Source organism: Manacus vitellinus, unplaced genomic scaffold (assembly GCF_001715985.3).
Source record: "Manacus vitellinus isolate BGI_N305 unplaced genomic scaffold, ASM171598v3 scaffold_0_pilon, whole genome shotgun sequence".
NCBI classification, from domain to species: domain Eukaryota; kingdom Metazoa; phylum Chordata; class Aves; order Passeriformes; family Pipridae; genus Manacus; species Manacus vitellinus.
In genome coordinates this window covers 20,106,798-20,231,962 of record NW_021938789.1, presented here as the reverse complement: position 1 = coordinate 20,231,962, position 125,165 = coordinate 20,106,798, and the positions used below count along the sequence as shown (strand labels likewise).

The following is a 125,165-nucleotide window of genomic DNA, read 5'->3' as shown; positions in this document are numbered from 1 at the left end:
CTCCCCGCCCCGGGGTTTGAGCTCTCCGGGAAGGGCCGGCAGCGAGGCAGCTCCTGGCCCCGAAAGCGCCGGGGGTGCTGCGCAGTCCCGGCTGTGGGGGCCCCGCTGGGGCGGTCCCGGGCTCATCCCCCGCTTCGCTGCTCTGCCCACATCCCGGGCTCGGGCTGCTGCGCTGGAGGAAAAATAAACCCTGAAGGCAGTGTGCGTTGGCTTCATGGGGATGGAGGGTCCTGTCTAACATCCAGATTCTTCTTCTTCTTGACAGTTTTTGACCTGTAAATGCCGCGGTCGGGTCCTAGTAGAAACAAGTGTACTTTTAACCAGCTTAAGACGTTAGGTCTTTGATGGGTTCTGTTCCAGTAGTTAGGGAAAACCAGAGCTCAGGTGCCTGTGCACACCAGTTTTTTACCACGGTTGCTGAAATTCCAGCTTTGGTTTAGAAGTGGTAGACTTAATTGCTGTATAGGAATTAGATGTGGAGGAGTTTCAAATTTGCCTTCACCTATGCTCTGCATGTGGGGGTTTGGGGCCTCTGATACCCTAGGCTGTTAAGATGCAGTTTTGTGATGCTGAAGAGGCAGCCAGACTTGCTGTTCTTTATTGATTTTAATGTTTCTGTGTAGGGACTTGGAACCAAAAATCATTAAAATCCAGGCAAAATGAAAAAATATTTTGTAATCTGAAATGAAGATATTAAAAACGTAAATTTAAAAGTAGGAAAAAAAAAGATTTATAAAGAAATGCTACAGCCCTTCTTATAATGCACAAATCTATAACAAGGGTATTATAGGCTGCTTCCTATGCAAGATTGAATGAGATCCTTGCGTAGGTTTATGTTGCGAAATACTTTCTTCCTCCTCTGAAAGTACCTTCTTCATACACGTGATCCATCTACACTGACATGTATACCAACACGTTCCCCACATACAGTGCTCACATGCATGATCGTGGTTGTTAAAGGACAACACCTGGCACCGTTGATCACTCTTTTATTATTTTGAGTGTATTGAATAAGCGAGGCCTTCCGAAGTTAGCTTACACATTAAGTGAGAAGGAAGCTAAATTTGTTAACACCCAGAGAAATCATTGGGAACTGATAGCCTTTTGCAGTTTAGTCTTTGCGGAGAGGTTACAGACACTTCTGCACGTGTACAAGAGATGTGCTATGTTTGGCATCATTTTAGGTTGAATGCCAACTAATTAGTCATCTAGCAAAGATGCTTTATGGGCATTATCAGATTTCCAAAATTAAACAACTACTAAATATGTAATATATGTTGATTTTCATTTTAATACAGTTGTCCTTTGCAGAATATTTTGCAAGAGTAGAACTTCTTCCCCTGTAAGCGTTGGAGACTTTCAGCAAAATGCAATCAAGGAGAAAAAGTTCATTGTGTCTTCTTGAGCTTTCATATTGGCAGTATTAAAATAAATGTGAGAGGGACGAAAAAAACTCTCAGATTTCAGCTTGGGGAAAACACTTCTGGGTGAATATTTCAGAAAATGGATATCGTACTGCTTCTTTCTTCTTCCTTCTTTATAACCATTTGTATGATTTAAACAACTCATCTTTGAGTTTTGAACTTTTAAGTAAAACATGGGTGAAAAATATTTTGTTTTTGAAAATGATGCTTGCCTCCGTAGCTCCTTACAGTGCAAGTTATCTTCACCTGATTTGAGGAACAACTTTGGAAAAAACCCCCCAACAAAACCAAGGAAAGAAAGAAATTTCTGCAATTGATCAAATTCTACTTTTTGACATTACTCAGAGTAATAACTATGGCTTAGTTATTGAAATATAGAATATCAAAATCAACTTTTCCCTATATTTTGGGGGTTTTATGCTGATAAATCTTTATGACAAATGGGATTTATATCTTAAAAGTGGGTCACTCGCTAGTTTATAGCATAGGTAGCAAACAAAATGTCATAGGGGATGGGAATATTTAGAGATGGAAAGTATAGTAGAATACTTACTTTTGTTTTCTTCTTGAAGCTGATTTACTGTCTAGTTTTCACATGGCCTGAAACGAAACGGAGGTTTTATTTTAAGAACAAAAGGCGTCACAGAGGTCTGACTGATGCTGATTTTAAACTTCAAATTAATGAAAATATTTCTAATTCTGGTGCAAATTATCTTTAAAATCAGACTTGGGGAAGTAGCCATATTCTGAATTTTGCTGGTATATTCCAGAGTTATCACAAATAACAATGCATTAAGATTCTTCGCATGCAGAGTGAAGTAGAATATGTTTGATTTTGGAGATTTCCAAAAACTGGATCAAAATTCTCCGTGGTAGTTATGGAGGAGAAGTTAAATTTCTTGAGCATGCTTACAAATGTGGAAGTTGTCTCCCAGAAGAGTGGGGAATCTCAGTGGAGTATATGGAAGCCTGTCTTGGTGGTGCTTATATGGGAGCATGGCATATGTTGAGGGTTAATATAAGAATGAAGTTCTCCATGTCATTGAATTAACACCTTTCATTAAAAATTCACTTTATGAATGTCATAAACCTAAAAAGTTGTTGTCACTTACTACCAAACCTCACAGTGCTTAGTGTAATAGACACTAAGGGTTTATGAGAAAGCTTATTAAAGATCATTTAAGTGAAAGTTCCCATTAAGTTGGGGAGGGAGGGAATCTAAAGATGCAAGACAGAAGCAAAGAAATGTCACCTAGAAATTTAATGAAACAAAGCAGAATAGGCAGTTTTGTGTAGGAAAGAAAAAAAACTCAGAGCTGCTGTCAGGAAGACTTTAAATGCATGAGTTTTGAATTTTAGTAGAGGGAAGGTATTTAGGGACTAATGAATAAAGTAATGCTGTTGGCTGTTTGAAAATAGTGTGATGGAAATGAAGTCAGTTCATTCCCTGACCTGCATGCTTGGTTATATCATTATCTGGAATTGCAGCGTTCAATTTGTAATCTAAGTGGGTCTCCTGGTCAAAACCACTCTATAAAAACAGGGATTTTACAGAAGCCGCTTGTGGTGTCCTCAATTAAAAGCATTATCTGCTGGAAAACTTCAAGAGTACTAGCACAGTACTATTTTGATTCAGCTGTAAAAGTTTGAAGTAAAAGCATTTCCAGTTAAACCCTGTCTCCAGTTTTCATCTGCTTTTAAAAATTTTGTGTATGACATGGAGGAAAACTATAGAAAGTTAAAAAGTTGGATTTGCTCTGAAAATCACCTTGCTACTTTTTTGGTGATTAGTTTCAAAGTGACAGTAGAATTCCAAAGTCTTTGAAAGGAGCGTTATTCACTTGAAGTAAAAGGCCTGAGTCTGATTTGCTATTTTAAACTCATGCCTGGTTTCAGACTGTACTTGAGCAACTCTTGACATAAGCAAGAGCCTGCAAGAGCCCATTCAAACCTGTATTGAATTGTAACTTTAAAAAATGTAATGGTGTCTTTGAAACTTTCATGATACAGTATCTCATCACACTTAAGCCAGGATTTAGGGAAGTAGGAAGGAAAAGAGAGACTGAAGCTGATGAGGGCAGCATCACTGCATGCTGCCATGTTTCTGCTCATTTTAATGAACTGTGCCTTTTAGAGAACATCTCATCTCTGATGTCTTGCCTTTAATGGCCAAGTGTGTGGCCAGACCAAAGAAGGATGGTGATGTGTGACTTGCCTCCTGCCCAAGAGTCTTAGACTGACTGTGAAACCTGCTAACCACAAGCTGCTGGTGTTGCCCACAGTGTTTTACTGGCTCATTGTGGTGTGATTACCCATCAGTCAATGAAAGCTGAAGCCCTTTCCCTTCCTGAGTTATGTTTGGTTGTGTGAGGTAGAGTCTGGCATGAGCTTTGAGTCTCACTATGAGCTACTGAAATGGTGTTAGCTATGTGGCTTTCTCTTTGAAAACTGCCACATAGACTGACTCATGAGTAGAAGGAACAGGACTGTGTGCATTCGTTTCCCTTTTTATTTTCTTTCTCTTTTCATATTCTTTCTCATGATCTCATACCTGTGAAAAGGCACTTGAGTACTTGGTGGAATTAAATATATTGGCTATTGTCTCCCATAGGAAGGGTAGGAGAGGGCTTCTCAGCCCTGTCTAGGCTGTGTGATGTTCAGCTGATGAACAGCATTTCTGAAGAGTTTCATTTCCTGTCAATGCAGGACTTTAATCAGAAAATAAACACAGAATACACTTGAAGAGCAAAGACAATTTTCTGGTTTTAGAGAAAATAAAAATATCTACATGATTATCTGCCCTTACTAGGAACTCACGTGTTCCTTCAAGGTTCCATTGCTCAGCATAATAGATATTGTAATTTATTTTTATTTTTTAGATTGCAAATGGACTTGAAGTGAGCATTGTAAAGTGAAGCTGGTCATTTTTTTTTTCAGGCAGTTGTCCAGTCTTCCTCAGCTGGTGAGAGTAGATGACTCAAAGCTTAACAGGATATGGTGTTAGATACCTGTAGGTGATGGATTTGAATTTGGCCCAGGTTAGTAATCCTTGAAGTCATTACCATCTGTCTGTTGTTCAGTGATCTGTATAAAATTAGCTGATATTCATAGTCCAGTTCTTAGTAGACAGGTGTACACATCATGAAAACTGGCACCAGTATCAAGCTTATTGGCTGGCTCAGCAGAGATGATCTGCTGATAAACAGGCAAAAAATCAGTAATCTCCTAATTTCTGGAGGTATTTTTTCCCCTTTTCAGGTTCAGACATGCTGATGGATAAACATACATAGAGACAAGGGTTATTGTGTGCTCCCGTGGTTTTTGTGTTGTCTTTTGGTAGAGAATGTAGCCCAGGTTTTTGAATTCTACTTTAATTTTTTAAAAATGCCCTACCTACTTGTTCTGGCTTCTGAATAGAATTCTTACTTATAGGAGGTGTCCTCAGCTGTTCTCTGATAAAATGAAACAAGAGAACATGCTTCATATGATGGCTTTTTCTTTTCTTTTTTTTTTCTTTTTTTTTTTTCACTTCATTTAAAAAATGTCAACCCTATTCAGGAAGCAAGAATTTGGAAAGAGAAAGCACCAAATCTTTCACATGTAGTTATATTTAAAAAAAATCTGTAGCAACTACTTTTTTTTTAATGTAACTGTAGGAACTGATGTAATACAATTTTATGTGGTTTATGTATCCTGGGACTGATCTCATAATAGGAGCAATAACTGCACTTAGCATTTAAATTGTACTTTGCATGCTGAAACCTTTGTACAGACTTGTTTGTTAACGTTCCCATTTAGTTGTGTGATTTTTGATGGCAAAATTTGCAATACACAGAAAGCCTGTGCAGGATTTGACTGTTTACATACAGTGGAGATCTCTGCAGTGACAGTTGCCTATGGAGACGCGGCACTAATGGAGCCCAAAGTCTTTCCTTGGGAGCTGTGCTGCAGTTCAACCCATATGTTGACATAAAATGCATGGGAGAGCTGTCTTATGTTCATCTTCACAGGGCTAGGGCCCGGCATCGCTTCTTCAGCCCACATCTAACATCTATACCACTGAACTATTCTGGCTTTTTGCAGGGGTTGCTTTTAATCCTGCTTGAGCTTCTTTAAAGTGTATTATCTTGCAAGCAGTGATTCAGACTTAACTGTTCCCACTGCAGTGTGTAGGACTCTCCTCCTATTTCATTGACATAAAAATACACAACGGTATGTTATAAATAGTTCTTCAGCATTCCTAAAGATTTATGGTGGATAGATACTTAACATCCATTGGGGGATAAGCCCAAATGGTCACATTCAAAGTTAATTGGCCTTCTTACAACTCACTGCATTTTATTGCCAGTAATAGGGTGTTAGGGATTCTGATAGGATCTTCTGCTTGCAGAACCTGAGCTGATTTAGTGGTGCAACACATTTATTTTGGAGGACTGTTTAAATCACCAGTAAAAGTAGGTTAGGTGACTACAGATCACCTCCTCGTTGACAGGAATTCCCACTATTAATAATAGTTTAAAAAAGAAGCAGCAGCATGACTCACTATTTATACCCCCACTATTGTTACCAACTGGAGTTATGTTTTCTTCTAGAACAAGAAGAATAAGAGAGAGTTAGTGGTGTCGCCATAGATACTCCTGGGTTGGCATTAAGTACTGGGACATGCTAGAAAATCCAAGATTTGTCATTTTATTACTGTTAAGGCCAATGTAGGTGGAAGATGTGGAGCATGAAACGGCTGCAATTGGAGGGAAAGCATTAGGGAGATAATCAGCTTCACTGTCTCTTGCTGCTGTATTTGCTCCTACCAGACATTGAAATGTTTGGCAAAGGTTTTGGCTACAAAGCAAGGATTTGTATGTCAGTACTAGCTGGATAACTGTTAGGATGCCTAAAATATTTCTAGATACTCATTCATCTGCCATTTTCTAGTGGACTATAATGTGATTTTAACATTTGTTTTGTCGCTCTTCTGCCATCATGTTGGGCAAGCAACCAAAAGTAAACATTATTTTGTGGCCTTGTTATTGTCTGAGGGTTCCTGATTCCTTCTTTCTCATGGGTCATAATAATAAATGTTTGAGAACAGAATAACAGTTACTGAAGAGTGAACTCAAGCATAGTTTTAGTCCTGTGCTGCTGCTATAGTATTTCTAATAGCATTAAGTCATAGGCTTGAAGATTTGGAGGTTAGCTTCTTGGTCTTATCTTTCCCCTTCTTTCTGAGAAACTCCAAAAAACAAATCTGCAAAAAGGCTCCAAACACTTATTCCTGAGAAGCTGTAATCGTTTAATGAAACAGAAGAAATCAGTGTCTGAGGAGAAGCAGCTTGTGCCTCTGGGAAAAATCTGTCCCTTTGCTCAAGTTGGTATGGCTAGAAAATTACAGTGTTCTATGAGCTAAAGAAAAGAAGTTAAAGCAGTTAAAGCAGAAGAAAAGCAGTTAAAGATTGGGGTTTGTTTCAGGTCTATTCCCATTTAGTTTCTTAGAACTAACAAGTAAAGCAGTTCCTGAAAGGAATTCAGGGACTAGTCTCTGTTACTCAATAATAAAAGAATACTGAATATTGCACTCAGTTCCTGAAAAGGATTCTTGCAGGAACTGCACTCAATATTCATCAGTCTCTTATTACTGAGCAACAAAGAGTAATTCCTGCATTTTCTTATTAAAGCTGTGTGAGAAAATGACTTTTTTTTCATTTCTATAGAACTGATTTCTGAAATATTTCAAGTTCAAGTGAAATAAATATTTATATATTTAAAACAATCCTAGATAAATTACAGTGGTAGTGTGATTGTGGGAGGTCAGTTGCAGTTAAATCTCTTCTATTTTCTCTCCTATTTTCTAACACTGTAGATGAATGTCTTCACTTCTAATCTCTTGGAGCTCTTCTGCTCTCCAGAAATAATTATATTCAGGAAATGTCATTGGACTGCGTTGTCAGTAAAATGAATGATCCAAACACTCATGGATTTCCCTGACCTAATAAACACTTTTTTATTTGTAGAAAGGGGAGCAGCATCCATTTGACGTGTCCAGAGAGCAACCTACTGCAAAACAAATGGTGTGGTATGAAAGTGTGTTATCTGGAACCTGGGAGTTGCTTCTTAAAACCTCTTCGACACAGACATGCCAAACTATCCTACTTTCCAAGGACCACTGAGCTACCAACTCTTGTACAGTGGATTTTCCTTACATTATGTCTTGAAAAAATGTCTGTGAAACTTAGCTTCCAGCAGTCATTTTTTTGACATTTAGTTGAAAAATTCTTAGCTGTTCTTCTCTACATAATTTGCAAATTCTTTAGTAAAATTATTTTACATGGTTTTATTTTATTTTTTGTTCACAGCTTGGGACTCATTCTAGGTGCAAGAAGTATAGTTTCCCTGTTTTCCCACTGCATATTTGTTTTTTTCCTTCTACCCTTTGATTTAAAGTGACATCTGTAAAGAGTGACTTTTTTTTTCTTTTCAAGAGGGACATATTATTCTGCTGCTAACCCTGTTGAGTCTTTCCTCCTTTCATTTTTAGATTGCAAATACTATGTTAAAGCCTGAATTAACAGACGTGAGCCACTTATCCTCTTTAGAAATTTGAGTTGTAGGGGTTTAGAAACTGGTTGTGAATTTGTAGATCATATCTGTTTTTTCAAACAGATACTGTTTGGTAAGACTGTCAGTAGATTTTTTTTTTTTAATTTTTTAATTTATGCTGTGAGTTAATTACCTGAATTAAACTGTTAGCTAATGCTTTGATCACAGAATCATCTTAGCAGCTGGTAATGATTAGCAGCTTTCTAGCCTTTTACATTGGGAACAGACCTAAATCCCAGTGATATTAGTGTGTGTGTTCTTTGGTTTAAGGGGAACTGTAGAGTGAATGCCCCTCTGAAATTTCAAGGTAGTAAAGGAAATGATAATTAAAGTGAAACTGCTTTCTCTGATGGTTGATTTGCTGTATGCAGCTGTGAGAGTGCAAGACCTCTACTCAGTGCCCTCTGTTTAACAATGTCCTAAATAACTCTAGCTCTTTCAAGATGGGCTTTGTAGCAGGATGTGGACATAGGTTCAGACTCTCAAAAATACTTGGACATCCAACTTTTCTTTTGAATGTTAGTATTAAAGCACTTAAATACATCATGGGATATGGATGCAGTTCTTGATCCTGCAATACTAAATTGCCCAGTGCATGGCATGCTAATGTTTGTAGTCCAGTTATTACCAGTAGGACCAAATATTAGTAATAAATGCCATGAGGAAAGTGGATTTCCTGAATGCAGTGCTTTTTGTTAATTAGTGTGGTGTTTTCAGTGAGCCTTTTAATTTTTTGGCATCAGTTTTCTTAGTCACTGGGTCAAAGTTAGTTTACTGAATGGGGATTTGCATGGAAATGCTGCTTTTGATTTACTTATGTGGTAAAGGTAATTGAGCAGTGCTTCTTATTCTAGACTTATCTTGAATTGACCTTTGTTTGCATTTTGCTCTTGCTCGTCCACAGAACCCTGAAAGCGGTAACTGTTCACACGCCAGGATCATTTATGGGAATTGTTGACCTGCAAAATTCAAATTTTCTTGCTCACTTCCTTTTCATACATTAGGTCCTGTTACTGAAGTCAAAACAGATATATATGTCACCAGTTTTGGACCTGTTTCTGATGTAGAAATGGTATGTATTTCTGAGATTAAAATGCCATTTCCTGGCTCTGAGAAACCATTAACTGCAGTAGGAGTGGATGCTTCATCTGTACTGTTCTGTCAATCATGCAAATTAGGCAAGATTAGTAACAGCTTAATTTACAAGTTATAATTAGATCCATCAGGCCTGATTCTGGTCACACTTTCAGTGAGTTTTGGCTGGCTTAAGAAATTCACTTCATAGGATTTAAAACAGATTTTCATGGTGTAGAAGCAGAATCAGGCCTTCCAGGGAGTGTCTAAGTCAGTCTACTTGTGGGGAAAATGTGTAGTATCTTTGAAATTGCTTTTCATTTCTGAAAGTTGTGTTGTTCTCAGGTGAATAATAATGACATCACAAATACTTGTTGACATTTTCATTTCAGACGAATACCCTTTGCTGATCTTTATGCTCCTTTTTGCATCGCTTTCAGCAAATGTTTGACTGATAAGAGTTTTCATAGGTATCTGCAGAAACTGAACGTCCAAGTGACATGCATGAAATAGTAAGAGAGGAGAAATGTTACATTTACATGTTGTGTTATTTGGGCCTGAATGCCTTTTGCTTTCAAGGTCAAATCCAGCAGAACTCTCATCAACTTCTAAAATACAGTAGTATACCCTTAAATCATACAGTAGTTTCTCTTTTTTATAAATTATTCAAGAAATCCTATGGAAGTAACACAGCCATATGTGTGCTGAACTGAACTTCTTTATGGAAAAGGTAGTTTCAGGGTAGTAATTTTCTTCCCATATAGTGTTGTCATTCACTTTGTGGTGTACCTGATTTGCTTCTATCATGTGGAAAGGTATGCAGTAGCAAAATATTTTTTCAAGGGCTACATCTGTGACAGCAGTCTGATGTTGAAATGCCTCTTACCCCTTCATTGGTTGTCATGTACAGTATGATGCTTATCAATGTGACAAGGGGTACAAGAATCTGGAAATACTAAGGAAATCTAGTAAAAAGTGCCTAAAAACTACAATGAGGGCTGCATGACATCTCTCAGGTTTCATTGAAGCATTTGACATGGTGGCATATGGGAAGTTACTAGTTATATTGGAGAAGACAGAAGTGATAACATGGACTGAAGGTAGGTAGGGAACTTGCAAAAGGAGACTTTACAGCAGATATTTGCCCTTTCACCATTAGGGATTAGTTAGGAGGCTATATTAGTCAGGAAGGATCCGGGGGTTGTTTTTGGAATACTTTTTAGTTAATGTGTCCATAAGTGACCCAATGTAATGTGGCTGCACTCAGAAAATTCACTGCAACGGTGAGGTGTGATACGGTCTCAGTACAGGGGATGATCAGAATATCTTTTTAGTTTCTTTGGTACCCAGTGTAATGAAAGCAGTTGAAATCTTACATTACAAAATCTGTCACGTAGAAGCTAATAACAGAAACTACTACTTGTGAGCTATGAAGTCACCAGCAAGACATGACACTAGAAAAGACACTTTTCATGGATTAACTATAAATCACAGTGAAGGATACAGTCATGGAAAAGAAGACAGATATAATCCTAAAATGCATTACACCAGTAGATGTGCCTCATTGCGAATGCAAATAGATATGGCCTGACAAGTAGTTTCAATGGTGACATTATACAGAAGAGTTTGAAACAAAGTCAGAAAACATTGTTTGCTTAACAAAATCACAACTGTGAGTTAAAAAGGACTCAAAGCTTTCCATGTTACCTTTTTGAATGCTACATGATGGGGTTTTTTTTATGTGAAATGCTTTAGCTTCCTGAGATGAGAAATGCATTCCTTCATCCATTCATTCACATATTATTTCTCATGATGTGCCTGTGTTATTCTGCAGTTGTTTTCATGTTTTTGTTGGAGCATCTGTATGGCTTTTCTGAGGGTTAATGGGATAGTTACATAGTTTAAAAAAATGTGTATGTATGCAAGTCTACATATAATTTATTATCCATGTTTTGTGGGCATGGCAAAGAACTTATTTAGCTTTCCTCAGTTAAAAGCTTACTTTCCATGAGATGAAATTAAGTTTTCTTTCCTAACTTTAAAGTGGAAGTAATTGTTTGTCCTGCTATTTTTAATTTAGACAGCAGCAGCAAATTGATGGATATATTTTCTTTAAAAATCTGTTGACACTTCTTGTCAGAGATCATTTTGTTTCCAGTTATATACTTGATTACAAATTCAATTGCCTGCTTCCTGCAACCTAATTAGATTAATTATTCCTTAACGATTAAATGTGTAGTAATTTATTGATATGACTACTGTAAGAAATTAAGCTATTAAGAAGTACACAAGACACTTACTTTAATTGGTGGAAATATGTTTATATAGTAGACTTGGTATTTTCTTTACTAATGGTTTCTTTGCTCCTGAGGGATTTCTGCTTTTACAGGAAACACACATGCAAACGTGATCTTTGTTTTTCTGCAATTTAATACAGGAATATACAATGGATGTCTTCTTTCGTCAGACATGGGTAGATAAAAGATTAAAATACGATGGCCCTATTGAAATTTTAAGACTTAACAACCTGATGGTCTCGAAGGTGTGGACTCCTGACACTTTCTTCAGGAATGGAAAAAAGTCTGTTGCACATAATATGACAGCCCCAAATAAACTCTTCAGAATAATGAGAAATGGCACCATCCTGTACACAATGAGGTATCTAATATGTTTGTTTGACTTCTAACAATTACTGTATGCAAAAGTTATGCTGCCCAGACAAAATGGCAACCAGAGACTATTTAATTTGTTCCATTATAGGCTTACAATAAGTGCAGAGTGTCCCATGAGATTAGTGGATTTTCCCATGGATGGTCATGCTTGTCCTCTCAAATTTGGGAGTTGTAAGTTGCAATTATGAAATTTCTTGTAAATACAGCATTTAAATAGTAGAAGTAAATTTTGAGCAATTACTAGACTTTCTGAATATATACAGATATGTCTTGATACGCAATCCCTATGCAGACAAAACTCCTGTTAGGTTCCTTGGGAATTTTATTTAGGACCTTAAAAATTAAACCCAGAGAACTGAAAAGCAGTCAGTGATTCAGCTATTATGTTAAACCTGACTATTCTGATTACACATTTGCTTGAAATATATAGTTTTTCTTGGTTCTCAGTAAGGAATTGGATACCTAGTGAAGTGATTATCTGGAGAAGACAAATTCAATTTATAACATTCAGGTAAAAGGCATCTAAGGAAGCAGGTTATTTACCTTTCTGTACAGGTAGTGGAGGTACATTGGCATCCCAAGGTAGATGTGGAGGTTATGTGCAGAGATTTGATTCTTAGTTGTAATTGTCTGCATGACAAGTTTAGATGAGATAAATAGTTTTTAAACTAGTGAGAAGAATCTTAGTGCAGATGACTTTTCTGCTTTGAGATCAGATGTAGATTTTTGCAAAACATCTAAACTTTGACTAAAAGGAACATTTTGGAACATGCTGCAGAAGAACCAAGGGAGGTAGTTATGGTTCCCTGATATGAATCCAAAGCAGAGACTTCTGAGACCCCCTGGGGATGGTTGGTGCAGTCCATTAACTATCTTGTCACTCTTACAAGACTTCTTGGTTGCTAACTTCTCTGCTTTAGACTCTCTGATGTAGTCAGCAGCTGGACATTATTCTATTTTCCTTGACACCAGAGCTCTGAAGTCACAAATGGCTGTAGAACCCTAGTAGTTTTTCCTTAGCATAAATTATCTTATACAGCTGGGTAGTCAACCTAAAGGGGGGTATTAAAGACACTGCTCTGATACAATTTTTAATGCCTGCTACAGTGAGACTGGAGACCAGGTGCTGCAAGATTTGACTGTGGTATCAGCTGTATGATAGGGGTACTTCGATAGTGGGGGCTCCTCCACAGGCATCATATTTCTTCAGGCAGGATCACCAACCGGCAGAAATTTTGCTGAACACTAATCTGATATTTCCTGCAGTGAAACTTGAAATAACATGTAGCCATTTCAAATGTGAGACTGATTTGATTTAATTTTAACAGGAGTTTGGACTGTGTAGGGATTGAATGCTAACCCTAAGTTATGTCTTCTGCCTTATATGTAGAATGTTTCTTTGTGTTCTTGTGAATTTTTTACTGACCTATGATTTCCATCAAATATTTTAAACGGAAGTTTAAAATATTGTAGTTTTTAGTGTAATCATTCTTTTCTGTAAAGAAATGTACACCCAATCTTCAAAATGTATCCTCTTTGTACATGCTCTTTTTTGTAGATTAGTGTATTTTAACAATAAAATTTTAGATAGCAATTGCTAAAATAAAGATAAACTTTGCATGCCCAGTAGGGGCTGTTCCAGAAAGACCTTGCATTTAGTCTTCACATTCATATGTGAAGTGAATTTATGTGTAACACTTGACATACAGTCTTAGTTGTTGTTTATTCTCCTCTGAGGGTGGCTTTCGGGAATAACTTAGCATGAAGGGTATCTTCTAAAGTTGTTTATGTGAGTTTTACTGTTTGGTTTCAGTAGATTTGGATTGGGCTCTTAGTAAGGTATGAGAAAAAGTTTCCTGTTTATGCAAACTGATGCTGTGTTGTAGATGCTTATCCAAAGAGTGAAATGATTTATACCTGGACAAAAGGACCTGAGAAGTCAGTGGAAGTTCCTGAGGAGTCTTCCAGTTTAGTTCAGTATGACCTGCTTGGGCATACGGTATCCTCTGAAACTATTAAATCTATTACAGGTAGGAATCTTGTCAGTAAAAATCAACTTGAGGTAAAACTAACCTGTAACATTGCCCAAAGCTTTTTTCCTTTTCTTTCTGTAAGTTATTCTACTGAATGTCATAGGGTATGTACTGAGGGCTGAGAGCGTAAATCTGAATTAGGTTTCTGTCCTTGAGATTTACATTTGCAGATTCATTACAGTAAATTGTGACAGTCTTTCAGAAAGCTAGAATGAGATCATTACTCCAAGGGACAAAATGAGCATTTAATCACTGCTTAAAATGCAGTTTGAAGAGTCAAGAGGATGCCTGGGTGAGGAAGTAATTTCTCAGCACTGTATCCACATTATGTGCAAAAGACTTCCTTTGTTTGGCGGTGCAAACAGCTTGGGATAGAAGTACAGCATACAGAATGGGTTATTAAAGCCATAAAAACCCTCTAGTTGGATAAGGATAGGCACAAATGCAATAGTCACAATAGATACTTCTGATTTTTGCTGTAAGAAATAAGGCAAATGGTAACTACAGGCATCCGAAATGAGTGAAGTATCGCTGATGAGCAGTGTGTTGATAAACAAGCATATTCATTCCCAAAATATTTTTAAAATTTTGAATAATTTTCTAAGCATCAGCAGGTTTAGGTGGTGTGAGATGGTAAAAATAAAACAAATAATGCAAATATATTTGATGTATTGCTCTACAGGTATTGTACTCAAAGATAAAATGGCATTTTGCAATACACTAGAAATTTACTTCTCAGCATATTGATTATTATGAGTTAACAACAAGATTTCCTTGCTGTCCCCAAAAGACTCATTCTATAGTGCTTTATTTAGACAGTTTATTCAGTTCATGGTAAAACTGCTTTTTTGTCTCTTTGCTTAATATGATGATGACATTTTAGATAAATAGTGTTTTTAATTCTTCTCAATGATTTTTGTATTTGTTTCATTATCATAGTGATGCTGACTTATAAGTCTAGTAAAAAGCTGAGATGCTTGCATAACATTCAATGTGTATCATTGTTCTTATTGTTTTATTTGGCAGGTAGGTACTATGATGTTATAGATACTATGGTAGGTAGGTAACTTGTCTCTTGGGTCTCTCTTCTTCAATAGCTGCCAGAAGGATTTTTAAAATCATGCTTATACTGTAAAATTAAACCCAGTATTAGCTGTACATTACAGTATTTTTGACATCGGCTTTTGAATGGCACTGTAATGACCTATCATTTCTAGGATTTTTTGTTTAAAAGTTTCATTCATTCTTTTTCTAAAGAACATATCTTTCTGAGCATGTTAAGTAATATGAATAGCATCGTCTTAAACAATCCTAGTTGAGAGTCTGAAACAGTTATTCTGCAACACAAATTTTATACACATTCAGAAAAATATTTTTCTTTTTCTTTCTTTTAGGTGAATATATTGTTATGACAGTTTATTTCCACCTCAGACGGAAAATGGGTTATTTCATGATTCAGACCTATATCCCATGCATTATGACCGTGATCCTCTCTCAAGTTTCGTTTTGGATAAATAAGGAATCTGTTCCAGCTAGAACTGTTTTTGGTAAGTATTTCTTTTTTTTTAACTTTTTCTCGTAATTGTTCTTTTAATGACTTCCACTAGAATAGGCCTTTTTGCTGCCTTGGGGTATATGGCCTCCATACTAGCACAGAAACAAGGGAATAATGTAAATTCAGAAGAATTTTTGGTATCGTTGTATGAAGAATGTTGTTATGTGAATCCTTGGAACCTGAAGAGAAACTTGGAATATATAACCTGAAGGGTGTCATGATTGTCTGTGGCAAATGGCTGTACAGCTCTAGGGATTTTTCCTGCTTAGGGGAAAAATCTGGCAAAACCTGACCCTGAGTAATAGTCTGGCCCTTAGTCTATATCCAGAGCAGGTTTATCCTCCAGTGGGCAATAGTGTAAGTCCTGAACTCACATTTTATAGAATACTTGTGAAATAAATTGGAGTGTGAAAGATGTACAGGTGTCTTGTTATGAGGTATCTGTGTCATCAGTGGAAGCTTGCTATGAGTAAGGCTTAGATCCTGTTACTGTAATTTCATGTTTAGTGCTCTTCTTTCCTTTCTACCATTGCCATTATGAAAATGAATTACAAAAGCAAAATGATCACAAGATATTAAAATTGCCCTCATCAAAATACAGCTTGAATGAGATGCTATAGTGAACTATGAGAATAAAAAACAGAAAAGCTTCTGTGGAAGAGAAAGCATAAGAAATTAAATGGAAATATGATTCCGAACAAAGAAATAGGATAAAAACATTTTAAAATCAACCTTTATAGAGCAATGTCTTGGCTTCATAAAGTACTGTAAACTAAAGCAGGAAGAGAATGTTCTGCAAAAAGCCTTTCTATAGATAGATACATGCTGGAAAGAACAATAGGAATTAATGTTTTTATGTGGTGACACATTCAAACGTGTCCGTGGAGTTGGAACATTGTTTGTATTACAAATGAGACAAGGTTAATGATTAGTTTTAGGAGAAACAACTTGTAAACTTAATAAGAATCCCACTAGCTTTCAACTCAAGCATTACATTAGGCAAACTCATATATTGCTTCATATATCTTCACAGTGATGTTGAATTGGAAATATAGAATCTGTTTTTACAGACCAAATGAGATAATTAAAAATGTACAGACTATAGAGCAATATATGTAATGTGTGTAACTGTATCCATATATGAAACTGAAAAATACTAATAAAGTTTGGATGTCTACTAAGTTAGAGATAAGTCACTAAAATGCCTTTGAAAGCAAGTAACTTAGAGTATGGCAGCAAGTATCTTTCTACTTTTGAGACAAATTCCAACAGGGACCCTGTTTTCTAAAGCTTTTTTTTCAAAGAGATAAAGAGATAGGGAAAAGACAGGAATGAAGCCATGCTATGGTACCTGCTTTCTAGAGGAACTGTCAGAAGAGGCTAACCAAATGACCATTACATTGGACACTGAATGATTAGGAAGAATTTATCAAAGATAACAGATGAAGGATATGCAAGGAACTAAGGTACACTGATTCATGATTCCTGCAGTCAGAGCTTCAGACACCTGAAATCTGGTGATTGGGGGAATTGGAAAAACAGCAGTAATTTTAGAACAGGTTTTAACCATGTAAAAATTTATTAATAGTATTTAATTTTAACATTAATTTTTATATTTATGTTAAAAATTAATACTTATGTGCATTTCTGAGCAGGAGCTTTTAAGTATTTAGCTTTGGATAATTACAGTTTATGTAATTACGTAAACAAAATATTTTTACCAGGACTTAGTTCCCTACCCTGTAAATCACTATGACACATATCTAGGAGCAATTGCAGTGGCAGCTACAAGTCTCCTGAAGAATGATTTAATAGGGAAAAATCCAATAAAGATATAATACTGTCACGGCCTCCCCTCTCCTCCTTGTTTTGGTGAATGTTTGGCCACTCAATTCACTTCAGCCTACTTTTACATCTATTAAACAAATGTCTTTAGAAACAATTTAGGCAAACTTTTTGCTCTAAGTGGACAAAGGTCCACTCGGGTCCTCAGGAAGGATAGGGCTAAGCAGGGATGGAAAAAAAAAACTGTGGTGGGGAAAAAAAACCCTTTCCATAATTTATTTTTTTCCTCAGACTTAAACGTTTTCAATGCTGTGTTTTTCAATACCTTCCAACTGAAGAAGGTTTTGTGAGCTTGCATCTGTGTTTTTTATCTTCCTGAGTTTGCTCTGATATATCCCTTGTACTTTCATGAACTGGCTATTACTCTTTTTTTCTTTTTTGTCTTCTTTAGTATGAAGGACTGGTTTTATTGTACGGCAGTGTCTAGGTGAAGCTTTTTTGTGTCAGATTACCTCTATGGAATACCACTATTTAGCAAATGGGGGATGTGAGGGATCTGTTGAAAAACATGTTCTTAAATAGTTTGAATTCTTCTGAGTATACGAATTATATCTTGAATTAGAATGGTTACAGTGTTCTTTTCATAAGAGTAAAGATATCTCCATTTGTAGTTAGTCTTCCTTGAGATTATCGTGCTAGGACTTGTATAGTGTTCACTATATACTCAGTTTTTTACATTTGGATGATATGGGATATTTTGGATGAAAAAGGAAGAAAGGACCCCGTACCTGGTTTTGTGCCACATGTATTTGAATTTGAAGTACTGCCATGAAGTGGTTGTGTTTTGAGTTCAGTGTTCATGCTTGTATATTTAATTAAAAAGTTGTTCTTTCAGAAGATGAAATTCTGAGTAAATGTTATTGGTTGACTAGTAGCAGAAGGCTTTAAAAAAAAGGGTTGATGGTTTCTTAACTAACAGAGTTGCTAATATAATATTCTTCCTTAGCACCAAAATAATTTGTCATGACTTAATGACACTTGCATTACAAGTGGGATCAGAGGAACAGATGCAGAATAATAGGTGGTATTCAAAACCCTTTACAGGAAAAATCATGTTTTTGTTGCAGTCTGAGGAGCACGCCTCAATTTAACAACCTAAATTATGTTCAAATATTTAGAAAATAACTTGTAAAAACTTCTACTGAACTTGACATGAAAAAAAAAATGAAATAAAGGCTTCCATGTTTTCTTTATGTGAACTGTAGATGATCTGCTGAAGTGATGGTTTTCCATGCCTCCTTTAAAAACTAGTTAACTGTTTTGTGTGCATAGCTGCTTGTGGATATGGTGGTTGCCATATCCACAACTTAAATGTAATGGCAGTATTCACAAGCAGTAGAGAAAGGCTCACAAGTGATTTAAAATTCTTTGTTTTAAGCTACTTGCTTTGTTTTACTTTGATTCAACAGTGCTTTTGCTTTATTTCTTTGAAGGAATAACCACAGTGTTGACAATGACGACACTGAGCATCAGTGCAAGACATTCACTGCCAAAAGTATCCTATGCTACTGCCATGGACTGGTTCATAGCGGTTTGCTTTGCCTTTGTGTTCTCTGCTCTTATTGAGTTTGCTGCTGTCAATTATTTTACTAACATTCAAATGGAAAAAGCCAAAAGGAAGACAGTAAAGTCCCTTCTTGAATTTCCAGTTGCTCCAGTACAAAGAAAAAGAAGTACAGAAGAGACACTCACGGTATGTTTTCAACTTTAACAAACATTTTCTGTCTTTTTGGTAGTGTTTCCCAGAAAAAAAAAGGCCTTTAACTTCCTCTCAGGTTCCCTCTGAGCTTATGATGCTATGTAAGTCAGCCTAATGGAAGGCTAATGCTACATTATATTCAATTATAAAAACCTGTAAAACATGATTTAATTCTTCCTTGCTTTGTTGAATAAACTCAGGGGAGAGGAGGAGGTTATGTCCCTGCAGTCTCTTCTATGTTTGTCTTTAGGTAAAGGTCAGTTATGATGGGTATCTTGAGGAAACTGTTGCCTTTTGCACATTGATTCTGAATGGACTGATTATACAGACCAAGATATTACAGATTATAAGGGCAGTGTGTTATCCAATGTCTTTAATGAATTAAAATAAGCTACAGCATTGCAGTTGTACCTTGGAGCACTTTCTTAGACATCACAGTTCTCCTTGCATTGCATGTGTTGCTTACCTAGAATTTGCTTTCTTTATCAGTTACAATTTCAGGAATAATTGAGGAATGCTGGATGGAACTTTTGTGTCTACCATAGATATAATTTTTATGTAATTTGTATATATTTGCACAGGAGTTCACCTCAATCCCTGAAAAGTTTTTGAGGCTCTTATTAACAAAATGCTTTCCTGCTTTCATAGTGCTTTGGATTAAGTGTGATTTGTGTGGTATCTCTCTTAGTCTGTGGACCAGCTAATAAAAGCTCAATCTCATTTCCAGTTGAGCTCACCAGTGGTACCCTTTCCTTCCTTTTTGCATTCCCGTATGCTTACTCTCTGCTGCATCTATTCATTGCACACATAGCTAACAAAGTCATTATGGCACCTGTACCAGACATGTGGTATGACAGTAATTCCCAGCCATGACTGACTCTTGGTAACACCACTCAAGAAGTGAAGACGGTGACAGTTGTAATTTACTCTTCCTGTCAGGGTGACTTTGTAATTTCCTTTGGCTGAACCATGATTTAAGAAGTGCTGTTTTAGACTAACTCTTGTTAATTTTGTCTTCTGTCTCTTTTCACATCTCGTTTGTCTCCTTCCCTATTCATCTTCTCATTTCTGCCTTCCCACCCCTTCCGTTTTCTATCACTGCTCAATTGCTGTACAACCACTTCCATTTTTGTTCCTCTTCTTTGCTGTCCTACTGTAGATACTGTTTTCAGTCTCCTCGTTGTTTTGTTAGCTCTCATTTCTGCTTAAAAGGAGATGTGCTCCTGAAGAGTTTATTTATCTCTCCATTCGTTACTAGTAAGGAAGAGGAACAAAAATATGTTTATAGTAGTATGAGTTCACCTTGTATGTTGACGTATTAGTGCTATTAGCTTATACTAAGCTTCTTGATTGTGCAGCATGAAGGTTACCATAGTATCTTGGCTGCTCCTGAGGAGTGTTAATAAACACTGCTTTTGGTGATAGGTTTTATTTACGTTCATAGGAAAATAAATTACATAAGAGCAGTTTAATCCTAGGTTTATTTATAAGATTTGATTTAAAACAAAGGGAAAAATAGTAATTTTTGCAGGTAGCTTAATGAAACTTTGATTCATGGGCAGAATTGCTCCAAGTCAGTGGTGTATCATGCTTAGCCATTTATACACATTTTGGCGAACCTACTTTTTCTCTTTTTTTTTTTTTTTTTTCTCTGTTATGGTTTTTGTGGGTTTTTGTTTTATTATTTAACAACAACAGCAACAGAACACACAACTCGAAGGCTAGATTAAATGAGATTTGAACACTTCTGTTCCACTGCTTCATTAATACCAGTGTGATAAATATGGTAGTGTGCTTATAGGTTTGGGGACTTTGAAACCACTCAAGGGAACACTCTTCTTTTTCAAAGGGTTTTACATTAACGTTATGAGTATGTGAGTGAGTAATGTTGATTGTACCTTGAGCTGTTAGTTTTTTCATTGCTTTTTCCCTAGTTGTGCCTATACTAGGACTTGAGGCTTTGCTCTTGTAGGACAAGGTGACTGTTATAAAGATTGTGCAGTTCTTTCTATGTCTAGAGGATGACTTCTGATCTCCTGTTGGGCAGAACAGAAGCTAGTATTGCTGTTCTGATTCTCTAGAAGCTAACATGGCTGTTATACTTTGCTTTCCAACCTGACATGTAATACCGTTCTTGCTTTATTTTGCTTACTAATATAGAATTTTCCTTATTATTATTATATTTTTATTTCTTTATTCCTTATAATTTTTTTTTTCTGCATGTATACTGTCTAGTCAGTGCTGATGTACTAGGGATAATGGAATATTGGCTTCCTTGTTAATTTGTGGTGCACAAAGAATGCCGGACAATTGCCTGACTGTAGTATGTAATCTGTAAGCATTGTTTCTTTACATAAAGACTACACATTTTTTTTCTCCATAGCTAAATGATAGGCTTTGATTTCTTAACCCAGTTAATGTTTAAAAAAAGTCTGTACTATGTTGCCACCATTGTGCTAGAAATTCTGTTGATAGCAGTACAATTGCCAGAGCTCAAGGAAAAGTTATATTTTAAACTTCTTTTCAAACAGAGTTTGCCTATACTAGGAAATTTGCCAGTCTCCCAAAATTAAAAATTTTCACTTAGCCCAGGGAGGAAGTGTCTGTTAATTGGAAAAGAAGATGCCTGAATACCTAAACCTCACAGTCTGACGCGTATCTCACCATTTGCAACCTTTGGTTGCTTTGGATCTTCTACTAGTTGAAGAGGGAGATCCCTCTCTTATGCCTGTTAGCCCTTTACTTTTGCCAGCCTTGAAGTGGCGTACAGGTGTCTGTGCTGGCTTTTTGCAGTTGAGGTCCCATCTGCATAGGTCCTCTGAAAACAAGAAAATTACAGAGCAGTTGAGGCTGTTAAGGAAAACAAGGCACTATTATACTTGTAAATAAGGGTTTCGTTTTATGGGCTGTTGTTTCTGCATTATTCACTGGGTGGTTTTATTCATGTAACTTTATTTTATTTTTTAATTTACTTTTTTTTTTCCTCAAGTAACATGATGGGATTGTCCTAGAGGGGTTCTAGGAGGGAACAAGGCTATGAAACTGGATTAGCTATAGAACATGGAGATTCTTCTATCTGATGGTATTAGAAATTAGGCACGTTAATAGTAAAATTTGGTAAAATAAATTGCACATAATTAGAAGTCCTTTTTTCGAGAGGTACGTCTTTTAGCAGTTCCTGACCATAGAATTAAAATGGGGTTCCTATATTGAATCAGTTCATCTATTACTCATGCTAATTAGAATTCTTGGTGGTGGGTTGTTTTTTTTCTTTTCAATCAAAATCACTTTTCTAGTTGTCTTGAATCAAAGGCAACTCCTATCATTATGATCAAATGATTCAGATATGTTCATTCATATTATATATTTCTTCACCACGACCAATACATCTGTACTGTACCAAATGTGGACTATATGCTTTTCGAAGTTATTTTCTTATGTAATTATATTTACTGTTTTGGAGCCACATGATGGGTGTGACTGAATATACTGATTGCAGTAAGCATTAAATGCATTTCGAAGGCTAACTAAGTAATCTAAACTGTATTAATTCCAACCAAAAAATCCTGGCATAAAGCTAATTTACTGGGCTGGAGCAAACCTATAGTGCCTGCAGATGCAGTGTGTGTTCCTTTATCACTTAATTTGGTTTTAGCCATAGTATTCTTCAACCTTTTTTTACACTCCCTCCCTACCCCATTTCAACTCTTTCTTCTTGCTGATTTTTGACTTTTATTTTGCGATCTGCCTTAAGTTCACAAGGAACTTGGACAGCTTCACTCATCCTTTGTCAGGTACAGCAAGATAGCATTGCAATCTGTCTAAGCCAAAAGAGATGACTTACACCATGGTCTTCTGCAATTCCTTGTTTTGGGAGGAAGTTAAAATGCTTTCAGGTTAGAGGAATGAACCTGTCCCTAAATGTTCTGAACCCTTTTAATATAAGCAGAAATGTTGCTGCAAGTAAATCTGTGATGGAAATGAATGATTTATAGTTTGTTATTGGAATCCTGAGTCTATTTCTGTGCTTCTACACTATTTCCTCTTCACTATATTCTTATGAAGTTTATTTTTAAAGATCTACCCAATTTTGGAGATGAAGAATGCAACTGAAAAATAGTCTTCAAAAAACAAAGTCCTGAACACTGGTAACATGAGCTTCAACCTCAGCTGTTTGTTAAAAGAGTGTGAAACTTGGGGAAAAATCAGGTCAGACTCAAAAAAACCCTTTTGAATGGAATTATTTTTTCAAACTCGGTCACAAGTAGGTTGCAACTCTCAAACTTTCTTCCTCTTTCCTGAAGATGATTAAATGCCATCTCGTCTTCAGTAAGCCCTGTAGCATGGAGGAGCTTAAGGGTCAAGCTCTTCACTGCCATGTAGGCACACACTCCTCTCCTTAATAGGAGCATCCATGCTTGGGTGGTATGTGACTTCACAAGTTTACAAGAAATGTTGTCATGTGGACAAGCTGCATATGTGATTTCATTTCAAGATGTATTTTCTGTGCTATGAAGTACTTGTCTTTAGTCACATATGGGCATATGGACAGCTCAAGTAATACCATTCACTTTCTTTGCTCCTGCTTTGGAGTAGTAAAATAATAGCTTCCTCTGTCCTTTCAAATAGGGAAATGGAGCTAAACCCACTTGCCTCACAAGTGAGGGGGATTATCTGAAGAGCAGCTAGGTCTTGATGGAAGTACTTGGACCACAGGTCTGGATATTGGACTCCTTATGGGGATGCATGGCCTACCTCCTTTGTGTGCCTTAAATAATCCTACAGTTGGAACACCGTTTCAGTTTTTAAATATAATAACCCCTTTTTTCTGCTTCACTGGTTATCCACTGCCTGGGGTGTTATAATTTGGGTTTTTTTGGGCAGTGGCATTTAAAACTTAGATTTTAATGAAGGACTTCAGGCTCAAGAAATGTGTAGAGTTTAACTATAAGGACAGGGCTATACGAGCGGAGGCTGCTGTGCCATGTGAATAATTTCTTTGACATGCCAACAGTTTTCTGCTGCTCTAGTTCCATTAGTCAACATTTTTGCTGTTAATGATTTACAGTTTTGGTATGCTAGCATCAGGTTTAAGTAGGATAAGAGTAGATGGAGATCATAAACAACTGGCACATTTTGTACTAAATTCTATTTGAAAGATAGGAGAGAATAATCACTTGGGGTAAGGCTGCAGTGACTTAGTGGGAAATTTGAATGTTTGAATACCTGAAGATAGAATAGATCCAAAATGGTTTGTAAAATATTTTGTTAGCTGTGATACTCAGGTACAATGTTTTGTGTTGTTTTTTTTTCTTTTGCCTCCTTGATTTTATTTGTCTTTGTGTTGGTTTTTTTTGGGGGGGGGTGGTTTGTTTGTTTGTTTTGGGTTTTTTGTTGTTGTTTTGTTTTTGTTTTTAACTTGGTTCACTAGACTTAGATAGTCCTACCCAGCAACTGGCACTATTCGTAATGTATAAAGCTAAATATGTGTTCAAACAATATGATTTGGGCATAAATGTGGAGTGTACAATTTAAAATAATTTTCTTAGTATTTCACAGAGTATGTCTTTTTAAATAGCACGAATTAAAGTGCTATATTAAAGAAGTGTTTCTCTTTTCAACAATCTGATATTACTTTGCCTTTAACATGGTTGGGTGGAATGAATTTACAATGGAAGTAGAAAAATTTCTCTACTGCAAAGTGAGCAGTGATTGGTGAAGTCTGCAATATAGTATGAGGTTTGTGCTTAGATTCTGACCCAGCTTAACTGTGATGTGAACTCCACTGAATTCCAGAATTCAGTTATAATGAAGTTAAAAATGGCTGGGTGTTTGATCAAAAGTATTGGAATTCAAAGCTGGGCACTGAGTTTTTTTCTTTTTGATAGTGGAAATGTTTTTTGTGGGGCTTTTTTTTTTTGTGGGTTTGGGTTTGTTGTTTTGTTTTGTTTGGGTTCCCCCCCCAACCTTTTGCCACGAAGTAGGCAAGGAAATATGAGGAATATACTCAGCTTAAATACCTGACAGTGTAGTTACTGGAATACTTAATTTAAATGGTATTAGGATAAGGCTTCTATTTCGGAAACCAAAGCATAACTCATCTATTTTAGAAAATACTATACCTCATTGTTTTTAATTCAAAAAAATATACGTAAATGCCTTTCTCTGTAATTTTGCTGATCTACTGGAAAAAGAAAAAGACCACTATGCTTCAAAAAAATATATTCCTTATGTTTTTTTTTTTCATTAGAATAAACAATACGTGTTTCTGTTAATAATAAAAAGTTATTTTCCTGCTAATACCAATTGTAAGCATTAAGATAGGTCTGATAGTGATATAATGGCAAGTTCCTTCCTTTTTTTTTTTGTCTTTTTTTTGTAGAGGGAAACATTAAGTAGTCAAAAAATGTGGTAGCATTTCAGAAACACCAAGTCAGGACAAACCTTTATGGAGACAGGGGTAAGATTGTTCAGCAACCCTTATAAAGCCAATTGGCAGGGAGTTCGTAGTTTTCCCTATGATGATTAGTATGAAATGATGTCTTTGAACACAAGGTTCTTCATATTTTCTGCTTAAACCTTTTCACGTATTTGTATTTAAATTTTAGTTTTGTTTCCCCTCCACAAAGAGTTTTCAATACTGGTGAGCCCAATGACACCAAATTGCATTTGAGTCTCACAACTGTGTGTGAAATTTCTAGCTGACTTCATTTTTACACTGCAAAAATTGGAGTCAGAAGAAATAAACATTGACAGGCTTGGGAAAATTTACAAGGCAATGAGTGTTCAAAGCATTTTCAGCAAACTACTGAAGCAAATTTAACTACAGTTTTAAGGTCAATGAAAATTGAAAGATACAGAAAATAATGAATGAAGGTCTTTGGTCCCTAATCAACCATCCTTTTTCCTTTCATAGATGTTACACAAAGCATCTCCACAGTTCATTAGCACATGACTTAGTTTAATAGATTTATTCCCCACCATAGTTATGTTTTCAGTTCAGAATTGTGCATACCAGTGTTTAAGAACCATATAAAGGCTTACTTACGTATACATGCATACATATATGCGTGTATAAGGCTTTTAAAGCAGCATACAGGTGGATGAGTTTATTTGGCATAAATTTGCCATCCAGTTTTTAAAAAAGGATTCTTCTAATTTATATTTCTTTAATAACCTTGAATAAACTTTTCTTCCACTTTGTGCACTTTTAGGTGTGTCCAATGGCAGAACATAGGATGGAGTGCACTTCTTACCTTTTTTCTTCTCCCATCACATGATTCAGATTGCAAAATGAGCAGAGTGGATAGTGGACTTGCTCTTATAGCTTATTTCCCCTCAATTTTTTCTCTCCGAATAGTTTGCACTGCTCTTTGCCCTGCTAGAGCTGTGGGCTAGAATTCATTGTGTTTTGTGGCAGGTGGAGCTTTTACTTGGTCATGTTCCAGGGCTCTGTAAGGCAAAACAAAATTTCTAGTTTTATTCCAGTAAAATTCTGATTGACTGGCTCTACAACATAGTAGTAAAACAGGGTAGATTTCTCCTCCAAGTTGTGCATTTGCTCACAGCATGACAATATGGTAACTCAGTGGGATTTGGGACAAGCAGCATTATTTACACTGATGACAACATGCTGCTTCCCTGATAAATGTCAAATAGTGTGAATTTGGCAGGCTATACAATGTCCTTCCAGAAGAACAGACTGTTTTCTTAGGAAGGATTGGTAAGGATAAAACTGACTATGGTAGAGTTTAATAGGAAAATATTACTAAATTACCATACCAACAATTTTGATTTTGCAGCTAAATGGTAAGTAATGCCAGAATTTTGGTAGCTTTAAGCTTTCCAATTTTTGCAAGACTTTTTGCTTTGATTAATTGGGATCTCCCAGGTTGGGAAACGTGTGTTCTCATATAGCACATCACTGACATTCCTATATATTAATTAACGTGTGTCTCATTGAAGGTTTAGTAGTGCTGTCATGTAAGACTCTAATTGTATTCTTGCAAAATTAGCAGCAAAGGTATTGACTGTTCACTTTTAATTTAGTTCTACTAACACCTCTTTGTTACATGCTTGATTATTTTAATAAACAATTAAAATTCTTTACAATTGTAGGACTGCTTTGATTATGGTGCCCTTTTCAGGGCTTGAGATTTTTGGTCAGTTTTTGTTTGTTTTTGTTCCGGGTTTTGTATTTTGGGAGGAGGGTGTGTTTGTTTGGGTGTTGGTTTTTTTGGAGGGGCGTGGTTTGGTTTTTTGTTTGTTTTGTTTTGTTTTGTTTTTGTTTTGTTTTGTTTTTATTTTGTGGTTTTGTTTTTGATTGGTTGGTTTTGTGTTTGGGGGTTTGGTTTTTTTACTTCAGAAGATGAAATGTGTAAAATGGTGATTAGGCACCTGAAAGGCTTAAGTACTAAATCTCCCTGGGTAGGCACGTACAGAACTGACTTGCTGCTTCTTGCATGTTTACCATGAATCTTAGGTGGAAAAATACCTACTCCATTTTATCTCAGTGGCTAGCATGCTTATTAGATACAGCGTCCCACAAATCCAACATGGGAGTCTGAGCAGACTTGAGTCGTGCCTTTTTGATTGTGCAGAATTGTATCAGTAACCAGACTGCTAAGTAGTCCTTGGTATGTTAAGTTCCTATTGAAGCTACTCTTGTTATGTTAAATAATTTATACAGGCCCAGGGAGAAGGAGAGGCATTGATTGTGGAGCCAACTTGTCTGTGCATGCACTGCAATGGGAGGACAAGATTGAAGTGTGAAGAATGCAACATCTATAACAAGGAAGGATGATCACTTTTCCTAGAATGCCCAGTGGCCTGGTAGGAAAACACTTGAGATGTTAAAAGCCTGGGTTGATATCCCTGTGACAGTCAGGACAGATTTGAGGTCTCCTGTCACCAAACCTATGTTCCTGTCCTGGTTACAATAGGGGAAGATGGAGTCTTTTTGTGTCTCTTTACAGTGTGACTTAGCTATCTAGCCTCAGGAAGGAACTCAGAGCTGAAAGCGCTGGGTACAGTTGGGTGGCTCCTTCTGCAAAGGCATGTAATTTAGGCTGTGATCCTACCCAGGGCATTTCTCTACAGCTTTGACATCTGCTTGCTGGATGTCGAAGTGTTAGCTCTCTCCCACTAGAAGTGGTACCAGATGGTGGTGGTGTGACTTGTAAATTCTGCTATGCATTTATCGCTGAGAAAATAGAAGCTACTGCTCTAAGTATTGTACTGCCTCTGTCCCAGACACTATCAGGATGTCACTGATAGTGATATCCTATATCAAAGATCTGCTAATGATCTAGAAAATGTACTGTCCTGCAGCAGTGATCTCTTCTTTAAGTAAACAAATGGTGCAAAAGCAGCCCTGGGATCTTGCACCATGTCACTGTGAAGGTCTGTCATAGGGTGAGGCTGCTGGATATATAGACAGAAATGTCTATATATCCAATCCCATGACTGCTGAGTGATTTTCCAAAGAGTGCCGAGGCAGATTAGAAGAATACATATGAATTACATTGCCACTACATGGCTCTAGTTTTAATGTGCACCTGTTTTTCAGCCGTTGATGATGGCTGTGCTTCCTAGTGATCCAAGGGCCTATGAAGGGGATTTTCCACGTGTAGTGCTATTGATTCTCTGTTAACTCAGACAGTAGGACCTGCTTATTTAAGATTTATGTCTCAACAGGATGTATCCATCATAAAAACTATGAAGAAATTTTAAATTGCAGAGACTGATTTTAAAGCTGTTATGTAGAGCGTTAACAGGCTATAGGAAGATGCTCTTGAGTTGCGTGAAAGAGCTGTACCAACATTTCTCACAGCTTGCAGTGTTCTCACTGCTTTTGTTAAGTATATCCTAAGGATGAAGTTCCCTGATGCCCTGGTAATCACTTTTATTGTTGCTGCTTTCTTCCCAGGACTTGGCATGTGACTTTTAAATAACGTTCTTGTTTGTTTTACAGATTCTAGGTTGGCCTTATCATAGGAAATATGCACTGTGGTTGTTACCAGCTCTCTGTTCTGCAACAAAATGACTAAGTTTGTCAGTTCAGTATTGCATATTGCTGTGCCGATGATCCTCTTCCCTTGAACCTCAGCTCAGCTGCTGCGTGCTACTTCAGTTCATGCTAAATTTGCAATCTTGACTTCATTGAAGTGCAAAATTGCCTTGCTTGTCAAAAACTGGTAATACATACAAAACAATCCAGTACTTTATTTTTTTTTTGTTCAAGTCGAGGCTTATGTAGGCTTAGGAAAAGTTTCAGAATTTCCAGAGTATGTGAGCAGCTGTTTAGGTTGTGCAAACCATGTTAAATATTGAAGACTTTAGATTGACTCATATTGGTGCATCATTTTAGTGCTGTAGTAAACAGCAGTATCCATCAAAGTTGAGCTTAAATGGAAAAGCAAATGATAGTTTAATTAATTCTTGGCAATAGATTTGTTACTGGGTTTTTTTTTGTTTTGTTTTATTCTGTACATTCTACCATAGAAGCTGACCATCAGATTTGCTCCACAAATCTGCCACAGTATTTAACAATAAATTGTATAGATTTATCATGAAGTATGCTAACAGCATCATTCATTGTATTATTCATGGCCAATTGTGTGTGAATCCACTGGTCAAAGGAAGGATACAGCACTAATTATCACACTTTACACATGCCTGTAAGAAAGTTGGTTTAGATATCCTATCTTCGTGCCAAATAAAATGGACATTGTTCTAGGAAAAGGGCATCTTATGTCAGGACTTCGTACATAGGAAGAATTTGTACTCAGTGTATCTTTCCTACTTCAGTTCTTGTAAAGATAAAACCCATGAGAAATAGCATGTGATGCTTAAAATTAAAACAAGATCTCTATGCTTTTTAATACAGTAAATACTTCAAAAGCTTTTTGCGTGTTGCATGCTGCATAACAGAATTTGTTTGACTGAATTTGAACCTTCTATCCTATCCTACAGCCTCCTGCTTCCTCAATAAAGTAAGCTTATGCATAGGATAGGAGTTTTCTAAATCTCTCATACTGAGCATTTTTTGGTTTGTTGGTTTTGTTTTTTGTTGTGTGTCTTAATGAAATATTCATTTGGACAGAAGGGAGGAGTGATTATCAATCTCTTCTGAAAAGGACTCTGTGCTACGTTTCTCTGTTTATCAATTCCTTGACTTTGTTACTGCACTCACCTATTATAACCTCTATCATGATCAAACTTTTGGTGATAAATGTTTGAACTCCCATCAAGGCTGGAACTTAGCTTTCACCATTGCCAATCTTGGTTGGTAAAAATCAAATTGGCATTAATGTATTCCAGCCAACCACAGAGCTTTAACCAATGAAAATGTCTTACAATTACAAAAATATATATATTCTTAGATTGTTATCAGAGCTCTTAAGAACTTTATGTATACACAGGAATTGTGCACTCAGATCACCCAGAATTTTGAAACTCATCCACAGTGTTTCTGCCAGTAGAAGTTCAGAGATTGAATTCTCCTGACAGGACCAATAGCAAGAAGGTTTTCTCTTGAAGAAGAATAGAGCAGAGCAAAGTATTTACAACTTTTGTTTTGGTGGTGGTTTGTGATCATAGTTTCTGGTTTGTTGTGGAGTTGGTTGGACTAAGTCAGACTGATAGACTCTTTCAAAGGAAGGGTGCGACACTTACATAAGCAGAATTTGTTGTATTTATTTACATTTATCAAATGTATTAAGCCTGGCACTGCATGGTGTAATATACTGGACATTATGGTGGTTTCCAGGCTCCAATTTTGCATTCCTGAGCTACACCATTTTAAATGTTTCCCAAAAGTCTTACTGAAATGCCTCCAGAAAATCAGATCCTTTCTCAGTCTAGAGTGAGAATGTAAAAAATGTGGACTCAGTATTTCCTGTGGAGCCCCATCTGGACTAGCACAGCAGCTCTCTGTTGGCTCAGGATAATTGAGTGGTTTCCTGACTTGCCCTCATAAAGGAGTCTTTACTTGGATAATCCCTTCCTTTCCTGGCTTGCATTTTCATTTGACTTCTATTTGTTTTTATATTATATTTCTTGTTTCCATGCCTGTGATGGGTTGACCCTGGCTGGATGCCAGATGCCCACCAAAGCCACCTCAACCGCACATGAAAGCGAAAATGTAGCAAAAGGCTTATTGGTTGAGATGAGGGAGAGATCACTCACCAATTGCCGTCATGGGCAAAACAACCTCGACTTGGGGAAAATTAGTTTGATTTATTACTAGTCAAAGCAGTGTAGGGTAATGAGAAAATAAAAACTGAATCTTAAACATCTTCCCTGCACCGCTTCCTTCTTCCTGTGCTTAGCTTTTCTCCTAAATTCTCTATCTCCTCCCCAACAGTGCCTCAGTGGGGTGGGGAGTGGTGGTTACAGTCAGTTCATCAGGTGTTGTCTCTCTTTCCTCCTCAGGGAGAGGACTCCTCACCCTCTTCTCCTACTCCCTTGTGAGGTCCCTCCTGGGGGAGACAACCCTCCGTGAACTTCTCCAAGGTGAATCCTTCCCAGGGGCTGCAGTACTTCATGGACTGCTCCAATGTGGATCCCTTCCATGGGGTGCAGTCCTTCCAGGAAGGCATGGGGTCCTCCATGGGCTGCAGGTGGATCTCTGCTCCATTGTGGACCTCCATGGGCTGCAAGGGGATAACCATGCTTTTCACCACAGGCTGTGTAGGGGAATCTCTGCTCCGGTACCTGGAGCATCTTCTCTCCCTCCTTCTGCACTCACATGGGTGTCTGCAGAGTTGTTTCTCTTATATATTCTCACTCCTCTCTTCAACTGCAATCGAGCAGGTTTTTTTCCCCTTCTTAAATTTGTCATCACCATTACTGATGGGCTCAGCCTCTGTCAGTGGGAGGTCTGTCCTGGAGCTGTCTGGCATTGGCTCTATCAGACACAGGGCTTCCCCTTCTGACAGCTTCTCACAGAAGCCACCCCTGTAGCTCCTCTGCTACCCCAAACCTTGCTATGCAAACCCAGTCAGTGCCTCCAAACTAAAAGCTACTGATGGGCAATATCCCTGTCTTAGGGCTATGCACCATAGCTGTGTGTGGAATATTTTGCTAATACAAACTGAATGTCATATTTTACTGTGTTTTGCAACCTAATTTGATTTGTTAAGGTTTACTATAGAATCAGGCTTCTTCAATATTTTTTTAGTGACCTTGGCAGTAATCTTTAGATGCTGTGGAGTTTTGAAATAGCATCAGTAGAGGAGAAATAGACTAATGTACGAAGAAATGAATTATCTTTGTAACACTGAATAGAGAAATATATAGGGGTCATATGTATACAACCAATAAAAAGAATTTTTTCTTGAAAATTTTCAACTGGACAACTCGACAAGGAGTGATACCTGAGTGCTTTGAATGAGAATAAGCTATTGTCATGATATAGTCTGAGTAAATAAGTGCAAGAAAAGGATATATGAGGGGAAGTGGTGCACAATGTGCTGGTGAGGCCACCCTGGCAACAAGTGTGTCTTCTGGTCAGCTTTGACAGGGTATGGAGCTGGTTGCTTCATGGAACATGCTTGTTTCAGTACATTTCAAGGACAAGGTTCAACTCAAGAACACAAATCCAAACTATTACAATGACATTGTGGAAGAACAACCAGTTTCAGTGATATGGTGTTTGTGGAGCACGTTAGAAATACTGTTTCTGATTTCTATGCTCTGAGTGCTTATGAGGTGCTTTCCAAAGAATTAACAAAAAATATACCTGTATTTTTGGTGCTTGTTATGCAGTATTATGTTGTGACTTTACAGTGTTATCTGTTTGGACTTGATGTGTATATTCATGTGTATTTTATAAGAAAACTGAGTTTCTCTCTAAACTTAAGGTTTCTGAAGTATTGGAAGTTTTCTGTGTCACTAGTGAGAGTGAATACCCAGTAGGCTTTTACACCGATAGACATTTTGACCATTCAAAATAGTATAAATAATTTTATTCTAAAATAGAGACTGTAATGGGAAATGAGTAGTGAATCAAGTAGCAACAGGTCTGATTTGGTCACTTTGGTGGTAATGGAGATGATTGGAATATGAGGAGCCCAACTGTTACTGAGGTGGTCTTTGAAAACAGATGACAGTACAAGTGAGCAAGAACATTAAGTAGTGCCTCTGTAAATTAATTGCACTTAATTTTTTGTTCTAAGCTTTGAACCATTTTATGGTTGCACATGGAGTGACTGAAGATGTGGTAATTCTGTTCTCTAGCAGCAGCACTGAGATATGTCTTACTCCAGTGCAGATCTACTTTGCAACCCCTATCCCAGCCTTTTGCTCCCCAGGTGCTGCTTGAGAGCTTTATGATGGGTGAATCATACTTGAGCAAAGCTAGGTTGTCCAGGAATCTGCACAGAGAAGACAAAACTCACCTCCTATCATTGACTCTACTGCCAGCTTCTCCACAGCATAGAGCTGTTGTTTCGGGCAGTGAACACTGATGACTTGCATCTGCTCAGCTTTGCAAGCCTTCAAGTGACATGCAGTAGTCCATCAGGTATTACCAAGTCTCTAGTAAATGTACTACTGTCCTGATTGTGCTTTATCATTTCAGTTTAGCAATCTTGAAAGCTGGGTCACTGACAACCCTAGTATGAAAGTATCGAAATTGCACACCTGTGTGTACTTCTGTACTTCCCAAAGAGTGACACGAGCTTCTCTATCAAAGAGTAAAATCAGTGTTTCTTTCAGGAAATACCAGTTTCTTCTGGTGTTTATTCCACTTCTCAGCTTCTTTGGATTGCAGATGCAGAAGAGTAAATAAAAGGGACACACTTGTATGCAGGAAGGAAAACTGAAACTTGAGGGATTCTTTTATATATCAACCATGAGCTGGCAAATACATCAGCTGTGAACTGGCAAGTACATCAGCCGTGAATAGGCATATAGCTATGACAGTTTCAGATAAATTCAGGCCAACAGTATTGCCAGTAATAGATTTGTACTGCAATTAACAGGATTAGGGAGCAGCATTCATGATGGGAGTACTAGAGATATCAGGTGAATTTTTTTTAATTATTATTATTATATTTTCAGATTTCTTTTCAGCTCCCATTTCTCTGTTTCCTTGAGCAGAACAGCAAAGCACAACTGATGTAGCAGACAGACACAGTTGTTGCTCGTCTCACTACTCAAGGTACTGCTAGCACCTTGAATAACACCTGAGTTGTTTTCTGTTACCGCTCTGTCACTTTTCTGGGGAGAATTGCTGTTGGATGAAGGAGGGAAGAGAGATTGCTGCCTGCTTTCTCTTCCTTTGATTTATGCTGTGAGCTTTGGCAGGGTTCTCTGGGAAGGTTGAAGGGAAGGGAAGCCAAAAGCACAGTAGGTATGGTGCAGGGCAGTGTTTGGGAATGGTATCATCAGAGAAGTGCAAAACATGGGATTTTTATATATATAACAAGTGATTGTTTTGCCTTGTCTGTATTTAGACCTGTATTAACAATGCTGAGTATGTGTACCGTATCTGCCCTTAAGTTGTGTCTTTTGGAAAGCAGTTAGTCTCTGAATAAAAAGTATTCACATATTATATCTGAAGTATAAGATGTTTTGTATTATATTTTAGGTGCAGGGCTGAAGGTTCAAAATTCTGTTCTTCAGGTACCCTTCCAGAAGGAAGTTCAGGAGATATTAGTATTCTTCTTAAATGCAGAGAAGAAAGGCAGAGGCCAAGTCGCATTCCCAAAAGTCAGTAAAATATTAAACTGATGGATTTCCCATCTATACTTCCTTATCTGTATTTCAATTTCTCATCCAGCCTAATAAGTATTATTTGGTTGAAGTATATCTTTCAGAAAGACATCCAGACTTCCCTGAAGACATAGTGATGGAGAATTCACCACTTCTCTTAGTTAATTAATGGAGACGATTAGCTGATGAAAGACAAATTTATACCCTGGTTCAGTTGTGCCTGGGGGATTTATTGCCGATGGTTGATGTGAAAAAGCATTGGCTATATTTCTGAAAGAGCAGTAATGTGGTAACTGGGTTTGGTAAATACTTGCATTTTAATAGCCTCAGGTCCAGATGACAGACTAGAATTCCTAGTATATGGTAGTTATATTTCTGGAGATACAAAGCAGAAACCATCATGGCTGGTAAGTTGCACCTAGAATATTTTTATATCATCAGAGAAATAGGTAGACATCAGAGAATCTTGTTTTGAGCATGAGCCTGTAAAAAGCTATGACTCTAACCCAAGAATGCTTAGCCTTATGGTATTAATAGGTACTACATCACATGGAGTGTGATGCATTAGGTGTCTTCTCTGATATTCCAGCCACAGGTAAAGGAACTCTTGTTTATCACTTTATATGCTATTAAATCTGTTTTCATGATGACCTGTGTGCTTTAGGATCAAGCTACTGGTTATATATATGAGTATTACTCTGACAGTTCTTGATTATAGTTTCCATTGCTTTTGTTTGAGTGCTTATTTTAAGAATGACTCTAGTATTTTTTTTAAACTTTGCAGAGTACAGATGCCAATTCAAATGTGAGGAAAAGAACGAATGCCACAGTACAGTCCGAAGCTGACGGTGGGAGCCGAATTGACACAAGGCACAGCTCCATCCAGCCTCCCTCTGTAGCTCAGGGGTCTTCTGACATTACACCCCGCTCCTTTTCTGCATCAAGTCCCAACCCCTTCACACGCATCAATGCATCAGAGACATTATCTTCTGCAAGAGCTACCCCTCCGGCTCCTCCTTCTACCCCAATTTTAACTGGATTTGTATCCCAGCATGCCACAGCTGGTTCCCCTTCCATTCAGCACTTGCTTGGATCTAGACTGGAGCAGATTCAGACCACAACACCTAATACATTAGGAGCATCTGCAAAGCCATCTGCTGTCACACCACCTGCTCCCCCCGCCTCTCACTCTGGCACGAGTAAGATAGACAAATATGCACGCATTTTATTTCCTGTTACCTTTGGAGCATTTAACATGGTCTACTGGGTGGTGTATCTATCCAAGGATACCATGGAAAAATCAGAAAGTCTAATGTAGTTTTGCTGCTATGTAGTAGTTCCTAAATTATACTCACATTTGATGCATAGTTTCTTCTTTTGAAACTATTTAAAAAGGTCAGTAATTCTTATTTATAAAAGCTGTGTGCTACTTTCCCATTGTAAAGGCTGGAACTGTTGGGGATAATTAGTTAACTCTTACCAGAGTAATGGGTAACAGTAATGGGTCTTCCTCCCTTCAGCTAGCAATGACCATCACTCCTTCAGACAAACTACTCTGGATGTACAGAACTTGTCTTTGGGAGGAACGTGCACTGAAAAAGTCAAAGGCAGAGGTGCACAGCTGTGCAGTGGAACACATCTGACTGCTAGGTATATGCACGTTGGCTATTACAAATCCCTGAGGCACCCAGCACTGCTGTCTGAACACAGCATTGCATTCTCTGAGTGCGAGGTCCATGTCCTGAATATTTTGACAGTGCTTGCTAGAAAAGGACTGTCCCTGCTAGATTAAAATTGGCAGAACAAGGGGAAGAAAATGAGAAGTGGAAAAAGAAAAGAGAGTCCAGCCTGGGAAAGTGCAACTCTGGGAAAGTTATGCAAAGGAGTTGTAGAGCTCCGTATATTTTTACTAAGCGTTATTTTGCATTGTAACTCACTCCAAAATAATAATTGAACCTTGTAAAATCTGAAATCTGATGTAATTCTCAAAATTGGATTTTCTAGTTTGGTAAGGTGATCTTAACTGTTTGATTCTTCTTTGACCTTGCTGACCAGCCTGAGTGGATTTATTCCTAAATTACATCCATTGTAGTAGATGAGGACCAGATCCGCAATGTTCAACTTTTTATTTGAATTCTTTGTTTTTTCCTTGGATGTTTTGGGGTTTGGTTTTTTTCTTTCCTTCTTTCCCCACCCGCCCCAGATTTTTGAGTTACATTCTTGATTGCCTTTGAACACATGTTCCGCCCCTACTTTATGTAATGTTTGTGTCAAGTTAAATTTTCAACATAGTTTTAAAAGTGTTCAAAATGAAACAAAAAAAAAAAAAAGTCCTGTGCTTTGATGAGTGCAGCTATGGCATGTCACTGTGTGAATGAAAGACACTCTTTTTGTGAAGGACTGCTGTGACATAAATAAGAAAATAAAGTTTCTAGGTAGAGCCCAGGGAAAATTTATGATCCATTTGTTTATTTTAAACGATGGCATTGATCAGCACTTTTCTTAGCATCTCAATATGCAATATGCAAGCTGGTGACTTTATTAAAAAATCAAATAGTTAAATCTGATAGAAGTCTTGATCATAAATGTTGTTTTCACTGGAACGGGTGGAAGATACACTGTTCATACATATAAATATGTTTGTACAGATCCATCTGGCTAGGCAAATGGTTAGTGTTTCTGTGCAGATGACAGGTGAAAATCAGAGGCCAAATTCTCAGTTGTGATCTGGCTGTGTCTTTAAAGGGTCTGGACTAAACCTTAGCTTCGGTTGATTGGGATAGAAAGATTGGTAGCCTGTGGTCAAAATCATATGCTGCAGGGCAGATCAGGTGAGTGTTGAGTGGTTCTGTGCCCAGACAGTGATCAAAGGACTGGTGGAGACCACAAGCAGGTGGGCTAATTGAGAGCATTCTGAGACTGCCCTAAGACTATGCTGGGAGAAGAGTCAGAATAAAAAGAACCCATAGTGCTGAAACTATGGCTGTGCCCCTGTCTGTCTATTAAACTATGACTGTGATTCTGGCTCTCCAAGCCTTTTAGCCATCTCATGACTGAGAATCTGACCTTTAACTTGTGGGACCTGGGAGGTGGCAAGGCTGCTCTTTCATGCATAACATTGGACTGTAGATGATAGAATGCAGAGGATGTGGGAGTGTCTTACATGACTTTAATGTAGTGATGATATAAACAATTGCCTTAGTCTTTTTTTACTGAAGGGATGCTCTCAAAAGGCCAGATATAGTCCTTTCTTTTTTTGTCTTTTACATCTAGAAGATGTCTGAGATAACAGCACTCCTTGAAAATCATTACATGCAACATACCACAGAATTGGAAATGAAGCACCCATGCAAGATGTCTAACTGCAGTAATTTGTATCTTTGGATGTATTGCTAGTTGCTGCAGATGCTTCCTCTCTGATAAGGTCACATTGTTACAGATTGTAAGAATAGATGATAATATGCAAGAGATTGATTATTTATTTTGTTAAATCAGAAGAAACAAAGCTAATCCTCTGGCAATTATTGATTATAATTACACAAATGATAAAATATTTCTAGCATGAAGAACGATGACTTTCTGTGTGGAGAACCCAGTGTGTGCAGCAGAAGTTACCGAAGTTACTCTTGGCTTTCCTCTGTGATGAAAACCAAGAATGTTTTTTCTCAGGCAGAGCTTTAAACAATTCATTAGAAACAGCTCTTTCTTCCTTCCACCCATCCTGATATACTGATTTATAATCAGCTTTTTCTAGTGCATTGTTCAGTGGGATCAGCACTGGTTGAGGCTAAGATTGATCTAAATGTGTTACTTGAATTCACTTGTAGTTTCATTTTAAAGACTTATAAGGAGAAAAAAGGATTGCAAAAATTAATAGATTACAAATATTTATTTCTATGCTTCTATTTTGGAAGAAATTTTTAAGGATACCGCAAAAAAAAAATTACCTATTTTAAATCTGACAGTGTGTTTTTGAAGTACCCTACAACACTTCCATGCCTACATCGAAAATGAGACACATTAAAAAAAATCATCGTGAGTATAGGACTCATCTCTTCAACTGTACAACATCTTTATGTTGCAGCATATAAAGAAATTACCATAATTACGTTTCCAAAGTACACGTGGACAATGTAAATAGAAATTTATTGTTAACAGTGGTTCTTCCGTATATTTAATCTTCTTGTAGAGTGATCAGAAACAGTATAGAGCCTGTAGTATACTCACTGATGCTGTAACTCAGAAGCACAAAAAAAAAAAAAAAGTGGGAATATGCTAAATATAGTGGCCCAAATGTTCAAAACTGCTAACTAAAATCCTAAGGGAAAACATTGCAGGTGTCATTTCAGTGACCAAATGGCTTATTATAGCTGAGTTTGAGTGAGATGAACTCTACAGGAACTATTTTTTGTTGTTGTTATTTTTTTTCCTATTGGCTTTGTTGAACAATCTTTTTTTTGAGAGTACCATAGTGATTTAAAACTAACCAGACACTTGGGGTAAGTTATATCTGTCAACAGGAAAGAAAACTGGATAGAAAGCCAAAACCCTTACCAGGGAGTGGGGATGCATTTCCACTGACTGCAGTTTCCTCGGAGACATTGTTACCAGCAGCAAAACTCTCACAGATTGCAGTAGTGCAGCCCTGACCACTAATGCAGTCGTTTGAGAAAAACAGTTAAAAACGTGGTTCATGAAGGTTGCCTTCATAGAAACTGAAGTGTGTTTTGTAGTCAACTGTGAGCCCTCTATTAACAGGTTTCACTGCAGTTGTGACAATAACGAAGCTGAGCAAAGTGGTAAACCTAGACCCCTCCGTCTATGGTGACCTGAGCTCTTAGAGCTCACCAGCAGTACTGGAGTCTGTTTTTCCTCCTACAAAGTGGACTCATCTCCACCAAACAGATGTTGGTGATGCATTTCTTCTCCCATGTGTCTTTTAAGAGGGGGAAAAAGTAAACTGTAAACTTTGTAAACAGTTTAATCATCCACTTTACATTACCCTGTGATCAGACGAGTAGACCATATAATAATTGAATGAAAGAAGTTAATAATAAGGAATGTGAATAGAGCTTTTCTGTTTACAGGGACTAAAAGTTTATTGATTATGGGGTGTTCAAGTATAGCCTTTGGCCTGTCATCATTCAGGATGGACCTTGCAAAAAAACAAGAAAAGCCAAGTAACTGTATTTAATAGGATTTAACCAGTATTTCTACAGAAAATTGAATGAACTCAGCTTTTTGATATGCACAGAATTCCATCTTCTTCCACTGTCTTGTGTACCTCCTATACGTCATTTGGCCACAGTGTACCTTAAGCTGTGGTATATTGTCTGTGTGCCATGTGACAATGTCAGGGGATGCAGTGTATTTATCCAGTTTATCCAAAGCCTAGTGCTCCCATATTCCTCGTGCTATTGGAAGTGGAGGGAAGGCCCGAATGGAAGAAATGACCACACTGCTTTGTAAGAGGCACGCGTTGGCCACCTGGGACATCTTCCCGTGAATACTACGGGAGATTTCCTAGGAGAATCTTTCTCAGCGTACTATAGCACACTGTCCCTCTAAATACCAAAAATTTCCAAGAGGTCTGTTTGGAAAGCAGAGTAGATCATGGACTTTGCACACTGGACTCCAGAACTTTTGCTTGACCCAAAAGATTAAGGAGGAAAGAAATTTTGGTGAGTTTTTTCTTGTCTTCCTGAAACCTGCCAATAGGGCTTGACCACACTGAAATAGAAAGGGGTTTTGTGACTGGAACTGTTATGAATTGCAATAGAGACAGCTGAAAAAAATTTACCCTTGGTTTTATTTAATCCTAATATTGAATAACAGGTTAGGAAAATGGCAGCTGTGTTGAGAAGCCCAGGTGTAATATAATAGCTACTGATGATATTAATAAAACCAAGGATAATCAAAATTGTAGAAATCTTACAGAACTGCAGAGCTATGTGGCAGTAAGTTTATGGCAGTTCAGTGCTAAGTGGGGAGAATAGGAGGCGCTTCCCTTTGTAGTCTGGCAGGAGTAAAGCAATACAGCTTCTCCATTTATATTTGGAGGAAAAAAACTCTATAAACAAAATTGCATACTCAGTGAAAAGCCACAGGGTAAAAAATTATGGAGGTCAGTATTAACCACCAATCACAAACCCCAGAAAACTAGGAAAAAAAATTCAGGAAAAAATTGAAATTAATTTAAAGTTAAATGACAATAGCATCTTTTTTTTTCCTATTTTTTTTTCCAAGAGCTTATATTTCTTTCACTGAGGGATTCCAAAGTATGTTTATATTGTTGTAAGGACCTATACTGGTATTCACTGACACCAATATGTGTTTTTCATTTACTTCAATCCACTTTAAACAGGAAGTTTAAAAAGGAAAAATGTGCCATTTTGAAAGAGTCTGATATGCATTAATTTGTGCAGTTTTCATTTGTAGAATCAAGATATAGCTACTTTGGAGAATGCTAGTGTGGTTAATAGTTTCACCATGTTCTGAGTAAATCAGACTTCAAAAGTAGGTTTTTGCAACATCCAAGGAAGTGAGAGTAGTGGGAAGTATAGAACACTCTGTAGAGACCTCTCTTTGCTAATATTATGTATTGTTTTCTTGAGGGAATGAAAAATGCAGTTAATGTAAAATTGATAGAATTTGTAAACATACTTTGTTTTCACATGAATTAAATAATGCAGTAGGTTTTTATTTCAGAACTGAATAGCATTGTATTCTAGTCTCTAACTTATTGCATCTACAAGTATCTCTTACATTTTCTTATGCTTTTTGTATTATTCCACTATAAAGGATTTTAAAGCAAGCCATTGCAGTTTGCTACATTTTTTGGTTGTAATTCTATTTTCATTTTCATGGAGAGGAACCGAGAACATGATGGCTTCTTCAAAATAAAAATAACAGCAGCAAAAATAAAAAGCCTTGGAGATTCCCTTTTTTAGAAAACCATCCAAACTCCCATCAATTATTGAATGCTCTTCTTAAATAATAGCATAGTTTTGGCATTAAAAATACTAATGCTGTTGCAGCAGCCTTGATACATATATACATATATCCATAGAAATAATTCCCTAAATTGTAAGGAGGCAAACTCAAATGCACTTACTAATAGTCTTGTTTTGAAAGAGTACCCTTCTGGATGGAAAACACTATGTCAGGTAGGTGTTTTTTTTTTTTGTTTTGTTCATACATCTATTTTCAAGAAAAGTATCTGTAGGAAAAGTATAGTACTATTGAATTAATCTTCAACTAGCACAGAGATCTGGGTTATTTCATGCTGGTGGTCTTTCTGTTGTTGATCTCCTTCAACATTTGCTTAGTGTTTTTTGTGAATACTGTATCCAAGTTCCTGTTAATTGACATAGTGATCTTTGGATGATCTAATGGCATGAAGATACACTTAAGGAAATAATCATTATTTGTGAATGCATTTTCATCCTTGGAAGAATGTTAACTGGGTGTTGGTAGAAGAAGCAGGTGACAGTATGAAGCACTCAGCTGGACTTCTGAGCTTGATGCATTGCAAAATTTAGTTGATTACTGCTTTGTCTTGCCTCATCATCCTGTGTTGGTGGCTCGTCTCCATGGTGAGTAAAACTGCTATGAGGACAGAAGACTCAGAAGTAAAGAACACGTTTCTTTAAAGTTATTTCAAAATACGAGATAGTTAACCTTTTTACTAACAGTAACTTCACAGTATGCTTTATATTTGCAAGTTTTAAAATCTCCTTCTCTGTTAGAGTGTACTAGGTTGTCAAATGAATAAGAAGATACTTGTCATAAATACACGATTCTGTATGTATATGTATTTCATTTTTTATTTATTTCTGGCAACATTCTCTATCACCAGAGCAGTGGTGGAGGTTTGAGGCATTTCAGATAACCAGAGTTCTCAAGCAGTTACACAAAAATATTTGTTTCATAGGTACATGCCTTTGCAAATCAATACCAGCGGTGCTTTCATGGTGGAAATTAATCCACTTGTGAAAAATCCTGGCCTTGAGTACTTAAGCTGTATTTGAAAGGCTGATGAAGTATATTGGGAGGACTCAGGGCATGTTTTATTCTAAGAGGCTTCTGGGTTGGAGCCAGATTATGTCCTGCTGTGCTCTGAAGCAGTCTGCACTAGAGAGACTAAGCAGAATCCATGTTTTTTTGTGACTCTTTTTTAAGACTCCACTGTAAAACTATATTACTGCTGAATGTACTGCTCTCATCTTTTTCCTTATTGTCTTGCTTTGTGTGGGGAGAAGTATTTCAGTGCTTGTGGTGAGCAGGCTGAAATAACTTGTCTAGCTAAAACCCAAGTTAGTCTTGTTGACTTTTGGCTGGTTAATAGCAGTGGAATGTGTATGATCTGGCTCCCTGTCTTAGTGCTGATACAAAGGAGGGGGTGAGAAGGCTGGATTGATGCTTTGAGCTGGATTAAAGCTGGTGTGAAACCACAGTCTGAGGATTCTCATCCTACCTCCACTGGCATTAAAACAAAGGCTGTCTCAGGCTTTTTCAAACCTCTGGTACCCCCTCTGGTCATTTTTCCTCCACAAAGGTGATTTTTTTAATTATATCTATGACAAAAAGTGGAGAAAAAAAGTAGAAGCAGGCCAGAGTTTACGAAAGAACCAAAATCAGTGAAGTTATTTGAAGAGAGAGAAAAGAAAGAGAAAGGAAAACATGAGTATGGATGAAAAATGTTGTTTCTTGCTACCAAGCAGTTATTTTAAGATATGTCCTATTAGAGGTGCTAGAACTGCATCTGGCAGGAAACAGGCTAGAAATAATTATTTTTTAATTATAAGTATAATGAGAAAGTAATAAAGAAAAGTGTCTAATGTCTTGTTATAAACATTTGTGTTTCATTGAAGCTGTTTTCAAAAAATGGTATTTTTATTATCAGCCAGGAAGAATTAGGAGACAGAATGGTAGGGGAAAAAGATTGAGTTTTATTAAGTATAACTGTTTCCCTTGTTTTAGAACATTTCTCAACCAAAAATGTAAACAGTAACATTTTTTTAATCTTTCTGGAACTGTATATATTTAATCTTCAGTAATGAAGCACTTTAGAATGTTTAGCATTTAACTTGCCTTATGTTTAAGAGACTAAATATCATTGCTGTCTCTGATTTAATTCAGTTATTAGAGGGGATGGTGGGAAGTAAAAGCTTTCATTACAGTAACAGCCATTTTTTTGAAGTGTCATGCCTTCCTCCTAAATCTGAAGACTTCATTCCTGTACCTGAATTCATGGGAGCTGTTTAGTGCTGAGCATTTCTGATAATCCAGTCAGTGCCACAGCTTGTGGAGTGCAGCTGCATTTAAATTTGGCATGTCTGAAAATGTATGTCCACAACCTTGGCACTTGCACAGTGTGGATCCCATGAAAGGCAAATATGTGCTTGTAACCCACCATATGGGTCTGTGAGAGCTGTTACGCTGCTCATGTGGGAGAAGATAGAATCTGTGGTCATAAACAAAGGATAAGGACAGTGAGACTGCCTCTTTTAGAGACTGTGCAGATCTTATATTGAATTAAGGCTCTTATGAAAATGCCCCCTAAACTCTTTTCCAAGTAGGCAGCTTAGGAACAAGCTGAGTGCAATGTGGAATTCAACTCCAACTGCCAATCGTGCATAAGGATCAGCACAGTTAATCTGTCCTAAGGTTTCTGATGCTGTGGCTAGAAGACTGGAAAGATGTGAGGTAGCAACTGCTGCCAGCTGGAAGACATTCATGTTGCTGTGCATCCAAGCTGTACTGTATGGCATCAGGGTCTTTGGCATACTGGGGGTGGGATGGAAAATGCTTTTTTGGAGTACAGAATAGGGCAGAATGAAAACTCTTCCTTTGGCTCAGCACTGCTCATATTCACTGTAACAGCACTGAACATTTAAAAGGAGGACTAAGGTGTATTGCAGTCTTCTCCTCACATGTCTGTTAAATGTTCTGATGTGGAATGTGGTGGGAGTGACAAGTACATGTCTGGTAATGAAACAGAACATCTTTAGTAGTGCTGCCTGGTAGTACCCACAACCTTATGCCAGCAGCCTGTGGCCCTTCCCAGAAGCAGAACTGCATCACTGATTTTATTTTATTTTTTTTTTGGTGTGTGTGGGCCCCTACCACCTCTCCTGTAGCTTAAATGTTGGAAAAAGGTGTTTTCTCTTTTCTCTTTATTTTTTAAAGAGGCTTTCTCGCCTGCACACATGGAAATCACAAGCTCCATTGCAAACTTTAGGAAGGTAGCAAACTCTTCTAAACCAACTTCAGGAGTCTCTCTATGCTTATATTAAAAAGATAACTTTTATTTTCAAATTAATTTGGAGAATATTTGGTTAAAACTTTATAAATTTTAAATATAAAAATATTTTCTCTCTACTGAAAGTGTGAATTTTATTTGTAGCCATTTCACTTAGGAAGATAAGGCACAATGAATGTGTGTGGGTTTTCTCTTAAGCTAGTTAATATATATCATGGTGGAAAAGATGCTTAGCTGTGTGATATTCAGTAGCCATTTCATAAGTACATGGGTGGTATTTTTTTTTATTTTGGAGAGTGTGAAGATGATACACAAACAGAAGGTGAGAAAACTCTGTAGAGAGATTTTAAAAGGCTACTTCTCACTTTCTCTCTGGATATCATATGCATAAGTATAGTGAAATCAGGTAAGAAAAAATATGTGAATAAAAGAAAAGACCTTTTTTGATCTTCACACTGTCGGCTAGTCTTACTAAGTATGGAAGTTTACAGCTTCTCTGTATGCTTCCAAGTTTTCTCTCTGCTGTGCCATGGGGGAAGTGCAGAAGGTCATGCCTTTTCAAATAAGATCTAGGAATTTTTAGGTTCAGTTAATCAGTCCAATCAGGAGGACACTCAGTGCTGGCCTTGCTGAGTTGGGAACGTGGTTTTGTAGATCTAAATTTTGTCTTGATGGAGCAATGTGCTCAGCAGGAGAAGGTATCCCAGTTCTGGGTCAGAACAGTTGAGGCATTTTGCTGAGTTAAAATGTGAGAGTTGAATTAGGCTTATGGGCTGCTCATTAGCTATTTAAACCCCCCCAAATTTATAATCTAAACCCACGGTTTGGCATGTTCTGGTACTTTTGCGCTGCTTTGATTTGTTCCAGATCTGTCTCTGACTTTGCTCCCTTGCCTTGTGGCTGAGGTGGGGAGCAGCAGTTTCAAGGATGGCATGGGGTTCACATGCCTTCCCTTCAGCCATGAGCTTTCTCTGCATCACATCTCCATCACCAGGGGGGACGGCAGAGTCTGAGCAGGGAGAGGGTGTGCACCCACGCCACTGACAGATAAACTCTGGCAGTCAAGCAACAAGGCACAGAGTGGGTAGAGTTGGAGTCCTGAAGTAGTAGTGTTTAAGGATTGTTTTCTGGATTTCAAGATCCTGTGCTAGTGCAGTGGCATAAACCACTTTGGCTGCTTGAAATACAGATCAGTTGTAGAGCACACAAAGGATTTTCTGGTTTCTAAATTTTCTGACTGAGTGCTAGGACTGCCAGCCTGCTCATGCTGTGTGCTGCTGTGGCAAGGACCATCAGACTTGAGTGTTTGTGAAGAGTGTTGCATCACTAGCAAACATACAGAACAGCGACAGTGTACTAAAAGGCTGTCTGCAGACAGTATTTAGTTGCTGGTAATAAGTAAATAAGCCCTGCTAGTGGTCGCCTTGGGTTCCTTTTTTCTCCTCCTCACTTTACCTATCATCCTTGCGCTCTGCCAGTTCTGATATTCCAAATTGCTGAGGCAACTTTGTGAGCTGTTAAAATTGGTCTATCTAATGAATGATGTGAAGTACCCTTTTGCTCTCAGCTCACAGTTGAGAGTCAGGCTGGGAGATATCAACTAATTCAAAGTTTTAAGACCTGTACCAACTGAGGAACGAAAAAAAAGAAAAAAGGGGAATTTCTGTGTGAGGTGTAGCAGCTGCTATATCTGTGTGTCATTTTTAAGATGGAAAGAAGTAAAAAAATCAAGAATACAGTATTCACAGATATTTTAATTTACTATAAGCTTTTCCTGAGAAGCCCTGTCCACCGTGACCAAAGCATTTGGGTTTAGGCTTAGACATTGTGAGGAAGACTCCCAGTGAAAAATATGAAGCTTTTGGAAGTATTTTTATTTTCCTGTAAAATAGTGGCATGCAGAAAATCTACACTAAAGCAAGCATAGTAGAAATGCTTCTTTAACACCCTCTATAGAAAAGTCCTAAATCCCCTAACTTCTCTGTCAATAATGTAACTACTTCTGCAATATGTAACTGTCCTAGATGCATGTTGCAAGAGTTTCTGTGCCATGTCAGATTCTGTTTATCCCTTTGTATTGGCTCATACATGCAGAAAAAGGAAATCAAGGCAAGGGAAGTCTTGAGGTTGAATTCTTTTACACCATTCCTGGTGCACATTTTAGTTGCATGGAAAAAACATGGCTGGAAGGATTGGAAGAATCAGAGGTTAACTAAATTATTTGAATGCATATGTTCAATGCTGGTCACCTGACTATACTAACAAACTTAAAAGGTGGTTTGATAGGTGTCAACTTGTTTTGCTATTGTGCAGCTTAACTGTTACCTTCCTGTATTATGAACATCTATGTATTTGGAAAATAAATCCATCTTGCAAGAAAGATTGTGCAAAAAATTGTTCCTATTATACTCCAATGTATATTGCTAATGTCAAATAAAATACAATTGTGAGAGTTCTTAAACAGTTGTCTTTCTAATTGTGACCTGAAGCAGGAAGAGGAAGGAATATAGTAAACTTCTTTGGCATAGATTCTCCTGTAGTTATTGCTGGAACACTGATGTTCACTAAATGATTCAATCAACCTGATGCTTTATATTTGAACAGATAAAGGGATGGGTTTCATTAGCAATATGATGAATGTTAATCTGTAGTATTATTTATTAAGATGGCACATGAGTCTACTGATGTATCTTTGTCAAGATGTCTCACTATGTTAACAAGCTAAAAGCTAAATTAATTACCTTACGTCTTTCACGGCATCAGAAACAAATAATACACAGATTAGCAGTGCCCACTTTATTATCTAATTTATTTATTTCTAATTCCTTTGAGGTAATCTAAGAGCACTTACTCCTTGCCTTACCTGCCAACAGGCCAGTTGTCAGCTGCTCTAATTCTTTACATGACCTAAAGTGATTTTCTAATATTGTGTGCTTGGGCCTGGTAAAGTTTCTGTGCATTAGAAGACATAGACTTGTAAAAACTGTGTTTCAGCGAGGATGAAATATAACTTGCAACAAATATGCACAGAGAGACATGCGGAGAAATTATTTTAGTATGCACACTGGCCCATGCAAGGCAGGGAGTGGGGCATCCTAATTTTCTTTGCTAAGTGTGGCCAGGACCATCAAATCTTTTTTGCAGGCGAGCTGAAAGCTGTCAGAAATGCTGCAAAGTGCTGTAATTGCTGCTTGCTTCAGGGACAGATGTTGATGCCAAGAAATCTGCTGTGTTTGACAACCACAGCTAGATCTGGGAGACTACAGCCCTTTCTCCTGTCTTCTGTGGCTGTCATTTTTAAGCCAGATGCATGAATTAGTCATACATGCTGCTGCTGCCACTTAATGTTATATGGCATGATGTTAGCTACCCCACATCCTACATTTTACTCATGTCACTTGCATTGACTAGATGGGGAATTCTGCTGTTAGGTTATAACGGAGGCCTGTTGAGCATCCAAGGAAAAGTTGCTGGGGTCAGGTTTTATGATTTAGAACTATGGCTGCTGGTGGTGTAAGAGGAGGCTTAAAACAATTAGGAACTTTGCTCTGGGCTAGTGCAAAACACCTCCTAAATTCATTTTTCATTCCTCTTCGTATACTGGGTATGATTAGTGCTCCTTGAGAGCACTAAATCTCTTACTGGTAATTAGGACCATGAGACTTCTGTTGTATGTATATCTTCAGTCTGAGTTTAAGAGAATCGAGCCTGTGTTTTCTGTCCGAATGGTCTCACTGTAGGCTTGTGAAAAATCTGTGATTGAGCTGGGAATAGGTGCCCTCAATTCACATTAAAATGTTCTATTTTTGTGTGTAATGTTTAGTACTTCTAAGAAAAAAACCAGCTGAGGAGGTCTTGTTGGGGAAATCAGGTTCTGGCTTTTTGTCTACCACTGCCTTCTCCCCTTTTCCTCCCTCCTTTCTGCAGGGCTCAGTCTCACATGCATAGAGCTGGGATGCTCTTTTGGAATGGTTCTGGAGAAGACAGAGTTAAGTATGCCTTTATTTGAACAAAAATCTTGGTCACAAATGCTGAATGTCGTTGTTCATCTACTGATCAGCCTTTGACCTGGTATGTATGAAAGTTAAAACCTGCTCAGCCTGTTAGATGGTCTGAGATGGTAAGACCAAAATTGTCTAGGAAACAAACTAGATGACAGCTCCAGGTATAAGTGAAGAAACACCTGGGAAAAGGCTGGATGTAGCCTGTGTGACTTCATAGCTTATGCAATTGTTAGGTCAGGATGGGCAGCCAGCGCAGGCATAGAGAGATGGGAAGTTGTATTGACTTCAGCACAGGTGAGTGAGGCTGGACGAGAAATTCAAAAGACAAGGTGAAGGGTAATCCCAGTGTAAGTGCAGGAAGGAACTGGTCACAACCTGATGCTATTAGGTCAGAGAAAATGAAGGCATGAGTTGATGTGATTAAGCCAGCAGGACTTAAGAGAAATTATAGATCAAAGGCTTGTTTTTTCAGATTTGTTGGAAAGTGATGCTGGAGGGTAGTTGTTAAGAAGAGTAGAGGACTTACCTGTATTGCTGAACTGGCTTTAATGCTGATGAAAGCCTTTGGATGGGAATTATGTGCCAGCCTTGAGGGATAGTATTAAAGGAATCTTTCTGGAAACCTAGCAGGTCCTGGCTGTTGCGACAAGTTGCCAAAGACATTCTGGGGTGGATTATGTGTCCAGATGTACTTGCTGGCATTTATTGTAATTTTGGATATGTTTCCGATGTGAATTTTTTTTTGTTGTGTTCTTTGGAGATTTTTACTTCCTCAACTGAGAAAATTTCGTTTCAAAGTAGAGGAAATTCATTAAAAATGCATTGAAGTGTTTTCTTTTTCAGATGACAAGAAGCTGAATAAAGAGCTACTCTGAAGTGGTGTTCACAGCATGGGAGAGCCTGCCAAAACAACACAAACAACTTGGGGCTCCCCAGTGTTGTATCTACTCTTTCTGTTTTTTAGATTTTTTTAACTGATCGCAGACTGAGGAATTCTTCTTATTTGCCCATAAAAGACCTTGAAAGACTTCTACCCATTTTACAACACATTCCCAGTTGACATAACTGTATGTGCAACGTGAAGCCACCACAGCCAGTGGGCCGTTACAGCAAAGGAGAAGCCCTCTGGGGCCCCTCGAAGCATGCTGTAAGGTGTTTTGTTTCAGGAGTCTGTCCAGGATCTGGAGCTGGCAAAAGTGGATGATTCAGTTGGTGGTTCAGGAGATAATTTCATACATGTTTTTCACAGTGTTTCTGGATCCCTTGTTTGAGGAACCTATACACCCAGGAAGCCTTAGCACCAGGTAATGTATAGACAGGTGTTAGAATGCCTACAGATTTGGCCCTGAAGGGAATAGGACTCAGCTGAAGAGGCCCAAGCATTATGTGGGTTTACGGACACAGATCCAGTGATAGGAGGACTATTTTTCCCCAGGGACACTACATCCTTTGAGCTCCATCCTAGCTTTGTGGCTATATCAACACCACTATAACTAGGTGTTATAATGTGTTCATATGGGGCACAAAGAAAGACTTTACAAGGGTAGAGGTGTCCAGTCAGAAGTTAAATGGGCCTGATTATTTACACAAGTCTGAGACTGTCTGAATGATTTTTGCTAGTGGAATATAGCAGCCTCTTTTTTTGCCATGCAATTGACTTTGATTCCTTTATTTATTCTCCTTAATAACAGTCTTTGCTTTTATGGAAATGAATAACATCTGTCAGTTCAGGCTGGAAGCTGTGCTTGTGTTTTTTTTCTGAATTTTCAGCTCCTCCAAACAGCATTGCATCTGTGTTGTGTGATTCATAGTGAGCCATAAAGCACAGCAGTGCTTTGAAGGCAACATATGTAGGCTTGGCCTTGTATGTTGACAGCTGAAGGTCAAGAAGGTGGGATGCCTTAGGAATGCAGAAGCAGCCCCCTACCAGATTCCCTGGCTATCACAGGGAAAGAGATATTGGAGGTGTGTTTTCCATGCTGTCCATGTGGCTCCAAATCTCTCTCAGCAGCAATACTGTCTGAGAGTTGGCACAACTGGCATTACCCTAAAGCCCCTTTTTAGTAGCCCCTTTTTACTTCAGCATATAAGATTGCAATAAATACCACTTCTGAAAAGCAAGTATGATAAATTTTATCCCTGAATATGTGAAAAGATTATAACTGTTTGTGATGTAGCAACATAAAGAGAGAAATTGTTAAGTCTACTCCAATTCTCTAAATGGAAGCCTCTCTTTCTATGATATTAAGAGCCTGGGATCTTGTCAGCATATTGGGTTTTGATAATTTTCACATCCACCTAGTTTAGCTAAGAAGTCAAAGTTGATGCTTCTGAATATATTTAGTTATCAAACTTGTGACCACTTATGTATCACAGTATCTGCCAGACCTTTCTCAATCAGTTCTTATATAATACATGTTTTATCTTGCCTTTATTTCTGTAAGTTGTTGTGAATGAGCTGCATTCTAAAATATGAGCAATTAGGCTTCTCTGGGACATAAATAAAATCACATGAACATAAATGGCCATCAGCTTGCTATTGCAAGTGGTGATGGGGAGAAAAGTTGGTTTGGTATATTCTGAAATTTGTTCAAAATACATGTGTTTGTATGCCAAGAAAGGTTTGGAAAGAGCTAGTCTCTAATGGATTGTTTGGTTCTCTGTCCAAGGCATCTGTGGGCAAAGCTTGATAAGTAGGTGCACCTGACAAATAGATGCATCAAAATCTACATATGAAAACTTTTGTTCATGTGCTGTATGTGCCTTTCAAGTATTTAGCCACTGAACGATCTCTCTATTGGAATGCAAAAACAGTGGATATAAATGCTACCTGTAAGGGAGAAATATGCTGTTGTCAGGGGGAAAAATACAGAAGGTATGCTTGGAAATATGAGACCTGCAGAGTGTGCTGAAAAAAAAATGCATTTAGCAGCAACTTACCCAGAGTTTTTAGTCTGGAGGTAACAAATGTCTCACTGTAAACCTGACTGAAGCCCAAAGAAGTGGTTGAGAAAAGATTAGGATATGCTGTCTTCTCAGTGTTTTCCTTTGAGACACCTCTGGATAGTTCCTCTCTAATTCTAATCTCTGAAATCCCTTTCTGAGACACTCTGACTCTCTGATAAAAATAGGATAAGGAGCCAGGAATCCCACAGGAGGAAAATCAAGAACCTCTGCTCTGAAGATCTGGATTGCAAATCCTCGGTGAAGTGCTGGTCATCACAACTTTTTAGGTGCTGGTTCCTCTCACTGAAATCCAACATCCAAATCTGTAGGAGAATGTGAACCTCAACCCAAGCAGATGCTTCATCATGCTGATACCATTGCAAAGGCCTTTTTTCCTACATTTTTTTTCTAGGAGTGGGGAAGAAGAGAGAAGGGCAGGTGACAGGGAAATTTGACAGTGTGGATGGAGGGAAAGACAACTGTATTCTCAGGTAATCTTGGCATATTTTGAACAATATAAACAAATTGTTTGTTTTCTAAGGTACTTTAAGATCTTGGGCTTATTGTTTTTATGTCTTTTTCTTGAACAAATATGCTGTGGAATGCAAGTCTTGCAAAAACGTCTAGATTTGGCCATGTAGAAACTTCTACTGAACTCCAAATTAGATCCTTGGTTAGGTATCCAGCCTCTATCCTCAGACATGCTGTGGTCTGGTTGTTCAATAATAAAAGAAGAAATGATCTGTGGCAGCAGTAGGTTACAGGTGCTTAAAACAAAAGCTGAGGGAATGAGCCTGAGCATTCTCTTGTGTCCTGTAAGCTTGATTTATTGTTACTTTGTTCACATGAAAGTCAAATTCGTTGAGTAAATTATATAACGTAAGCATCTCTTACTTCTGTTATTATAGGAGCAGGGTGTGCTAAATTGAGCAAATCAACCAAATCATTACTTAATCATGTGCTTAATTCATTGTCATGGTTTTTCCTCATGAGTATTGGTTATGTCCTCGCAAATGCATTGCTATTGCATTTCCCTGTAACCATTATTTCTTTTTTTCACTATTCAGTTAATACGTACTACATTAATGTCTTTAAAGTTAGATGACCTCACAAGTAGTTAATTCAAGATACAAATAACTTTGTGTTGTGCTACTAACATGTTTATTTAAAGAGTTTTCTAGGGAAACTTATATAGAATAGAGCATTTTGCAAGAGTCATGAAGAGACTCACAAGAGTAGTATAGAAGATATTTTCGACTGTGTTTGTGCTGGAACTACTGAAGAGTGAGGTACAGATTCCTACAATAGCCAAAGTACAGCGGCACCATATTTAATCTCAAATCCTGTTTTATGCCCCTTTTGTTTGTTTGGTTTTGTTTTGATTTTGTTTAGGCTTTGTCCCATATACTGCTTCTGTCCTCAGCTATTCAGTTCCTGCTTTCCTTTGCCCAGTGTTCGTCCCTGATCTCTCTTTGTAACTGATTCCCTCAACTAAACTAATAATTGAATTCAGTGGAACTTGAGGACATTCTCAAGTGCTCTCCTGAAGAAGGATGCTCTAGTTAATCAGACTGGAATTGTTTCTGAAGTAAATAAAATTTATGAAGAGTTTTCTGAGTTATGAGTAAATGCAAGAACAATTTATGTTAATTTTGTCATAAAGTACTTTATTCATAAATTGCTCAGGCAAATAGATAAACCTCTCAGATACCTGCTGTAGAAGAGAAATAACCACACTTACATATCTATTTAGGAGCTTTTGTAGGTATCACCCAGTGCAGTAGCTATACTTTGCAGTCCAGTGCTTGGACAGTGAAACTCTTCACTGGGTGAAAAACTTGCTAGATGGCTGGGCCCAGAGAATAGTGGTGAATGGAGTTACATCCAGCTGGCAGCCGGTCTTTAGTGGTGTTCCCCAAGGCTCAGTACTGGGACAAGTCCTGTTTAATATCTTTACAGATGATTTGGATGACAGGATTGAGTGCAACCTCAGTAAATTTGCAGGCAACACCAAGTTGGATGGGAGTTTTGGTCTGCTGGAGGGCAGGAAGGCTCTGCAGAGGGATTTGGACAGGCTGGATTGAGGGGCTGAGGATAACTGTATGATGTTCAACCAGGCCAAGTGCTGTGTCCTGCTCTTGGGTCACAACAATCCCCTGCAGCGATATAGGCTGGGGGAAGAGTGGCTGGAGAGCTGCTCAGCAGAAAGGGACTTCGGATGCTGTTTGACAACTGGCTGGATATGAGCCAGCAGTGTGCCCAGGTGGACAAGAAGGCCAATGGCATCCTGGCTTGTATCAGCAGTAGTGTATCCAACAAGACCAGGAAAGTGATTGTTCCCCTGTTCTCAGCATTGGTGAGGTCGCACCTCGAATGCTGTGTTCAGTTTTGGGCCCTTCCCTTCAAAATAGACATTGAGGTGTTGGAGTGAGTCCGAAGAAGGTCAGTAGAGCTGGTGAACAGTCTGTAACACAAATTCTGTGAGGAGCAGCTGAGGGAGCTGGGGTTGTTTAGCCTGGAGAAGAGGAGGCTCAGGGGGGACCTCATTTATCTCTACAGCTACCTGAAAGGACACTGTAGTGAGAAGAGCTCAGTCTTTTATCCCATGTCTCAAATGAAAGGATGAGAGGAAATGACCGTAAGTTGCACTAGGGGTGGTTCAGATTAGATATTAGAAAATTTTTCACTGAAAGAGTGGTTGAGCATTGGCGTAAGTTGCCAGGGATGTGGTGGAGTCACCATAACTGGAAGTGTTCAAGAGGCATCTGAATGTGGCACTTGGGGATATGGTTTAGTGGTGATTATGGTGGTGATAGGTTGATAGTTGGACTAGATGATCTTAAAGGTCTCTTCCAACCTTTATGGTTCTGTGAAATACATAATTTTATTTAATCTTTGTTTGTTTTTTTTTTTTTTTCTTCTTGACTACATCTGTGCTAAGAGTTAAACACCTAAACTAGTCTTTGGGGTGGTTTTGGCTTGCACCAGCTAACCAAGTGGTTTCTGGGCCCAATTTGGGCCCTTGGAGGTCAAGAGAAGTAAATGGCACAACTCTGTTCAGTGCCAGCTGGCCTAAGCAGCAGGCACAGGTCCTAGCAGTTTTAACCTAGTAGCATAGGTGCACAAGACTGCAACAGGGCAGAGAAGAGTCCCTGTGTCCCTTGAAGCAAAGTACTGTAGAGGGATGCTGCAAACTGTTTTGTTGGAAGTAGAATTTTTAAAAGTAATTGCAAAGGAATACCCCACAGGGTTATAATAATCCTAGGTGAAGGTCAAATTTGACTGCTGTTATTGGCATTGTATGCCATTAATCCCTGTATTTCAAAACGAAATCACGTGTTATTATCACATTTTGGTCCTTTACAAATGTTTTTCATTATCTGGGAAATAACCCTAATGCTCCCTCAGTTTGGGATAAAGCCATCTAAAGTTTCAGATATCACAAGTAAATGATCTTGAACTTAACAGCCTGTGATCACATCCAAGCGGTGGTATATAGATGAGTCACCTGAGACATCACACAGCTTATTCCACCCAGACTAACATATGGTGATAGCTCCTTGAATCATTAACCAATTGCCTGATGTGCACATATTCTAGATAAACTCTGCGCTCTTAACAGTCTTTCAGGTCTGCCAGTAAACAGTCCTTCTGGCCTTTGCATGCAGGTGGCTGATTTTGCTGCCTTTTATCAGATCTTCTTTCAGATCACTTGAGTCCATGTAGTCCATGTCAAATTAAACATAATGGAAGTACTGGAGTTCTTTGGAGCTGGAATGTTTCATAGAGCTTACTTTGACCAAGAAAGATGTAATAAAAAATGACATCATCACAAATTTTTGTTTTCTTTGGTGTTAAAATTGAGCTTGAAAAACAGTGATTGAAAAAGAAATCTTTAAAATGCCTAAGTTTGCAAGTCAGCAAAACCAAGATTTTTAAATTTTCAGTGAAAAACCTGGAAATTTTGTCCAGTTCTGATGGAAAAAGATTAATGTAACAGCCAAGCAGGGATTTGAATGCCCCATTTTAATACACTTGATTTAATGAAAGAATTTCAAGTGAGGGGTTGCATCAGCTTGCAGAGTTGCAGGGGATAGAGAGATGACAGAGAAGGTAGCATGCTAAATGTTGGAAAAGGAAGATGATCAAATCAAGGGCAAATCTTATTTTACTCTGCTGACTATCTGCACAGGGCTGTGACCCTGTACTGCAGATGCAATAAGGTTGTGTATCCTGCTTGCCTTCAAGTGCGGAGAGGACAGGAGAGTTCAGGTAAATAAGAATGATTCCTGACTGAGGTGAAGAGCTTGAGGGTGACTCCGAGTGTTTTCTTGTCCTCTGACAGGCAGCTCTGGGTCTGACTTGCAGTCTTAAGTCAAGCAACAGTACTGTTTCAGCCAGTATGATCTCTGTTCTTTGCCTCTTGTAATGGACTGCCTAAACCAAAGTTTAGGCATGTAACCAGTGACTTTACAGAAGTATAAGACTCATATGCTTTGCTGAGTCAAAAGCTCAGGTAAATGTGGGACTAAACCTTTACAAACAATATGTATTTATAGATCAATTGCAGGACTTTTGGCCTGCACAAAACTGTTCAATATAATCACAATGATATTTCCAGCAACTCTATAAAAACTAGTTCCAGAGAAGTATCAGACATGAACCATGGGAGAAACTTGATGTTTTGAGGATCTGGCCATATTGCTCAGTCCATAGTAAAGGGTACTGCATGTATCAATACCTGCTATTAATAATAGAAGATAATTGAAGTTAGTAGGAGGCAACGACTGATAAATGTAGAATGGCATTTTGGCTAAATCATGGTATACTTAAATGAGGCTATGGAAAAGAATTAGTCAGATTTAATAGCAACGAAATTAGCAATGGAGAAATAGAGTGTCTTGGTAAATCAAACTTGCAGAGAATTTTTTGTATACAAGAAAATATTTAGAACTATGAAAGTAAAAAAATTATGGAATTATCAAGAAACGTGATACAAGATGAAAAAGTGTGACCAAAAGAGTTACCTCAGCTGGAGCAAATGTTTCCTAGTTTGAACTGAATAGCAAGCATATCTATAACATACTATTGCAGCAGACTGAAAAATATGTTAGATGCCATCTGGAAAGTTGCAGTGATTGCACTTTTTAAAAATTTCCTTCTAACAAGAAGCAATTTTGCAATCTCAGCTGTGGCAGAAATTATGAAGATGAAATGCTTCTTTACCTTTACTTAAATGATACATTATGCAAATTGAAAACAGCAATTTAAGGATACAATTACATAAAGAGAACAGCTTTTATGATGCTCAAACAGGAAATGTTAAGGGATAAAAAAAGCAAACCCTAAATGCTGTTGACTTCAAGCTATTACAGGAAAAAAACTCTATACCTTTCTTCATTTCAGGAATTACAATTGCCAGTAAAGACAGTCTTTGTATAACATCCCTGTTGAAGACCTTTAGAAAGCTGAGAACAAGTAAATAAAGTTGTACATCTTGTGAAAACTTGAAATGTGAAGGTAGTATTATTGGAAAGGTATGGGGATAGTAAACAATTTACTTCTGGAGCAGAACTGAGAGTAGACTCTTATTGAAAGTGGGTTTTTATACCCTGGCCTAAATTACTGCACCCCTTCACATTTATCAACTTTTATGGGATTCATGTCTCTTTGCTGATAGAGTCGAATAGCCCAGTGCATGATGACCCATGTCCATCAGTGAGTAGTTTTTACTGATAATTTATTTATGTCAGACTTTAAAACTGAGAAGATGGTCAGTGTCTCTATGACTGGGGAAAATCAGGGACGTTCATGTGATGACACTACCATGTCCCACTTCACTAATCCATCCCCAATGTGTATTTCAGTGGTTTTAATTATGTGTTTACATCTTTTTGACTTCATGTACTCTCTTGGTTATCTGTATGTGCAAGATTACCTTTTAGTCTCCTGTATTTTGCTTGGGAACTCAAACTCACAGGTTGACACTTAGGCAATGAGGGACACCTTTGACATGGGGAAAAACCTGCTAGCTGCTATTGTATTGCACCACAGGGCAAATGATTTTTTTAATCTTTGTCATTGTTTTTCTTCTTAAAAAACCTGTATCAGAAATGTTTTAATGTTGTTGGTCCTGTCTTGATTATGTGTCTAGATTAGCTGATCTCTTAAGGTCCATACTTCAGGAAAAATAAGGTGTGTTTCCTTTATTCAGGAAAAAATTAATCAAGTGTGCGGTTTGTTAATTATTTTGATCCGTATTTTTGTGAATATAGCTCCTTGTGTTTCTTAGGGGTTTGCATCTTTATTATGAGGACTCTTACCACTGTCCTTACCACATATTGTGATTTGGCAACTGGCAGTTAATCTGTCTAGCTTTTTTCTAATCCCATTCAAAGTCGTGGTATATATATTCAGGTTTTTAAGGTAAAAACAAAGAGGTTGCATTTGTATGTAAACTGATTGAAATACTAATTTTTAAAAAATCAACGTATAGTTTTTACAGAAGCTTTTGTTAGACTGTGATGTTCTCAACATTGCTTTTAGTTTTTAACCATGTGGCAGCTCAGCTTTACCTTGTTGAATTAGTATGTGTAACATAGGGGCAAGTGGTGAGACAGAAACTGGGTGTCATCTGGGCAATTCCAGTCAAGTTCTCACTTCTCTTCTGATGGTGCTGCTAAAAGGTCCTGCTTTTCTCTTTTTGCCAGCCCTCCACCTGCACACCCTTCTGAATAAGTACTTCAGCCGTAGAGTGATGGAGTGGCTTGTGGTGTAAGGCAGATATGATATCAAAAAAGCAGAAGTTGCAGATGGATTAACTGTTAATTACCTGCTGTTTTTGCTGCTTATGTCAGTGTATATTAGGATAAGGGACAAGAAGAGGTTGGGTGCATTAGTATATTATGTTTAACCGCTGCACAAATGTTATATACTTCTGATTAGGATATATTTATTATTTTAGAATGTTATTCCTTAGGGTTATGTTTGTGTTTTCTTTCTTTAGGGTTAGGTGTAAGTTTTTGATTGTCAATGAAAGTAGAGCTCACTAGATAGATAGTTGTTTACCTGTAGTTACATGTTCTTCTGGCTACCCTCTTTTTCCTAATATTCACTGCATCCCTGGTTGAACATAAATTTGTATAGAGATAGTGTAGTAAGCTCTGAAAATGTGAAAAAAGTTCTTGTAACAGAAAACATCCTTAGGTTGAATTGACATATGTCAGTTCTCTTTAAATTTTTTGAGAACAGAAGTAGGTCTATAATTAAGATGTTCAATTTGCTGACTAAACTATGAGATACAGTGAATGAGGCAAACTGAGCTGAAGATGAACAGAAAGAAGAAGCTTAGAAACTGATGTGAAGGTGATGGCTGGGATTTCCTTAAAGAAAGAAAGAAAAGATCAGGAAACTTGGGATTCAAATGCAGAAAAATCACTGTGTCTTTCTAAATTAATGAACCTCTCAAAAAGGATTTTGGGAATTATTTAGGGTGCCTTCGAGCAGTAAAAAGAAAGTGAAGATTTAAGTAAAATGCCTTAGGGGTCAGAAGATGAATGGGTAAAGAAAATTGCAAGCAGTCAACCTCAGACACTAAAAGGGAATTAAAGCAAATAAAGGACTCTTTGCTTAGTAAATAAATAGGAGATAATGACACTTTACTTATTGTATAAAAATAGTATTAAGATGGAGAAATATTATATGGAAAAAATATAACAATAATAATAGAAGGTTGTACTGAAATAATATAAAAATACATGAGTAAAGTCAGGAGAATGAAGTATCTACCCATCAGCAGGGATTGAAATAACAGTCTGTTGAATAGAAGAACTTTAATTTCTGAGTCAAAACTTGTGGGTGATGATAATGGAGAAAGTGTGATTAAGGATGCTGTGACATCCTTGTGAAACAAGAAGCTTTGTGCAAAATTGGAGGCAGGTGAAAAATAAATGAGACTTTTGCAAGAATATTAGAGTCACTATTAAAATCATCATAGAAAAGATAAGAGTAATAATGAATTAGTTTGGCTGAAACTAATCAAGTGTTAAAAGGTTTAACTAAGTGGACAATAGTAAGAAGGAAATGAAATGAGGAAAGTAGGCCCATTAATTTTTAAGAAGCTAATAGGCCAGAAAAAAATAGCTGAGAATTCAGAATCTCTTAAAAAGAAAATAAGGATGTTGAACTCCCAACGCCAATGTGTGCTACACAGCTGTAACCCCAGGGACCCTGTATTGGTCATGCTTGGGAAGGTACACATGGAGAGATAGACTTTGGCCCAAAGACCTTACAGTTTTCACTGTTTGTTTTTATGTTGTTTAGTTTTTCTAGGTTCTTCTCTAATCCATTCCTCACCCTTAATTTTCACTACTGTGCAGCAATTTTCCCTTCTGCAGTGCCAGTCCTTCCCGTTTCAGTGTGTGTCTCTAGTGCTCTCATCATTCTGTTTGCTCTGCCTTCCCTGTGCCGTGTCCCCCCCATAGTCTAGTCAGATGTAAGGTGATCACAGAAATCTTTATGTTCCTTTGTTCAAAGCACCTCAGCACAGTTCTTCATTTCTACTTGCTGCCTGACAATTGTGTTCGTGGCTTTGTCATCCCAGTCAGTGGGAGTACAAGAACTAGCAGCATCCTGGTATCCTTTTTGAGCGCACGCACTGGATAGTTTTGTTGAATGCTGTTCTGTCACGATGTTCAAAGCAAACATCTACTGCAATGCAGCTGTTTGAGCTCTGCCTGCACTCGGTACTATTTTTGTTTGCTGTTCAACACATTTTCTTAAACCTCTTTTAGTAAACTCAGATACGTGCTGCAAGCTGATTGCTCTTCAGAGAAAATCATAATCCCTAGGAGCTGCCTGCCTTGGCAAGCATGTACATGCTTTTTAATATGTCAACAGTCAGTTATTTAAGCAGTGGTTTTTCTCCTCAGTTTGTGTTAGCCTGGCCCAACACTTAAATATTTTTTTCATTTATCTTCACTTAAGGAGATCAGATGAATGTCCAGAATTGTAAATTTGACAACTGTGGATCCTTGCAGTCCTAGCTCAGATGATTTAGTTATTCTACCTTTTACACTCTATTAGAGATATATTAGAATACTAGTATTTCAGAACCAGGATCATGCAATTGATATTACTCACAAGAGCAGTCCCATATTCTCTAAAACCACATGTTGACTTTCTGGAGAGAGTTTTCATTGGCTAATTTTTCCTTTTTCCCTGCCACAGTGCATTCCTGCCTGAGTAAAACAGTTTACCTCCACAACCTCAGGAGAAAAGTTACTGGTCTGCTGTTTTTCCCAATCAAGATAATTTCATATTAAAGGATATTGCTCTGTGCATACCCAGAGCCTCATCTGTAATCATCCTTCAAATCTGCAGTTTGTTCAATAATTAACTTGTTGCTATAAGGCTCATACAGAGTACAAGTAGTTCAGTTCTTTATGTAAAATCATCTGCTGTTTTGAGAATGGTTTAAAATATTTTTCTTTGGGAATATTATTTTATTTTTTCATTACAATAGTGAAAGAAATGGAAGCTGTTTTCATGTCTAAGCCAAGTTAGAAATATTGGAGATTAGAGTCCTCCACCTCTTTCAAAGAATGAGACCTGCTACAATGGATTTTTTCACGTCATGTCTGGAACTCTTTTTCTGAAGAAAAGTAGCTGTTACAGTGCTTAAAATACCTTGATAGCATGATCACGAATAGGTACTGCTGTCTGCTGCAGAATAATTACATTTTTGAGATCTGGATTTATTCCCTTCGGGTGTTTATTAGTGATAGGGGCTGTCATTTGAATCTTTGACAGCATCGGTAGTAACGTTTATATTGTAATTTAACCAAGTATTGGAATACTAGCATAACCTTCTTGATTTTTGGGGGGCTTTAGGACACTGTGGGTTTCCCCTTCCTCCCCCCTCCTTCCTATTACAGGAGTGTCTCATCTACAGCTGGCGAGAAGTTGTGGGAGCTAAGACTTCACCTCAAGATGCAGTACCAAGACCCTGGCACGCTTCATCCTTTTTCTCCATGCTAAGTTATATTTCCTACTACTTATTACAGCTACTTCCTCCACTTAGTCCCCTTTGGGGTCAGCCCACAGTAAAGTAGTTATGGTAAATAGTGAGCTGACTGGAAGGAGTCATGGACAACACATCCCTACTGCCACATCCTCTCTGTCCTTGCTGTTACCAGAGGCAACACAAGTGGCATTCTCCCCTTGCTGGGAAGAAGTGTTTGAGGAAGGAAAGTGGAGGTAAGGACCTGGTCCAGGAGCCTTAGATAATCCAGGCCTGATCACATGGATAGTATCTTTTCCAGAAGTATTTCTGCCTGACAACTTTGAAGTAACAGTACTGTGACAGTAACATGCCACCTCTCTTGAACATGGCTATTTCGATAGATTTGATTGTATTGATAAAGCCCTTGTATCTCGTGTATAAGAGCACAAACATCTAGTTTGTCTCTTTGTTTTTCCCTTAGTATTCACAGTTTGCTCTGGGCACTTGCAGCATTTAGGAAGAATATCAGTCTGATTTGTTGCCTGCAAGAGAGTCTAATTAAAACAAGAGAGCAGGATGGGAATTGATGACACATAGTGCAGCTGAGCTGCTCCAAAAGCTGAACATGGCAGCTGTGGTTTTCGTCATTTGCAAAGCCTCAGCCAACACGTTGGCCCACAGAGTTAAAATAAATGTCTAATTATGTTGTTTAATTATTTTGGTTCCAAATTCCTGCTTGAAAAGTATTGCAAAAGATGTGAGAGAAGCACTGAGAGTGCCATTATCATGATGGTGGCTTGCCAATAAATCAGAAATCACGACGCTTTCTCTTAGTCAGGCTCCTTCCCTCCCTGTGCTGGGTGGTCAGGCTGCAGAGGAAGAGTGCATGTGCTTGAACCAGTCTCCAAGCCCTCTCCCCTCCCCTGTCACTTGGCACTGACTCACAGCACTGTTTTTCAACATGATGCTAATTAGCTGCTGAGCAGCGAGATACTGTGAACGCTAAGAGAAAAGACAGAAAAAGACTTCAAAGATGTTAACCTTTTTTTTTTTTTTAATTATATTGTGAAAATAATAAAAGAAATATCTAATCACTGCTTCCTGGATCCAGCTATTTCTTGTATGCAGGGAGACATTGCTCCAGGTTATTCTGGGGCGAGGAGGTTATGACTTTCTTCTTTGCTTTCTATGGACTAGTTATTCAGTGGACCAAAGAGAGGGAGCAAATATGGATTGCTGGGTTAAGTCGGGTGGCTAAACTTGAACAAGATTCTACTAGTTTGCCAAGTTAGAGAAAAATTGATGCAGCAAGAGAAACTGAGATTCCTGCATCAGAGCAGCCTTTTGGGGGGTGAATTGCCTTAGGTCTAAGTCCAGTTTGGGACATGAAGACCTTTTCATACACAGCTTAAGCAAATGCTCTTGATTAAAGTTATGAGAACAATTAGGTGCTTCAGACTCTCTGTTGTTTTAGCCCATAGTCACAAAATTACTTGCCAGTAAAGTGATTAATCCTATCTAGATTAATGAGTTTCCTCTCTTTGTACAAAGGCTGTCTATCAGTTAAGATGTTTGTGAATCAACTGTTCATCTGAATTGTCTTTATCAAGAACCCTGGAAAAAAAGTGACTTTTCACACATAAATGGTTCCCACTGGTTGTGTGTATTTAATTAAGTAGGGGTGCACTACAGCTGTAATGTGTTATTCTTAATTTGCCATTCTTCGAATAGCTTGATAGCAGATGAATGTTGAATACATTGTCAAAAACTAGGGAAAAAACACTTTAAGAAAGACTTCTGTTTTTCATCTGATTCTATTTGTCTTTTCTTTTCCCAGTGTTAAAGTTCTTCCCTTCCCCCATCAGGAAAATTCTGCATGACATGAATGAAGATTACTCATATAGTCAGTGCCCCACTTACTATTAATTTATATGATCAAGGAGACCTCTGAAATGTTCAAGGAATACTTAGAGTCAAACATTTACAGTCATCAAACTCATGATTAATGCAAAAATAAATTGTGACTGTAGGTGATGAACCTGGTGAGCTATCTTGAGATCATTGTTTTGTTCTCCCATAAACTGAATTTCACATTTTTCATAACTATACTGAGACCTTTCTGTTTCTACATGGAATTAATAAGAGGGGAAAATGAGAGCTAGAGCACCAAGAAGCCAGGTCTATTCAGAATCCAATATTTTGACTTATTTTGAATGATGCACTCCAAAGGGATTTACAGTTGTTATTATTGTGAAGAAAAACTGGCTGAAGAGAAAAAAGATTTGTCTGCAGAGTTTATTGTCTGTTTGCTGCTGATCTCTCTGCAGCTAATGGAATATTGGTACTACAAACAATGACTGCACACTGCAGCTGATTGATTTCTTAATACTTCTTTTGGTGCATGTGGTCAGTCAGCTGTATTCTCCTTTTTTCAATCAAGGCTTTCTGATTTCAATTCTCAGTTTCCTCCCCGAACAGATGTTTTTGTAATTGAGCATTATGAAAAGACTTTCTGAAAAGTCTACATAGAAGGAAAACTAGGTTTAATTTCTTTTGTTCTAGTCTGATCCTGTGGGGAGTTTTAATGTGATGACTGTAGAGAAATCTTGGTGCCCATCTGAGAGTGGTAAGAATTTAAATGAGATATTTTTATTTCTCTTAACCTGGAGATAGCATAAATTAGAATTTGATAAAATGCACAAATTAGAGTAAAATTAAATTTTTTCTGCTGCCTTTGGGTCTCTTAATCTTGCCAGTCCCTCTCCTTATTTCTCTTTTTGCATGTGCACATCTGTGAGTAGTATTTTATTCTCAAATATATTTCAGGATTTATTCATGTTTATCCACATACCAGCCACAGTGCCTTATCTTTAACATTATTTTCAAATAATCCAAAGTAAATCTAAAATAGTATTTTATTTTTGGCACCTTTTAGCATTACTTTTCTACGAAAGAAGTGAAAACAACTCTTAGATTTGTGGTAAGAGCATAGTCCATGCAAGGGGACATTAAAATATACCATGATAGTTCCTGCTCACTAAAATCCCTGATCTGATACCAGTTCATAAGCAGTTGAAGGAGACCAAAACTAATGTTAACTTCACCTTTCCAAATGTGAATTTTCTCCCATATATGACTACTTCACGTCTTGGTTGGTGAGAATGCACTTTCTTACTTTCAAAGGCTTACACTTACTCCTGCCCACTGTAAAGTAGGACTTTACATACAACATGAGGCTGGTGTGGTAGGATGTGTTGCTGTGATGCATAACTACTGCTAGAAAGACAAAGTGTGTACCAGGTTGCAGCTCATCTCTCTGCTCTATGAAGATGTCTGGCTTATCAGATGCAACAAGTATGAAGCCACTAGACCTGAGATTTCATTCTACTACAGGGCACAGAAAGGCAACCATGCTTCCTAACAACAGCAATCTGCTTTCACCCTTGACTGTTTATGCGAGAAAAGACCACAACTAATCTCACACAGTGTATGCTTTGAAAAAATACTTAATCAAAACTGTGTCAGCTTTAAATTTTTAAGTTGAATATTACCCTGGATTTTCAAACACCTTGTTAAGCAATGGATATATTCAAGTTCTTGCAATTCTAGAGGAGTGAAAGTTTGACAGCAGGGCAGTGGGGCACCCTGTGAGCATGAAAAGAGTAACAGGTGAGATTTTCGAGGCAAGTATATAATTAAGCTAGCAAAAGGGACATTGAAAGCTCTTATAATAAGGATTGCTTTTCACATCACAATCGATGCTTGAAAACGTTGTGGATAATTTTTTATTTTGAAAAGGCTACAGTAAAATGGAAATGGAGAAAGAAAGAAAAAAAATGAAAATGCAGTATATTCAGACATTTTCTGTCAGACTGTTAATGCCTGGTGTCCTTAATGCAACTTTTCTGCTGTTAAAGTAAAATAAAAAAAATTCCCTCTCTTATTTTTCAGTGAAGAATTTAAAAGACTGATATGGATACATTCTTGCAAGATCTTCTTATCCAGAGCATCTCTGGAAATGTCTGGTACTTCAGTGAAACATTAAGGCATCCCACATTGTTTCCTTCCCAGTTTTCAAAATTCTTCCACATGGGGATACTCACTGGTTACCCTGGCTCATCATACCATCCATTTGCTGTATCTCTTTCAACTTTAAGTGTATGTTTACATAGTTAAGTCATGTGCTCTGCAAATGAAATGCTCAGCTAAAATCCAGGCAGGAGGCTGCCATTGGTGGATGCAGAGTTTTTCCTTGAAATCAGTTGCCCTCTTCAATGAGGAATTGCCAGGATCTCCCCTCTTCTAGGCTCCTTATTCATCCACAGAGGTGGTTGGGCCAGTCTCAACTTTAACTTTCAACTCAAACTCACATGAGAGCAGCTTTGGCTGTTTCTATCTTAGGTTTCTAAACTAGAGTACAAATGAGTGCTAGCATGGCAGCTGCAAGATGTGTGGTGTGTGACTGTGAAGGCTGGGTAACTTCACTGTAGGGACACTCGTACTTGCTTGGGTCTAGATACATAGGGACTTGCCTGGAAATCTGGCTTTGCAGCACTTAACTTGACTCTAGGAATGAGGGAGAACTCTTTAAGAGATCAACCCACTCAGATAAAGAATAATTTGCATATAGCAGCAAGCTTTAGAAATGTCACTACCGTGATTTTTACCTTATTTTAATGGTAGCCAGAATTAGATCCATGAAATTTGATTTGGCTGAAATACATGACTGAGTGAAATTCTAGCTGATTATTTTATTTTTTTCCCACATAATTAGATGCCTTTTGATATTTTTACTTGGAAATAGTTTTCATTCTTTAATAGGAAGTAAAACCACGACCAAGGTGCACAGTGTATCTTTGAACACTCTATTTAACAAGTTTTCTCTTTCAAGGTTCAAAGAATTAAAATTATGATCTGTGTGAAATTATACATAAGCCTTCTTCAGAATGCTTTCTTTATGATCTCTTAGTTTACATTTCTTTAACATTATTTGTTATTTAAAATATAACTTGTCTTATTTACATAGATGCTTGAATTTCATGTTACAGTAGCAATACCACACTCCAGGTAATTCATTTCCAGTTGAGCTTCCTTCTGCTTGAATGTTTAAAAAAACATTGGGCTTTCTGTATTTTATCTTTTAATGCCTCCCTCAGTCTGCAATAACCATTCAAGAAATACATTGTGTGTCATGGCCTATTGGTTTAATTTAAAAATCTAAATTTGGAGACTCCACATGCTATGCTTTCAGTTTTTCTAGTGTAAAGCTGTCCTATAATGGGAAATTGGAAATACACTTCACCATCACTGAAAAAAAATCAGCATTGATATAGTAGAAACAGAGTAGAAAAATACTTTGTCTGTGTCATACTTGGTGAAAAGTAGTATAGATATAATTGTGAAACCTGCTAAGGCTTCTAAAAAATCCCAGCTGTTTTAAGGCAATTTCTACCTTGGGGGATTGAATGCCCTGAGGTGGCATGTGACATGGCAGCACCAGGCAGAGATACTCACACGAGTCAGGAGGTACTACTGGAGTATCAGCAAATCAGCATGCCTGTGCCAGTGTGGTACTGCCTGCATTTCTCCCTGTTTGGAGTGTCCAGCTTGTGCTGCATGATAATAATGGCTCTTGGGGACAGCTTTTGTGAAGACATGTCCAATGGCTGTGAGTGTAAACACAGCAATTCAAGAGCATCTCAAGTCACCATTTACCTTCAGGACAGAATTTTAGCTTCAGGACAATTCCCAAATACCTTTTTTGCTTGACTAGACTTGCTCATGTGGTACTTAAAATCCTGGGGATAATGACAGTCAGCAAAGCAAGTTTGCACCCTCAGCAAGTTTTCCAGTGACACCAAGCTGTGTGCTGCCATCACCAAGCTGGAGGGAAGGGATGCCATCCAGAGGAACCTTGACAGGATATGTGAACCTCATGAAGTTCAATAAGGTCAAGTGCAAGGTCCTGCACCTGGGCAGTCCCAAGCACAAGTGTGGGCTAGATGGAGGATGGATTAAGAGCAACTCTATGGAGAAAGACCAGGGGATGTTGGACAAGGAACTTAACATGAGCCAGCAATGTGTACTTGGATCCCAGAAAGCCAGCCATGTCCCGGGCTGCACCAAAAGAAGCATGGCCAGCAGGTTGAGGGAGGTGATTCTGCTTTTCTACTCCAGTCTCATGAGATCCCCACCTGAAATATTGTATCCATCTCTGGAGCCCCCAGTGTAAGAAGGTCGTGGACCTGCTGGAGCAAGTTCACGCGAGGGCCATGAAGATGATCAGAGGGCTGGAGTACCTCTCCTATGAAGACAGACTGAGAGAGTTGGGGTTGTTCAGCCTGGAGGAGACTCAAGGGAGACTCTATAGCAGCCTTCCAGTACCTGAAGTGACTACAAGAGAGTTGGAGAGGGACCTTTTTGCAAGGCCATATGGTGATGAGACAAGAGGGAATGGCTTCAAACTGAAGGAGGGAAGATTTAGATTAGTGTTAGGAAGAAATTCTTTACCCAGAGAGTAGTGAGTAAGTGGAACAGGTTTCCCAGAGTTGTGAATGAACCACACCAGGAAACATTCAAGGCCAGGCTGGGTGAGGTTTTGAGCAACCTGGTCTTGTGGAAGGTGTCTCTATGGCAGGGGGATTGAAACTAAATTATCTCTAAGATCCCTTCCAAACCAAGCTATTCTATTATTCTATGGCAGTGTCCCATCCAGGTGGGTGTTAAAGGTCTCGTTTCTCCTGTATGTCTAAGCCTTTACCTTATCTGGCATTGGAAAGGAATATACTGAAGTCAAGAACCTTGGAATTGCAGAATATTCTGAGTTGGAAGGGACCCCCAAGGATCATCAAGTCCAACTCCTGGTCCTGCACAGGACTATCTCCAAGAGTCAAACCATGTGCCTGAAAGCATTGTTCAAGTGCTTCTTGACCTGACCAAGGTCAGGCTTGGTGCTGTGATCACTTCCCTGGGGAGCCTATTCCAACACTCAACCGCCCTGGGGCTGAAGAACCTTTTCCTAATATCCAACCTAAACCTCCCCTGACACAACTTGAGGCCATCCCCTCAGGTCCTGTCGCTGGTCACCATAGAGGAGAAGACAGTGTCTGTCCCTCCTCTTCCCCTCATGAAGAAGTTGTAACTGCAATGAGGTCTTCCCTCAGGCTCCTCTTCTCCAGGTTGAACAGACCAAGTGACATCAGCCACTCCTCATATAGCTTCCCCTCAAGGCCCTTTACCGTCTTCATTGGCTTCCTTTGGACACTCTCTAACAGCTTAATATCTTTCTTATATGGAGGTGCCCAAAGCTGCACACAATATTCAAGGTGAGGCCATACCAGTTCAGAGCAGAGTAGGACAATCCCCTCCCTGGCCCATCTGGCGATGCTTTGCCTGATGCCCCCCAGGACACAGTTGGCCCTCCTGGCTGCCAGGGCACTGCTGACTTAATTTCCCATCAACCACGACCCCCAGGTCCCTTTCTGCAGCACTGCTTTCCAGCATTTCATTCACCAGTCTGTGCATCCAGGGTTGCCCCATCCTAGGTGCAGAATCCGGCACTTTCCTGATCTGTACAACAGAGGAAAGCTGATTGGTAAGCAAAGCACACAAAAACCAAAGGTAGACATAGTTGATATCTAAAGTGTGGCAAGCAAGTCTGTAAGAGCTCCTGCCACAACCCCAGCACTGTAAACTGACTCTAGATAGCCCAGATCAGTAAGGTGCTCAGTCTAGATTATTACATGCCTGTAACTGTGTGGTATATCACTGATTAATCTTGGCAGATCAGCTTCTGATCCATTTGAAGGGCAATTTCCCTCACAGCAGCCTGCCAGATACCGCCTAGGCATAAGTTTATGTACAAAACTGAAAATCTGGGCATTTTTAGGGGTCACCTAATGGATAGGATGGGGTTCCTTGTCATAATGTGGTAGGAACCTGTTCTGGGAAAAGAAGTTGGTTTGCATGTAGAGGTTCAGTGACACTATTGGGATGAGGAAAATTCAGGTTAAATGCTTCCAGTAGGTGTGCCCTGCCACAGGGGAATGCCCTCCAATGACACAGAGCATTGGATAAGTTGTCACCTGTGTCATAGCTTTGCCATTGTTCAGGCACAAGTTAAAGTTTTATGGGTACAAAAGAGGAAAGAAGAGTATAGTTTGACTCTTGGTATATCTACTTAATGTTCTGCAAACAGAAGCAAGCTTCAGATGTTAAACTGGCTGAACCTGAGCCAGCTCTCAGCCAAAGCTATGTAGCTCTAGGTATTGCATTGCTGACTCTACACTAATCAGTAATCTGAAAGGCAGAATTTCTTTAGGCTGTGTCCACTACCACTCCAACGCAACTAGAGAATATTGAACCTGCTGATAGAGCAGGCAGGTGCACTGCTTGAAGAACAAGGGCGCCTGGCTTTGACGGGCTTGGAGAAGGCCTTGGACTCCAGTCAGTAACCTCCAACTGTTTCTGGGCTTGTAGCTGTTCTCCTTCATCTATGTCACAGAAATCATACCAGGTTTGGATGGATCACAGCATGATCAAAGCCATGCTGTGACAATAAGCAATTTGAGCTTCCTTTTTTACTGTTCCTGGCTAGACCACTACTGAGCTTTTAAGTGTTTATAGCTTTATAACTTAGTTACTTATCTCCAGGTCACATCACATGCTGTGTATTGATTACAAATTGATTTTTTCTAATTTGTAACCTAACTTTTAAAAATAAAGCTATTGCAGAATCATATTCAAAGGCCTTGTTTCTTCAGTTAGTGTTGGCTCAAATGCTATATCACTTTTTTCTCTTTTGTGATCAGTTTAGTACATAGAACTGTTACATATTTAGTAGGCATTTTCATTTGCAGATTTTTTTTTCTTTTTAGACAACACATTTTTGTAAAACAGTGGAAATCTTAATATGTAAAAGATTAATCTGTGCTTTTCTTTGCAGATGATCTGAGTATTAACATTCCATAAATAGCCCAATTTTCCCTCTGAGTTGGTAAGTAGTCAAATACTTCTGCTAAGGACATTTTTACTTTATCATCCAGAATGTGAACAAATTATATTTACTGGTGTAAATGGAAGTAAAATATGTGAGTGTTTTTCTAATTTAGTTTGGTTAATCTCATCTTCAGTGCTACTAAGTAATTGCTTGAGCAACTATCAAGACAAAAACTCTTAACAAGCTCATAGACTCATATATTGCTGTGGTATACCAATTTATGTTGCATCAGCATCATCCACCAAGAAGAGATTCCAGCCTCTGATCTCAGGAACCTTAAAAAGCTTTTTATTTGCATTAAGGAAACTCTAAGAAATACAAAAATTCGAATTCAATCTCATTGTGGAATTTCTGTGTTCAGCACAACAAATGCTTGGCTATTCTAGTTCTATTACATTCTAAAATGCATTTAGATATAAGAACATGATCAGACTTCATCCTGGGGAATAATCATCTGATTCTGATCACCTGCATTGAGGAAAGATGAATTTGAAACATAGCTGATTCAGAGTAAGACTACTAGTGCAGTTGGGTGACTAGGAGGCTTCTTACGTGACAGAAGCTATGCTGGTGTGTCCCTGTCAGATTAAAGCTGAAGGATGACAGCTATCTGATAATTTAATTAGTATCTAATACATTGCAGATTCAATATCAGGTGAAGAAGAAGGTAACTGACAGATGATTATTTTGGTTCACTTTATCCTGATTTTGATAACTTTTCATTCTTTTTTTATAGTTCCAATTCAATGACTGTTCTTAAGATCACTGTTTTCAAACATCTGTCTTACAGGGACCATACTTATGCAATTCTGGTACAAACAACCTACAGCATACTGATCTTCGCAGGGTTACTCCAGACAAGAATATGAAAGAACCAAATGCTTTGTGACCAGTGATTTTCCTCTACCTACAAGGAAGCTTATGGACTCCTTTTTTTATATATTCTTAATTTTCCTGGTGTTTAAACACTCATTTAATTCATTTGTCTCCACAAAGCCAAGATCATCATGGGGAAACTTATGATTGAGAATTAATGTCTAATTATTGAATTGTCATAAATAGAAATGAATTAATGTAAGAACTTGAACACCCTAAATTTTATGCCATTTTTTATGTTTTCTAAAAGCATCAAAAAATGCTTCAATCTATATAACTGTTCTTATATAGAGCACGTAATGCTCTATATATATGCTCTCTATATATGATGCTGGCAAGCCCTCAAAAGGGCTTCTGCATATGGTAAACATAAATTCACTTTAAATTCAGGAGTAGAACCAACAGAGGCTAAAAACCACTGTGCAAACAAAGATAAAACTCAAGGGAAGTATTCATTTGATTCAAGTAAAATCAGTGTGTATATTCCCATGCTTACAAACATTGGAGTTCTACTGAAAAGTCTGTTTAATATTATTTGCCAGCAGGACAGCATGGACATTGGAGTTTTAGATCCCATCCAATTTTAAATTTAACTTTGCAGCTCACCTTTAAGGACTATGGGCAGAAACCATTATATCGCTGAGCTTTCTGGTCTTCAGATCCTTTTAAATGAACTACTGAAATCATTATGAAATCTTCATGATCAGCAGGAATCAGCAATGATGTGGGGTGGTATAGAGCGACTTCCATATCCTAGTCATGCCCTCTTCTGGCTACTGCAAAAATTAACCCTGTCCTGGCTGGAACCAAGACATTTGGTTAAAATATTCAGTCATCCTATGTTGCTCAGAAGGATACAGGACTAATCCCGATGGGTAGATGAATATCTACATTCCCAGTTACACTTTTCTCTAAGTTTTGCTCATACACCTCCATTCTGAGCACTTGGCTTTCTTTCTGAGGTTATATCATTCATGGCTTACTGAGAATCTGGATGAAATGAGTCAGGATTTTGTCAGGAGGATTAAGATGAGATCTAGTAAGGCATCCACATTAAAAAACAGCAAGGAAGGATATCTCTGCTCGGGCAACCACCTAAGCCAGGAGTGCTTCAAAACTCATGTGTCTGTAATTAGGGCAGAAATTTTTCATTAGTTTGCCTTTACAGGGAAATTAGAGGCTTCTTTGTTTAAACAAAAGCTATCCCACTGATTTGAACTTCACTGTGATCTGCATATGAGGTGGAGCAGAGTTTAATCTCTGCCAGTCACCAGGGGTGACTACGAATTTAATTTAAATCCTTCTACAGATGAAACAATGATTTTCTTACCTAAAGTAATTTCTTGTCTAGAACCACCAAATTTTAAGAAAGACACACAATTGAAAAGTGATGGAATTTCAATCTCAGATACACCCCTTAAGGCACTGAAGGTCATCTCTAAATCCTTTAACCAAGTCTCCTGGTATGTGTAGGTGCAAATGTTATTTGTCTTAACATAAACCACCAGAAAACTCACTTTCAACATTGTGTTTGAATAGTAACAAGGTAAATAAACAGTGTATTGGTCTAAGCAGACCCTCCAGCTGTGGTCTGACGTAAGAAATGATCTGAGGAGGGAGTATCTATGGTTACTTGGACTGACAGTCTGGTAGTGTCCAAGCAATTTCCTTACAGCAGAAGCTACCTTTCCAAAGACTGCTAAGGGTAAAGGAAAATGTCTTTTTATTTACTATGAAGGTGTTAGAACTCTTTAAATTAATAATTAAATTCAAAAGACCGTTTGCAGAGTTGATAGACCTTTGTGTAGAAGATAAGGTTGTTTACTGTTATTTGAAACAGAACTCTAATTGCTATTGAACCCTGATGAAAGTAAAAGGATATTTCACAAAAAGGACCAATGTAGGAAAAAGTGAGCTTTGAAGATGCTATAAAATTTTTCTGCTATAAAAATAAAGCCATTTAGAAAAATACTGCATATGTATGAAGCCAGCTACATATTTACAAGCTGAGGCTACACTAAGAGCATCGTGTGAAGGTGTTGAGTCAATGTAGGAATGACAGTAGTTAATTTCAAGTCCAGCCCAGCATGAAAGAGCTCCATTTTTTTTGTTGGTCTTTTTTCTCTTTTTAGAGCTGTTGAAAAGGTAAATTTACAAAGCCATCTTTATTATACTAGCAGCTCCATACTACACTTGCCTAAGTTTTATAATATTGTGCGTAGCCTCTTGCTACATTCAAAATTGTCAAAAATAAAGGGGATAAGTAGCTACAATATAGCTTAATAGCTGCCCAATTTATCACTGTTTTGCACTATATTGACATCACAGAAACATGACCTTGCAGAACACACAGATGGCTCAAACCCAATAAAATATAGAGTTCTGATAAACTCTATGTTACCATTTCTACTGGCTTTGTATAAAGATGTATATGTCTATGCAAAAAAAATCCAAAACAAACTCAAAACCAAACCCCAAGGCAAACAAAAAACCCCAAACCCAAACAACCTCACAGCAAGTTTTAAATCCAAATTTCTTCTCATGGATTTTTCCTTTTTTTTCCTCCCCCCTCAAGGAAGGGGAAGTTAACCTATATACAATGGAATTTAATGAAATTTTGCTAATATTGATATAGCCTTTTCTAGCAAAAATAGATACTCCAGCAAATATTAGGCAGTGCTGGTGAGGATTTCAGTTATGAATAGAAAACTAAATTCTTTATCTCAGACTTCTCGTTTATCAAATAATGCCTATATTCTATTGTATATTCAGTACCATTCCCATTTTTATAATGTTACCTAGCACACTACAGGAGTGAAGATTTTACTTCTCTCTCACCTTTCCTTTACTGTTATCATCTGTCTAGTTTTGTAAATGGTACTTACGCTGGGAGATTAAGAACTCCCACCCCATGCTGCACTTACTCATGCTCATCCCTGTTTGACTTCGGGGTAGGGATTCTGTTACCTTCACGTAAGTGCTTACAACCATTTCAGATGTTTTAAACACCTCCTTGGCTCCTGGTTACCGCTTCTTCAAAATGGTGGTGCTGTATGGTAAATCCTGGACTGCACCTGCCAGTCCTGTGCAGATGTTTACCTGGATTTTAGTAAAGCTTTTGACACCATTTTCCACAGCTTAGATGAATGTAGTCTTCACTGGGTAAAAAACTGGCTAGATGGACAGTCCCAGAGAGTGGTGGTGAACAGAGTTACAACCAGCTGGTGAACAGTCACAAGTGGTCTGCCCCAGGTCTTAGTATTATGGTCAGTCTTGTTTAATGTCTTTATTGACAATTTGGGACAGTGGATTAAGTGCAGCCTAACCATGATCTCAGACAATGCCAAGTGACTTTAGCGCTTTTCTGTTTCTATCCTTCTGCACCTCAAATGATAAACATCAGTGTCAGGGTCTCAGTTTTTGGTTGCTCTCCATGTTTAAAACCTCTAGTGAAGAACTGATAAATTGAGAAGGGTCATTAGATGTTTGTTTCTGTGCTGGGGTCCACTTGCAATGCAGCTGCTGCTCTGTAGTGCAGTTGCCTTGGTAGGTGCTGACTGGGTTTGCTTACCTCACAGCTCCTGAGACCCGACTCTTCACTGTTTGCAAAGGAAGTGAAGATATCCAGGGGGCATGTTCTAGTTCTAGTCAAATCCACTTTCACTCTGCTTTATTGTTGCATTTTATTACTTACATATTTTAACAATTGAAATTGTTATTTCAATTTCAATAGAAATTTTTTCATTTCAAGAAGTTGATCTCTGTGGATTTTGGCTGAGAAAACTTTCTCCTCTTTTTTGGCATTGCTGAGATTACAGATTTACAAATAGATTGGGTTTATCTGTGCCATATGATTTCCTAATAAACTGTCCTACCTTGAAGCAGGATGTCCCTTCCTCCTAGCCCCTGGGTATGGGAATGAGAAGATTCACTTGATTTTAATGAGGATGGCCCTAACAGGAGCAAAGACCATTCCTGCTAATTTCTGCAGTATGACATGTTTTAGGGTATCTCTTCCCATTTTTCCTAACAAGATGTTTGCAGATGAAAAAGTGTGTCAGGAGAAAGGGGACCTGCAACTTGGTTCACCATTACTTCAAAGCTCACTAATGCCCAGGCTGAGAATTCGCAGATGTGAAAGTTACCTGATTTTTCAAAGGTTGCTAGTCTTATTGTGAGCTAACTGTGATGCTACCAGCCTTTGTTAACTGCCTCACTGTGAAAGTCACCAGCTCAGTGTGTAGGAGACAAGGAGGTCAGCCCATCCCTCAGCATTTCAAACTCTCAACCCACTGGCAGAGAAGTGTGAAGATTGTTGTTTGAGAGGGGTGACCTTAGCTGCGGCAATTAGCCGTGCTCACAGTCCTTTCACAAGGGCAGGCAGGCAGGAAGGAAAAGGATCTGCATGTGCCTCTGATTTGTGTTAATCTGCTAGCCTGTCAGAGGGGCCATTTGAGGTGTGAGCAGTTTTTGCTGTTCCCAGCAGCCTTCAGTGCAGTGCAATTGTCTGTTTGCTATCCCCTGTCATTAAATAGCATCGTTTGATTTAGTAGCATCTAATGCTCATCTTGATAACAAGGGATACAGGACAATAGAGAATTAATTTAAATTATCTGCAAACCCAGTGACCCACTTTCTATTTTGTGTAGAAGTGTTTGAAATATACAATTTGTTCATTTGCCTTGCAGAAGGATTGTTGAGAGCAAATGCTTATGCTTTGCATAATACTCTTACAAGGAAAAGTTAATGTGATATGACAAATTATATGTAAACTGCAATGATAAAATAATTGATCTTCTGAAGATTATTTTAATTGTTTCTTTTTGTCTTTCATATGCAAATAGACAATTTCTGGTTTTATAAACTATTTTACAGCGAAGAGGGGAACTTATCAGCTGCCTTGTTAGTAGCATTCAGCAAACTGTCATGTGCCCCATGAAGGGATTATGTATAAGCAGGGTCTAGCAAAGATAACTCTGTTATTGTAGTTTAGACTTCATATCTCACATAATTGAAATTCAGAGAAACAGCTATAATAGCAGGTGCAGTTTCGATCTTGCTGTAGAAACAAAAGTATTTCTAATTTACTAGGTAGAGAATACTTAACCGTACAACAGAATGATACCACCTACTTTATCAACATGTTCACTATCCATGTCAATTTGTACAGCATGTAATTATTATTGTTTTAAGTAGTTGCAGCATCAGTGAGGGCCTTTGCACAAGGGGGAGCCTATTCAAAGACAATAACCTTTTCAGGAGTTAATGGTGCTATAATTTTCTTAAAATATCTTTTCTTTTTCTGCTTCTGCAACTGCCTATCACTTTGACTAATATGCATGTATCACATACTGGTCTGAATAACTCTTTTTTTCCTATTTTCTGGATTTACTAAAATAAAAGATCTTAACTAACAAGGCACAATGATATTTTTAGAAAATATTTCTACGAAGAGCCTTAGTTCTCTCCTGTTTGTACAGTATTTCTTTTTCATCAGCTACTTTCTTGTTTCTTACTCTTGTGTAAGTAAACAATTTACAAATGAAAAAATACTAGGAAAAGAACCTGAATGGTCTAGCAGTAGTGTCTCCTCAACTCAGATCCTATCAGCATTTATGATATCTTTAATGTATGTATCTTGCCAAGTGGACTCCTCAGCAGTTAGACTGCAAGCCTTCAAACTGAACTGAATAAGTTTACCCTCAACAATGTTAATATATATATATATTAATTATACATGGTGCTGAGATGGTGGGTTTTTTAACAAAGAATGGGGAGATCAAAGGCAGAAAGAAAAGAGAAACTATTTTATCTGTGTCCTGTCCTGGAACTGTTCTGTGATGCTGTTCCCAAAGGATGTAAAAATCCCCTTAGACTGCAGTGACTTTCTGCAATGACAGCTGAGCCATACTTTTGTCAGGTTTTATGGTGGCATTTCTTATATCTAAGAACTAGCATGCTAAATTTAAATTTATTCCTCCAAATAATAAAGCAATTATTGAGAACAGTCAGAAACCTTTGCTAAACTGATAACCATAATTTTCCTGTCTCAAATATAAAATAATAAACCTATTTTATTTTTGTTTGATTTTTAGAATAAAAATGTCAATTAAATGTTGCTCATTGTTGAAACCAATGAAACCCACGTTTTGTGTATTGTACCTAGATTCCCTGGTGCAGATGGATTGAAATCAGAACACAGCCTTTACCTTGGCACTTGCACATCTTTTCTTCTCTCTCTGGTCACCTATATTTACAAAACTTAGTATCTTCATAGAACTATTAAAAATACTAAGGTGTAATTAAAGATATAAAGTTAGGGTATGAAGTAAGGATATAAACTGTTAAAGTTCTAAAGACATGTCTTAACGTCTTTATGGTACAACAGCGTGTTCAACTCTGTCATATTTGTCTGATAAATGGTGATGACTTCAAAAGAGAAAGAGCGCACAGGGATACAGACAAACATGTAGATATTCACACAGAGACGTGAATCCTCAGTGAATTTAAACCTCATTTCCTCAAGGCAAAGACTAAGTATGAGCAATTTCAGCTTGTCAGTTAAATTGAGAAAAATCTATGCTGAAGCCTAATATAGACCTTTTTCTTCAACATTAAGCCTGTATATAAATTAACCTGAAAAGGCTGAAAGTTGTAATTTACAGTGGTAATAGATGTACATGGTGTTTAGGGGCATTAACCTGCATTTATCTTTACTAGTTATTTTTTAGCTTGATCTTATACTCACTAAAACATGCTGTCAAATCTGACTAATGTCACTGGTGTTTATCATTCATTTGTAGTGCAGAAGGATAGAAATAGAAAAGATAAGATACTGCCTTTACTTAGTGATGTTAAATGGTCAGTAGCTGATTATTCTAATACAGTTTTCATTCTTCAGGTAACTCTTACCCATGAGTTCGGGTATATGATAACAGACTCCTCCACCTCTCAGGGGAGTGTCCCATACATTAGGGAGATATAATGTACTGTGAAACTTGATAACTCTAAATTTCTTTTGTTGGTCCTTGTGTAAAAGAGCACTTGCTCAGGGTTCTGAGGTATAGGTTCCTACCAGCTCAACAGATGAGATTTTGACACAATGAGACTTGGTTTCAGAAACCCAGCTGTGCCTAAAAAGGGAATTTGGCACCTATATTCACGCCCCTGAGTCTTGTCCTTTTTGCCTGAAGGAAAAAGCTAAATACATCTTGGAAAGGGAGGTACCAAAGGCAGCTGGCAGATATTTTGAGAAGCACAGCATCCTTACTGTTGGATGTGAGCCCTTCAATCCCTTCCTGGATTTGGGTCACAATTCATGTCCTACTGCTGTAAGACACAATTTCAGACAGAGAGAAGAGCTACTATGTGTGCATATAGAGCTGGTGGGTGTCTTTAATCTTAGGAACTACTAAGTTTTAGGGCCTTGTAGCAAGCTGTTCATTAAATACTTGCAAATTTGAGTTCTTTTTTTCCCCACCTCTGATATTTAGTTCAATAACAGGTGGAAATAGAAATCCAAGGTATGTAACTTCTTAGCAAACCTTTAGGGTATCTGCTAGCTGTGGGAAGGTGGGTAGTGTTATCCACTGCCACGGCATGGCAGATTCCTGCCCACTATAAAAACCAAATAATTCTGTAAAAATCCCATTTCTTTTCCTTAAGGGTTTGGGATTAGGTAGTCAAGGAGTCTTTTGCTTCAAAAGATTAATATTGCTATATTTCTGCCTCCCTTTGGGGAAGAAATGCTGTCTCATATGGATGAAGAGGCAAATGAGCAAAATATGGATGTCTTGGTCAGAGAACAGTGATTAGCTCCTCATTAAAGGGACAGAAAGAGACACTGTAACTATAGTAACCACTGCGTATATGATGCTCTACCCACCTCAGTGTAACCCACTCGGTTACAACAAAGATTTAAAGCTATTGTTACTTGTACAGCTCTTCCTCTAGTTGAAGAGTCACATCATAAATGCTTGTCAAATATGCATAACTACACATATATATGTATTTGAACATTCACACACATACACAGACTCAAAGAAATTGATTTTCCTTATGATTAGCTAGACAGATGGATAAATCCACCAAAATAAATATCCATCAGTGGTATTTTTAATATTTTTTCTTGATGACTAATGGAAAAGAAATGCCATAATGACTCAGAAACCATGTTACCATTTAAGAATAGTTGTATCTGTGTGTATATTTTCATTCTCTGAAGCCTAATGTGCTTAATTTCAGCTGCTTCTTTCTAATAAAATACCATTTATGTTTAAAATTCAAGTTAATGGAGTATGTCTCAGAAATCCTGCTCCCTATATCAAAGCCTGTTTCCAATCTCTTTCAGGTCAACAGTGCCATTAACCTGTTCCACTGGACGTGCTTCACACCTGGCTAACTGCATTAATGCACGGTGCTCCTCACCTACTTGGAACTAAATGACTAACATTTAGCCTACTGATATGATCAAGCATAAATCAGAAAGAAAAATCCTTAGCAAATGTTCTCCTTTCTAAGAAGGTCGTGGAAAGGTTTACAATATTCATCCTTCTCAATCTGGCCAAAATCTTCTGATTCTACCAGTCCTGTACTGAAATTCAAGGGCCACTGTGAGTTAAAACTAATGTCTTAGCAGCTGTTTCCAAGTCCTATATTTTATGGACTTTTAGGTACAATTCCTGAGAACTTCTGGTCAGCATTACTGAAAACATCTTTCTTTGGTTTGAAACTGATATTGCCAAATAACAAATCCTTTCATTTAACGGAGATAAGGAAACTATTTAGGTGCTATAAATGCATCAGCATTAAGGAGACCAAATTTTAATTGAAGTTTATCAAGAGAGATCCCTTTGCTAATATCAGAGAGGGGATATTATAGTAACTGAAATGCCGGAGAGGATCAAGTACATTTCTACACAATTTCTTTTTACAACAGAGGAGTGTAAGCCCAGCTGCCTAGTCTTACATTCATGCCTGTATTTCCAGTCACTGAAATGTGGGGGGTTTGTAAGTCACGAGACCTATTCTGATGGCTTTTTTTTAACCTTTAGACTGGTGCAGTAGAAAGTGTAGTTTTTATTTTTCTCCAACAACTCCTGCATGTTTTCTGCCTGCCTTTAATTTTTAGAGTAAAAAAAAAAAAGTTGTCTTTCAGTGAAGTATCTCCATTAGTCTGAATACCAATGCAAAATTTCACTGAAACATGAGCTCCACTGACATTTCTTCTGGTTGCAAAAAGGTGCAGGTTTTCTTATTTCCTGAGGTGAAATCAGGCTTTTCAGGATCAGGACCTTCCTGACAGTCCCTGGGCATGGGCTGCTGCTTGCCCTTTGCAGCTATAGGGCCATGCAATGAGTTATCCTGGCCCTCACAGGGAATAATGGCCACACCAGCTCCTGGGATTTTCAGTTTGCTTTTCTTGCATGTCTTCTCATCAGGGAGTGTGTGGAGGCTTCAGTTGCTGAGGTATCCAGAGAATTCAGCATACACAGTCATTTGCACACCATAATAGATAACTGATACAGTTAACAGAGAGAAAAACCTGCATGCATGAATTCTGCCTCAGGTTTCTCATCACACTGGGGCTCTGTTAGGTTCAGGTTGAGGTGCCCTTGGTTTCCTAGAGTGTCCTCTTGGGGACATTGCATAATTTTTTCCCCAGAATACTTCTTGCCTAGGTGTGCAGGAAATGGCAGCAACTCTGAACAGGAGGGTGCTGAGAGGTGACAAATGAGGAGTCCTGAATTATCTGTCTTCGAAAGTCACTTCACAAAGTGTTGTGAAAAAATGTCTGTGGCCTGCAATTATTTCTTGTCAGGGTACATCAGAAACAATCAGAGAAACTCTTAAGATGTATTGCCTTAGGCTCTCACCGCCAGTGACATAGAAAAAAGGAATTTGTTACACAGTTCTAATTTGTTGTTCAGAATACAGTTGATTTGTAACCTGTCAAAATTAAAAAAAACGACTTTGTGTTTCTATTATATTTGCATCACAGGATGTCAGTGTAAGCATCTGGGGAGAACTTTGTTTTTTTTGTCACTCTATAGATGTAGTGGTATTTTTAAGCGTCTCAAGACATACAACAGGTATGCCTTTTTTCTCTTTTACCTTTGAAATGAAACAATACTTTCTGGGGTGTTTCTGAACACACAACAGAAATTCCTTATTTTCTACAGTGCTTTAATAAAAAAAATGAAGGGTATTTTCTTTTTCATACTACGTGAATTTACTGATTCACTTCTTCCCCTTTCAGACCAGTCAATGGACAAGTAAACACTTTGTTATCCAACTGAGATCATGGCTGATGTCTTTTTCTTAGTATATATGAAGTGGTAGGGTGAAATGCCTTTTCTGTACCATGTTCTGGGATAGCTTTAAGTTTTGCATATCCCACCTGACAACAAAAACTGTTATATATTTGTGCAACTTAGTCTCTGGAAACTGGGAATCAGAGTAGCATTTATTATGATTGTGTGCAAAATGAACATTTGGAGCAGAGTTACAAAATCAGATAGTCAAGACTGGCATTTATAATTACATCTCTACAGCTGAAAGGAGGTATACTCCTTTTTTTCCATTAAAAAATAACATCTGCTAAATTTCAAACCTAGTTTTACTGTCTGTATTCTACAATGTAATTAGACTTAAAGATTGTAATATAACTATTCCTGCCAGTTGCAGGGAATGATGGGGAAAGAAAAACAGGAAAATCATGCAGATGATGAGGTGCTTCTAGACAGGTGTTACTAGCAGAATTTTGGTTTTTTGGATGATGGATTGGTTTATGTGACACTGAACCTTCTGCCAGAAAATGGGGTCCACCTGTCTCAAAGGGGAAAAAGGCTTTTAGTTCAGGAGTTAGCAGGACTCATTGAGAGTGGTTTAAACTAGATTTGAATTATCCTGGAGAAAAGGAGGCTCAGAAGGAAACCTTATCACTCTCTACAACTACCTGAGAGGAGGTGGTAGCGAGGTGGGAGTTGGGCTCATCTTACAGTGAACAAGTGACAGGATGAGAGGAAATAATGCAACCAGGGGAAGTTTGGATTAGATGTTAGAAATTTTTTCATAGAAAGGTTTATAAAGGATTGGAACAGGCAGCCCAGGGAAGTGTTGCAGTCACCATCCTTTTAAGTATTAAAAATATATGTGGATATTGCATTTGAGGATGTGAGCTAATGGTGAACATGGTGGTGTTATTAGGTTGATGTTAGACTTAATTATCTTAAAGGCCTATGATTCTAACTTGCTATTTGCATCACCAAATAATCTTCAGAAATGAAGTCCTTAAGTTTTGTTTCCCAGTCTCATTTTGTGTGAATTCCTTTTCTATTGTTTCAGGTTGTGATTTTTTGTTAGTTATTTTGCTCATCTGTTTGTTTTACTTTGTTTTGTTTCTGCTAGCCATGGTCCCCAGTTATATGCTTGCATTGGGCACTCTTTGTTCATTATCAGACAAATAGATGTGAGGTTTGCCTCTGGTCCTGGTACAGTCAACCTCTGAAGCTGAAACCACTCAATATAAGCTTAATTCCAAGATTTACAGAATGACAGACCAGTGATATGATTCACACTGCTACATATGCACACAGGTGATTGCATCTTGAGCCTTGTAAACGTCTGGATGGAGGAGTATTCAGAAAATGGATGGATGGATGGATGGATGGATGGATGGATGGATGGATGGATGGAACGATGGATTAATTGGGGAGGAAATGAGCGTAGAAAGCATCCATAAACTGAGAGAATGAGAGCTAATGCTGTGCTGGCTGAACTGATTCTGCCTGGCACCTGAACACCACTGGGAAGTGGGCGTTTTGACATTGCTCCTCCACGAATGTAAATGCTGGAGGTTCCACCTCTGACCTCTCCTAAAGAAGAATAAATTTGGGAAAGCAATCACGATTTTATAATTTAAGAGTATTTAAAACCATCTGTGTAGTGTCACTACTGAGAGGTACACCATCTCTGTGTAATGTAAAACGTGGACCACTGACTGACATTTTTGTAGAGACTGACATAATGTGCAGAGAAAATGTTACCTTTTGGACAGTGTATTGTATTTAGTTCTGGTTAATAGTAATTACAAGTAATTAGTCTTGGTAGTCCGTGTAAAACAAACTGGTTGTCTCAATTTCCAAAGGATATGTGGCACAGTAAAAGAGAAAATAGGAAACTAATACTTTTCAGAGTAGTATCTTAAAACTTTGATCCAGGTTTCCTTAGCTTACATGCTTCATTCATCAGGATGTATAAAGGAGACAACTTGTCCTTGGTTTAACTTGGACCAAGCACAATTCAGCCTCTAGTCCTTTACTTCTCTTTACCTCCAACCTCTTTTCAATATTCTTTCAAAAAGCAATCAGTCAATCCTTACTCTTGAGTAACCATGACATGCAGATGGGAACAAGAACCTAATGGAGTCTAGTGTTTAAAATACCATTCAGAAGTCCCATTTTTTACACTGCAGTATATAACTGTCTAGATCTTGAGGTGAATCTTAGCAGTAACTCTTTACCAGAGTTATTTCTACAGACCTGTTTTCAAGTATATTTAATGCTAGTTTTGGATTCTTGGTGACTATTCCTCAAATCAGAACATCTTTTCTTTACTTTCCTTATACTTTGCTGTGGTCAGAGGGCTTGAGCAGCTATGAAATGCTCCAGTTTTGGTCAGAATTCTGGAAGCTATTTTGAGTCTCAGATGATATTTGTGGCCCATTTACCCCACCAGGGTGCTGCTCTGTTTGCCGTCACTGCAGTTCAGCTTCATTCCCTAACTGCAAGTGACCTCTACCACCTTCACCACTTCTTTACCAAGTGGGAGGTAGCACCATTCACAACCCAGAACTGCAAATGCTGAGCGGTGCATTTCCACAGTACTTTTAGTATTAACTCTTTCCTCTCCCTTCCCAGAAGGCAGTATAGCTTTTCAGCCCACCCAACATTTTCAACTGAACATGACAAAGGAGTAGAGATCCCAAGATATGAAATTGGTCCTAGTTTTGTAGGTGGCTGGTGAGAAGGGAGAGATTTAGTTCTCTCTCTGATAGAAAGTCTGGTGTTTCTGAGTTCCAGACTTCTATCTTCTCTTTGGCTTACTGATCACCCAGTACAACGTGTGATAGCACAGAAATTCTATAAGCATGGGCTGCTGCTTTCTCTGTATACAGGAAAACAGGTTTCATGGGTTTTCTTGCTCCATAATGATTTGTTCTCCATGTGTGGCTTTTCATATTAAATAGTAACTTCTTGGCAAGGTGTGACCCAAAGTGAATTTTCTAATACATTTTTTCTGAATTCATGGAAATGTTCAGCTCAGATCGGCATAGCAGTGAACAAGTATTAACACCAATAGGAGCCATGTCAGGAGGAGTCGAAAACCATGGATTTCACAGTGTGTAATCAGAATATACTAGGGGAATAAAATGCATTCACATCTGAAAAGAGGCTATAATGGAACAAAAGCAAATTTAAATAGAAATTTTGAAGTTTCATGTGAGGCACTTAAAGGTGGCAGAGGTTTATTAAAGAACAGTTATTAAATCCAAGGTGCTCTTGGATTTTAGTAGTGTAACTACTGAGGCTGCAGGCTATGAAGCTACAAGAATAATAGAAAACTTTAAAATATACACAAATGCACTGTTGCTAACTGGGTAGCAGTAAATACTGTACTACCCAAAGTAGTAGCCTATGCACTGTTTACTAGCATATACATTGGAAAATAAAGTATTTGATGTATTTTTAAACATTTTTTCCCAAAAAAAACACTTTTTGGGCCAAGTCACTAAAGTGCATAGGTGCCCCAGGCATCCAAGCTAAGGGAAAAAAAGAGGAGTTTAAATCCAATGGGAGCAGTACAAAAAGGAAAACCAGGATCTGCCATATCATTTTTTGCCCCAGCTCATTTGAACCACACCATGTAAGGTCCCCATTTGGTAGGCAACATGCTAGGAGTGTACCCACAAAACCCAGCTGAATATGAGTGTGCCATGAAGCTTAACTGTCCATCTTCATCAAAGGCTTTGACTGGGAATTAAATCAGTAAATTGAAACATAATGTTCTTATGCAGCAAGAGAGGGAAACATCATTCTCCAAGTGCATGAAGATTTTATCATTTTGGTTCTACTTTAATGATCTATTTGTCTGTAATCTCACTTGGCTTCAGTCACATATTTCTGTGATACTATCTATATAAAAAGATTTGCATCATTTTGCACATTAAAAAATTGGCTTCTGTGGCTTTATTTTTTTATTTAAACTTTACTTGTTTATTTTTAAAGTTTATTTGGTATGATATTATCAAAAGTGTACATTGTTTTCCTCCATGATATAAAATGTTTCATTAGTTCTGTAATTGTCTATTGAGATTTGAAATAAGAAGGAAAGACTTTTAAAAGACTTCTCCTTTACAGAAATAAAATGAAAAAAGATTTGTAGAAAAACATCCAAATTATCATGTCTGTAGAAAACACATCTTATGGAGGTTCAGATAAGTTAAAATACAAGGAACCAGATAAAGCTGAAGAATAATAAAATATAATGTAACAGGGTAAACTACAAATAGAATACTGATGACAAGACAAAAATATAAGTATGAAAGGCAGCATTCCTGTAAGTCCAACATTTGATTTATTAGCATTCAACTTTCATGCCATAAGAGATGTACTAACAGAAAATAATAATGGTGCAAAGAAGAATACCTACAAGTTTTTTTTTGTTTTTAAGCCAATGTAATAATATTAACATTTTAGAAATATAAATGAACAAACTATGCACCACTTCAACATGAATAATTGTAGCCTTTCTGGCAGTAATGTATTAACAATAATGCACGGGAACATTATGTCTTAACATTAGCGTTTACATATTATGTGTAAGGTGTTTATAAATTAGGTAACAAAGACATTTGAGCATCAAGTGTTCTAGGGTTTAGCAAAGTCAAACCCTGCTTTCCAAGATACTTCCAAACACCTGTTTTTCTGCTGTTGTTCCTGGTAATACAAGTAACACAAAGTAACACAAAATCTTTGTAAGCTTTAAGGTAAGTAACAAGGTGAATTTTTTAAACGAGTAATACAATAAGTATAACTTACAGAAATAGAATGTGTGTATGAAAATCAAATAATTTAACAGATTAAATTATTAAATAATAAGAATAAACCCATCTTGTTTAAGAATTTATATTGACAGATCATTGAATTTGCTCAGATGAACCTTAAACTTGTTTAAATGTACTTTTATAAAACTATTTTATATAAATAATAATATTTATATGAATTTTAAATAATACATTGAATTATCTGAGGCACATGATATATATATAAATATCAAATAATACTTTAAATTATCTGATGCATATAATGTGCAAACACATATCTTAAAGAAAACCAGGAGGCCCCTGGGAACCTGAGTGCTATAGTCTCCTACATTTGTGCACGCTATCATGACACATTATAAGAAGTATGAAACACATGCACACTTTTATTTTATTGCCTTGTTTACAAGTGGCTCAGGAACCTCTTTTTCTATGGTTAGAAATACAGGTGTGCCAATCCTATTTTCTTCTCCTGAACTGTGCTAAAATGGTCATGATTTTACTTTACATAAATGCACCACGGTATCATGTTAAACTTGTTTAACTAAATCAGTTACATTCTTAGTAATACCCATTTAAAGTGATAATAAAGGGTGGTAATAATACTCTCTATTTTAACTTCATAATCACAGTCATAACCTTTAGACTTTTAAAGTAAGCATGGTCAGTAATGCAACGATGAAGAACAATATTGTTTCTCTCACCATATATAGCTGCAAATTCTACCTACGACTGGCTACAACTGTAGCCTATGACTAGTCTAGTACTGCTGCATCCACATCTTCTCACAATAGATCTGTGCTTCCATAGCCCTTAAACAGTCCCTATACCCTGTGCTCCTGTGTCTTTCATTTGCATTCATCAGCGTAGCAATTCATTAGTGTAAGCATTAGTGTAAGTGCTTACTGTCTGTTCCAGTCTGATTTAAAGCATGGCATATACAGCGAGCCATGGCAGGAGTGAAGATTATTTCCAGTAGAGGAGAAATTAATATATTAGTGGCTCAGAGCTTTACTGTTATTTGCTTGTGGAAAGTAAAAGCCCTACCAAAATTCTAAATAACCAACAGCAGAAAAAAACAGTGCTTAAATGGTGCTTGCACTTTTTGTTTTGACATGTTCTGTATCGCGCTCCCTTCTACAAGCAACAGGGCTTAGATCGCCTTAAAAAGATTATCTAGAAAGCATCAATAATTTTCTCTTTTTCTCATGGACATTGTCTAGTACTGCAACAATCACAGGGCCTGAGAGATGTGTGTTTGTTAATAACAGCTGCATGAGCTACTCTCTCAGAAAGTTAATTAGGTCAGTCTTCTGGGTTTCAGACATTATTTTTAAAACAAACAAAACCCACTGATAAATCTTTCTCTTGGGTTTCTTGGGGTAGATGTTATATGATGATGCCAGGCTCAGTGCTGCACTCTTTTGCTAATGGTAGCATTGGATCAAGGAGGACACTAACAATTACAAACTTATCAGAGGCAAGAAATTAGCTGACCCAATGCTTGCAACTGTAATTAAACTGAGCCCTGTGGCTGACAAGAAAGTTGTGAGAAATGAAGCAAGAAATTGTTCGTTGTCTGTTGTGTCCTCTACTCTTTGACATTAATATTTTTAGAAGAAAACAGTTACAAAAATCTTCTGTTATATTCACAGTTGTAAAATTTGACAACCATTATAATAATGAATAGGCCTGAGCCTTGGGATGGGCAAATTGGCTAGAGAAAAAAAAGGACAGTTGGTAATTATTCTTATCTGTCTCTGATTAAAATAAAATTATCTTTCACTGCTATCTTGTTAATGACTTCGGCCTTTACCTATTGCCCAGTAGTTGTGATTCTTCTGCTGCAATCTGACCAACAAGTGATTATGCAGGTTAGTATTTTGCATTGTTTTAAATCTTTACTTAAAAAAAACACTGGGATGATTTTTAGGCTTGCTGTTTCAGCAGCTTATTTGTGGTGCCACGTCCCTCGTCCTTAACTAACAACAACAACTTCTTAATGGCAGTCCCTGTGCCTCCTGCTCTGCCCCTGCAAGACCCTGAGCCCCAAGACCTGTACCTGAGCCTGCAGACCACCGCAGGCACGGCTCCCCTCTCCCATTCACCTGAGGTGAGCAATGATATCTGGCTGCTCATACTGGGCACTCAGAAAGTGTGCTCCTGTCTCTCCAGTCTTCTTTTGGTATTTCTGGTTTGGTGTGCTGAGCTATTCCTCTTATCTTAGAGCTTCCCTAAAGTGAATCACATCCCTGCAGAAGGTAGCTCCAAAATCTCTGCAAATCTTTCATGTGTATGTGTGTCTGTTCAGTATGCTGAAACTCTGAATGCAATATTTTACCTTATTAAGAGTGAGCCTTGATCTGTTTCTGTTATCAGAGGCTGAAAATCTGTATGGTCTTGATGCTACAGTTTTCTGACAAAAACAACATAAAAGTATTTTCATCTCCTTTGTTCTTTGCTGAAAACATTTAAGTACATTCTATCTGAAAATATTCTTGTGTATAGCTACCAAGACAATCAATTGCCACAAGAAAGCTCTTAAATATGAGTGATTAATGACTAGAGGCACTGATGTGTTTTAATTACTTATTTTGTAAGGAATAGGATTTACTTGTAAAAGGGGTAAGAGTAACAGCATTTATCATAAACCTCAAGGCTCTATTAATTAGGCAAATTTCCTTATTGGCTTTAGAGATAAATGTGTTCTTTTTATCTTTTGTTTTATACATGTGACAAAAATAAATGATGATAAATGCAACGGAATCTTTATGTTTAGCTTAGATTGCTTGTATCATCATATTAACAGAGATTTCTAGTGATAGATGATGCATATAGTATAATGTTTTCCCTAACCATGATCTCTCTAGCACGGCTGTCTGCAATGATCTTGCTGAGATAGGACATAAAAAATAAAATATTAAAACTATTTAAGTAGGTGGTCACTGCCACCGTCAACTGGCCTGGCAAGATATCTTCATCTCCAAACTGACCATTAAAAAAGTTAAAGCTGTTATTTCTTGCCAGACCCTGATCCTTTGGAATTCTTCTGGAAATTTTCAGGAGAAATTCCTGAGAAGCTGCAGTGATAATATTCTTCAGCCACAGGATAACTCTTATTTCCCTTTAATACACTTCAGAGTTTTGCTAAAGTCAATGGCATATGCTGTTACTGATTTAATACACCCCTTCTACCCTGGCTGAAGGTTTTCTATTTTCCCCCTCCCAACCTTAGAGAATCTACAGTGTCCCAGAAAACAAACAAACAAACAAACAAAAAACATCTACTGGGTGAAATATATTAGAGGATGTGGAAAAAAAATCTGCCTAGCAATGAAAAGTAAGAGGTTGTGATTTTTAGTGTAGTTGAATGATCATTTGATCATAGCTGATATATACCTATGTTGGGAAGAGATATCAGTGAGCAGAAAAACTTGTAAGAAAAGGCAGTAGGTTAAATCTGAAACTGAGTAAAACTTAAATTTGAAATGAAGTCAATGAGACCATTTGAGGCCCAATGATCATAGTTCAAAGAGATATGATAGGCTCCACAGCAATTACTAGGTGACATACAGTGGCCTATTTATGCTACTATATGTCACTACAGAGGCTTATAACATCCTGAGTGTGAAATTCTATTGAAATTAAGAAATAACACCATAAGTTCCTGAATAGAACACGTACTGTTATTTTATGTTGAGATTGTGCTCTTCCATAGATAAACAAATGCTGAAATTATGCTATATTTTGCCATATAACAATTGCTGAACTCTTTAAAAATAGAGCAGTCTGTAAAATAAAACCATTTCTGTCATAATTGTGCTTTGTTTTCCTTAAACATTTTGACAGTGTATTTATCTACTAAGTGTCCATGTCCAGGAAAAAAAAAAATCTATTTGCTAATCTCTTTAGTTCTAGGGTTTAATGTGGTGTTAATAATCATGCCCACAACTTGCATAGATTTAGCAAAGGCATGAATCACAGCACAATTATATCTTAGTGAATTGAGGAATTTGTAAGTGAGCCAAAGTACTTAGCAGTTCCTGCTGTAAAAGTAGTGTAAGAATATGGTACAGTGTTTCCAGATGCAGTTCTATTACAAGCTGCACCAAGAGAAGTCAAGGGGAAATTGTCATGTTTTTGTGAAAGCATAGAAGCAGCTGTTAATGTGAGGGTGGCCTTAGTAGCCACAAAGTAGATTGAGGCAAGAACAATAGAAGTATGATTGTTAATTACCAAAATCCAGGAAATTTTAATTTAAAAATCGCATGTAGTGATGCACACTCATACTTTTTGAAGCATAATAAAAATCTTTTAAAATTAGCATTTGAAGAGTCCTTTATCCAGATTGCGCAGTAATTAATGGTTGCCCCATCTCACTACTGCCTGTTTTTTTTTTTTTCTGAAGGAAGATTTACTGCCTTCAAGGACTGTCAGTGTCCTGGGAATATGTGCAGGCTCCTGTCTCATTGGAGGGGAAGGGGAAGACCCTGGCAGAGGAGGGCTGGGAGGTGCTGTTTTATACTTAATTGCCCTATGAAAAGTTTACTTGGAAGTAAACATACAGATGATGGGGGTTTTTTTAAACTTTCTAACTGCTAAGCCAGATTGGATGCTTAAATGTTCCCTAAATTATCTTAATCAAAATCAATTTTCACCAGATTTCTGAGTCATGTTTTCATATTAGAATTTAGGTTTTAAAGTGTAATTGCTTTGTCATATGCAAAAAGTTGAAATGCTCTGTTTTTACAACTTCAACTTCCTAATATCAGAATATTGTAGGAAACAAGGTCTAAGAACCTGTGGAGGCTGTCTAGTCTGAAATAGCTGAAGTAAGTTGGCTGGTGTTTTACATCTAAGTAACAAGTTCCCCACTGGCTTTCCAAATTAAAAGGGGAATGGAGTTGCCCTGTGCCTTGCTTGCCATTCCAAGGGCCTGTGGCTCTGGCCCTGAGTGAAGCAGGAAAACTCTGATGCAGCCGATCCCTATGCTCCAAACAGGGCCTATTATGTATAAATAGTTACTGACATATGCTTGTGTGATATGCTTTCAAAGACTGCTAGTGATGGAGATTTCTCTGCTTCACTAGGAAAATTACCAGAATGCTTAAGGCTAGAAATACATCTCTCACCCAAATACCCCAGGTGCAATATAAGTCTGTTATTCCTTGATCTTCCTGCAATGGACACGGAAAACAGATTCTTCTATTCTCCTTACAAGAAGCTTGTGCATATCAGAAGATTGCTCAGTCTCCCCCTTGCTTTCTCCTCTTCAAACTCAGTAGCTGGAATTAATTCAACTCTTCCTTATAGGACATTTTGTAGCCCTCTGATTATTTTTCTTGTCTTTTTCTAAATTCTCTCCAGTTGATCCACGAGTTTCTTGAAACAGATACTCTGTGGGAAGCAGTGCTGCTGGTGCAAGAGCAATGCTGAACAGAACAGGTTGGATGCCTTTGCTACAACTCTTTTTTTATGTATACACATCAGGGCACAATGCTCTTCAAGATTGACACTGTTGGGTATTATTAAGTTAATCATCTTCCTTCTTGCATTTGGGCAGCTGACCCCATCTAGGCACAAATAGAAAATACTTTTTTTTTTCCCCACTCACAATCATTTAAAAAATTTTTTGAGATTCATTTTGAATTCTCAAGCATTGATCAAAAAATCTCATTCAAACTTCGGTAGAATCAAGCTGGAAAATTCCAGTCTGTTACACCTGTTGACTTGAAATAATATACACCCTGACTTCCCATATGTTTACAGATCAAGTGGTCTAAAGAACTGATGTATGCATGTCATAACTGCAATGAAAGCAACACCTATACCATTGTTAACCACCTTTATCATAGAATCATTTAGGTTAGGAAAAACCTTTAAGATCATTGAGTAAATCTAACACTGCCAAGTCCTGTAGAATTGCTCCTCCACAACTCTACTTTATTGTGTTCCGATATTAGAGGAGTTTTAATACAAAGAGCATCTTCCAACTAATGTTCCAGATCCTAAATGTTGAAAAGTACAGAGAAGCCAGATAGGGTCAAAATATTTAGAATACTTCTTCAACAGATTTGAATAATCTAGACCAAACTCTGTCATCCTTTTTTATACAAATCTCCACCTGTATGTTAGTAAAGTAACTTCTAATTGAGTCAGATGTGACCTTTTTCTTGCTCTTGTCTCTGGACTATTATTTTACTTTGACTGTTTGATAAAACCTTCAGAAGAACCATATTTTACCTGTCACTTTCTCTTTATGAAGGTTCTTTCTTTACTTCCTTGAGTTTCCTGCTCTGTTTACTTCTGTCTCTATAATTCATTGCAATCTTTCTGATGTTCTTTCGAATTTCAGAAAGCATCAGCATATTTTCCGTCTTTTGTTCAGTGGCAGTTTGTCTGCAGCTGAAATCAGATGATGTCTCTTCATTGCTGGCAATATTTTCGTTACATTAATCTCTGTTGTCACTATTTCTTTGCAGGAGCACTGTAATAAACTGTCACCATGAGGCATTAGCTAAGACACAATGCAATAATGTTGATGTTGGAAATAATATTCATTCCATGACGAATCAGAGAAATCTAGAGGCTTTTCTAAGACTGTAAGTCATATCCCATATGCATTTTAGTTTGTTTTCTGTACACAATAATAAACAGAATAATTCTTTAATAGTGTTCTGGTGGCTGTGGATTCTTTTTTTTTTTTTTTTCTGTTTAAGCTAAGATGGCATCAGTATTTTCCCTTCCTTTGTTGCTTAAGAGCTTCTTGGGAATGAAGCTTCTGTGTGTATTTAGCAGAAAAATTTATCTTCTCCTCACCTATGCTATGTGTACAAGCTGTAAAAGAAGCAAATAAAAATTTATGGGAGTAGAATGGCTGCAGCAGTAACTTGGAACTGTCTAAGGACAAATGAAATACGGTTTAGTACCTCAGACCACTTTGTAACTAGATTTTTTAGTTTTCAGTGCTGAATTTGCAGTTCAGCAGAGTATCTCCACTACGTAGACACATCTTACCAGTGTAGGTGGTACCTATAGTGTGCATACAGTACCTACATACTACTAAATGTAATTGTAAAGGTGGAGTCTTTCAAAGCCTTCTCTTTCTGCTGATGCCCCGAGCAGCCTTACTGCTCATGTGGCTGAGCAGCAGTGTACCAACCATACTCTGAAGCCTCTGTAGGATCCAGAGGTCACTTCTCCCTTTGACAGAAGTACCCCTACAGGCATGTGTTCTAAGTGCCCAAAGGCTTCCATGGGATCAATAAAAGCCTTGAGTCCTATGGAATTGCCTTTCATATTAGTTCTCATGTCTGTAGCCTTTTTTCCCCAATCATCCAGTGCTTATTTTAATTGTAAGGAACATTTAAAGGTAAGGGGGTGGGAAACAGGCAGAAGTACTTTCCTGGCTCTGCGAGGTTCCTGAAAGAATAACTCTGAAGGGTGTGACTTTCACATGTTGAATGTTTTCTTAACTCTCAGTTTTAATTGTTATGATACATTCAGCATCTCCTTTCAATCTTCCAGGCAAAGCCTGTAAAAAAAGGTATATATAATTTACAGCAAATAATATCTAAATTAAATACTAGAAGGAAGGGAGCCTGGTTTGTTGGCAAGATATAACCTTTTTTCACAAATCTGATGTTTTGTTTGATAAGACAACTCTGAAAGAAAGCCTGTGATTGTAATGAAATAAAATAGACATGGACAGTGTAAAATAGAAATGTAATATGAATATGTGAAGCAGAAACACTTGACATTGTTTTTGTTCTTTTAATTCTTCCCAAAGATGTCATAACCTGTCAGACTGTGGCCATTTGTCTGATTTGAAAATCTTTCCTTTCAACAAAAAGTGAAATGTTTCCATGGAGATCAGCCAGAGATAGCCAAATGACGAACTTCTTGGCTGTACTTTCAGTTTGGTTTCTATGGTTTCCAGACAAGAAGGGGGGGAAGTGAAACACTGAAGTTCTTCTTTCTCTCTTTCTCTCTCTCTTTCTCTCTTTCTTTCTCTCTTTCTCTCTCTTTCTCTCTTTCCTTCCTCCCCTCCTTTCCCTTTCTTTCTTTTCCTTGTTTTTCTGCTTGCAAAAAGCTATTGTAAATCAAGTGTTGGCATTTAAGCAGTGTAGGCCCACAACAAACTAAGGTAATTGTTGTCATCTTGGTCCTTGAAAAATTTTACATAAGTCAATTGTGCAGTTGTACATCTTCCCTTATTCTAGGAGAAAGAAACAAAGACAAAGTGATAAGACTTTCTTAGCAGTATGAGCAAAGATACAGGGAAAATAAGTTTATAATTACTAGAATTAGCTTGACTGTGCACTACACAATGAGAAAATTAGAATTCACAGTGAACACTTCTTTTTAAAGTATACAAAAGCTAACAATGAAATACTGCATCTTGGAAATATTTAAAGGCCTTTACAATAAGCAATGCTGCAGGTCTCACTAGTAATACTAAACTGAATGGAAAAATCTAGGTATTACAGTAATAAGCAGGGCAGCTCATGGATTTCCATATAGTGTCAATAGAACCCCATAATATAAAATAAAACTGTGATCTTGATATTCTAAATTCTTAAATTTCCTCTTACCCAGTACCTAAAGTTGTTTTTTCCAAAAAGTATTACGTGGTTGTTTGGGACTAGTAAATACATCCTTTTCATGCTACTTCACTGAATGTAACAATGAATATATTCCTTCCTCAAAGATTTGAAATGTGTTTTCCTCTCTATTCTGCTTCACTGTTTCTTTCTTTTCCCTTTCCCAAGTACAGTAGGGTGTTAATAATTTCTTTCTTTTTTTTTTTTTTTGGTGAATACATCAGATGCAAACTTAATTCCACTTATTCTCAATTTTTTTCAGGACTAATATTATATTCAGATATAAAATCTCTTCTTTCTAAAAGCTTTGAAAGGTATTTGAAATCTCTGCAGGAAACAGATGGTTGGTGCTAGCAGAATAAGAGAAAGAGACATCACCAGCCTGACCCACAGTAACTTTGTGAGGGAGAACTACAATATATTAAACATGGATGGGGTAATGGAAGGTGACAAGTATTGCTACTTACCCACCAGCTGATTCCTGGGCACAGTGCTCACTCGTCTACTGGTGAAATAAGATGAAGAGATGGGAATAAGCCATAAAAATGGCACAGGGAGGGGTCACCCCTTTCACTTATGGAAGTCTTTCCTTAAATTGTCCTATGTATGACTACAAGACCGCAAACAGCATCAAGAAGATAAAAAAAGTAGTGAGAATCTGGTATAACATTTATCTCAAATACCCTGGGGTGAGATGAAGCTTGTAGAAGTGTTACCAGGGGAATCATGCTGAAATTGGTTTGTGTGGATGAGATCTGATTAATACAAACATCTAAAACATTAATTCATCCTTTACTTCAAGATCACTCTATGAATGGAATTTTTTAGGTAATTAAATTTAATATTTACCTTGAATAAGTAATAACAGAAATAGTTCACTGATGCCCACTTGTAAAGCATAGAAAACAGCATTTTGTCCTGTGTAATTATTTTTAATTGTATGCAATACACTAGAGCAGAACTTGTTATTGGCTTGCAGAGTTGTGTCTTAACCTATGTATAAAAGCATGTCCATGACGGAAAATATTTTCCTGGAGGGTGTAGACTGCATGTTGTTTAGTGGATTAACTTTCAGTGAAGACTTTGTGCATTGTGTTAATTGTTGCCATTACTCTGTTTTCCTTTAGTTATATTGCCTGTTAAGAATGATAGACCATTTTCCTAGTTTTTGCTCATCAAACCAGTATTAGATATGGCCCATGTGCCAGATGCACTTCATAGCAAAATTATTCCCTTCTAGAATGTGCTACTGTTTCCATTGTCTGGATGCATCTCAGGACTGTCTCCCATCTTTGAGTCTGTGAAGAGGTCATGGAACCAAAATGCTGTGGTGTTAGTCAGAAGCCACTTTCATTTCATAGAATTACAGAATTTTAAGGAAGAGATCTTTAAGATCATCTAGTCCAACTGTAAAGCTAACACTGTCAAGTCCACCACTAAACTATGTCCCTGAGTGCCACATCTATCCATCTTTTAAATACCTCTAGGGATGGTGACTCAATCTCTTCCCTGGGCAGCCTGTTCCAATCCTTGACAACCCTTTTGTGAAGTAATTTTCCCTCATATTCCATCCAAGCCTCCCCTGGAACAACTTGAGGCTGTTTCCTGTTCTCCTGTCACTTGTTACTTGGGATAAGAGATCGACATCCACCTCACCACAATCTCCTTTCAGTAGTTGTAGAGAGTGATAAGGTCACCTCTGAGCCTCTTCTTCTCCAGGCTAAACACTCCCAGCTCCCTCAGCTGCTCTTCATAAGACTTGTGCTCCAGACCCTTCACCAGCTTCATTGCTCTTCTCTGGACATGCTCCAGCATGTCAGTGTCCTTCATGTAGAGAGGAGCCCAAAGCCGAGCACAAGATTCAAGGTGTAGCCACACCAGTGCCGAGGATAGTGGAATAGTCACCACCGTATTCCCACTGTCCACACCATTTCTGACACAGACCAGGATGCCATTGGACTTCTTGGCCATCTGGGCACACTGCTGGCTCCAGCAGCCCCAGGCCCTTTTCTGCTGGGCGGCTTTCCAGGGTCTCTGCAGCAGTTTCTCTCTGTGACCACTCCCATATCTGTCACGTGAAAAACAATGTTTCCTTTTAACATGTGCCAGATGTGCTTTCTGTGACATCCACGACCTGCAAGGATAAGTACAGCATCTAGCTGTTCTGCCTGCTCCCCCACGCCACAGTCCCATGACTGATGCTGCCACACAGCAAGGATGTGACTGTACTTTGACTGGGTAGTGGATGTGCAAATAATCGTGACAGGAGAGGGGGATGCAGCTTCCAGTGCAGCAGAAATAGATCTATGGCCACCCTCTGGCTGCAAGTGTAGGTGTCACTTCCCTCCTCTGCACATTTTTGATAAGTTGAAATAGAATTGCATACCATAAATTATCATTAACAATCCATATTTCCTCAGCCATACCTTTCTGCAGTGGTTTCTGTTGCTTAAAAAAGGAGAATAAATTAACAAGCATGAGAGTTTTTACCTCTGATTGGAGCCCTTGGCTATCTGGCTATTATCAAAACTTCACAGGAAAACTGTTGATTTTCACCCTTCTGAGGAAATCTTTTCCACTTAAGCTCATGACTCTGTTTTGCCTCTTTTTATCTTGGCAGAAAGTGCTCCCCAACCTGAAGCTTTGCTGAACGTGCTAGGAGATGCTTGCAAAAATACTTGTTGAGTGTAATTCTGCCAGTAGTAAAAACAAGGAAAGTCTTCTGTGGGAAGTTTGGATCTTTGACTTTTGCGTAAAAGACTGGAAACAAAAAAACTGCAAGGAAACAAGCCTGATACCATCTAGATAAAATTTAAAGACAAGGTGATGTTAACTACATGATTTTGCTTTAAGTACCCAAAGGAATTCAGAGGTAGAGATTGTGGTCGGCAAAGTCAGAAGAACCCATAGATCTGGTGGATGAAAAAGTCTTCAGTCTGTGATGAAGGTAGGTTTTCCCTGAAGACAGTTTATTTTTCTGAATTCCCAGCAACAAAATTTTCTGACTGAAGACAGAAAAAGGTTAAAGAAAAAAAAAAGGGAGAGAACAGATTTCTTAAACCTACTGGGAGAGCTGGGTAATGTGCTGAGACACTCCTAGCATGTCTAGTGCCTGTATTCCCCAACCTTGATGATGAAATATCATATCCCTTCACAAATCTAGCCATCATCTCCAGCTAAACCTATCATACCTCCTAATAAGCATAGTATGATGCTGTTGATAAGAAACCAGAATTTAATGTAGTTTAAACTGCCACTGGCACTCACAGCCCTTTCTGCTGTAGACATGCAGGAAACTGAGAACTGTATTGGGTACACAGATGATAATGGCACTATCCCTGTTGCTGAAATTAGGATTGATTTTAAACACCCAGAAGTGATGCTGTAGACTTTGCATTTGAATTCAGTCAGTATCTGCATAAGAAACTGCTAATCACTCCAGAACTTGTCAGACCTTAAGTAGAAGTTATATTGCTAATAAAAAGAATAGCAAAGTGGTCTTTTTTTTCAAAATTACTTTTTAAAACAATATAGCATGATGCAGGAAATTAAAGGTCTTAAGGTCAATGTTCTGAATCCTTTTAATGTTGAAATTGAACAATGAAATTCAAGATTCTTGGAGGTTTTCTCCAAACGCTTTGAAGAATTAATATTTTCCTTTTTTACTGGATATTATCTGTTTAGGATATTATATTGAAAGATGTTTCGTGGGAAAAATATTAATGGTCTGCTTAATCAGTTTTGTAGCTTGAATATTTATATTTATGAGCAGTGTATATATAATATTTATATAGATAAATATAAATATAATAGTAAACAGTGTGTCCTAAGCAATCCCAACATAGCACCTCTTTTATATGGCGGTAGCAAGGCTTGGCTATATTCATTCCCATTTTGCACATCCTTCAAAGGTCGCCAAATCACTTGCCCATTTTTGATAACTGTCCAACTCAGTGAATTTGCAACATGTGGGACTGCAAAGAGATACTTTTTTACTCTAAGGGCATGAGAAACAAAGACAGGGAAAAACAAAGGAAAAAGGGTAAGGAATGGTACATGGGGGAAAGTGATGTGCCTGGAGTGTGAGGAAAGGTTATTTGGGATTAAAGAGACATTGTGTGAACAGAAGTATTATTATTCTGAATAGAGGAACTAGAAAACAGGGAGTTGGAAATTTGATCTAGAAAAAAAAGGATTACATTGAGTTCAAAGAGAAAGGATGCAGTAGTTTTGAGAGACTCCCGAAAGACTCATATTTGCTAGGGAAAATAAAAAGTAATTTTTAATACACATTCAAATTTTCATATAATGCAAGTTGCATCTTGCTTCTAAACACACAAACTGGTCAAATTGTGTAGTGGGTGATATCAAAGTCTCGCTCCCTGCAAGTTACAACTTCTGCAGCCTTTCTTTTGGTGCAGATGGCATCCTGATCTGGTTTAACTATTGCTTTCACTGATTATTATACACCATTTTAGGATTTTAACCCACACCAGTTAAGATCCAAGTAAACTCAAGTGGAAACTGTGTTTTAATTCCTGTTATTGGCACGTTCCCAATGTACTGCAGACGTCAGGACACTTTAATGAAGGGTCATCTCCACACCTCTGCATTACTGCAGAGTGTACACCGAGCCGTTCCCCAGTGAGCCACAAGGCATGGCAATTATCACCAGGTATCTAAACTACCGGAAAGCTTGTCCTATTTTCCTGCCGGGATGTATCTTCTTTCTGTGGCGTTCGGAAGAGAAGGAGCTTCTTGCTGCCATCTATCGATAGCGCGGCGGAAGGGCCGGCAGCCGCTGCTCCGGGGCGAGCGCCTTGGCCGGCCCGGTTCATACCGCTGTTTAATCTCTGCCTACAGGGGTAATGAGGTGTTGCTATCCTCACTGATTGAATAAGGAGAAAATGGTTTGAATTGGATGCAGTGAGAGCATTACCAAATCTCAGCCCCGGATCACCGGGTATGAGAATTCAGGTGCCCCAGAGCTGTGGAGAGAAGGGAGAAAGGGCTCTGGGGCTTCTGCCAGAATAAATTTCTCAGCAAATTGCAATAGAAGTTAAAAGAACTGATGCAGAGATCATAATGCCTGTAAAGTAGTGATTGTTAGACTGTTCGTGAGCATGAAAATCCCTTGCCAGGGCTGTACAAAAGGCTGAGGACCACAAAGGCTCAATCAGAGCAAGTGAGGAGGACAGTGCATAGGAGCAGTGACAAAACCAGTCACAGGACAACGTAACAGGAACCTTTTTATGACAGCACATCTCCCTAGGAGTTAAGCAGGGTTGTGTAAGGTTGTGCTGGGCTTTGGAGCTTCACCGACCAGGGACAGTCTGTGAAAAGGGGGAGGGAAACATAGGACCAGAGGTCTTTAATATCGGATATTCACATCAATAGATGGGGAAACTGAGTCAAAAGACTCAGAATGCCTGAACTGTGGAAGTGTGTGCTTTGTTGTTTGTGCAAACATATCTGTGATTTACTGGTGTTGAATTCCCTGAGTTGATGTCAATTTTTTTCCCATATAGCCTTTGTTTCACACAATGACTTGCAAACACAGGAAAATTCTTCCTGAAGGAGGTTTCTGTCATTTTTCCTTACATTTTGGGGAATGGCTACAAGCTGTTACTGCCTATGAATAGAAGATATAAATAGATATTTGTTCCTTACTATCTTTGCTTACCCATTAAGGGTGAAGTGCCACCAAAATAAGTTCAAAGATGTTATAAAAACAGTATATGGGAATTTCTTGCTATTAACCTAATATTCATAGGAAAATGTTAAAATTAGAAAGATAATATGAAGCAGTTGAAAGGAAAAATTCTACCTTAAAAAAACCCCAAACCCAACTTAAAAGCAGCATTGTACTGAGAAGTACTTGAACCAAGTGTCATTTTCTGTCTTACAGACCTTTTTAATATTTTTTGTTATTGTTAATGTAATTGAAAGTAATTAAAAGATTCTCAGCAACCACAGTCTCCATATGGTGAGGTAGAATATTAAGACTATTTTCATTTCTTCACAGGTCATTGGAGTAGAGCAATATTGGATATTGCACAGATTGTCTTTATACTGTGTTTATTATCAATAGAGAATGCATGTAGGAAAAAAACTCTCAGAAATAACCCAGCCTTTATTTCTAGTAAGATATAATTAATAGTAAAGAGTATTAGTGTCTGCTTATTAGGATCATATGATTCCTCAAAGTCTGTGATTTCCCCCTCAGGAGACCCGTAACTGTTCCACTGTACCAAGCCAGCTGCTGAAGTGACACTTGGCCGATACACAGTTACTGCTGTTCACCATGTGTAGTCTAGCCTGTATGTCTGTCTGACCTCACAGAGCCCCAGCATCAGAAATGCTGGCCACCAGAACAAGCACAGCTGTTGAATCAATGTTTCTGCTCTCATCAAAATGTATGAGTGTTCTTTGGTAAACATGGAAGGGTGCAGTTTTGATCAGGTGATGGGTGGCCAGGCCTTATAGCAGCTTCAGCAAATGCCTCTGTCCTCATTTGTGGGCTGTTCCTCACAAACAAACAAACTGCAAACTCCTTCCCCTGCAAACTCATACTGCTAGTGACTTGGCCCACTCTCCTGTACCAAATATCTTGTGTAGGCATGATGTGTCCTCCTTACCACAAAACACCAAGACTGCATCTTACGAGGTAAAATGAGCAAACTGCTGCTGAGGTGTCTTCTTTCTTGCTGGCATTCTGAGCCCAGCATTAGTAAATTACTGTTGGTGGTCTGCCTCTCACTGTCCACTCACAGTGTCACCTCTACCATCTACCTCCCCAATTTTCATAGCTCCTTGTTCATGTGAGTCAACCCACAATACATTTCACTTGGGTCCACTGGATTCAAATCAGGGAGAGCAAGCAGCAGCTATACAATAATTAAGAGAAACAAAATTTTTAAGACTACTTTTTCATTACTATTTTCACTTAAACTCTGCTAAGCTCCTTCCTGAAAGTGAACTTTTTCTGGAAAGCAGGGAGCAAGAATGAAAGAGGGAAAAGAGAGCATGTATTTTTTAAAAAATATGCACTAGGGGATATCAGTGACAACCTGAAGTGTTGGAAACCACATTGGGGAGCACAACAGAATGGGAAGGTTGTGATGAGAGAACTGAGACCTCGGGAGAGGTTTTAAAAAATAAATATCATAGGGAGAATGTCAAATGGGTTTTTTCAAAGTGCATTTTTCCACTAACAAGCTATACATGAGCTTTAGAAACCATGTCAAGATGATGATGTTTAATGCTGGCATTACATGTTCTTGCTAGTATCTAAATTTCCTTTGTATTTGGTGTTGTGAAGATTACAATGCTACAATCAGTTCTGAAGTCTATAATTTAAAAAAAAAAGTATTGGAGAAGGTTCAGAAAAGAAAAAAAGAGAGACAGAGCGACTAGAAAACAGGTCTTTAATAAATTTCTAAAGAATCTCAGTCTGTTTAACTTATCAAGGAGAAATTTAAGTGCTGAAAAGTCTGTTTATAGCAGTGAGAAAAAATTTTGATAAGAGGTGTTCAGTATCTGACTTGTGAAAGAAGAAGTATTCGAACTTGAAATAAGTGAAACTTCTTATTAAAAAGTGACCATTCATTGTAATGGCTTGTCAAAGTGGAGTAGGTTCCTCAGCTCTGCAAAGTTTCTAGTGGTATTTGGACAATTTTCTAAATAATTAGAATAATCAGTGTGTTTGTGGTTTGTGTTCCTTTAATTTGGCTTTTTTGTTAATATGTTTTTGTTTTTACTATTAATATTGCCTATCAGCATTTTAATGCCAGTTCTAAATGTTGAGTAAATCTTATCAAGATATCAGTGCTATTTCAAGATATCAGAACGTGACACATGCACTATTGCTGTGTGTTCTCTGCTGGATTTGCAGAAACGTTTGATAGCTTTTGGTGGACTTAATTTAATTTTTTTTAGAGTAGACACTATATTGCCTGACCATACAAGCATCATAGGTTCACAACACTGGAATTTCTGAGAACTACAGGACTAGAATTTTTACTTATAAGATAATTGGAGGTGCCTTAGATCTATTACTACTACTAGAGAAGTAGTATTTGACATTCTCTGTGTGTGTTCATGTTTTTCATTTGATCCTCATTTACCATTACCGTTTCCAAGTAGCTCACATTTACGCACTGGTTATTTCATCTTCCATAGATCCCTGAGATATGAAGGAGGTGATCAGTGTTGTGTAACAGGCTATTCCAGATAAGAACTACTTCATGCCAGGTGAATTTTATCTGAAGTCAGTGCAGAGAGCAGAGGACAGGTCATAAAAATGTATATTCAGTAGTGCTAGTGCAATGGAGGTGTAATTACTTTCAGCTCTGGAGTAGGAAAACCCTTGGGACATCTTTTGAATGTTAACTTAATTCCTATACTATATTTTTCTTAGGGACCTATTTTATCACAGTGAAGAGTTATCTCTATTTTCCTCTCTGCAGTAGCCATGACATGGAGCAGGCAAATACAATTCAAATTTTCTTGGAACAGATCTTTTCACAAAATGAGAGGAAAAACATTCACTGTAAGACAAATTCTTGAAATCTAACCAGAAACATTCCATTTCGGTTATTTACAATTTCTAATTATTCTTTATCTTTCTCAATTACATGATCTTAAAGAAAAATATTTTCAAGTGTGAGTTTATCCCAAATTTGCAGATGATCTTCATTGACTGTACAAAATTCCATTTTTGCTTCTGTTTTGCCTTTAAAAATTATTTATTTGTCAGGCTATCTATTTTTCAAAATATAGATGATTCTCAAGTAGTATCTAACTACAATTAAGAACAACTTCTCAATAAGGTAATGACTTTTTACACTAGTATATACAGCATATTACCATTATATAGCCAAGGTTTTGTGCAATTATATGTAAGCTTGAAGTCTTGCTTTTTAGAGTAAACATATCTGCAGGTAAACTTCTAAAGTGAGATCATTTGATGTTTCAGCAACAAAAAAAAATTCCTGTTTCAGTAGAACACGTTACACTGTTTTTTATGTGCATCACAAGTGCATTTGTACAGTTAATACTTGAATTTTTTGCCTTTTTTTCAGCCAAAAAGATGGATATGCTGCTACTTTTACGGGAGAGTAATGTGTCCTGTACAGCAAGAAGACAATCTTTTATTCTTTGGGGTTTGACCGAATAATTTTTAGATGTATGACCTTTTCCAGAATAGTTATAATGAAACTCCTACAAAATGTTCCATACTTGGTATGATTCATAGTATCACATTGTGTACATCCCTGTGTTTATTTTAAAAACTTGTTTAAAAAAGTACAAGATGTGTAGCAATACGAAATTTACAAAACTTCCTTCTAGAGTAATTTGCATTCCTTCAGGGTGAGTACACTTTTGCTCAGAGCTAAGAGGGTGGGTTCCCTTTTGCTTCTGTTAGTAAAAAGCAGTTTATGTATTGATTTCCTTGGTTCATTTAAGTATTTCATGTCACTAAAAAAGCAATCAAAATATAAATACATGAGAAACTGCTCCTAGAGTGTTAAGGGCATGAAATTCACATGAAAGTTTCTCACAGCAGAACGTAAAGGCAAAATCAGGATCAAAATAGTGGGAATTAAATGAACAAAGTAATCACTTTTGGTATCAATATTGATGTCTGTTGATTGATTGTATACTTTCAGAAAATAACACATTTTGTAGTTACTATTGACTCCTTGATTACTAATTGTCACCTGTACAGAATATGAAAGACAGAGTGAATATTGTCACCTCTGACAAACTAAAGGCAAAAATTTAGCTCAGGAAAACACAATGTATTTATTTAAGCAGGAAAGTCTGATTTATTTATCCTATTCCTGACAATTTTATCTTCCTGTGTGTATCTGTGTGGGCACATGACTCCTGCAGCAAAACAAAATGCACAACAGTAAGAGGATGGTGTGTCTCAGAGAGGCTATTTGAATTATTTTAAGATTATTAAGCAGATGTTCACAGTCCACAGAAACTGGAGAAGCTATTAATGTGCAGGGTTGTACAATTATGTTCATCACCATAAAAATGGATATATTTATAGTTTTCTGATTTCATTTTTTTGTGATGTAAAGGCTCTGAAATATTTCCTGAATTGTCATTATGTCACATTAACATAATTTAACAGAACTATTAAATGTGACTTAGGAACTGAGTGACTTTTCCACTGGATTTCATTGTTCATAAAATGCACAATTTTTACAGGGCTCTCTAAGTTGCTTTCTATTCAGCTTAAAGTTTGAAAGTTTTTACCTTCTTCACACACCAACTCTTAGTGATAAGATTGATAGCGTTACATGCCAGGTAAGCACCTCTTCAAAAAGAGATGCCTGTCATGGAAAGGCAATGCTAGAAAGATACAAAAGTACTGGGGCTCTAAGGGAGTTATAACCATTAGCCCCAGGCACATTTGATACATGCACTTGCAGTTCCTGGTGCTATTTTAGCCATGCAGCAGCTCCAAACAACTCACTTCCTTTTCACATGCTTTGCAGCACGCAGGTCACAAAATGAAGTACTTCCTTACACACCTTAAACTGAGATGTTTTTCTACATGGTAATACTTCTTTTCATTGCTGATGTTAGAATACATAAGTAAGGTAACATACTAAGATTGAATATGGCAATTTTAAATAGCCAAATAATCCACTAGTAAAGTTAATGTGAAGGCTTTTTCTTCCATTACTGCTATTTGTGCTGACAGAGTTGCCTTGGTAGAATATCATCCTGTTATACATAAATGTCAGATATCTGCCAGTAATTTCTAAGTTAGTGTCTGTCAGACAGGAGCCATTAACTGCTTCAGAAGTCTGAGAGCAAGTTAAGAGAAATGTTCTTTATATCCTTTCTGATTATATATATGAATCCTTTCCTTTGCCTCCTACTGCCATATTGTCTTCATGTGTGTTTTACTAATCCATATAACAGCAGAGTCTAGAACAAGCAGAGGTCACAAGTATTGAGGCCATGTTGCTGAGAACACAGCTGCCTTGGGCAGGGCACGTCTCAAGGATGAAGGACCACCGCCTCCCTAAGATTGTGCTCTATGGTGAACTTGCCACTGGCTGCCGCAAGAGAGGAGCCCCAAAGAAAAGATACAAGGACTCCCTGAAACAACATCTCAGCCTTGGCCATATTGATCACCATAACTGGTCTACTCTGGCCTCCAGTCGGGAGGTTTGGAGACACACCATCTATAACGCTGCTGATGCTTTTGAGAAAGCACGCAAGATCACCCTTGAGGAGAAAAGACAATGCAGAAAGAATTGTGCCTTGCAGAATATACCACCTAAGGAGTCTTTCTGCTGTGCCTTTTGCAACTGGATGTGCCTGTCTTGTATTGGCCTTTTTAGCCACCAGTGTGCTTGTGACAAATGTGGGTAGCGCCCTTCCCAAATCTTCATTCGCAAAGCCCAACCATGGTGATGATGATGATGATGATAACAGCAGAGTCTCAGAGGAACTGTGCTTTATTCATGAGTTTTAGATGAAACACGCATTGTGATCTTTGCTGTTCATGACTTGCCTCTTATTGGTGTTGAAGTGAAATGAAACACCCAAGAGGTCTCTGACTGCCTAATGCTGGAAGAGGCCACTTCTGCTTCATGCCAGGTGACATCAGTACTTTTGGGGTGTGTGGGGGTTTGTTGTTTTTTTTTGGTTTCTTTGGGAAAAGTGGGAAAAACCTCACTTAGGAAACTGCATGCAGCTTCCTTGTAAAGACTAGTCCAAAGCAGTCCAAAGAGCTGTGAGCACATCTGTGATGAAACACCACACTGAGACACTTTTAAACTCTTAGAAAGAGCTGGGGAATGGGAAGTTACACTGGGTAACAATCTATTCTACTTAAAGGAGAGCTAATTCTAATATTGCATTAATAATGGAAATCAAATGATAAACAGAATAGAACATATAGTAAGTATTAGTCATAGAGATGGCTGATGAAGTTGTTTAAGGGAATAATCAAATATCCTTGGTTACTTTGGTTAAAAATCATGAAAAGATCCTCTTATCTGAGGAATAAAAGAGCTTCATTTAGACACATAGCTATTATTAAATGTTGATTATAAATAATAATGCAGAGGCAAGTGGTTCAAGACCCAGCCCTGTTCCGAAGCAGGGTAATAGTTCCATCATATATGATGTGGTAGGTAGGTTGCCAATTTTAGCAAAGGGAGCTGAGAAGCATTTATCAACTAAAATTAAACATTTTCAAATCTGCACATTTTGACAGCATACACTCAGACTTTAAAAGGAACTCAGTAAGCATATAGTTTTTTACTCCAAACTACATTTCTTCACCCACAAACCCATGAGAATGTTCCAATAATACATCTGGGTAATAATAAAAAACTTAGTCAAAAAAACAAACACCTCCCTCCCTCCCAAACCCAACACTCAGTAATACCTGTGATCTAACCAAGAAGAAAGTAAAACATGCAACTGCTGAGAATGTTATCCCAATCTCCTCTAAGGGGTAACCAAGCCAGAAAATATTCCCTTCTTCTCCACTCCTACCTCCATCAAAATCCAGGAGATGTAAGCTGAAGTTAGAAATCTCCAGTTTCAAAGAGGCAGGCTCCTTCATATAAGAATAATTTGGTGTTTCAAAAGAGTAGCACTGGAGCCATGACACTGCACCAGTTTCTGAAAACCTTAAAATAGAGGCAAAACATTTCCTACAGTGGCTTTATATATTCTATTTCTTTCTTTTTTTTAAGGATGCCCAGACAAAATATGTATTTCACTTAGCATGTTTTTAACATTTGCAGCTACATAACAAAAGAGAGGCTGGACATGACCCAGCAACGTGCACTTGCAGCCTGAAAGACAACCATGTTCTGGGCTGTGTCAAATGCAGCGTGGCCAGCAGGTCGAGGATATCATTCTGCTCCTCTTCTCCACTCTCGTGAGACTCTCCCTTGAATCCAGCTCTGGGGTGCCCAGAATAGGAAGTACATTGATCTGTTGGAGCGATTCCAGAGGTGGGCCACCAAGATGATTAGAGGTATAGAGTATCTCCCCTATTAGGAAAGGCTGAGAGAATTGGGATTGTTCACCCTGGAGAAGAGAAGGCTTCGGGGTTACCTAATTGTGGCCTTCCAGTTCCTGAAAGGAACCTACAAGAAAGATGGAGAGGGATTTTTACAAGGGTGTGCAGTGACAGGACAAGAGGGAATGGCTTCAAACTGAAGGAGGGAAGATTTAGGTTAGCTATTAGGAAAAAATGTTTTTACCCAGGGGGCAGTGAGGCACTGGAACAGCTTTCCAGAGAATTTATGAATGCCCCATTCCTGGAAATGTTCGAGGCCAGGTTGGATGGGTCTTTGAGCAACCTGGTCTAGTGAAAGGTGTCCTTGCCCATGGCAGGGGGAGTTGGAATGAGATGATCTTTAAGGTCCCTTCCAACCTAAACCATTCTGTGAAAACAGTCAGTAGAATTGAATCACCTGTTTTAGCTGAATCTCCAGTCAGCTCATTCCCTAGGAGGGTCTGGAAGAATTTACACTTATTTTAAAAATTTCGTTATTCATTTGAACATTCAGAATTTGGTCAGATGATAGGGTAAGTTAGGAAGGCTGTGTTCATGATGTTAAATAATTCTGAGAGACCCCTGCTCGGTGCCCTTATACACTTAGGGCCACAGCAACCATGACAAGCATCTGGGAAGATGCCTTCCCTAGGTTTGGCTGGCAGGAGCTTTGTCTTGAACCTGAAGGTAGTGGGGATTCTCTAGATAACTTTTGGATGTTTCATTATTTCTTTGCCTTGGGCATTGGTCTCTTTTTTGTTGTCTGTAAAAAGTCAGTTTATGTATTCACATAAGAAGTGTAAAACTTCTGCATAACAGGTGACAGGGCTCTGTGTAGGGGTGTCTGCAGGAAATTACAATGATCCATGACTGTGGTTACTGAAGTTTTAGACACTCATGGATCACTGTGAAGCTTTAGATTTACTTGTATCCTACCATGAAAGTCATAAAGAAATGAAGAATGTGTACATTTTGCTGTTTAGTAAGCTGTAGATCAGCAGAGATATGAAGGCCAAACTCTAAATATAGATAATGTAGTTTGTTTAAGATCTGTAAGTATAGTATGAAATTGGAGTTTTCTTTCTGTCTTTTGTTTATTCACTTACCTTTTTATTAGTTGACTGCTTTCTACCCCCATTTCATTCTTCTTCATTACCCTCCTCAACAGTGCAAGAGATTGCTGCATAGATAAATAGACCAAAATTGTTGTTGGTAAGAAAGGACACTCTTTCAAATACTCCTGTTAATATTCTCAGAGAGCAAAGAAAAGTGACTTCCTGAAACAAATTTCTTTGCTTTTTTGACATTTTGTAAAAAAAACCAGTATTGTATCATCTTTAATCCTATGGGCTCAGTCTTTAACTTAGCTGTAGTGTGTGGGGAGAAAGACATTTGAAAGTATTTATTGCCTGAGAGACAAGAAAAAATAGGAAAAGTGCTGATCTAGTGCAAGAGTAGAAAACATGAATCATGGTGGTTTGGTTTTTATTTTCCTCAATCTAGTATGAAATAAGAGCGACCAGGCAGTCTTATTGTTAGAGTCTTTGAATTAAATTCTTCTGAGTGCCAGGATTCTAGGTAGTTCTATAAAAATTACTAGGGCTTGAAGCATGTGTAGAAACACTCCATGAGTATTTATGTATCTCATTTGACACAGGACAGAAAGCTATCCCAGAATGACTTCACATCAATTACTGCTATTGAGACATTGTTCCAGTTAAGAAAGGTGCATTCAAAAAATAGTCTTGTCATTGTAACAAAATATTGTCAATAAAGTATGTTAAAATTATGATTTTTTTTCTGTTGAAGGTGGCATTTGACAAACTGTAACTGATCTTTACATGGTGTGATTAAGTGTTTTGTAAAAATAAGTCTGCCAATTGTATACAAGCTACTTTACCTTGCATGCCTGCTTCAGATATATTTTAATTTAGGTATAGCTAGGGATAAAAGCTTGACTACATAAACTCTAATTGATTGATGCATGAATTTATATTCCTGGATCACAGAGCAGTTAATTACTAAACCCAGAAGTCCTACCTAATTTAAATCTGAGAGTCTAAAACATGTGACAGCAAGCCCTCCCCTCTGCTGTGTCTCAGTGTGTGGCTGGAGCTGTCAGGTGTACAGACACCATCCAGGGGGTTGGAGACCCTCCATAAAGATGTATACTCTAACCAGAAGAAAAAAAAATAATTTTTTCACTCATTTTGGAAGAAACCTAAGAAAGGAGGGAAGCTAGGACTTGTCTGAAACCACTTTTTTTCTGTGAAATATACAGCATACTTGGTGCTTCAGTGGCTTGGGTAATAAATACTCTTTCATTTTAATTATTTATTTATGTATTTATTTTTAAATACTACATAAAATCATCTTTTATGCCACCAATACTACTACCTATGAGCTTGATGGAAGGGTTACTGTTGTGGTATCATAGTACAGGAACTGCCTTAGTAATGGTTAATACAGAAGCCTGTATGATTAAATTCCTGATAAAATGATGTTAGTTGTATGAACCTGGTTTTGGGGCTCCAAGATGAGTGGAGCCCATTCTGCAAAGTGATTGTTTTTATGAGGACACCTCACATTTGACAAAATGGATACTTCTCTGAAACTCTGCTGCACCTGGGGGAAAATTGTAGCTTTGCTGCAGTGAGCTCCATCAAAAGACTACCTGGTAGTTTTCACCAGCAGATTTAATTTTAAATAAAATCTCTGTTATAAATATTTATTAATCTTCTTTACTTTTAAACACCAAAAAAGGAATCCAGAAGAAAAATATACCAAACTAACATTAAGAGTCTGATTAAATTTTGGAGATGCAGAGGTAGGACTCAACCAAACAATTCTAATTTTCGTGCTGTGGTATTGTACCTTGTTTAGTTTGCAAGGTTCCTTTCCTGATAGACCGTAACAGCTGCCAAAGCACAGCTTTAATGAATAAGGACTGGTTTATCCTTGACTGTAAATGATTTTTACTTTATTCTCCCCTGCATCAGCTATATCCTTGAGATGCATCCTTTCATGTAAAAGAGGTTTAGACAGTAGAATGAAAAACATCAGACTATAAAATGTACATGCTAAGAAGAATTTAAATTTCAGGCTCAACTGTTGTGCTAGTATTATGGTTGATGGAAAATTACACTTGAGCATGCTCACTGCAGAAGTGGTTTTTGACTAAACAGAACTTTTGTATGAAAATAGGTGCTTTCCCCAGGAGGAGAGACTGACCTACAAAGGACAGCTACAGAACAAAGCACACAGATTTTCCTAGGAAAGCTACAGCAGTGTTTCCAAACTTTGACCAAAATACTTGGATTTTTATATTCTTTTCATCCTCATAAATAATCCAACATTTTGTTTATGGCTATCACCTACAAACTAAATTCGTAGATTCGCTGGGAAATTTAAGAATGAAATATAGGCATGCATATACATCATCAGAAACTAGGTAGCAATGAATTTAGTTAGAAGGTACTGCTGTGCACAATATTTCCTGCATTGCTCGGAGAGGCTGTTGGAGGGCATATCAGATTTGATAGTGAAAGTCTGGAAATGCTCTGAGTGATGAAGCTATCCATCATGAGGATTAACTCCTGGGTATCAGTCTGACTTATTAAATGGTTCCAGACTATGAAACTTCCTCCTGCACTAGCTTGCTTCTGTACAAATATATAGGGAAGTCAGCTCAACCTTTCCTGGTATCTGAGGGCTTGTTCATCTTGTTAGATGAGCAAGAAAACTTAGCACCTCTCTGATGCTGCACGGACTTTGACCCTGCAAATCATCTTGGAATCAAGTGCCATTTGAATATGGAAATGGGGCTATGCCTAAGCTCAAAGTCTTTTTGCCTTATCTGCTTTCCCATTAGAGATTTTTCTGGGAAGTTTTTTTACTTTTCTTGAAGTCAACCCTGTCCTTCTTACATTCTTTTGTAGAAAAGGCAGCAAAAAATTTCCATATGTCTCTACAAATAGCAGGAATTTGTCACCTTGGGAAGAATTGTAGTAATGACTTTAGAGATATCAAAATTGGAAGCTGACATTATACTTAATGTTACCCAGGAATCATGGAATGGCACTGTTGATGTTGTAAAGATAAGTGAAACTGGCTGTTTTCTGTAATGGTCCCCTTTTGCAATTTAAATTTAACAGGGGATATTTAATCCTTACTGAATTAAATGCTTCAATTTTTTTCAGAAAAAAAAATCAGGTGTTGTTTGTCCGTTGTGTAAAACTTAAAACTGAAAAGTCACAGACCAGAGAATCATTCTACTTGGCAGTAAGTGGCATTTATCTGCCTCTGAGAGGCAGATTAATCTAGATGATTTTGTGGGCTCTCTTTTAGTTCTTCATGTTCACAGTTCCTAGATGCTGACAGCAAGAGAAAATTCAATCAGTTGAACTCAAAGCCGAATAAAAAATATACGTAATTTTTTTGCAATATATAATTAACCTGTGTCAGGCATTTCCCCAAGATATTATTGCAGACAGATTGTAAACAGGAGCCTGCAGTCTTAAACTTTTATATGTCTTTTCATAATATTTACAGTTGCATTAGAAGTTGGAATTATAGAAGGAATATAAACATTCATACTTCCACTTTTTTATAAAATGGAAAGATGAAATTGGTTAGTTTCAAATTTTCATATTTTAGAAAACCATACATCATTCTATATTAGACAAATGCTCAAGGTCTGTGTGCCAAATTCTGTGCTCTTTAATTGAGCGATGGCTTTTGCCTGACAAAGGCATATGGAATTCAGCCCAGTTATGTTATGCCTTCTTTTATGTGAGTCTTTTTTCACGCACTGCTGTGTCCTGCAAATTAGGATGCCTTAGTATGACAATGCAAGTCCTAAAAAGATTCATCTGTTTTCATGGGTAGGAAATTATATCTCTCCCCCATCATTAACCAACAAACAGTGTCTCCCATTCAGTATTCTGTTTACCACTGAAGAGTTTGACACATCTTTAAACGTTTTATTGTTTCGGGTTTAAAAGATTCTGTGTTGCTGACAGAGCAGTTGCACAGCTGGCTGGCCGGCTGTACTTAAAGCACTAATGTAGTTGGAGCACAGCTGTGGTGAAGAAAATAGTGAAAAAATCCTAACTTTTAAGATTAGTCTTGTTTGTGATAGAATAAAGAACATGTTCCCATAAGTTTAGGAAGACAGATTTGTATTGCTGCGATAGTAAAACAGTACTAGAGTTCATGGAAGATGAACTAAAAATTTTTTTCTGTGATGAATGCTTTGAAAAATCTGTTGAGAATGTTGCTGATTTGTGCTATTGGAATGAGCAAATTTAGAGATGACTTGATATTCATAGCACATCTGAGTGCTGCATATGCTGAACACCAAATTCCACCAAAGACATCAGTGCATTGCTTCTTGGTGAGTCTCTTTGCATTAAGGAAAATACATGCTGCTGAGAGATGGATTATGGTTATTGAGGGGGAAAAGTGTAGACAAACTGTGTAGGCAAAGAATAGATTTCAGCCCAGAGCTTATTGTAAGAAAAAAAGGAGTCAGCTGTTTCTTAATATACTATAACAGAATATACAATCTGTTTTAGACTTAAATAACTTTATGATTTCTGAAATGCATAACAACTTTGATGATTTTGATGTGTTGCCAGTGTTTAAGCTAACTTAATTGGTATAATCCTTTTAAATCTCTTAGGACTATTCCATCAGTTTACTGACTATTCCATGAATCAGTCAAGGAATATGTGAAAATACATCTAGATTTTGGAATGGAGAAAAGTTTCCTCTGCAATTTCAGAAATGCTCCTCAAGTCTTAGGAACTGTTCTTGAGTATAAACAAAGTCCTTTTGTTTTTTTTCCAATATCATATCTTACTTGTATTTCTTTTTTTAATTATTGTATGACTTAAAAGGAATAGAAGGGCGGGGAAGTCTGTTGCAAGGGTGACATATGCCTCATTGTGCAGATGATGATATACCACCAAAATCTGGTTAGAAAGCACAGAAGTGCCCTGTGGGGGCACTAAAGGGCTCTAATCAGAGGGCTCTAAACAGGTAATAGTATAAGTATTTTTAAAGTGGAGAAAAAGAAGAAGTTTGCGTCTCTCTTTTAAGCTTCTCTAGGAGTACTTCAGCAGTAGAAAAAAATGGCTCAGTTTCAGTGGTTATCAGCCAAGGGAGAGCTGTCGATCACCTTGACTCTCTTGAACTACTCACTGCAGAGCCTATTACAATTGTTGCCAGTGTTGTTGCCTATACTTTGGGGACCCAAACAGCTTTGGCTTGAAATTAATTTATGGAGTTTCATAATATTTTTTTTTCAGAAATATTTTCTTCTTCTGATTTGGGGTTGGTTGAGTTGAAAGAGGAAAACACTGTGTGCATACAAATACTGGGGTGCAAAGGTCTCCGCAAAACCATGCCCAGCAAAGGCTTCTGTAGATTTCTGTCTGGGGCATTGCCTCGCCTTGCTCTACCAATATAAAATGAAATTATCTTTCACAAGTAGAGCAACTGGTGTGAGTTGAGAAGTGTGGTGAGAGCAGAGTGAGCCAAACAGCAGAAGAGAAAGGGAAGTTTCAGGAGGGTCAGGAAAATTGTTCGACGAAAGAAGAAATCAAAGAGTACCTTCAGGGCTGGAATACACTTTACCTATTCTATTAAATACTTGGCTTCCAGCTGCCTGATTTCTCACAAAATCCCACCCTGTCATTTAAGACTGAAGACTCAGCAAGAGCCTCTTTTCCTCAGCCTGTTCAGGCACCTCTCCTTTTGCCCATGGCTCCTGAGCACGACAGGCTTGGACATGCATCTCTTCCCGTCCGGATGCTGAACACGTGGGTCTGGATCCCACTTTCGAAACCTGCTCAAAGAGAAATGCGACGAAAGAGAGACTAGTTTTAGCAGCTGATATTGCAGAAGAAATAAGGGAGTTGTCATTTGTTATTAGCTATTGTAATTAAAAAAATTACGTGTAGCAGTCACCAGAACTCTGGTCTTCTGGCTAGGATAGAAGAAAGACCTTTTTTGCCTTTCATAAGGGAACCCCTGTGTGATGGATTTGGTTTATTTGTCTATACCTGTGCTATGTTCAGTAGTGTTTATAAAGCACTGGGATTCTGGGATGAACGTAGCCAGGCAAAAACTATAGGTATTTCTGAAAGAGCCACGCATTTCCTTTTGAAATGGATGGTGATCAGTGCTTTGAAGTCCCTTAGAGTATATCAGCATCATTAGGGTGTGAGGTTTGACAAGTGCAGCAAGGAACCACCCTGAACTTAAACTGAGATTTTCTAAGCTCACATTGTGAACCTATCAGAAGGTAGGATGAGTTTAACAGTACAGCACTTCTCTGCCTGACTTTGCAGGAGAGGTGGTAACCAAACTGTAGCTAGTGCCTGTATGTACTTTCAAATACAGATATGTGGTCTTCATATGTCTTACTTGCTAGTACTTAGTAAACAATATGCATATCTTTAAAGGACTTCGTTCATCACTTGTTTCTATTGATCATCTGTAGGCAAATAAGGGTTTTCTTGTAGACATATGCTGTTAAAAATAATAAAATTCACAGCATTGAGCAGTACCTGATTCCATATAGTTTCACTGTTGGAGAACATTAGTACTGATTATTCAGTGTTATTACTTCCACTTGTACAAAGAGTCATTAGTACTAAGAAGTAATAATTAAAGTACTCAACACCTGAATTATTTTTATTAGGAAAGAAGAAGGAAAATGTATTGTTACTGTAGATGCTAAGAGGTTAACATTTGTAGTAGGACAGCTCTGCACATCTTTCTGAAAAGAAAGGGAAAATTTGTCCCTAGAGGGATCAGGAAAACTCTCTAATAAATCTATTCTTTAAATTTGCCAATGGCTTTGCATAGTAAATTAAGTTAAATCAGTAAGAATTTTCCTGCTATTCAGATGAAATAAAGATCATAACATAACCAGTGTTTGACATATTGCTGGCTGAAAAATGTCCAAGAGATTTAGACCCACCTTCCCACATGTAGTAGGATTTAATAGCTTGTTCCTAAGTATCTTTTTCTAGTTCATTGTGTAAAAAATGTGCTCTTTTCAACAACAACAACAACAAAATTATTTGAGCTTAAAATTATAAGGAGCATTTGTTTTGCATAAAGACATAGAGTTAGAAGAGCCATTTTTCATATAGAATTTAATAATTATTCCAGGAATGCAAGAATCTCTTTACAAATAAATGCTTAAAATTCTTAGTTAATTATATACCCTTGTATTTTATCATATTAGGTTAACATCTTAATTTTCAAGAAGGGCAAGAAGGAGGACCTCAGGAACTACAGCCCTATCAGGCTCGCTTCAGTGGAATGTAAAATCATGGAAGTATTGAAAAACACCTGGAGGGCAACACAGTCACTGGTCACAGCCAGCACAGCTTCATGAGGGGGAAGTCCTGCTTATCCAACCTGATGACAAGGTAACCCACCTAGTTGATCAAGGAAAGCCAGTTGATGTAATCTTTTTGGACTTCAGCAAAGCTTTTGATACTGTCTCTCACAGGATTCTTCTGGACAAACTGTCCAGCACAGCTGGATAAACACATCATACAGTGGGTGAGCAATTGGCTCATGGCTCGAGCACAGAAGTCAATAGTGAATGGGGTAACATCAGACTGGTGACCTGTCACAAGTGGGGTTCCACAGGGCTCCATCAGTGGCCCAGTTCTCTTCAACACCTTCATTAACAACTTGGACATAGTGCTTGAAGGAATATTTCGTAAGTTTGCCAATAACATTAAATTGTGAGGAGCTGTCAACTCCCTCAAGGGCAGAGAGGCCCTGCAGAGAGACCTTGACAAGTCAGAGAGGTGGGCAATCACCAACTGTGTGAAGTTTAACAAGGGCAACCAGATCGGACACCTGGGATGGGGCAACCTTGGTTGTGTATATAGAGTAGGAAACAAGGGGCTAGAGAGCAGCACTGTGGAAAGGGACCTGTGGATTCTGGTTGAAGGCAAGTTGAATATGAGTCAGCAGTGCCCTGACAGCCAGGAGGGCCAACCATGTCTGGGTGGCATCAGGCAAAGCATTGCCAGCTGGTCAAGGGAGGGGATTGTCCTGTTTTGCTCTGCAACTGGTGCGGTCTCACCTTGAGTATTGTGTGCAGTTTTGGTCACCACAATATAAAAAGAACATTAAACTATTAGAAAGCATCCAAAGGAGGGCCATGAGGATGGTGAAGAGTCTGGAGTGGAAGCCATATGAGGAGCAGTTGAAATCACTTGGTTTGTTCAGCCTGGAGAAGAGGAAACTGAGGGGAGACCTTGCTGTGGTCTTCAACATTGTCACAAGGGGAAGAGGAAGGGCAGGCACTGATCTCTTCACTTGTCACCAGAGAGAGGATTCAAGTAAATGCCATGAGCTGAGTCAGGGGAGGTTTAAGTTAGATATCAGGAAAAGGTTTTTCACACAAAGGGTGGTTGAGCACTGCAAGAGACTTCCCAGGGAAGTGGTCACAGCCCCAAGCCTGACAGAGTTCAAGTAGCATTTGGATGACACTCTCAGGCACATGGTGTGACTTTTGGGGTGTCCTGTGCAGGGCTAAGCATTGGACTCGATGATCCCAATGGCTCACTACCAACTCAGTATACTCTATGATTCTATATATCTATAAATCATATATATTGATGCAACAATATCATGTACTTTTTTCTAGTTTGGAATTCAACAATGTATCTAAGTGGGCATCTATTTTAAACTAAGACAAACTGTTCTTTATACTTTCAAAAACGTTGTTAGTTAATATGTCAAACTGTTGAATGAATTGGCAGAATAAGTGGATGTAATGATCCCTGTAGGTGACCTTGAACTGTGAAGCCATAAATAGGTCATAAATGCCATTTTCAAAATATGACATGGTGTTTTATTCTCAATATACAGCATGCATGGAACTCCAGAAGTGGTTCAAGCAGAGACGATACATTCCCAAACTATACCAGCATTACCATAAAAATAGAATGGGAAATGAATGATAGTTTCTTTAGCTATAATGTCTTAATTAGATATATGTGATGAACTGATTTATATATGGAAAACTTAAAATGCAGACTTGTTCCTCTTATCATTTGAACTGCCACAACTTCATGTTTTCACATTTAATATTTTCATATAAACTGATAACGTTTTCAGTAATCCCAAATGAATCTCTTTAATTGATATGTGGAAGAAAAACAAAAATGTCACTTCAGAAAGAACTGACAAAGCACTACACTTTGATTCAGGTTCAGATCTTTCCATCTAGGAACAATAAAATTTGCTTAATGTAATCCATGTAATTGTTCTGGTAACAAACAGTACTTGGTAGGAAAATGGTGCCACTACCCTAGTGATATGTGGTACACAAAGGCTGTCTTGGCTTTTTGAAGCCCTCAGAAGAGCCATAAGTAGTTAACTTTTTCTTTCAGTTTTGCTGCTAGGTCTGTACAACCTTTATCTGGTAGATATTTCCAGGCCCTTATCTTGGCTTGTCCTAAAATATAAGGTGGAATAGAGGTACTGCATTAGTTGCAACAATGGCATAAAACTTGAGGGACCTCAATAGAGGGGTACAAGGAAGGCTGCATGTGAGTATGACTTGAACAACAGAAGGGAAGGGAATTACGGTTGTTTTCTTTCTGGACAGCAAATATGGGAAGGCAGATAGTTCATGTGCAGTCTATAGGAGAATGTCATGGAAACCAATAAAAACCACTGGGATTAATGTCTTGGTTCCTCAACAGTTACTGAAAGTTGTGGGAAACAAGTTACTGCTTAATTTTGTACAGGAATGGTCACACATTCTTCAGCAATTTGTTTCTTATATCCTTCCTTGAGTTCAACACTAATGGTATAAGTAAGCTTCCCTCACATATATTAGCATAATTAATGATTTCCTGCTCTAAGTATATACAAATAAAAACTCATTTACAATAAGAAGTATGAATTGCCTCAAACCATAATATAATTTTAATTTAAAATGTGGTTTTCAGCACTCAGTAACTTGTTTCTTTTCCAACAGTAACTGTGATCTCTCTCTTACAGCTTGTGTATCTCTGTATATAGAAATACAATATAAGCCTTCAGTAACAAAGGAATGAAGAAATCAAAATGTGGATAGATGGCTCAAATCATACCCCACCGAATATAGCTGCAGCAGTCTGCTCTTATGCAGCAGGCTTTGATTATATCTCTAATTCCTTCTTCACATAGTCTGCCTCCTATATTAATGTGTCAATTCAAGTACTCTTTACTCTTGTCCTACATTTGATTAAAAAAGAAAAAAAAATCACATCTGGGCTATATAATTTTAGAATAGGCTCCATTAGTAATTGGTGACCTTGGTTGACCTTATTTTTTGTTTTAGAAATATGCATATTGCATAGCTGAATGAGCTAAGGACCTATTTTCTAAAAGAACATAGAAACGAGGAGAAAGGAGAGCAAGCCTAATCTGAAACCAGTGTGTAACATGCAATCACACAAGAGGGTAGGGAGAACAAGAGGCAGGCATAATACACCAGATGTGGCTAGTGGCAACATTCAAAAACTTCTCTGCAAGTAATATGGATGAATTATCTTCACTTACCCTCATTTCCCTTCACCTTGCAATATATTGCCTATAGAAAGTGGTATGTAGCTCAGTGTAATGATGAGACTGTATACAGGGGAAAATTCATATATGTAAACTGTGGGCCAAACCTGCACGACTGTGTTGCACCACCACGGGGAAAGTTGCGCTGGGACATACAGTCTGTTTTGCCTTTATAATTCCTGATTTAGACCCCTGAAATCCTGAGCTTCCCATTCCAGGATCATAAAAGGTATTTTGTATACAGATGCAAATGACTGCTTTCATGATCCTCAGAAAATAAGTACTATCCACAGATGTACAGGTGGGGAGGCATACCTTCAGAAGCTGTGAAGATTTTCTCTGAGGGTGATTATAGAGGAATGGTTAAGATGTTTGCTTTTGTTTTCCTTCTCCAAAGAGTCTAATCAGACTCACATGGCTTAGGAATAAGAAGTGCAAACAAATCCAAAACAGATGTCAAGTCCCAGCTTTCCTAAATATTCAATTTCTGTTATTCATTGCTGTGGTGTGTGGACTCCTCTGGGAAGTAGTCCACCAAAACATGTTTCTTTACTGATGTCTGGGAGATTTTCACACTCTGAAAAAGTTCTACATTTTTCCTTTTTGAGTAACTTGAACCTCAGCAAGAAATTAGTTAATCAATAAATGAAGAGGAGTGAATTAATTATGAATTGAAATGGCAAAGACTGAGATTCTCTGCAAAATTTCTTTGTCATATGTGCACACACAAACTAGGAAGAAAATAAGGTCATACAAAAATGATTTCAGGGAAGGACAAGGGAGCAGGTGAAGAAACACTCGAAGTAGCAGAGCCTGGGGGAGTTGTTGCTCTGGAGAATTTATGGCATTTGGTTTTGGGGCGAACACTTAACCTGTCACTTGCTTTAAAATGGGAGAAAACACACATGCTTGTACTGATTAGTGAGTTGGAAGTAGAGAGGAAAGGGATAGAGGGGGTGAGATGGTTGCGAGGCTTCCATACATTGAAATTCTGCTTCTAGAAACATAATAGAATTTAAGGGAAAAACATCTCTCTAAGTATATAAAAACTTTTTGAGTAAGAAATATTATGATTCTTATAACATAATGTTCTGAAGGCATGCTTTGAGTTGTTCTTTTTTTGTTGAAAGCACGGTAGAAAATCAGTGGCTGTACAGACTGCAGTACTGGATTTCATTTCAGAGTTTTATATCATTCTATGAAATCAGCTGGCAAAAATGAATTCACATTTACTTGAAAAGGTAGTAGCTCATATTCCAAAAAAAGGGCTGAAAGGCTACCAGATGTATTAAAAATAACAATATGTCAAACAATGTAGATATTTAATGACCTGTTTTAGAGACTAATAATTTAGCAGCCTAAGTATCATATTTCTTATGGAAACTTGTATCCATGAGTTCCAAACATTCTAAGTATAGGGTGGAGAAAACATTGATTTAGAGTCAAAAGACTGGATATACAAACAAAAAAGTATGAGAGTGACAATGTGGAAAGATGTCTGTTAAAATGGGTGAAATAATTTTGTAATTACTGTAAACATGGCAAAATATAACTTACCCCTCTCAAGAGTGTCCTTAAAAAGGAATATAGTGCACAGGGGAATACTAAATGAAAGAAAACCTGTCCAGAAATAGCTTTTCTTTTTTGCGATTTTGGCCTTACGGATTGTATTATTCATTATGTTAATTTAACAGAATTTAGAGAGCTTTTTTCCTAGTGGTAGAACGCCTTGGAAAAATATCTTTAGGGGAAACTGAAATTTACCTCCTCCAAACCATTTCTCTTAAGGATTTCATCATGGAATCTGTCCTTATGTGGTTACAGATGAATCAGGCTTTACTGGAGAGTGAACTACCAGCTATATAATCAGCTTACAGGTGAAGAAGAGCAACAGAAATAGATGGAGTGACATATGGGAAAAGATAAAATGGTGTTAAAAAATGCATAGTTTGCCTTTAGAAATGACTTCGTCTGTGATGGGCTTTGATGATAGTTTGCAGCTATTGGGAAAAGTGTGAAATAAAAAGAAGGAAATGAAGTTGTGTGAAACTTAGAGTATTTTTGTTTACACCAAGATTGAATTCAGCCATATGTTTTCTGTAGAGGTAGCTGTACATTCCTTTCAGCCTATATCCACTAGATTTTTAACAAGTTTATGCTCTGTGAATAAAGAGAGTTTACAGATCTAATATTTCACTAGCTCCTTGCCACCCATATCTCTCTACAGATCACATCTTCGTAGGATTTGGAAGTTTGTTATCTTCATTCAACAAATAAGAAGGCTTCCAATGTGACCGCAGGAGCATGTAGGTATCCCAAAGCAGGCTTGTGCATCACCTGTAGAGCCCGGAGGAAAGCCGTGTGGGGGCTCTATGAACCATGGTATACTGATACTGACTTGTTTAAAGTGGCTTATCAAAGTTTACTCCAGATATGACAGGGCAGGGTATTGAACCGGCTTGACTTCTCATGTCCCATGTTGATGTTACTGTGTCATACTTCCTCTCTTTAGTTAGACATGTGGTTGTGTTTGGGGCTTGGCTTGATGGGAAATACTACTGAGGTGTGAAAGGAATCCTGTCCCATATAGAAATATTACTCAATTAAGCACTTGTACAGGCAGAAATTGGTAAGCAGTTAGTCAGAGGTGATGAGTTGTCCTGTTCCTATGATGATACCTCATTTTCTCCAGAAGGAACACAGACTCTTTAGCAGCTGGAAATCAATTCATTTCATTGTGAATGCTGCATTACAACAACATGAGGTTGTAGTCGAAACTGAATTAGTTTCAAATAATAGCTGCAGTGTGAACATGACCTTCCTTCAGCTTTACCTTCAGGCTTCCCTTCTTCCTGCTTTTTCCACTCAATTCTTGTAATTTTGTTGGTATGTGAAGCAGGCTGTTGTTCTCTTCTCAGTGGTGCCAGGTGGTCATCTTTCCTTTGTGGTAGTTTTACTCAAGCAGTTGGCTTCCTGGTATCTGGATCTTTTTTCTCATTAGTTGACTGTTGCTTCATAAATGATTGAGCTGCTGCTTCAGTTGACAGGTCAGTAGACTCCTGGACAACATCAAGTATCTCCTTGAGTTACCTCTCTTCCTCTTGCTGCTTCTGCTTTTTGCTGTGCCTGACATTCTGGGTCTTCTTCACTGAGATTATTGTTTGGAATAAAAATCTGCATATCCTTGTTGCTTTTATTTCTGAGTTTTTGCTGATCTATTACTTTGTGTCCCATTGTATTATTGGCCTCAAGCTCTAGGATTTTATATAGACAGTTGGGCTATTTTGAATTTTTTTATTACATATTTATTGTAAATAGTAAGAAAATTGATAATTTTAGGTAGGCCACAGTGGTTAAATTCTGTGTGTTTTCTTTGTGCAAATGTTTTGGACACTTTTATAGTTTCTGTTCCTGATCAGTTACCTGTGAATCTTTTTGGTTAATGATGTTAACAAAGACTTGAGACTAGATTTTATCATCTATTTCAGAAATGCAATATAGGTAACATAATTAAGCTTCTTGATAAGGAACCAAGATCTGTTTTCAATTGAAAGATATAGGTTAATTAGTACGGAATGTAGATCAGAGACACTGCACTGCAAGACTTTTGTTTTTCAAACTCTGATCTTCAGAAGTCAATGTGTGTTTTTCTATCGACTGTGCCAATGAATGGATGGATAGTGTGTTTTTCAAAATCAGACTTTAAAGTAGACTGCCAGCACTGCTGAATCTTTTAGAAAAAAATTGAAGCCAGAGCATTTTCCTCAGTGTAGAGCATTAGTCATGCATTAATGGGCTTCTCTAAAATTTTCTATCTTTGTCACATGGTTCCATTTTTGTCAAAAAGGACTCAGACTGAGCACTCTGCCTGCTCTCTGTTTGAAAGAAATGTGTCATAAAACTATGATGGCTTCATATTTGCTTTTTATTATTTCTGTTTAAAGAGGCACACAAGGAATATTCTTAGGCCACTAAACAGCTTTTGTCTTTATATGCATTGTCTATGTTTGTGAGGTGAAGTGAGGCTGAGATAAAATGCTCTGGGATATAGCAGTATTTTATTTTATTTTATATTTATGCATTTAAATTTCATTAATCTTGCATGTGTACTTCATTGTATTGCCACTATATTAATAATATGACAGCAATAGCTTATACCAAATTATTAAAACCCCCAGGTTTACCAGGTGATCTGCAGTAGCAGGTTGATATGAAAGTAATGTCTCCATTACTTTCCTGATCACTGTCATGTGACTAAAAGGTTTAAGAGCATAAATCATGTGACATGTGACATCTGAAACCAGTGCATAGCTGTTACACAGGAGGACTAGAAGCCCTCCCCCAAGCCTGCTCCTGCTGAGCTTATTTTTTCTTACACTTTTGTTATAGTACATGAGTGGAGGATCATAACTGCAGCTAAAACCAGGTGGGACCTGGGTGACAAAGTCATCTTTGATTATCTGAGCCTCAGTTTTGTAGTAGGCACTAAGCCAGAAGGAGCCTTGTGACATGCTAGAAGCCAGGGTGTTTTTTGTCTTGAGTCAGTGGGTACCAGCCCATGACTTGGGCATTGGATGGTTGTGTTCCTCTCACCTTTTTGTGTCCCTTCTCATGCTTCTTACTGAATGGCTCTTCCCTTCCTATGCTGAGTGAAATGTCAGCTATTCTTTTGTGCTCTTCCAGAGCTTTACCAGGACTCAGGAGTTGTCAGAGCTGTCTGCAGTCATTTGTGTGGGAGGTGTGTGAGGGGACTTACGCATAAACTGTGCTGAAATAATTACTGTATTTGACCTGAATAATAATCAAGTGGTATTTTTTGCAAAAAAAAAAAAATTCTGGACAAGGGATAGAAGAATATTTTACTCATTAAACTCTGTACTCAATAATTCCACAAATTATAAAATGCCTTGATGAAAAGAAGCAATTACTTTCAAAAGACGTAGGAAGCACTATTCATGAAATAGGTACCATTTGTTATGATTTTTTGTTCAAAATTTAAAATCAGAATACCGAAGTCTTTGGAGAATAAAATGTTAAGTAATTCTGCAGTCTTATTTTTTTTTTAGATGCTGCAGTTTCCCTGTGTTGCCATGGTAACATACT

At 37.8% G+C, this 125,165-nt stretch overlaps 1 protein-coding gene across 6 annotated transcripts; it reads left to right on the top strand.

Moving 5' to 3' along the window:
* Positions 1-4,369: 4,369 nt before the first annotated feature.
* On the top strand, positions 4,370-71,630 carry GABRA4 (gamma-aminobutyric acid type A receptor alpha4 subunit). 6 transcript variants are annotated; one of them, XM_029961114.1, is made up of 11 exons: positions 4,384-4,462; positions 11,530-11,750; positions 11,853-11,935; positions 13,651-13,794; positions 15,192-15,344; positions 18,631-18,890; positions 34,527-34,613; positions 35,401-35,815; positions 52,243-52,321; positions 70,778-70,828; positions 71,593-71,630. In XM_029961114.1, exons 1-10 carry the CDS (start codon positions 4,442-4,444, stop codon positions 70,779-70,781), a joined length of 1,467 nt encoding a protein of 488 aa, XP_029816974.1. In that variant the 5' UTR covers positions 4,384-4,441; the 3' UTR covers positions 70,782-70,828; positions 71,593-71,630. The 6 variants fall into 6 exon arrangements, with proteins under 6 accessions (XP_017924296.1, XP_029816974.1, XP_029816970.1 ...); XM_029961110.1 differs by lacking the exons at positions 70,778-70,828; positions 71,593-71,630 and adding an exon at positions 53,002-53,210; XM_018068807.2 differs by lacking the exons at positions 52,243-52,321; positions 70,778-70,828; positions 71,593-71,630 and adding an exon at positions 9,023-9,090 and having other exon boundaries at positions 4,370-4,462; positions 35,401-39,755.
* The last annotated feature ends 53,535 nt before the right edge of the window (positions 71,631-125,165 follow it).

Coding starts and splice junctions, on each gene's coding strand:
- GABRA4 (XM_029961105.1), top strand. CDS start 4,442: ATGGATTTGAATTTGGCCCAG. Junction 4,463..11,529: donor TGGATTTGAATTTGGCCCAG/GTTAGTAATCCT, acceptor AATTTAATACAG/GAATATACAATGGATGTCTT. Junction 13,795..15,191: donor AACTATTAAATCTATTACAG/GTAGGAATCTTG, acceptor TCTTTCTTTTAG/GTGAATATATTGTTATGACA.